General features: G+C 42.5%; 2 protein-coding genes across 3 annotated transcripts; both read right to left on the bottom strand.

The window, feature by feature from the left end:
• Window positions 1-572: 572 nt before the first annotated feature.
• Window positions 573-79,557, bottom strand: rab3b (RAB3B, member RAS oncogene family). 2 transcript variants are annotated; one of them, XM_033028597.1, is made up of 5 exons: window positions 77,891-79,557; window positions 63,551-63,778; window positions 7,986-8,104; window positions 6,358-6,482; window positions 573-3,707 (listed from the first exon to the last, which is right to left on the bottom strand). In XM_033028597.1, exons 2-5 carry the CDS (start codon window positions 63,776-63,778, stop codon window positions 3,520-3,522), a joined length of 660 nt encoding a protein of 219 aa, XP_032884488.1. In that variant the 5' UTR covers window positions 77,891-79,557; the 3' UTR covers window positions 573-3,519. The 2 variants fall into 2 exon arrangements, with proteins under 2 accessions (XP_032884488.1, XP_032884487.1); XM_033028596.1 differs by having other exon boundaries at window positions 77,028-79,557.
• A 1,614-nt stretch (window positions 79,558-81,171) lies between these two features.
• Window positions 81,172-94,693, bottom strand: txndc12 (thioredoxin domain containing 12). Its single transcript, XM_033028598.1, has 8 exons — window positions 94,552-94,693; window positions 94,021-94,081; window positions 87,259-87,311; window positions 87,042-87,115; window positions 85,033-85,102; window positions 84,450-84,533; window positions 82,197-83,019; window positions 81,172-81,910 (listed from the first exon to the last, which is right to left on the bottom strand). Exons 1-7 carry the CDS (start codon window positions 94,634-94,636, stop codon window positions 82,940-82,942), a joined length of 507 nt encoding a protein of 168 aa, XP_032884489.1. The 5' UTR covers window positions 94,637-94,693; the 3' UTR covers window positions 81,172-81,910; window positions 82,197-82,939.
• Between the last annotated feature and the right edge of the window lie 20,140 nt (window positions 94,694-114,833).

The following is a 114,833-nucleotide window of genomic DNA, read 5'->3' on the forward strand; positions in this document are numbered from 1 at the left end:
AAGGAGTGGGGAGAAGAAATGTTACTTAAACATTGTGTTTAGTGGGGGAGTGCGATAGGGGAGAGGTGAGGTAGGGAGTGACTGAGGGTAGGGAAAAGGAGAGGGAGGAGAGGTAAGGGAGGGGAGAGAAGAGGGAGGGTGAAGAGGAGGGGGCGGGAGTGCATGAGCCGCGCCTGCGCAGTTGGGGGCTAAGGGTGGGTGGTGGATTATTGCGTTGGAACAGGTTACGTTGGAGGAACGGGTGAATGGTGGAAACGGGTTGCGTTGGAGGAACGGGTGAGTGGTGGAATACTGCGTTGGGGGAACGGGGCCCAACGTGTCCCACTTTGTCTTGTGTATCTTCTATATTACTAAAAGTCTGTTCTTGACTGGTTTTGGCGATCTGTGCTGCGATTTCCGAAAGAACGCCGCCACCTACGGACGTCATTTTTGGCCACCTCGCTCAGAGCCCCCCTCCGCCGCATGTGCGCCGAGGATTTTTCCAGTCAATGAAAAATGACAGAGATATTAATGATTGAAATACTTTGAACTTTCTTTATTCTAAGGATTATAATTGTTCCCCCGCACGTTGGGGGAACAGTCCCAACGGGTCTGCACTTGGTCTAGTATATTACTAAAACTCTCATCTTGTTTGTTTCTATGTATGTGTGTGAGCGTATGTGATCCCTGAAATGCGCCAAAACGGTATATGATAGCGTTAAAGTTTGCTGCTGTAAATAGTTTCACGCCAGTGGGAATGTTGTAGTGCCCCCTACAGATAGGAGGGTCTAATTACAGTTAATAAAGTGTAGGTCCCAGAATTTGAATGCACTTCACACATACTTTCAATAGTTACTGTCCTTAAATTATTTAAGTTTCTGCTCTGAAGTAAGTGCCATACTGTTTCTAGATGCTATTCAATACCTTTGAACAGCCATGATCATATTGAATGGCGGTGCAGGCTCGAAGGGCCGAATGGCCTACTCCTGCACCTATTTTCTATGTTTCTATGTTTACCTTAATTTGTACATTAACTGTAATTAGATGCTCTTATCTCCAAAAGAAACAATATAGGAATGTTGTACATTTAGATTGACAAATTCATTTTACAGATCTGTGGAGAGAAAAAAAAACATTGTTTCTAACAACTCCAGGTTTTTGATTTTTGGTACAGCTCTGTAAAGTGAATTTGTAATTACTAAATGTACAACATTCTTAAATACATTTGGAGAAACTACTGGCTGTATGATCAGGAAGTAATCCTACCCATCCTCCATGAGGTAAATCTCTACCGGAATATGTAAAAATTTCACCGTTACCGCATCAGGTTTACGAAGAGATGGGCTGCAGCTTTTCTGACATTACAAAAGCAGACACACTTGAAATATTCTCCCTTCAGCAGAAAAGAACTTTAGGTAACATGAACAAAGCCATATAAATGCAAATTTTTTCTTATTTCTTTCTTTGTGGCATTCCCCTTAATTTTCTCCTTATTTTTTACATAATTATTTCTCTCCTACTCAGAACCACCTGCACCCATGCACCCACAATTGTGATTAATTATGCAAATGTTACACAAGCAAAACTGAATGCTATTAGCAAGAGATTCTGCAATCTGCGCAAATCAATGTAGAGGTAATTGTTACCTGAAAATGAAAAGTACTCTCTTAGTGCATACTATACTATTACTGTCCCATCAATCTCCCATCTGATTTTTTTGCTTTCCTAATCAATGTTGGCAGTGCAAAAGCATTTTTGGATTATTCTGTAATGTAAGAAACTTTATATAAAAAACAAGCTATTTTTGTTAATGGTTTTGTAGATAGTGGAGTTTGATATCATAAGATTATAAGAACCAGTAGGAGGCCACTTTACTCCACCATTCAATGGTATGTTACTGATCCTGTCCCTTGTTCCTTTTGCTGCCCAAACCTTATCCTCTGGCTCCTTTAGTGGATGAAAAATGATAAATTTCAGCTTTGATTATATCCCAAAGATGAATATCCACACCCCTCATGAAAAGAAGTCAAACAATTATAATCCTTAGAATAAAGAAAGTTCAAAGTATTTCAATCGCACATAGCCCTTAATCCTCCTTGGCTCCAAAGCTGCTAAAGCAGCATCCACTTCTACTGTAGACACAAAAAGCTGGAGGAACTCAGCGGGTGAGGCAGCATCTATGGAGAGAAGAGTCTTGTACATAATTTCCCATTCGTCTAACCTGAGTATAGGTCAGTCTTACCACATGTTTATTCAATGGATAATTCCTTATTCCATCAATAAATCTAATGACACTTTATTGCACTTACTCCAAAGCAAGTATATTATTTAATTTCAGAGACTGAAACTGTACCGAATATTTGGTTGTGATTTAACAAAAGCTCTGTACAATCTCAGCAAGATTTCTTTATTTATGTTGAATTTCCTTTCCCTGTCATGACATGCAAATAGAGAGAGAGGTGTTGGGGAGACTGGATACTGGAACGCATGTTATCACTCTCTTGGTCAATTATATGACCACTGCACAAGAACTGTTGCAGGAAATGTGTTCTAGCATGCACTGTTAAAACCCCCAAGTATCACGGATTCTAATTCTAATCCTCCACTTCTACTACCACCTCCCACCCACCATATTGTTCTTAATACTTTGCTGCTGAAGATTGCAGACTTAACTAATGTGGTTGATTTGATATTTAGTATTTTTCATAATACTACTTGATCCTTCTGGAATCGCAGCAAACCTGCACCATTGCTGGGATTCAGTAGCATGTCCAAAGTTGGTCATGAGAGTCCATCCTGTGCCCTAATGATGTTCCACACAGGAAAATGGATCAAGGAATTTGCAATATTAGTGGCATATCTCCAGACCATCACTTCAAAGAGACAACTCACGTGTCACAATATGAGAACATCCTGATTTTCATGACAATTAGACTCTAGATAGAAGTTTAATAAATATAACTATAGAATCTAATCCCTGTAGAATATACTAAAAGGAAGTTATAGGCATTGAAGTCCAATAATGCTCTTACTTTTATAAAGTAATTTTAATTTAATGTAATATTTCTTCCATTTACTTTACATCAAATCAGCCAGAGATACTTCTGCCAACTTTTCAACTGCTCTGTTAAACTTAATAAAATCATTCCCTTAATTCTGATAGGTTATTTTGAATTCATTGCTATTACTTGATTGACTCCTTCATGATAACCTCATTACTTCCCTGGCTAAACCAAGTTACAGCAAGTATTTAAACATCGAAAATCTCTACTTCCAATTCAGAAGGACTGAAATGGCTCGGTTTCAGAAATATCTATATAATCAATTAGTAATATAATAAAGTTTGTAATGCAGTTGATGTCCACTTTGTACAAAAGTACATAACATTTAAACACATCTTAAAGAATAAATAAATGTATTACTTCTACCCATCTTTATAATATCGAATGAATTGACATTGGATTGCCTTCATAGCACATGCAACTATAAAGTGAAGCAGGATAGAAAGGGAATGGTCAAAGATCATCAAGATGTTGGTCACTAGCAGGCACAGTTCTGCTGCTTCAATGGTTGGTTATCTGTCAGCCGCGTGTGCTTACTGCCACTGCCCATTGATGGATCTGAATCAAGGCGTTCAGACATTTTCTCGCATATGATATCTACTAGACATTCAAAGACCTGCTTGACATTGATGTTTTCTTTGGCACTGACCTCAAAAAACTCAAATCCTGTCAAAAGAAAGAAACAAAAGGTGATCCTTATATTTACTTATTGTTATGAGAAAATTGACAAAATCTCAAATACAATCCAACATTTTTAGGAAGGCTTCATGTGTGCTCATCCTCACCATAAATAAAATAAATTTCATCGTAACTAGGAATTTATTTGAAGTTCTATTTAATGTTAGTGGCCACATGTTGAATTATTACATCATTTTTGCAAAGGGAATGATAAAAATTTGGAATTCTCAAATTAAGTTAGTTCTTTTTTTGTGCGAATCACTGACTTTAATTCTACCAAATTTTCAGGCGAGGTATTCCTTGAACAATTTTGAAATTTTTTTTTTCATTGAGTCTTACTTGTCATTGATGACACTTTTAAATGCCTGCAAATGAGTTACCAGTTATTTTGTATTAATCTGAACGAAACACCACCATGAACATAGCCTTAATAGCGTTCTGCCAAAATCTATCAGCACGTCTGCTCAAGCAGAGGTCCAAACGCCCTCAATCACTGCTACACAACCATCAAAAATGCATACCACTTCATTCCCTGACCGCACTCTGGTAAATCCTATCATCTGATGTGTTCCTATCCCCTATTTATAAGAAGAAACTGAAGCAGGGGGATCCTGTACAGAAAGTCGTGCAGTGCTGTTTCAATGAAACAGATGACACCTTCCATGACTGCTTTGAGTAGATGGACTGGTCCACATTCAAGGACTCTGCTGCTAAACTAGATGAATATGCCACTGCAAATGTGTAAATGACTGTGTACAAAAGAAGACGTTGTATGTGTTCCCCAAATGGAAACCATGGATGAACCACAAGTTCCACTTCCAGGTGAAGTCCAAGTTTGCAGCATTCAAGTCAAACAATCCCGAGCAGTACAAAATATCTATCTACGACCTATACAGAGCCATTAAGGGTGCCAAGAGGGAATTTGACTAAGCTGGATTCTAGAGGCAATGACACATACCTGTACCAAGGATGTTGCAAGACTTGCACGCTATAAAGCGCTACAAAGTGAAGGCAGGGAGTATCACTGGCAGCAATGGGTCCCTCCCCAATTAACAATGCATTCTACGGCCGCTTTGAACAGAAGGTTGGTGGAGGAATGCCACTTGCTCCGCCAGTCTCGGGTGCGCCTGTACCAATGGTTACTGTGGCAGACATGTTCAGCCTTCCTGAGAGTGAATCCACAGAAACCAAATGATCTGGATGGAGTCCCTGGCCGTGTTATCAGGTCCTGTGTGAATCAACTGACATGTATATTCACAGACATCTATAACTTCTCACTACTCCATTCTGAGGTCCCCACCTGCTACCAAAAAGACCACTATAATTCTGGTACCAAAGCCAGCTTGATCCACTGCAGTTTGCTTATGCTCGCAACAGATTCACAGCAGACACCATCTCTCTGTCTCTAAACCCATCTCTGGAACATCTAGACAACAAGGACTCCTACATTAGACTCCTTTTTATTGACTATAGCTCCACCTTCAACACCATAATTCCATACAAACTCATGTCTTAACTCCTGGACCTAGGAATCAATTCTCCACTCTGAGACTGGTTCCTCAACTTTCTGACCCACAGGCCACAGTCAGTGAGGATAGATGACAACACCTCCTCCACAATAATTTTCAACATTGGTGCCCCACAAAGATGTGTACTCAGCCCCTAATATGCATTCCCTATTCACTTGCAACTGCACAGCCAAATCTGGCTCCAATTCTATCTACAAGTTTACAGATAACAACACCATGGTGTGCCAAATTATGAACAACGTCGAGACAGAGTGCAGGAAGGAGATAGTGAACTTAGTGACATGCTGTCAGGATAATAGCGTCTCCGTCAATGTCAGCAAGACAAAGGAGCCAGTTAATTACTTCCCGAAGCATGGTGAAGTATATGCCTCATTCAGCATCAAGGTGCTGAAGTTGAAATGGTCGAGATCTTCAAGTTCCTTGGTGTTAATAGTACCAATAATCTGTCGTGAATCAACCTGTTGTGATGTGACAGCCAAGAAGGCACACCAGCGCCCCTACTTCCTAAGGAGACTGAGGAAATTTGGCATGTCTCTAGTGACTCTTACAAACTTCTACTGATGCACAATAGAAAGCATATTGTCAGGTTGCATCACAGCTTGGTTTGCGAACAGCTCTGCCCAAGACCACAAGAAATTGCAGAGTTGTAGATAAAGCACAGTCCATCACACAGACCAGACTTCCCACCATTTACTCCTTCTACACTTCACACTGCCACGGAAGGGCAGGCAGAATAATCAAAGTCTTGCCCCACCCCAGTCATCCCTTCTTCTCCCTACTACGGTCCGGCAGAAGATACCGAAGCTTGAAAGTGCGCACCACCAGACTCGGGAACAGCATCTATGTCTCTGTATTCAAGCTTCTGAATGGTCCTTCCATAAGCTAAGGTACTGTCCAATTCTATCCCATTGTGAACATTGGAATTTGGCTATAGAGCTGATGTGCCACGATACTGGAACTAGATTCTGTACTTTATATCTACCCCTTTGCTCTATCTATTGTACTGGAGATTGACTTGATTGTGTTTATGTATAATATATCTGATCTGTTTGGATAACATGCAAAACAAAGCTTTTCACTGTATCATTTTACACATGACAATCACCTACCCAACTGCTCAGCCAGATGTTTTCCCTTTTCAGCAGGGATTACACGTTCATCTTCCATATCACACTTATTTCCAACGAGGATGACTTGTGCATTATCCCACGAATAGGTCTTGATTTGGGTTGCCCTGTTCCAAAAGCAATGGTAATTAACAAAGAACTGCAGAGAAATTCTCAAACAACATGAAATGTTTTTTTCTTTAATGTGCATGAAGATATATCTCAGCAGTTACTACAATATATGCAGTATAACAGTAATATACTGCACTTTAGATAAATGCAAGAAAGATGTATTTAGGATTGGGGCGTTGGAGCTCCGCTCGGGCAGTACACCTGAAATTTAGTTGTATGTATTTACAATGACAATAAAGTATTATTATTATTAGTATATTATTGTGGAAGTAAAGTCACAAAGTGAAAAAAATACTACATTAGAAGTGATTTGTTTTTTAGGCAACTACAGGCGACTAGTTTGTCTCCACAAGTTCGCCGGGAGTAGTTTCCTCAGTTGCGCAAAAAGTAGTAGCGTCTTTCGGGTCACCGCTAAATTTTAACACATTGAAAATTTTTTGACTATGACAGTCGCTGGCAGTTGCCTAAAAAATCACCAAGTGGGACAGGCCCATTAATCTGTGCTTATGACAGTACTCATTCAGGAGTAGTTATAGACATTGGATCTACAACAAAAGAGGAATTAAATAAAAAATAGAGCTATACCCTGCTAATTGCAGAAATCTGATCCACTGTTACAGATGGGCTGTGTCTGTACTATATTTGATGCCACAGTTTTAGGTAGCAAAAAAGGAAACACCACAGGAAATTGAACTCCATTCAATTCTGCATGTATTCAGGAAAATAATTAAATTTCCTAAATAATTTTCGTTTTCTTCTCGGATGTGCTGCAGGTAAATGTATTGTTACCACCCCTTTCAAATTGCATAAGATATCTCCAGAGATATCTTCCTAGTTTGACTGCCAGGATCAGGCAGCATTTAAATCGAAGATAGACACAAAATTCTGGAGTATCTCAGGGGGTCAAGCAGCATCTCTGGAGAAAATGGATAGGTGATGTGGGGGGGGGGGGGCTGGAAGCAAGAAAAAAACAGGACAAATCAGGGCCAGCAACAGGCAAAAAGGTTGGCTAGAGACAGGTGAGAGCCCAAGATGAATACATCATTGCGAACTGTAGATCTGGTTGACGGACATTTACTGGAGGGAAGGGGGGTTGAGGAGAAGAGGGAGGGGTTGGGAGAGAATTAACCGTTGATGCGGTTGGGTTATGAGCTACCCAAGCGAAATATGAGGTGCTGTTCCTCCAACTTTCATGCGGCCTCACTCTGCCAATAGAGGAGACCTAGGACAGGAAGGTCAGTATGCGAATGGGAAGGGGAGTTAAAGTGGTCCCATCTCCAGCATTTAAATCACTTAGTTTGCCATTTGAGATAGAAGTGAGCTGTCACCGCCGACTGGTGAATTCAAGATAACATTTGTATTGGTCTATTTATACAACATGTTATCTGTCTTAGGAGTGCCCAATGAAAATAGAACTTTAAGAATAGGTGGATGTGGGTAATCATTTAAAAAAAGTGAACACATGGATAGAATGAGGAGAGAATGAAAATGCAGCTCACCAGTCTTGTACTGCATTAAAGGATTCTTCATTGGCAATGTCATACATAAGTATGAAGCCCATGGCTCCTCTGTAGTAAGCAGTTGTAATGGTTCTGTATCGTTCTTGACCAGCTGTATCCTGTAAAACAGAACTCCAGTTTACTCATGATGAGAGGGACATTACAAAAACAACCTTTGCAATGCTTATAAGAACAGTTAGTTAAGCAGATTTAATCCATAAACATTAATTTGGCATCGGTAAATATAGCATGAAGATAAAGGTAAACGAGACCGCTCTGAGTAAAAGTAACCATAACAAGTCCAAGTTAAATATTATTTAGTATGTATTGATGAGAGTCAATACTCAAGAGCAACATTTTAAAATCTCCACTTATAAGACACTAGACTGAGGGGGACACTCCAGTCAGACAGGAGGCTTGGTCCCCCAACGCAATATTCCACCACTCACCCATAGCCCCCAACTGCACAGCCACAGCTCATTTCCCCTCATCCCTAGCACTCTCTCCCCCTCCTCTTCACCCTCCCTCTTCGGTCCGAGTCAGCATGGATTTACAAAGGGGAAATTATGCTTGACTAATCTTCTGGAATATTTTGAGGATGTAACTCGGAAAATGGACAAGGGAGAGTCAGTGGATGTAGTGTACCTGGACTTTCAGAAAGCATTTGATATGGTTTCACGTAGGAGATTAGTGGGCAAAATTAGAGCACATGGTATTGGGGCTAGGGTATTGACATGGATAGAAAATTGGTTGGCAGACAGGAAACAAAGCGTAGGGATTAACGGATCCCTTTCAGAATGGCAGGCAGTGACTAGTGGGGTATATGGCTGCTGGGACCGCAGCTATATACAATCTTAGGCTCCCCCTCGGTCATGGCTGGCCATGGGTGTCCAGGGTTGGAGGACGTCTGTGCGTGACTTTGTTTAACGTGGGGAGACTGGTGCACATGCAGCCACCACACGGTCCTTGACAGATCTGGGTCAGGATCCAGTGTCATGGAGTCCAAGATGACCGGAGACCCTTTTCTGCTGCAGCCTTCATCCGCCTTCCCAACCGTTGTGACACTCCACTAAGGTCAGCCTTCATCCTCCACCTGCTCCACTGTTGAGGTCTTGGTTGGATTGCTCTTTGTTCGAGTCCTCCGTCTGACCTTCCCGCCATGGGTGGCCCTACCAGGAGCATAGCTCCAGACGGCATCACTCTCAGGATCTCAGGACCACACAAGCTTCTCCACCACAGCAAGGTGACAATCCACAGATACAATATACATCAATGATTTAGATGAAGGGATTCAAAGTAACATTAGCAAATTTACAGATGACACAAAGCTGGGTGGCAGTGTGAACTGTGAGGAGGATGCTATGAGGATTTTTTGATATTTGATTCAATTTATTGTCATTGCACTTTTCAGTGCAACAAAATGGTTTAGCCTGCAGTCATAACATAGAATAAATAACAAACACTCAACACAGTTTAAGTCCCAAAGTCATTGTCTCTTCCCTCCTTGCTCTCCCTCTGCGCTGAGGCAATCCAAGTCTCCGATGTTGTGACCCCGCCGGGTGATGGTAAGTAAGTCCCGCGGCTGAATCCGTGCTCCGCAAGCGGGCCGGTTCAAACTCCGCGGCCCGGGGCGGTTGAAGCTGCCGAAGCTGCCGCCCTCCAGTCCAGCGGACGCAGCTGTAGTTGCGGGAGCTCCGGAAAACAGAACTCGAGCTCCCGATGATGTCATCCACTGGCCCGCGGCCGAGCCTCCGAGGCTCCAAAGTCGGGTTGGAAGTTGGGTCGCACCGCAACCACAGCCCCGAAGTCCGCCAGCCTCGTTGGTAAGTCCTGGCTCTGCCTCCGCAGCCTCGAGGTCGGTCGCAGTTGGAGGCCGCCAGCTCCGTGATAGGCCTCAGCGCAGACGGACACGGAGACGGGGGATACGGCAGGAAAGGTCGCATCCCCCCCGAAGGAAGAGTCATAAAACATGTTACACCCACCCCCCCACACATACACAACTAAATAAACCGAAATAAACTGTAAAAACGGGACAAGAGAAAACAAAAAACAAAAAACAGAAAAGACAAACGGACTGGAGGCGAGCCGCAGCTGCAAGGCAGCGCCGCCACTTCCAGAAGGATGCAGAGTGACTTGGACAGGCTGGGTGAGTGGGCAGATGCATGGGAGATGTAGTTTAATGTGGATAAATGTGAGGTTGTCCACTTTGGTGGCATAAACAGGAAGGCAGATTATTATGCTCCTCATGGCGGTAAGGTCAGACGGAGGACTCGAACAAAGAGCAATCCAACCTGGATCTCTGTGGCTAAGGTCTACACTAGGTAGAAAACATACCAGCTACAGTAGGTCAGCACAGGAGTCAAACTGTTAACAATAACATGCTTCATATTGTTCACTGCTGGATTCCATGTTCACAATGCTCTTCACTGCAGAAAATCAATGATGTCAGAAGATGATTTGATTTTCTTCTCAACCAACTGTTATGTAAACTGAGGTTTCGACCTTCAAAATGAACATTATTGTATATTTCTTTTTGTCAAACCTATAAACCATTGAGCCATTCAGCACAGACAACACTAGAGGTTTAGTTTGAACTCAGGTCACGAGCTGTGAGGCAGCAGCTCGACTGGCTGCACACTGCCATCGTTGTGAAATGGCAAAATTATTTCACAGACCAGAGGAAAATGTTTAAATTGCACCATGTCAGCTATGGTTGGCCTTGCTGGTGAGGTCCGGGTCATTTTGAACTTGGGCCCTTAAATACAATGGTTGCAGTTGTGAGAGAGCAAATCCTTTGAAACCTCTCACATTTCAGTAGGCATCGACCCACCAGGAAGGATTTAGACTTGCACAAGATAGATGTGTGAAATAAATTGTTTCCTGGCTTAATGTCAAACACCATTCAAAAGGCATTTTTTTCAAAATCACTTTATGGATGGACCAGTGCATGGTGTAATTAAGATGGGTTGTGAGGAAGGTGCAGAGATGATTTAAGATGATAATGACCTGTCAGTGAAAGAGTGTGCATACACCAAATTATGTGGAAAACCATGATGATATCCACTCTGGTAGAAGAAAAAAAGAAAGGAAGTATATATTTTAAACGATAAGAGATTGAAAGTTGTTAGTGATCAGAGGGTCTAGTGTCCTTGCGCATGAATCAACGAAAGTTAGCATGTAGGTCCAACAGGTAATTTAAGGGAATAATTGTTTCTTGCATTTAAAACTTAGAAGCATAACTACCATTTTTTAATAATTAAAGTCCCAACTTAAAAAAAAACCAATACAGCTCTTACTTTTCAGAACAAAAACAAATATGATTGTAAAGCAAACAATGGGAAATTTGTTTATTGCCACAAATTTTAGTGGATTTTTTTAAACTGGCTACTCACACATTAAAAATGTCTACATTTACAGATTTACATAAGAATGTGACGAGAATGTGACCACACTAGCTGATACCTTGATAATTAGCACATTGTACATTAAAAAGCTTTTTTTTAACAATAGATGTGGATAATTAACAGCAGAGTTGTATAAACCTCTTCTGGAAAGATACTTATCTACTATTTCTCATGCATCTGTTTCCTGATGATAACATTTCTCTGTTGAGCAATAAACTTACGGAGACTATCACCATGACAACTGTCTAGAATAAGCCAAGCTCTGCATGTACTCCTAGATAAGCACAAACCTTTGCCTTTGAAATTAAAGCTTGTATATTTTTCTTTATATAAAAGTCTTGATCAAATAGTTATTAAATATAGTGGGGGGTTTTTCTCAAATTCATTAAAAAGTGTATTTGCCCTTTAAACCCTTTCTGAGAAAGAACCCATAGCCATGACTTCCTATCTTCTAACACGGACTATTTTTATTCATTGATGGCTCTCTTTTTTTTTTAAACTTTGCACATTTTTTGCACACTCATCTGATAGGTGAGATAAGTTAATTTGGTACTTATTTGATACCAAATTACAATGGATTAGATTGCACTGGACCCAACCAAAGCTTCCCAGCTCACTACACAAGCCCTGTGATCAATATGACTGCTACTGGGGTCACTGTGAATTAATCAACAAATAGAGTCATAGAGTGATCCAGTGTGGAAACAGGCCCTTCGGCCCAACTCGCCTACACCAGCCAACAATGCCCCAGCTACTCTAGTCCCACTGCCTGTGCTTGGTCCATAACCCTCCAAACCTGTCCTATCCATGTACCTGTTCAACTGTTTCGGAAACGATGGGATAGTCCCAGCCTCAACTACCTCCTCTGGCAGCTTGTTCCACACACCCACGGTGTGTGGAAAAAGTTACCCCTCGGATTCCTATTAAATCTTTTCCCTTCAACTTGAATCTATGTCCTCTGGTCCTCGATTCTGCTTGTCTGGGTAAAATGCTCTGTACATCTACCCGATCTATTTATCTCATGATTTTGTATACCTCTATAAGATCTCCCCTCATCCTCCTACGCTCCATGGAATAGAGACCCAGCCTACTCAACCTCTCCCTATAGCTCACACCCTGTAGTCCTGGCAACATCCTCTTTTCTGAACCCTTTCAAGCTTGACAATATCTTTCCTACAACATGGTGCCCAGAACTGAACACAATATTCTAAAAGCGGTCTCACCAACGTCTTATACAACTGCAACATGACTTCCGAACTTCTATACTCATTACTCTGACAGATGAAGGTCAGTGGCAAAAGCCTTTTTGACCACCTTAACTACCTGCGACTCGACCTTCAAGGAACCATGCATCTGTACTCCTAGATCCCTCTGCTCTACAACACAACCCAGAGGCTTACCATTTACTGTGTAGGTTCTGCCCTAATTCGACGTCCCAAAATGCAACACCTCACACTTCTCTGGCCAATCGATCCAGATCCTGCTGCAATCATTCACAACAATCTTCACTATCTGCAAAACCACTAACTTTTGTATCATCAGCAAACTTGCTAATGTTCTCATCCAAATCATTGATGTAGATGACAAACAGTAACAGGCCAAGCACTGAACCCTGTGGCACACCACTAGTCACAGGCCTCCATTTTGAGAAGCAACCTTCTATCATCACCCTCTGCTTCCTTCCATGGAGCCAATTTGCTATCCATTCAGCTATCTCTCCTTGGTTCCCATAAGATCTAACCTTCCAGAGCAGCCTTCCACACGGCACCTTGTCGAACACCTTAGTAAAGTCCATGTACACAACAGCTTTGCCTTCATCAATCTTTTTGCTCACGTCTTCAAAAAAATCAATCAGATTTGTGAGACACGACCTCCCATGTACAAAACTATGCTGACTGTCCCTAATCAGCCCTTGCCCATCCAAATGCCTCTATATCCTATCCCTCAGAATACTCTCAAGTAACTTACCAACTACAGATGTTAAACTATAGTTCCCAGCATTTTCCCTGCAGCCCTTCATGAAAAGAGTCACAACATTTGCCACCCTCCAGTCCTCTGGCACTTCTCCTGTATTTAAGCACAACTCATAAATTTCAACCAGGGCTCCCGCAATTTCCTCTCTAGTTTCCCACAATTTCCTCGGATATATCTGATCAGGCCCTGGAGATTTGTCTACCTTCAAACATGACAGTACCTTCAGTACTTCCTCCACGGTAACCATGATTGCTCTCATGACACTTCAAGTGACTGCTCCAATTTCTCCTTTCTACTGTCTTTCTCCTCGGTAAATACAGAGGATAAATACTCATTGAGGACCTTGCCCATCTCCTGTGGCTCCACTCTTATTCCTGAGAGGCCCCACTCTCTCTCTAGTTACCCTTTCCCCCCTTATGTATTTATAAAATCTTTTCGGATTGTCTTTTATGCTACCCGCCAGAGCTATCTCTTGGTCCCATTTTGCCCTTCTGATCTCCTTTTTTAGGTTGCTCCTTAGTTCCCAAAACTCCTCCAGGGATGTACTTGATCCCAGCTGCCTATACCTGTCCCATGCATTCTTCTTGTTTTGGACTAACATCTCAATTTTCCTCATCAGCCAAGCTTCTTTACGTTTGCCTGCTTTACCTTTCACTCTAACAGGGACGTACACATCCTGAGCTCTCTTCAGAACACTTTTAAAAACATCCCACTTGGCCGATGTTCCTTTCCCCTCAAATAACCTGCTCCAGTCAACTTGAGCGAGACCTTTTCTCATACCCTCAAAGTTGGCCTTACCCCAGTTGAGTATTTTAACACGTGGACCCTCTCCATCCCGATCCATAACTATCTTAAACCTATTTGATCTGCGGTCACTTGTCCCAAAAGGCTCCTCCACACACACTTCATTAACTTGCCCATCCTAATACTAGATCCAGCGTTGCCCTCTCACGTGTTGGGCCTCCACATATTGTTTAAGAAAACTCTCATGAACTCTCCTGGAATTGCACCCCGTCTAAACCCTTCACACTATGATTTTCCCAGTCTATATTGGGAAAGTTAAAATCCCCTACTACACAACCTTATTTGACCTGCAGCTGTCTGCAATCTCCCGGCACATTTGCTCTTCTAATTCCCGTTGACTATTTGGGGGTCTGTAGTACACCCCCAACAAGATGATCATCCCTTTCTTATTCCTCAGATCCACCCATATAGCCTCACCAGGCGAACCGTCCGTAATGTCACCTCTGAACACAGCCGTGACATCCTCCTTAACCAACAATGCAACTCCCCCTCCTCTTTTTTCCTTACCCCTGTCTCTCCTGAAGCTCCTGTACCCCGCAACATTGAGCTGCCAGTCCTGCCCGTCCCTTAACCAGGTTTCAGTCATGGCTACAACCTCCCAGTCGCTCATACCTATCCACGCCTTAAGCTCATCTGCCATACCCGTCTAGCCCCTTGCATTAAAATACGTGCAGTTTAAACCAACCCTCCTTACTCGCTCTCCAGCTTTTCGCCTATTCAGTCCATTCACCTTTCCCACTCCACCATCCATACCAACTTCTAGCCTCTCACGTGCCTCTGTCCTGTACGAGATCCCACCGCCAATCTAGTTTAAACCCTCCCATGTAGAATTAGCAAACCTTCCCGCTAGGATGTTGTTCCCCCTCCAGTTTAAGTGTGACCCGTCTCTTTTATACGGGTCACCCCTGCCCCGGAAGAGATCCCAATGACCCAGAAATCCGAATCCATGCCCCATGCATCAACTCCTCAACCATACATTCATATCCTCTTTCTTCCTATTCTTACCTTCACTAGCACTAGGTACTGGAAGCAATCAGTGCCCTGGATACCACTCAATCCTGTTGTGTCGTCCGCTTCCAAGAGAGTACCTGTTTTCATCAGGTACAGCCACCGGAATCTCCTGCACTCCACGTTTACTCCTCTTTCTCACAGTCACCCACCTTCGCTGTTCCTGTATCCTTGGTGTGTCAACCTCACTGTAGGTCCTGTCCAGGAAATTCTCATTTTCCCGGATAGCCCCGAGGTCATCCAACTGTTGCTCCAGTTCCCCAACACGTTCATTCAGGAGCTGCACCTGGTCACAATTTCTGCAGGTGCGGTGTCCCTGACTTCCCACACCCTGCAGGAAATACACTGCACCAACTTATCTGCCATTTCTTCAACGGACAAAAAATCTGAGCTTTCGAATCAAGTGTAGTCTCCTTGCCTCAGTCTCCTCGCCAAAGACTCTTGATGGGAGACCCCTACCACCCCAGCAACGGACTGTTCCAGCTGCTACAGTCAGGCAAGTGCCTCCGCTGCCATGCCGTGAAAACAGAGAGGATGAGACGGAGTTTCTTCCCACAGGCCATCAGGACTGTAAACTCTTATCTCACCAGGGACTAATTTACTGTACTAATTTACTGTTGTGTTGTGTCTTTTTAAAATTGTTCTTTTTTTTTCTAACATGTAAATACTAATTCTGTTCTATTCTGTTCTGTAGTTTTTGCACAATCCGCAGGCATTGCCACTTTCATTTCACTGCACACCTTGTATGTGTATGTGACAAATAAACTTGACTTGACTTGAGCCGAAGACTCACCAAGGTCCTTCACCCCAGCAAGGCCGCTCCCAAAAAGGCCGCTCCGCTACAGCTGTACTTGTTTTTAATTTCTTACTTAATTAACTACTTTAGGGCTAATTAGTAAATTACTTGAACCTGGGTCTTGGTGCTCTTTTTAAGCTGTCTTTCCCTGTGACTCACCTTCTTTCTCACAGACTCTCAAGCCAATAGTCTCTTCTCTCTGCTTCTGCTTGCTGCTTCTCCAAGCACCACGTAAGGACTGGGCAACTAAATGTCAACTAAAACTCAGATAGCATAAACCGAGGTCCCACCCAGGAAGCAGCTTCTGACAACTTATGCCGTTAGAGTCTCCAAATGTGTCTAATAATTTAATATTGGAAATTAATGTTAAAATGTAACTTTTAAAATCTAAAACAATAAAACATACTAAATTGTTATCAACCGACAGAAAACATAAATATTCACTAAACTGAAGAAAAATAAACATTCCTAATGAAAGTGAGTGATGAATGGTACTCTGCTGGACTTGCCAGCAATGGGTGGCCTGGAGCTCAGGGTTCAAATACAAAGTGTGTCTGGCCCATTACCTCAACAACTAATGGAAGGCTCTGGATTCACTCATGTGTGCTTTGGCACTGAAAACCCAGGATACACCAATGTGTGTTCTGCGGCTAGATAGCAATGCCCTGTGGAATTACTAGCAAGCTGTCAGCGTGTTCCTGCATATTGTCAGGAGTGATCTGGGGAATAGACTCTGTACTGAAATGAAGTTGGCGATGTATAGCTGAGAAAGGATATGAACAACATTGCTGGAAAGTGGTTAATCAATCATCAACTTCAATTTCTTTTTTTTTATTTAACAGGTGAACTAAATACTAAAATAAAAATTTGGCTCAGTATATTCTCAGGATGTGGACTTCACAATTAGTGATTGGATGCTATACCTCCCACTTTACAACAAATTCACAACATAAATGTGACTGGCATCTCCCATCTGCTAGACATTCGTTTCCCATCTGTCATATCATCTGGAAATGGAGAACCATCTATGTCAATTGCAGTCAGCTTATTAAAAAAATAGGGATGAAGAAATAGAAATGTTTGAATATTATATAGTTATTATTCTTTTTCAATGTTCCACAGTGATATTTTACATTTTTATACAAATTTAATGATCAACTATGCATGGAGACTGCAATCTTTAAGCAATTTGCAAAATATAATCAAATCAGCATTATGGGATATCATCTTTGCCTGATTAATACAACAAAAACATATCCTTAGCTACACAGACATCAAAATAAATATTAACATGTCAAAGAATGGAATGAATATTTAATAAAGCTGGGGTGATAGAACAGTCCAAAGATGGTACAATTAAGAATATGACATTTATCTCAGCCGGAAACTAAATTATCTCTAAACCTACAATCACTTGCTATTCATCAAAGGTATGATAACACAGTTTTCCAATGGGCTCACAGCCAACTTTGTTATTTATTTTTAAATGGTAATTTTCAAAATTTGCAATGTTAACTAAGTTTTTAACTGTTAGTGTATGAAAAGCTTTCAATTTCTAAAAAAAATCTTTGACATCGATTACTTTCTTTTAAGGTTTCGTAATTGCAGTGAACTAGAGTAACTGAGCTCCAGAAACCAGGAAGTTTAGAGATGGATTTTTAGTAGATGCTAAATTATTTAACCTCAATCTGAACAACAGTTCTGGGAACTTACCATTAGTTTAGGCTTTCTTGGAGAGATAGTAAGAATCAGTTCATTGTCTTGCACTTGATTGAAAATACAGGAAAACATATATTTACATGGCATCTTTCCATGGTTGTCAGGGTGTCTAAAGCACTTTCAGCCATTCAAGCATATTGTGAGAATAACTGTGACAAAGGAATGCACTTGCCAAGTAGTATTGAAGGCAGATTCACTTATTTTATTCAAAAAGGAGCCGGATATATATGTGAAAACATTTGCAGAGCTCTGGGGGAGGAGGTGAGGATGTGGGATGAACATCATCAACTGTATCTCAGTGTTCAACACCAACATCCATTTCAAACTTATTGTCGATCTTAGGAAACTGGGTCTCTGCTCCTCCCTATGCAACTGGATCCTCGACTTTCTCATTGGCAGACCTCAATTGGCAATATCTCAAAACTGTGTGCTCGGTCTCCTAATCTACTCATTGTATCCACATCCACATAGCCAGCTACAGTTCCAACATCATCTTTAAATTCGACAACAATACCACCATTATTGGATGAATAACAGGTAACAATGAGTCAGAGTACAGGAAGGAGATTGATAATCTGATTGAGTGGTGTCAGAACAACAATGTTGCTCTCAACATTAGCAAGACCGTGGAGCTGACTGCTGTGTTCAGAAGGGAAAGCTGAGGGATCATGCACCTGACTTTAGTGGGACAGCAAAGCAGAGTGTTAACAGTTTCAAGTTCCTGCACGTACACAGCTCTGAAGATTTGTCATGGATCTAGCACATTGGTGCATCACAAGGAAAGCTCGTCTACATCTTTACCTCCTCCGAACTTCTAGAGTTCGATATAGTGTAGAGTGGAGAGCATACTGACTGGTTCAGTAATTTGAATGGTCAAGAATGAAGGAGGCTGCAGAAAGTTGTGGTGTTTGTCCGATCAATCACAGGTATTGACCACTCTATCAAACAAGGGATCCACAGCGCTGCATCAAGAAGGCAGTTAATATCATCAAAAACCCACACTCCGGCAGCTAACTGCCACCTTTGTGAAGAAGGTGCAGGAGCCAGAGAACCATTACTTCCAGGCTCAAGAACAGCTTATTTCAGTAGCACTCTATTATGGACTTTGAAAAGGTTGCACTAAGTATTTTGGTCTGCACTATTATGGACTGGTTTACCCAAAATAAATAATAATTTGTTGTATATTTATTTGTTGTCGTGGTGTCTCTAAAGTGTCTGTAATGGTGCAGCAAGTAGCAATTTCATTGTTACAGCCCATGAGGCCTGACACAGAGCCTTCTGTCAAAATGTAGGGACCTCAATGTATTAAAATCTCTGATCTGCCTCTGTATACTTTGGAGAATACACCAATCCATTGAGATTACTGCATTTATCGAAGCTTGAGGTTGGTGTTAACATTTTTCAATTCAACCCAAGCCTCTCTAACCCCTCAAACGGTGATGGTATGCACCAGTACAGAGTATCGGCACCTCTAAGAAGTTAGAGACTAGGTTTACAAACTTTTAAATATTTTAAAATAAAAAGAGATTATCAAAGTCTAAAAAATAAAATGTATTAATTAAATTCCGTGGTCAAGCCCTTAAACTGTTCATAGGATGACGATCCACCATAGACACCACCAGCAAGGACCGATATATGTCCGGCACCTTTTTGTCTCCAAAAAAAGCGCTGCCCTCAATGATTTCTAAATTCATGGAGGCTGCAGCTTTTATTTCCTCCTGCTCTTTTTTAGCTCCCCAGTGTACTCACCTTTCACTTTTTCTTTACTTCCTTTCAGAATAAAGCTACCATAATATTAGTATTGTCACTAACATTACAAAATATATATTCATAATTTCTCCCAGATTGGAAAGGTTTGATTGTATTCTGAAAACCTTGTTCACAATACATCCACTCATCTACATGCCACCATTATCAACTGGAATGTGAAACTGGGAGGCAGAGTCGCGTTGAGCCAATAATGATGGTTTCCCACATACATTTAGGACCTCAATGGAGTTTTCAATGAGGAAACATCGTCCCTTCATCATATTAGCGAGGGCAAAGATACCATAGCAGGCCCTTACAAAGCTTTTCAAAAAGGAGGGGTGGCATGACAGGAATACAAAAAAATTATGTGGAATAATGTGCGCACAGCGCACATCTCGAGCGCGAAGCCCCTCGCGGCCGGGGGTTTTAGATGCTCTCTGGTGCATTCTGAGCCTTATTTTGGAGCATTTTTGAACCAAATTTATGACCAATATTTCAGAAATAATTTAGGATGAGTCAAGAGTAATGAGTGGATAGAATGGGATGATTGGGATCATTGTTGTATACATTTTTTTTAAATACAAAATTGTTGTCCGTGTTTTAATAATCAAGTTGTACTGTTGTAAAATGTTATGTAAAATGTTATAAAGGAGCATGCATTTATCCCATATACAATTTTACTAAAACAGATGATGAGGCCTTTGTGCAGTATTATTAGTGGGATGGGGGTGTGTGTGTGGAGAAGGAGGGATTGGGGCGGGAGAAGGGAAGAGGGGGGTGGAGGGGAGAGGGGAGTTCAGTCTACACTCACTGAATCTATCCCTGTGAAAAGTTAGAGATGGTGATTGGATCTGGAAGTGGACCAATACATCTGTAAATAAAACTGGACTCAGATATCTTTTCATTTGCACAATTGATTTTATTATGTTAATTTTAATATATTAATGTTTAAAATCCATGCATTGAAGGAAGAATATTTTACAGCCATCTGTGGTCCCCAACCCTAACCCTAACCGGCTGTCACCCGCAGGACAGCATATGTCAGCGTGTGACAGGGCACACGACATGATGAGACACCCAGATGTCGCCCCTGGATTTTGAACATTCCAAAATCCAGGGGCGACAGGGAGTCACCGCGCGTCACTACATGCGTCACCACGCATCACGCCGCATCACGATCTGACCATGACGCGACAACAAGAAAAGTCGCACCACACATCTCTGCCCACCAGCTCCTGCGGACTTCCGCTGCGAGAAGCATTGGATTTTGGTGTGTGTGCTTTATCATCATTTCTTACAATGCCATGTACGACAGTGATCACAACTTCTACTGAAGAGTGGATGGGCGTTGGCTCGCTAGAAGCTCATCCGCCCTTTGACAGGTCTTGTTTTTGGTCCTGCTGGGGGTCCACAGCCCCCTCCACACCTGGCAAACAGGTGGGGGAGACGGTTTAGTCGCCAACTATCCGACCATGGAGCAGGCAGCACTGGATTACACGGTACCCATGACGGAGGGGAACTCCTCCCGACCTGACCTGAAATCTATTTGGAGAGGTAAATAAAAGAAGGTGAATGAGGGCTGTCGGAGAACAAAAAGAACAATGCTAGAACCATAAGGTGCAGAATCCAGCAGTTACTGAAAATGTGAAATACAGGATAACGCCAGAAGCACAAAACAGATCAGGGAGCATCTGCAGAGGGAAGAAAAACTGAATTTGGTTAATGTTACATTTTAATACCTCTCGCAGGAGTAGCCACTGGAAGTCAGGAAATGCTGGTTTAATTCCTTTTTTTAATTTAATATTGAGTTATGAAGACTGCAAATATCAGACAGCAGATGGGGGTACACAAAAATGCTGGAGAAACTCAGCGGGTGCAGCAGCATCTATGGAGCGAAGGAAATAGGTAACGTTTCGGGCCGAAACCCTTCTTCAGACTGATAGGGGGTGGCGGGGAGAAGGAAGGAAAAAGGAGGGGGAGGAGCCCGAGGGCTGGGGGATGGGAGGAGACAGCCCGAGGGCTGAGGAAGGGGAGGAGACAGCAAGGGCTAATAAAATTGGGAGAATTCGATGTTCATGCCCGCAGGATGCAGACTCCCCAAGCAAAATATGAGGTACTGTTCCTCCAATTTCCGGTGTTGCTCACTCTGGCAATGGAGGAGACCCAGGACAGAGAGGTCGGATTGGGAATGGGAGGGGGAGTTGAAGTGCTGAGCCACCGGGAGGTCAGGTAGGTTCTCGCGGACCGAGCGGAGGTGTTCGGCGAAGCGATCGCCCAACCTCCGCTTAGTCTCACAGATGTAGATCAGCTGACACCTAGAGCAGCAGATGCAGTAGATGAGGTTGGAGGAGATACAGGTGAACCTCTGTCGCACCTGGAACGACTGCTTGGGTCCTTGAATGGAGTCGAGGGGGGAGGTAAAGGGACAGGTGTTGCATTTCTTGCGGTTGCAACGGAAAGTGCCCGGGGAGGGGGTGGTACGGGAGGGAAGGGAAGAATTGACAAGGGAGTTGCGGAGGGAGCGGTCTTTGCGGAAGGCAGACATGGGAGGAGATGGGAAGGTGTGGCGAGTGGTGGGGTCACGTTGGAGGTGGCGAAAATGACGGAGGATTATTTGTTGTATGTGACGGCTGGTGGGGTGAAAGGTGAGGACTAGGGGGACTCTGCCCTTGTTGCGAGTAGATGGGGTGCTTGTTTTCATTTACTTTGGGCTTAATTGGAAGAGAGTAGGAGGCCAAAAACAGAGAAAGCCAAGTGTGGATTAATGATTGGGTATCCTTGAGACTCTTGAAAGGCGCCCATAAATAAAATGTATTATTATTATTATTATTATTGGAGTGAAGCTTCGAGTCAACTATTTATTGAGCTGGCTGGTGATGTGAGTTCGCTGTCCCATCTCACAAATCAGATACAAATGAGGTCACTAAGAGGCAGGATTTCACCCCAGATGTCTGATCTTGCCGCCACCTCCTCAATGTCAATCAATAATAACAATTTGGGTCTATTTTGTGAGGAGTCACAGGTGCAAATCTATCTTTTAATCAGTAAGCAGGAAGTGTAATCACCACTCAGCATCCTGTAATCAGCACTCTGCTCCATAACATGAAAACCAAACAGGGAAATTACTGATTTCATATGAATGTTCTGTCAAGATAAAAATCTGGGAGCAGGTGGATATTTAGGAGGTGTTAATTTAAAACATTTTTGTTTAATATTTATTTTATTAGAAGCAATTGTACAAGGAGACAGTAATCGACATAACAATTATACAATTTTCATACAGCTTCAATTTTAACATTTTATAAACTAATAACTAAATCGGAAAAAAAGGAAAAAGGAAAAAAGGGAAAGAAAGAAGAAAGGAAAAAGTAAATAAATTTTTTTTTTGAAAAAGACACGAAAGAGAAAAATTAAAAAAAGTGAAAGAAGCGGAGATATATCCCACTACCCTTCCCTACACCCGCTCACCCGACCCTAGCGTCAGTTTTGAATTTGTGTTCAACCATTATGTTGTTGAAGAAATTCAATGAAAGGAGACCAGATTTTGGAAAATTGGTTTGTCAAATTTAAAACATTACTATTAAAAAATTACATTTTCTACAGGAGGATGACTGGGAGGTTATAAAAATGTTAGATTTTAATATTTCACATTTGTGTTTTGTTTTCCTTTAATGTCTTGGCTTTATCTATTCATTTATTGATCTGCATAAGACTTCAGCTAGGTACTTGGCTTGTCTTGGCTTTGTTTAAACAATATTATACTTTGCAGGAGTCACTTGCATGCTGGTATTGAAAATATACAATTGAAAATGAAAATTATTTCTTTGCTTAAATTTATATTGCAATCTAATCTCTTGTATTTCAAAATTGTTAATCCTTTTCATTCTTGGCTTCCTCCTACAAACCAAAACCTTTAAAAAACCTGAACTTGATCTTAAACACCTACTCTTGGCTCCATGCCATGCACCCAGTCTTTACCGATTGCAGCAAAAAGTCGAGCATCCACTCGAAGAACAGCACCTAATCTTTTGCAAGGGATGTTCCAACCCTGAGAACTCAATACAATTCAACAATTTCAACATTAAATATTTAATGCACTCATTTTTTTGATATCTTGTGAAAACTACAAAATGAATGATGCATTTACCAAACTCTTGGTCATGTGCTGATATTTTTCCTTTGTGGGCACTGAAGACTATCATAAATTTCCAGATAATTTTCACCAATTACACACCATTAATTGATGTCATGCTTCATTGCAGTCCCATTGTAGCTGCTGAAAAGACAATCAGCACAGACCTTCGAAGTTTGGCTGAGCTTTGTTTCCATGACAGTTGGTGCTGATGAATGAACACACCCCATTGTGCAACAATTATTGATCTAAATTTCCTGCATCAGTTTCATTCAACCCTGCTTTTTTCTGATCCAAACATTCTAAAAAAATATTATCAGTCATGATTTATTAATTTGTCCAGAAGCTCTCAATGCAACAGCTTTGTTTTTGTTTTACTCTAGCAAATGCACTTCGATTCAGAACCAGTCTCATACACCTCCAATATCCAGAATTTGTCATTGCCTAACAGGTAGAAGATCAAACATAGAATCCGAGTCACTGTTTGCTGATTTACAGTAAAATATCTTATGCCTTGATTTAATTTTTCTTCACATTGTTTGAAACACATTGATCCAGTTTATCAAAACAAGATACAGGCTACAATAAGACCAATCAGATGAACCATTTATTCAACATGGAACACATAAATGAACATTGCTCAAGGTAAGACAATAGATAAGAGTTCTTAGTTTCAATAACATGATGGGGTTTTTACTTTGTGTCATATCAAAGCAATAACCTCATGGCCTGAATTATTGTTGAATATAAGTAGATCCCATAAAGTATTATTCACTCATAATTAAAATAATCAGTCATGAATTTAAACCAGCTCGGAATCTTAACTGGCTGAAAAATGATAGCTGAGCTTGAACACGTATACTTAATCTTCAATTATACGCCAGACAATTTTTATTTACTTGTTTCACTTTCTCTTGAAAATGTGCCATATATCACGTGCTAGACAGTAGGTGAGAATGAAACAATGTGGTTCCAAGTTCCCCAGCATCCCCTGGCAAATGTTCAAGCTAGTAAAAACAAACTGGATGAACTTAAAGCTAGAATCACCTCCTTAGAGAACTGAGAGACTGCTGTGTGCTCCTATTTACAGAGATATTGCTCATCCTGCTTCACCTGACCGGGCCATTTAATCTGAGGGCTTCTTGCTTCACCGGATGGACCGCACAGCGTCCTCAGGCAAGGTTAAGGGCAAAGGGGTCTGCTTCCTAATTAACTCCACATGGTGCCTGGACATGGCGGTCCTACATCACACCCCATGCTGATGTTAAGCTTGCACTCTAGGAACTACATACTATCACCAATAGTTTTGAATTAAGTACTCCAAGGCCTTGTTCAAAATAGCCATGGACTTCAATCATCGGCGAGACCAAACTTAGGCTGGGTGATTGTTTCGCTGAACATCATCGCTCAGTACGCCTGGACCTACCTGATCTCCCGGTTGCTAAACACTTTAATTCCCCTTTCCATTCCCACACTGACCTTTCAGTCCTAGGCCTCCTCCATTGTCAGTGAGGCTAAACAAAAATTGGAGGAGCAGCATCTCATATTTCGCTTGAGCAGCTTAGAGCCCAGTGGTATGAATATTGATTTCTCTAACTTCAAGTAACCCCTGCATTCTCCGTCTCTCTAGATCCCTCCCCCATCCATATCGCACCAGCTTCTCGTTCTCACCAAGCAAACAGCTAACAATAGCTAGTTTCCTTTATTATCTTTACTTTTTTGAAAATCTTTCATTCATTTATTCTATCTCGCCACATCATTGTCTATATCTCTCGTTTCCCTTTCCCCTAACTCTGATCTGAAGAAAGGTCTCGACCCAAAATATCACCCATTCCTTCTCTCCAGAGATGATGCCAAAAAATTATCAGCATTTCTTCTGTCCAACCAGAGGCCCAAACACTTGACCACTGCTACATAACCATCAACGACACCATGCGTTCCATTCCACGCAGTTCTGGTCTGAGGAAACAGATGAGAACCTTTGTGAATGCTTTGAGTCGGTGGACTGGACCATATTCAAGGGCTTTGCGGCTATCCTAAATGAGGATTTCAATGCTATTACAGACTTCATCAGCAGAAATGCATGCCAATGAAGATGGTATGTGTGTTCCCCAACCAGAAACCATGGATAGACCGTGAGGTCCAGTCCCAGGTGAAGTCCAAGTCCGCAGTGTTCAAGTCAAACAATCCTCAGCTATGGAAGAAATATGTCTATGACCCACGCAGAGTTATTACAGATGACAAGAGGGAATACAGGACAAACCTGGAGCCCAAGGCAACAACACAAACTCCCGTCAATTATGTCAAAGCTTGCACGCTATAACTGGGTACAAGTTGGTGGAGGAATGTCACCTGCCCCATCACCCTCGGGTGTTCCTATACAAATGGTTACTGTGGCAAATGTAGGATTGGCCTTCCTGACAGTGGATCTGTGGAAAGCAACTGGTCCACATTGGGACCCCAGCCACATCCGCAGACCTGTGTGGATCAACTTTTCACTACTACATTCTGAGGACCCTATCTGATTTCATCATCCCAGTGCCGAATAAAAGTAAGGTAGTGCGCTTTAATGACTACTGTCCAGTGGCTCTGGCATCCACCATCATGAACTCCTTCAAGAGATTGATGATGGTGCACATTAACTTCCCACATCAGCCTCCCAACCAGCCTTGATCCACCTCCTTTAAATCCCCTCAATTTTATACTGGCGGTGCATTTGAGAAAAAAGGCCCAACTCTAGTTTAAGGCCAGTGCTGAAATAGCACCTTGGGCTTCTGGCATTGCTGAATTTGTGTGTGCATGTGAGTGTAGCCGACGACCAAAACGGACATTAGCATAACTGATTAATGTGTCTCTCTGGGTGCTGGTGAATTATCAGCAGTACAGTTGATATTTAAGTAATGTTCCTGAGTTTAGTAGATTCCATAACGATAGTCAAAATTACATTCATATCCTGCTCTGTAATAATTAGTTTGAGGATATTGTTTATTTGACCTGATCCATATTATGCAATTCAGAATGCAAATGAATCTTCCCCCATTTCTACCCCACATATCTACATTCAAAATCTTCAATTTTAACAGGGAAGTTAATTTCATCGAGTTGACCCTGTTTGAAATCTGTTTAAGCTTGACTTTATTGCATGAATGTTCATGTTGTATTTCTTATCTGCAGCAAGAAAGCACCAACTCTCCATCCCACAAATGCTTATTTCAGTAAATGATATGTCACTGTGAAACTAAATTAAAGTTGTGCACATTGAGGCAATCTGGAGGACACTTAACGTTTTGTTTACTCTACTGAGTCTTTTATCTAAGTATTAATAAATGTTAAGGTTTTCTTTTATTAGTTTTGAGCTGTGTAATGTGTTTAAACCGCCATAATGATGTGCAATGTTCTGTGGATTTATTATTAAATACTCAGAATGCATGACTGTAATATGCTGGTTTGGAATATAATGAAATAACCAATTATCCTTAATTGGTTTCCTTGTAAATTAAGCTTGAGTAAAAAGGCACAATTTAATAATCCCAGGTAAGTGAAAATAAAAAAAACACAGCAAATGCTGGAAATCCAAAATAAAAGCAGAAAATGTTGGAAGCACTCAGCAGGTCAGCAATGTCTGGAGAAAAGGAAACCAAGTTAATGTTTCAATTCAAAGACCTTTATGAAATTTCATTCAGTGACAAAGGGTATTTAAACTGAAGTCTTGGTTTTGCTGTCTTTCTTTTAGGTTTCCAATATTTGCTGTTTTAAATATTTTGCGTGATTAATAAAAGCATACAATTATTCAAACAGCATCACAGTTGGAGGATCACGTTTGAAATTTAACACTACATATTTTATTTGAATTCAATAACCCCCATGCCTGGATCTTAAATGCCCCATTGTTCATGATCTCCTGTGTTTTAATACATTTTAAATTAAATATACCTTCACCTTACCTTTAAAAATATGTATATAGCATAGACGAAAGAGAGAATTCTCCCTAATGAATGCTCGTTAATGTACAAAGCCAGTTTATGTCACAGATATCTCTGGTGGTCTGATTAAATAAACACTCTATTAAAGCCATATTCAACCTATAAACTGCCAATTTATTTAATAAAGAACAAAATGAACAATACTTTGGGCATAAGACAATACCAGTAGTGATTATGCAAACCTTAGTTCCTTTCTCATTAACAACAACAAACTAACTGTTAAGGGGCTATCCCACTTGGGCAACCTAAGCTGCAAGTTTAGAAGAGTTTGCTCCAACACTTTATATCCTCGAGGCAGTGGATAAGGTTAAGTAGATTTGATCGGTTGTTGCGCTTCAGGGGGAGATAGAGTTGTGTATCGTCTGCATAGCATTGGAAGGAGATGCCGTGCCTTTGAATGACTTGACCTAAGGGGAGCATATACAAGGAGAAGAGAATGGGGCCAAGGATGGAACCTTGTGGAACCCCGCAGCAGAGGCTAGCTAGGGAGGAGAAAGAGTTGCCTATGTTAGTAGAGAAACTCCTACCTTTGAGGTAGGAGATGAACAAGCTCAGGGCAGTGCCATCAATACCAACCCCATACCGGCGACGCTCAATTAGGATGGTGTGGTCGACAGTATCAAATGCTGTGCTGAGGTCGAGAAGGAACAGGATTGCACAGTCACTGGAGTCAATGGTGAGAAGTAGGTCATTATGTACCTTCAACAAGAAAACACGAAGCACTAACAGTGACATTTTTACATATTCCGATAGAGATTTACGCCATGATGTCAAAAATCGCCTCATCTGAAAATTTGATGCATTATTTCCCGAGTTACTTATTAAAATTGTTCACAAATCTGAAATATTTTTTAAAGTTAACGAGCTGATGACGTCACAATGGGTCTGCTCGCGCCGCCCGCTGCGCAATGTTTTCAACACTAGCGCCTCGGCTCGGGTTTCCCGAGAACTCCTGAGAGCTGCCGAGAGCTTTGGTCGACGCACGACGCACGATCGTGCCTCGGCTCGGGTTTCCCGAGAGCTTCCGAGCGCTTCCGATGTCGGCGCACACTAACGCCTCAACTTTCACGAGAACTCCCGAGAGCTTCCGAGCACTTTCGAGGTCGACGCACGCTAGCGCCTCGGGTTTCCCCGAGAACTCCCGAGAGCTGCCGAGAGCTTTGGTCGACGCACGACGCACACTAGCATTTCGAGAACATTCTTCAAATCCTTCACCAACGGTCATTCTCACTTTGTTTGTGAAGAACGATGTGCTGACTTCCACATCTCTAAAGATAAGAGTCTGATTGAATTTCATTGTTTTGTTTTAACTTCGAAAACGTTGCATTTTTGGTTCTTTAAAGACATTCTGGTGTCTCACTTAACTGTACTAATTCTTAAAGATAACATTTAATTTCAAAGACAGCACTTTTTTAATTTTAAGCTGCTTTTTTGGTAAGACTCCATTTTGAAAAAATTGATCTGTCTTTTTTATTGACAACTGAGATTAAAAATCATTGGGGTTTTTTAACTTTGAAAACGTTGCATTTCTGTTCTTTAAAGACATTGTGGGTATCACTTAACTGTATTAATTCTTAAAGATAACATTTAATTTCAAAGACAGCACTTTTTAAATTTTAAGCTGCTTTTTTGGTAAGACTCCATTTTGAAAGAAATTATCTGTCTTTTTTATTGACAACCGAGATGAAAAATTATTGTTTTGTTTTGTGTCCATCTCTGTGCCCGTATCCCTCTCTGTGCCCCTGTGTCCCTCTCTGTGCCCTGTGTCCCTCTCTGTGTCCGTGTCCCTCTCTGTGCTCCTGTGTCCCTCTCTCTCTACCCCCACCCTCTCTAGCCGTGCCTGCGAGTTGGGGGCTATGCGTGAGTGGATAGGGCGGGGATGGGGTAAAAGGAGCGAATGAATATTAATATAATATCAAGGGAGGTGGTTAGTGTGTGTGGGGGGGGCGGTTAGTGTGTGTGTGTGTGTGACGTTGCAGGCCACCCCCCCCCCCCTGCAACCGCGCGTTGAGGGGACGGGACCCAACGGATCCCCCTTGATCTAGTATAAACTGAAAATTCTCAGCTTTAACTCAACGTTTTTTCTGTTAATCTATTCACTGCATGTTTTATCTGATACAAAGCATAGGCTGGGATATAATTGCGAAGCTACTATTTTCAGTTGTATCAGTTTGTATTTAGTTGATGAGCTGATCTCTCACGCAGTAGACCAGATAACATTCAGCTCCCTAGACTGCTTCTCACATATAGCCAGTCAAATAAAACCAGCCGATCATCAAAAATGTCTTGTCCTTCCCCCTTTACATGATATAATTGGCTTCATCTTTATCAATATGATATCTACAGCAAAACAAATCTTGGCTTTCTGACTTGGCAAATTTTACTTATCTTTCCATCATCATGATGATGCCAGTTTTCTTCTCTCATATCAAAACACGAATGCATGACAATTTCCATGAGCCAACATTGGGAAATACATAATTTTTATGCCTTACACAATCACTACCCTCTTGTTATTAATTTAATGTCCCTTCTACTACTGTCTGCTCAACTCTCATTAGACACCAGCTTGTCCAAAGCTCTACACCAGGCACACTTCAGCTGCTTTAGGCCCCTTCTCCATAATTTCCCTAAAATGTTCTATCTCTTTACCATTAAACCCTCTCAAAGAGCCACTAGAAAAAAATGTTATACTCACATTCATTTCTAATCTCCTTACAGGAATTGACCCGATTACCTTGTTTATTACCATTCTGTGAAGTAACTTGCAGCATTTTTAGGTCAAAGCATAGATAAATGCAAGTTGATGTTGTCTGTGCTAATCTGGTGAGTACAGAAGCACAAGAATAAAAATATTTACTGCACGTGTGGGAATTAGGTGGCTTTTAGTTCATGTGGATTTGCAGTGAGATTATGATACGTTATAATAGATCAAAGAGGAAAACTGAAGCCATGAGAAATTTCTATAAAATACCCAAATTTGTCTTACTAAATTACTGAGCTGAAGTACTGTTTGTCAAAAATGGAAGCGCACATTTAAGGCCAAAACAGCTGGTGAGGATTATTCTTAGCCTAACTTTGGAGTGTTTAAAATGAAGACGAATTAACCAGAAGAGAGGTAAAGGTTGCTGCTAAGAATAAAGTGCATGTTTTGTGTTCTCTGCAACCACAGTTTATCCGGACACATGCGCGCGCACACACACACACACACACACACACACACACACACTATTCAATAAGAGATATAAAACTTATTTACACTTTAGGAGATTATATTTTTCCTCTGACATTACAATTCTTCATGAATGTTTTCACTGTTACAGGTATTAGGAAATTAGTACTAAGAAATATATTTCTATTTCAGGATTTTAGTGTCAATAAAATGCAAACCCCAGTCAGATATTGCAGTACTTTGTAGTGTAATTCGCCAGCTTTGTGTGACATCTCTCAGTAAAATGTTTAATGAATACATTCATTTAGTGCTGAATGCCTTGGCCATCTGGAATTTAACTGATAGAGAGCAAACCCAGCTTCTAGGGCAGTCTCACATGTAATTTATTCCTCCTTTTTTCTAGGCAACAGATAGCTTTAATCTGTACTGGACCAAGTCCAATGGGTCTGCTCCCCCATTGGGGGTAGAGAGGGAGTAGAGGGGGAGGGGGTAGAGAGGGAGAGGGGCAGAGGGAGGGGGTAGAGAGAGAGGGAGGGGGTAGAGAGAGAGGGAGGGGGAGGGTAGAGAGGGCGAGGGAGGGAGAGGGAGGGGGTAGAGAGGGACGGGGGTAGAGAGGGAGGGGTAGAGAGGGAGGGGGGTAGGGTAGATAGGGAGGGTGCATCCTCCTCCCCATCTCCCTCATCCTTCTCCCCTCACTCCCATTCCCTGCCCCAGGACCTATCAAGGTCGTGGAGCAGCCCCGGGGCCTGGAACTCGGCCCGTCCGTGGCAGTAGACTCCAGCCGTCAGCTCGGCCGCCGCCTAGGCTCCAGTGCAGGCACCGACTTCAACTCCGGGCTCGTCCCTGACCCCAGACCCAGGCTAGTCCTTGGTTCCAGCGGCAGCTTCTTTCTTGGCCCCAGTCAAATCCTCATCCCAAGCCCCGGGCTCAGCTCTCACTCCAGCTCAAGCACCAGGCTCTGCTCCAACCAGGCCCCGCGGCACCACCCTCGCCATCAGGTGTCTGGCGTCAGCATGAGCGTTGGAGTGTCCTTCCCTCACGGAGTGTCCCGTCCTGCCTTGCGAATGCATTGTGACATCACTTGGGTTTTTTTTCCAGAAATGGGCGAGTTTTTGGGGCTGTTTTTAAAATTTAAAGGATTAATATCATCGGAAACATAGGTGGGAAGGCGACAGGAAGATGTTTATCACCACGACAGTAAACATGTGAGTAGGATGTGTGAAAATTGGAAGGCTGTGGCCTAGCGTTTGGAAGAAGATAGGAAAAGCATATTGACACATCGTCGGCACAAACAACCAATAGGAAGAGTTTTGGTATTATAGATAGAGATGGTGTCGGAGGAATTGGTGTATTTTCATGGCCATCACTTTGATGTGGCTGGTTTAGGACAAACTGTTGGTGATATTTATTCCTTGGAACTTTAAGCTTTCAACTATCTCTACTTTGGCACCATCAGTGTAGACTGGGGTGTGTGTACTGCTTCACTTCCTGAAGTCAGTCACAATCTCCTTTGTCCTGCTGATATTGAGGGAGAGGTTGTTGTCTTGGTTACAAGGTTCACAATCTCCTCTCTGTACTCCGTCTTGTCATTATTTGATATCAGGCCCACTACGGTGTTGTCATCTGCAAACTTGTAGATTGAGTTGGATTGGTATTTGTCTGCACTGGTGTGTGAGTATATAAGAAGCAAAGTAGAGAATTTCCCCAAGAACATAGGAGGCTGAAAAAAGTGGAGGACATTCCCCAGTCAATCACAGGCATTAGCCTCCCCAACATCTTTGGGAAGTGCTACTGAAATGGGAAGATAACATCATCAAAAACCCCACCACCCTGGCCATACTCTCATTTCACTCCTACCATTGGAAGAAGTTACAGGAGCCTGAAAGGATGACCACCAGGTTGAAGAATAGCTTTTTCCCAGCAACCTCAGGCTCTTGAGCACTATTCATCCCGAAATGCAACCATGAATTACAATGAACTGTGTCTTTGGTCGCTCTATGGACTTTTTTCCTTTTTGCACAGATATTACAGTTCTTAAAATTGAATTTTTAATTCATATATTTGTGTGTTTTGAATTTCTACAAATGTTAAGCTGCTGTAAGAATCTCATCATTCCATTGTTGATACATTTAACAATGAAACATTCTTGACTTTTGAATTGGTGTTATATTAATCTTGTACCTGACTTGGTGTTGAGTGCTGAGTTGGTGTGTCTGAAGAGAAACATTTTCCATTAAAGAGCGCTGAACAAAAAAAAAAGTTACTTTGACCAACACCTCAATTAATTAACCAACTGATGCTTTTCACCATTGCCAGTTAATCTACAATTACAATTTAATCAGCTACAGAGGTCTCCTGCAGAACAAACAAGATAAATAACAAAAATAGTTCATTATTCAGCAGTTAGGGTTGTAATATTTTTGTTTGTATCTGACCATCTCTTGGCTTGAAACAAATATCTTCCAAAAAACATTTGAAGGGTCTCGACCTGAAATGTGACCTGTTCCTTTTCTCTATTGACGCTGCCTGATCCACTGAATTAGTCCAGCTTTTTGAGTCCATCTTCTAATAAACCTTTATCTCCAAGTAAACATAACACTGGGAGATACAAGGAACATCAGCAGTTGCTTTACAAAAAGACACAAAGCGCTGGAGTAACTCAGCAGGTCAGGAAGCATCTCTGGATACTGTACTATGAACAATTTGATCTATTACATATTGTGGCCATTCAGACAATGTGGCAGACATTATGATCCATGATTTATGAGAAATTATCTGATAAACTAGGGCACTTTACATCAAAGTGAATGCATTTTTATATCTCAAACATAATTAAAAATCTGAAACAGAAACCAAGAGAAGAGACAATTGGGCAGTTTCAGAACAGTAAAAATAAATCAAACACCTAGAAATATTTATCTGTCAATTATACATTGAGGAAATCTGTGAGGAGCATTATAGGACTAATTTAGAAAATAATTTTATTGTATGTTAGAAAACAAATTTATTGTATGTTTTATATACCCTTTGGAAATCAGCCAGTGCGCTAATGCAAGTTTAATTATAGGGATGAACAGGCACAGCACAAATGTAAATGTTATCAAATTTACACATGACCTATTTCAAATATGCCTTTGTTAAACATGATGTTTTCAGCTGTGTTGTTCCCTCACTTTCCCTTTAAACATAATCCAGGAAATCGAAAGCAGATGTATTCTGCATTATGTCAATGTATGCTTGATTACATCTTATTACTTTACAGGAGAGTGTTATGAGGCATGCTAGGGATTATTTAGAGGCTATAAAATTACATGGATAAAGCAGCCATTAATTCAAAACAAGAGCTAGTGATTAGAATATCTATTCCAATGTACATTGGTCAATTTTGAAATTAAAAGCACAGTTTTGCCATTAGACAGGCTATCTGTTCACAAATGCATCAACTGAAAATAAGTCAACAGGATATGTTAATTGGCCTACATCAATCCAATAATCTGCAGCTCATGTTATTTCACACCATTGTGTTTCAGATGAAAGAAAGCTGCTTCCCAGACCAGACATATTTTGTTACTTGGCCCAATAAGCGTGGTCATAGACATGTGTAGGAATGAACTGCAGATGCTGGTTTACACCGAAGATAGACACAAAATGCTGAAGTAACTCAGTGGGACCGGCAGCATCTCTGGAGAGAAGGAATGGGTGACGTTTCGGGTCGAGACTCTTCTTGAGACATATTTGTCTGTCTATCCATAATTGGGGTATTTGTGTACTCGAGACTCAGCCCTCACAATACTAATTTTGGAAGTCTGAGGTCAGGGGACCTCAGAAGCTTTTAGACCAAACCACATGAATTACTAAGAATCAGCAAAGGTGTTGGATCATTCAGAGGTGTCTTGTCAGCCATATTGTAAATGCGTAATTGAATGGAACCTTTTGTAAGACTCAAAATACATACAAAATCAACAATATCGCTGCAGCTTTTGAAATTACATTGAATCACCTGCTATGATCTTGAGCTGAAAAAATTTTGATGTACTACCGAGAGGGTCTCCAAGAAAATGTCTGTCTCTGGATGAATAAAGACTTTAATACCCACCAGCTTCAACCCCCGAGTGGTTTCATTCATGTCATAACAAGACACATCTTATACACTACATTAGTTGGGTTGTGTTGGACTGTAATGTCTTTAAAGTATCTTAGCACAACATAAATTAAAATCTAAAAGGATGAAAGAATAATGGGAATCTAGGGAAATATGTTTTTGTTACAACTGGAAGACAATCCAATCTTAAGCACAACAAAGAAAAACATCAAGACAGAGTATGAGTGTTTAATTGTCATATGCACTGGGAATGGAAGAATGAAATTCTTACTTGCTGCAGCATGATGGGCACATTAAAGCAACAACACAAAAGTAGATACAATAATTAAAAATACAATACGAGGTAATAGTCAGTAATATTAGGTAACCAGACAATAATAATGCAAATGGATGGCATTTCACCTTTCTCTTTATGATTGATATCCTTTTATAGCAGATGGGGACACCTGACTTTAGTCGTGAGAGATTGAAAATTGAAGAACTCCAGCCAGTCGGTCCATGCAGTTTTTAAGAAAGTACACATTCAGGGCTGAACACTTCAAAGGATCTTCTGACGTCAACCTCGCAGACACAGATCACAGTTCATTGGGGGCATTGGGGGCCCATAAAGGTTTACCATTGTACTCCCTATTGAAGGGAGCATAGAAAGCATTAAACTCATCCGGGAGTGACCTAGTTGTCAGAATGGTGCTGTCATGGATACCTCAGTTGAATATAATGGTAAAGTTTCAGAGGCACCATGAAGATCATAGAGGTTTTTCTATCATAGGTGTAGCCATGGGAACTTGCATGAACCTCAGCTATGCCTGCTTTTTTGTCAGTTAGATCGAACAGTCCTTGCTCCAAATGTACACTGGCATCATTCCCAAACTCTTTATCTGCTACATCGACAACCGCATTCGGACTACCTCATTGATTTCATTAATTTCACCACTAACTTCCACCCTACCATCAAATTCACGGACTATGTCTGACACCTCTCATCCCTTTTTCTGTCTCCATCACAGGGAACAGACTATCAATTGATGTCTACTACAAACCTACTGTCTCCCACAGTTCTCAGGACTACACTTCCTCCCACCCTGCCTCTTGCAAAGTTGTTATCCCCTACTCTCAATTTCTCTGTGCCCACCGCATCTGTTAAACAGAGTTCCAAAGCACACACAATTGCTGGGGAAACTCAGCGGGTGCAGCAGCATCTATGGAGCGAAGGAAATAGGCGACGTTTCGGGCCGAAACCCTTCTTCAGACTGATGGGGGGTGGGGAAAGAAAGAAGGAAAAGGGGAGGAGTAGGAGGAGCCCGAGGGCGGGCGGATGGGAGGGTGGGAGGAGACAGCTAGAGGGTTAAGGAAGGGGAGGAGACAGCACGGGCTAGCCAAATTGGGAGAATTCAATGTTGATGCCATAAGGACGCAAGGACCCCAGACGGAATATGAGGTACTGTTCCTCCAATTTCCGCTGTTGCTCACTCTGGCAATGGAGGAGACCCAGGACAGAGAGGTCGGATTGGGAATGGGAGGGGGAGTTGAAGTGCTGAGCCACCGGGAGGTCAGGTAGGTTATTGCGGACTGAGCGGAGGTGTTCGGCGAAACGATCGCCCAACCTACGCTTGGTCTCACCGATGTAAATCAGCTGACATCTAGAGCAGCGGATGCAGTAGATGAGGTTGGAGGAGATACAGGTGAACCTTTGTCGCACCTGGAACGACTGCTTGGGACCTTGAATGGAGTCGAGGGGGGAGGTGAAGGGACAGGTGTTGCATTTTTTGCGGTTGCAACGGAAAGTGCCCGGGGAGGGGGTGGTGCGGGAGGGAAGGGAAGAATTGACGAGGGAGTTGCGGAGGGAGCGGTCTTTGCGGAAGGCAGACATGGGGGGAGATGGGAAGATGTGGCGAGTGGTGGGGTCACGTTGGAGGTGGCGGAAATGGCGGAGGATTATGTGTTGTATTTGCCGGCTGGTGGGGTGAAAGGTGAGGACCAGAGGGACTCTGCCCTTGTTGCGTGTGCGGGGATGGGGAGAGAGAGCAGTGTTACGGGGTATGGATGAGACCCTGGTGTGAGCCTCATCTATGGTGGCGGAGGGGAATCCCCGTTCCCTGAAGAACGAGGACATTTCCGATGCCCTGGTATGAAATGTCTCATCCTGGTTCCAAAGCATACCACCTCATCTGTGAAGCAGTGGTGGGGGTGTTATGGCCTGGGCATGTATGGCTGCTGAAGGTACTGGCTCACTTATCTTCATTGATGATACAACTGCTGATGGTAGCAGCATAATGAATTCTGAAGTGTATAGACACATCCTACCTGCTCATGTTCAAACAAATGCCTCAAAACTCATTGGCCGGCGGTTCATTCTACAGCAAGACAATGATCTCAAACGTACTGCAAAAGCAACAAAGGAGCTTTTCAAAGCTAAAAAATGGTCAATTCTTGAGTGGCCGTTAATCACCCGATCTGAACCCAATTGAGCATGCCTTTTATATGCTGAAGAGAAAACTGAAGGGCGATTCAGGCCCCCTAAACAAGCATAAGCTAAAGATGGCTGCAATACAGATCTGGCAGAACATCACCAGAGAAGACACCCAGTAACGGGTGATGTCCATGAATCACAGACTTCAAGCAGTCATTGCATGCAAAGGATATACAACAAAATACTAAACTTGACTACTTTCATTGACATGGCATTGCTGTGTCCCAAACATTATGGTGCCCTGAAATGTGGGGACGATGTATAAACACTACTGTAATTTCTACATGGTGAAATCAAAATGTATAAAAATGGCCTTTATTAAAATCTGACAATGCGCACTTTAACCACATGTGATTTTTTTCTATTACAAATCTCAAATTGTGGAGTACAGGGGCAAATAACTAAATGATGGGTCTTAGTCATAGACAGTATGGAGGGCACTGTATGTTCACCTATTACCTGCCACACTTCGGATTGCCCCGCATCTCTTCCGGATTTCCACCCCCCCCCACCCCCACCCCCCCCATATCAGTCTGAAGAAGGGTCCCAACCCGAAATGTCACCTATCCATATTTTCCAGAGATGCTGCCTGACCCGCTGAGTTACTCCAGCACTTTGTGTCTTTTTTCCTCTCACTTTGCTGTTTCCCGAATGTTTGAATAGTGATGCACATACAGAACCTCCCAATGGGCTTGTCTCCATTGCCTAAAGAGGTTACTTTTGTAAAGATTAGTTTACCAATCAATCTGGAGATAGATCATTGGATTTAGTATAGGGTTTCCAGCCACTTTCCGTGTTGAAGTAGATGCCAAGTTTGTCCATCATTGTTCAACGTGGGCTTATGACATAAAAGGTACCAGCAAGCGCTGAAGAAACAAACATTAGTAATAGTCCTCGAGTCAAGAGGTTGTTCAGCGTTTGAGTGCTATCACTGTTGCGTTTAACTATTGTACCAGAACATCAAATATGTGCCACTGAGCTAGCTAACGTTCTTTAAACCTTTCTAAAATCTGAAGTAGATGTTGTCGTCTCACAATAACGTCAGCGAACCAGTGGCCTAAACCAGAACTGAAGATTCAATGCAAGAATGACCTGGCATCAACATTTACCAAAGACAATGGGTTGTGCTTAATGATGTTTGAACACGGCAAATACCAAAAATGGACTGAGCAAACATCATTCTATTGCAAGTTTAATAAACTGCAGTAGAATGATGCTCAATAATTAAATGTCAGTCCCAAAGCATTTAGTTTGGTAATAACTGATACAAAGCATATTGTTAAAAAGATATATGAAGTGGGATAAAAATTTGCTGTAACAAGTTTAGTTCCCAATTTCAAATCAATACTGCTACTTGACAGTATTCAGTACATTTTTTTTAATGGTGAACCTTATGACATTAACATTGGAGTATGCTGTTGGAGAGCCTCTTACCACTTCATACTATTTCCTAATCTTTCAGAATGAATTCATCACCAACAAATTTTACATTTTATTAACCAGTAAAAAGTGTACGAGTTTACATAATTTGAAGGAAACCTACCTAATTGAATTTAAGATTGCATTGTTGCACCATCCCCCCAGCCTAATACTTGCAAAATATTCTAAAGAGTAAATTTTAAAGAGTAAAACCTGCTCCAACCTACTATTTACCACCACAATCATCAACATTCACCTCAATCATTATAACCAAGACATGGCTAATTTTCTTAATCTTTTTCATCCCAATGGCTCAGCATTCAATTTCACCTACTTTTTTCAAACAAATTTTTTTTTCATTTTAAATAAAACACAAAAATGAAAAAAAAGACATGTTAATAAGAAATGCTCAAATAATATACAAAAGAAAAAAACAAAAATATACAGAAACATAAAATAAATAGAAATAATTTAAAAAATATATATTAAATACAAATATATATATAATGCAACCATACCATCAGTCACACATCCCACCCACCCCACCCTGGCTAATTAAGAGTGAAGAGTGCACCTACACATAACAACATTTAACAACCCAGCCCTTAGTCTGGCAGAACCTGCAAGTCTGTAAAGTATGATAAAAAAAAGTTGCCATTTGTGAAATAAATTATCAGTACATCCCCTCAATGTATATTTAATTTTCACAAGTTTAAGAAAAAACACTTTGAGCTTTGAGCCACTGTGACACAGAGGGTGGGTTAGGGGATAGGAGTAGGCGACATCTGGCTATTAAAGATGGAAAATTAATAATTTATTTTTGCACAGTTTAATTGACCTGACTCATCCGGGGCCCCAAAAATGGCAATCAATAGAGGTGTTGCCATTCCGGTAGACATTATATTAAAGTAGCCGGACCAAAAATTATGTAATCGTGGACAAAGGAAAAACATATGGCTCAGATGACACTGTGGGCTCGAACATCTATCACATTTATCCTCCACCTCTGGATAAATCCCAGACAGTCTTGATTTAGAAAAATGGACCCTATGTATAACCTTAAACTGAATGAGTGCAAGACGAGCACAAGACGTAACAGTACATAGCCCACCCACAACGTTATCTCATCACTCCTCAGTAAGTTGAAGTCCCAGCTCTTCCTCCCAAGCAACCCTTGTTTTAGAGTTGGACTGATCGCAAAGATCCAGAATGCGGTTATACATCTCTGAAACAATTCCTCTTTGTTGTGTCTTGAAAGTAATCAAACTATCCCATATTTGTCGTGGAGGTGAAGGGGGAAAATTAGAAAAACATTTAGAAACAAAGAATTTAGCATCAAAGTTAGGTGCATAGACATTTACTAACAACACCTTTGTTTTCATTAATGTACCTGCAACTATAAGATATCGACCATTTTTATCAGCAATAACATCAGTAGATAAAAATTGAATTATTTTATTAATTAAAATAGCAACCCCTCTAGCTTTAGAATTAAAATTGGAGTGGTAGACCTGACCTATCCAAGAGGACTGCAGCCTATGCTGATTTTTAAGTCTAAGATGAGTCTCCTGCAAAAATACTATGTCAGAGTTAAGCCGTTTCAGGTGACTGAAAACCCTGGATATTTTAATAGGATTGCCATACCACGTATGTTCCAAGTGAGAAAACGAATATGTGTGCCAGAACCAAGAATGCTGGGATTCAAATTAGCAGAACACATTTATGTGTAAATGAAGAAAGCAAATGGATCCGAAGCCAGGATGGCTGCCCCATCCCCCGCCCACACACACGAACCCCCACACACACACACACGCACGCACACACACACACACACCAAAAAAGTCTCCAAAAGCAATATAAGAAACGAAAAAACAATTGTTGCCTCATAACCATGGCAACAACTCGGAGAATAAACTAAGCCAACCCTAAGGAATAACTCCCACAGACTCCTAAATGTGTAATAAAAGGCACAACTAATAATAAGAATATCCCTCATCGGCTTAAATGAAATATTACCTCATGTAGGCTAAAAGGATGTACATGAAAAGAGCACAAAAATATATAAACTCCAATATACCGTAATATATTTTGGGGGCCTAATATTAGTGCAAAATAAGGTATTATCACACAACAATTTAAACAAGTTAAATTCCCCCTGCGTATAAAAGGAAAATTGCAGAGAATTGCAAATTTGCAGAGAATTGCAGAGCAGATAAGTGTTCGGCACGGACTTGAAGGGCCAGGATGGCCTGTTTCCGTGCTGTAATTATTATATGGTTATATGGTTATAATGTAAGTTGAACAGGAGTAAACAATTGTTTAAATGTAAACATACATCAAATGTGAACCAGTATTTAAATGTAACCTAAAGGCATGGATGCACGACATTATTGCAACATATTGTACAACATCACCCAATATTCATCGTTGACGTAAGCCTTGGCATCCTCTGCCGAGTCAAAGTCTTTCTCCACACCTTGGTAGCTGATCCGGAGTCGGGCCAGGTAGAAAAGACCGTAGCGAACCCCGTTCACGCCATGCAGCTGTTTTCTGACCTCGTTGAAGGCTGCCTGGGCCCGGGCCACCTTAGCAGTGTGGTAGGGGAAAACGGAGATCTTCATATCACCGGTATCGATCTGTCGAACCTCTCTCGCAAGGCGTAAAACATTTACACAGTCGCTGTAGTAATGGAACCTGGCAATGATTGGAGCCGTTACAGAGGGAGGAGCGACCTCCGTGTGGTGAGTTAAAAAACCCATCGTGGGGCTTATTTCAACAGAGGCCCAGGAGCCGTTACAGAGGGAGGAGCGACCTCCGTGCGGTGAGTTAAAAAAACCATCGCGAGGCTTGTTTCAACAGAGGCCCAGGAGCCGTTGGTGAGGGAGGAGCGACCTCCGTGCGGTGAGTTAAAAAACCCAGCGCGGGGCTTGTTTCAACAGAGGCCCAGGAGCCGTTACAGAGGGAGGAGCGACCTCCGTGCGGTGAGTTAAAAAACCCATCGCGAGGCTTGTTTCAACAGAGGCCCAGGAGCTGTTGGTGAGGGAGGAGCGACCAAAATCTGCAACGTTCCATTCGCAGATCACACTTCAAATTAAGGGGGCTGGTGGAAGCCTCTGATTGGTTGAACGGACTAGAGGAAGCAGCCGTTACAGGACTAGAGGAAGCAGCTGATTGGCTTGTATCCCGGGTAAGGCTTTATTGTATTCGGATAAGGGGGAGAATGAGGGCCAGGGCAGTTTACTGTTCTGAATGTCAGATGTGGGAGGTCATGGAGTCTGAGTGCCCTCCAGACGTCCACATCTGCGCCAGGTGCGTTGAGATGGGGCTCCTAAGGGACCGTGTTAGGAACCTGGAACAGCAACTCGATGACCTCTGTCTGCTCAGGGAGAGCGAGGAGGTCATAGAAAGGAGTTACAGGGAGGTGGTCACTCCAAGACCACGGGAGACAGAAAACTGGGTCACAGTTAGGAAGGGCAACGGGCAGAGGCAGGGACTGGTGAGTACCCCGGTGGCTATACACCTTGAAAATAAGTACTCATGTTTGAGTAAGGGTGGGGGAGACAGCCTACCTGGGGGCAGCGACAGCGGCCGGGCCTCTGGCACAAAGACCGGTCCTGTTGCTCAGAAGGGTAAGGAAAAGAAGAGGAGGGCAATTGTAATAGGGGACTCTATAGTCAGGGGGTCGGATAGGCGATTCTGTGGACGCAGACAGGAGACCTGGATGGTAGTTTGCCTCCCTGGTGCCAGGGTCAGGGATGTGTCTGAACGGGTCCAAGAAATCCTGAAATGGGAGGGAGAGGAGCCTGAGGTTGTGGTACATATAGGTACCAACGACATAGGTAAAAAAAGAGAAGAGGTCCTGAAAGAAGAATTTAGGGAGTTAGGTAGAGAGTTAAGGAGAAGGACTGCAAAGGTAACAATCTCAGGATTACTGCCTGTGCCACGCGACAGTGAGAGTAGGAATGGAGCGAGGTGGAGGATAAATGAGTGGATGACGGACTGGTGCAGTGGGTATGGATTCAAGTTTCTGGATCATTGGGACCTCTTTTGGGGAAGGTGCGACCTGTACAGAAAGGACGGGTTGCATTTGAACTCGAGTGGGACCAATATCCTGGCGGGGAGATTTGCAAAGGCTACTGGGGAGACTTTAAACTAGTATGGTTGGGGGGAGGGACTCGCATTGGGAAAGCTAGCAGTCAGTGTGTGAGGCACGAGGCAGAGAATGGTAGCACTCTGACCCAAAATGTAGGGAAGAAAAAGACAATAAACAGAGAATAAGAGAGGGTGGGTTTCTTAAATGTGTATATTTTAATGCTAGGAGCATTGTAAGAAAGGTGGATGAACTTAGAGCCTGGATTGACACCTGGAAGTATGATGTTGTAGCGATCAGTGAAACATGGTTGCAGGAGGGCTGTGATTGGAAACTAAATATTCCAGGATTTTGTTGCTTCAGGTGTGATAGAATTGGAGGGGCAAGAGGTGGAGGTGTTGCATTGCTTATCAGGGAAGATATTACAGCCGTGCTTTGGCAGGATAGATTAGAGGGCTCGTCTAGGGAGGCTATTTGGGTGGAACTGAGAAATGGGAAAGGGGTAGCAACACTTGTAGGGGTGTATTATAGACCGCCAAATGGGGAGCGAGAATTGGAAGAGCAAATATGTAAGGAGATTGCAGATATTAGTAGTAAGCACAAGGTAGTGATTGTGGGAGATTTCAATTTTCCACACATAGACTGGGAAACACATTCTGTAAATGGGCTGGATGGGTTGGAGTTTGTAAAATGTGTGCAGGATAGTTTTTTGCAGCAATACATAGAAGTACCTACTAGAGAAGGGGCGGTGCTGGACCTCCTGTTAGGAAATGAGACGGGTCAGGTGGCGGAGGTATGCGTTGGGGAACAGTTCGGGACCAGTGATCACAATACCATTAGTTTCAATATAATTATGGAGAGGGTCAGAACTGGACCTAGGGTTGAGATTTTTGATTGGAGAAAGGCTAACTTTGAGGAGATGCGAAAGGATTTAAAAGGAGTAAATTGGGACAGTTTGTTTTATGGGAAAGATGTTGAAGAGAAATGGAGTACATTTAAAGGTGAAATTTTAAGAGTACAGAATCTTTATGTCCCTGTTCGGTTGAAAGGAAATAGTAAAAATTGGAAAGAGCCATGGTTTTCAAGGGAAATTGGACACTTGGTTCGGAAAAAGAGGGAGATCTACAATAATTATAGGCAGCATGGAGTAAATGAGGTGCTTGAGGAGTATAAAGAATGTAAAAAGAATCTTAAGAAAGAAATTAGAAAAGCTAAAAGAAGATATGAGGTTGCTTTGGCAAGTAAGGTTAAAGTAAATCCAAAGGGTTTCTACAGCTATATTAATAGCAAAAGGATAACGAGGGATAAAATTGGTCCATTAGAGAGTCAGAGTGGACAGCTATCTGCAGAGCCAAAAGAGATGGGGGAGATATTGAACAATTTCTTTTCTTCGGTATTCACCAAGGAGAAGGATATTGAATTATGTGAGGTAAGGGAAACAAGTAGAGTAGCTATGGAAACTATGAGATTCAAAGAAGAGGAAGTACTGACACTTTTGAGAAATATAAAAGTGGATATGTCTCCAGGTCCGGACAGGATATTCCCTAGGACATTGAGGGAAGTTAGTGTAGAAATAGCAGGGGCTATGACAGAAATATTTCAAATGTCATTCGAAACGGGAATAGTGCCGGAGGATCGGCGTACTGCGCATGTTGTTCCATTGTTTAAAAAGGGGTCTAAGAGTAAACCTAGCAATTATAGACCTGTTAGTTTGACGTCAGTGGTGGGCAAATTAATGGAAAGGATACTTAGAGATAATATATATAAGCATCTGGATAAACAGGGTCTGATTAGGAACAGTCAACATGGATTTGTGCCTGGAAGGTCATGTTTGACTAATCTTCTTGAATTTTTTGAAGAGGTTACTCGGGAAATTGATGAGGGTAAAGCAGTGGATGTTGTATATATGGACTTCAGTAAGGCCTTTGACAAGGTTCCTCATGGAAGGTTAGTTAAGGTTCAATGGTTGGGTATTAATTGTGGAGTAGCAAGATGGATTCAACAGTGGCTGAATGGGAGATGCTAGAGAGTAATGGTGGATGGTTGTTTGTCAGGTTGGAGGCCAGTGACTAGTGGGGTGCCACAGGGATCTGTGTTGGGTCCACTGTTGTTTGTCATGTACATCAATGATCTGGATGATGATGTGGTAAATTGGATTAGTAAGTATGCAGATGATACTAAGATAGGTGGGGTTGTGGATAATTAAGTAGATTTTCAAAGTCTACAGAGAGATTTATGCCAGTTGGAAGAGTGGGCTGAAAGATGGCAGATGGAGTTTAATGCTGATAAGTGTGAGGTGCTACATCTTGGCAGGACAAATCAAAATAGGACGTACATGGTAAATGGTAGGGAATTGAAGAATGCAGGTGAACAGAGGGATCTGGGAATAACTGTGCACAGTTCCCTGAAAGTGGAATCTCATGTAGATAGGGTGGTAAAGAAAGCTTTTGGTGTGCTGGCCTTTATAAATCAGAGCATTGAGTATAGAAGTTGGGATGTAATGTTAAAATTGTACAAGGCATTGGTGAGGCCAATTCTGGAGTATGGGGTACAATTTTGGTCGCCTAATTATAGGAAGGATGTCAACAAAATAGAGAGAGTACAGAGGAGATTTACTAGAATGTTGCCTGGTTTTCAGCAACTAAGTTACAGAGAAAGGTTGAACAAGTTAGGGCTTTATTCTTTGGAGCGCAGAAGGGTAAGGGGGGACTTGATAGAGGTCTTTAAAATGATGAGAGGGATAGACAGAGTTGACATGGATAAGCTTTTCCCACTGAGAGTAGGGAAGATTCAAACAAGGGGACATGACTTGAGAATTAAGGGACTGAAGTTTAGGGGTAACATGAGGAGGAACTTCTTTACTCAGAGAGTGGTGGCTGTGTGGAATGAGCTTCCAGTGAAGGTGGTGGAGGCAGGTTCGTTTTTATCATTTAAAAATAAATTGGATAGTTATATGGACGGGAAAGGAATGGAGGGTTATGATCTGAGCGCAGGTATATGGGACTAGGGGAGAATACGTGTTCGGCACAGACTAGAAGGGTCGGGATGGCCTGTTTCCGTGCTGTAATTGTTATATGGTTATATGGTTATATGATGGGTCGTGGTCGCTCACCGAGTCGTGGTTTCGGCTGTGTGGATCTGTGCGCCCGGTCCAGTCCAGTTTGAACGCGTCCTTAAGCAGGGTGGCGATAGCAATGGAATTGATGACCATCTCCTCAGGAACCACCACTGTTCTTATGTTGTTGCGGCGCGATCTGGATTCGAGGTCCTCACATTTTTTGTCCAAGTTAAAAAACTCAGTAGTTAGACGCTTGATCTGAATCTTCAGCTCAGCAATCTCATCCGTACAGGCAGAAAGCGACTCCTCCATTATCCCCACAGTACCTTGGAGTATGGCCAACTCAGTGTCCGTAGCAACCTTATCGTTCGCGAGGTGTTTTCACAGCTTGAAGGTCGACTCTGATTGTGGACAAATCATCACCCAATGCTGCTCGTAGTTCGGTTTTAAAAATATCTGCAATGTCCCGTCTCAAAGATGTTAGTAATTCTAGCTTCAGGATCTCCGAATCGACAACTTGCGGTCCTGCCTTCAGCGAGGTAGAGCCATGGGGCGGGGTCGAGGTACCTGTAGACGTGGTCTCTTCCTGCGAACTAGGCCTCTGTTGTTGAGCCGCACCACGAGCTCTGGTGCATTTAGTAGCCATAATAACTCATCCAAAACATCAAGTGACCAGCACATAATCCACTGGAATATCTTTCCCCAAAATTATCATAAAAAAAGAGCCAATGAATAACAGTTTTAATCAAAATCTGCGGGAAACTCTAACCTCACGTCCTACACCATAGCAGTGCCCCCTCCAATATCACCTTGGTTCTCGGTTCTTGGTTTCTTGGTCCTCCAAAATATTCCAAATGGAATTTAAACTGGAGGTGGTGAAGGGAGGGCTTAAGCCAGAAAGGGTTATTGGGAAGAAAGAGCTACTTTAAATTTAGTTGCAACTGGTTGGGTAACTATAGTTGGGTGGAGATTATTCCATGCTTTAATTGTGCGGGGGAAGAACGAATTGCTGTATACATCTGTCTTTGTAGCTGGGATCACTAATTGGATCGAATGCCCTCGTCTGCTCCTAATTGGTTTGGGTTTGGTATAGGTCTTGTAGTCTATGTCGAGCTGACCATTTAACATTTTGTAAAAACAGGTCAAATGGTGAGCTTCACGTCTGTCTTGGAGAGGGTTCCACCCCAGAGAATTCAGAAGTTTGGTGACACTCGCTTCTTTCTCATAGGTGTTAGTAACAAATCGAGCTGCCTGTCTTTGGACACGTTCGATGGAAGAAATGTTTTTATTTTTGTATGGGTCCCATGCTGCAACTGCGTAGTCCAAATGAGGTCTAACGAGGGTGAAGTATAGCTTCTCCTTGACAGAAGTTGAACAATGATGAAAGTTGCGCCTCAGAAAGTTTAGGACACCTGTTGCTTTCACCGTTGCATGATGAGTCTGACCATTCCAACGCAGATCATTCTGCAATTTGATGCCAAGATACTTGGTTTGTTTGGATTCTTCAAGGGTGGCACCAAGTATATTGTAAGATGTTTCGCCTGGATTCCTCTTTCTGGTGACACGCATAGTTTCACATTTGGAAGGGTTGAACTGCATGCCCCATTGTTGTGACCACTCAACCATAGTATCGAGATCCTTTTGGAGAGCATCTTCATCATCAGCTGACTTAAATGCTATTTGACAACATGTTCTTAACATGGCATTGACCATAACTGTTTTTCCTCTTTAGTTTTATTATGAAATAATTGCTTTATTCTTTATACTTTTCTCAATCTTCTCTTCATCTCTAAACCACATTATGTTGTTGCCCACATTTGTATTTCCTTAGCTAAACAATGCAATGTAGTCAGATGTGCAGTTACATTTGAACTATTGTGTACTTACAGAAGGAAATGGATGAAATATGCAAGATGGGTCAGTTGTAAATAACATTGATAACACTAGGTGCAAATTACCACAGAAAGAAAGAAAAACACAGACATTCACAATAAGTAGTTTAGAGAAAACTATGATAATGGCAGCACAGTTGCACAATGGTAGAGTTGCTGCCTTACGTCAGAAATCTGGGTTCGGTCCTGACTACGGATGCTGTCTGTACAGTGTTAGTACTTTTTCCCTGTGACCATGTTGGGTTTTTTCCGAGTTGTCCGGTTTCTTCCCACATTCCAAAGATGTGTAGGTTTGTAGGTTAATTGCCCTCTGTAAATTGCCCCTAGTGTGTAGGATGCGAAGGTTGGATAACATAGAACTAGCGTACGGGTAATCGTTGGACAGCACGGACTAGGTGGGCAGAAGGGCCTGTTTCCACTCTGCATCTCTCTAAACACTAAACTATATGCGTAAGTAGACTTGACACGAAACATAAACCAATAATGCATTGTCACAATCAGAGCCATTAGAAACATTGCAGAACATAATGTAAACAACAGAATACGTCAGAAATTATAATGATTAAATCGTTCAGTGATCTGGATGGACTGCTTCCGAGTACAAATCATGGCTAGTTGTTAAGAAACAATAAAACAATACAATTCCTGAACGCACTGCAGTGAAGAACCATAGCCTGATTTCTGTGTTACAAGGAATAATTGAAGAAATGTTGACCTTTCTGCGGAAAAGGGAACAGGGTCACTAATCTAGTGACTACAGATGCTGGAATCTTGAGCCAAACACAATGTACCTCATTGATTCTGGCAGCATCTAGGGAGGGAATGGACATGTGACATTTGGATCGGGACCCTTCTTTAATCTGAAGGGATGAGAGGGGATTCCACACAATACATGCAAAATCACAAAGACTTGATTTTTTGAAAGGCTAAGGTTTGCAATCCATCCATAACCATAAAGATGGGTATGGTTCCAAGTTAGTATGACCCACGAACAAGGGAAATTCTGGAGATCCAAGAATTCCTCTTCATCTGCTGTCCTTTTCTTTCCAGGCGGTAATGTTTGCGGATCATGGGTGAAATTGAATCAGCCTTAACAAGTTACTGAAAGGCAGAACAACTGCAGATGCTGGCAATCTGAAAAGAAAACTGAAAATATTGGAACTGCTCACGAGGTCAGGCAGCATTTGTGGAGAGAACTAATCAGTTCTTATGATCATCACTGACCTGAAATTTCAACATGGTATTTTGTTTCCGTGTTTGGATATATACTGAAAAATCTATCTCTACCGTTGTTTATTTGCCAATAATTCATAGTTGCAAATCTTATCAAATGTTAAATCCAATTTGTTTCCCACTGGAAAAGAAAATTACTTTCACTGCAACTATAAAATATTCCAAATGAAATATGCAATGCAATATATTGATTCAACCAGAACACCGAGTGAAATTCACAACCTTTTGAGAGCAGATGAGGACTCAACATGAGCGTTTCCATCTCATTAATATTTGTATTTGTTTAGAATTGATAAGTTCAGTAGCATTAAAACTTGAGATTTGGTGCTTAATTGCTGTCAACACATTATTAAGCAACAGAATTCCAATGACACCCGACTCCAAAGCATATAGGTTATTATTCTGTAATTTACTCTACAACAAGTTTTTGTTAACTTAATAATGAAAATACCAGTGTAGGTACTATGATGACTAGTATCCAACCTTGACATTTCTATTTGTAGCCTATCAAAAACATTACTCTGTTCTCTCCCTCTTTCCAAAACTTAAGACGTATTTGCTTTCCAATGACGGATCCTTAACCTGCTTCTCATCCCATGGATAATGCTTAACATGCTGGAAGCATTGAGTAGTCCATATTTCTCTTTGGGAGTTATGGTAGTATTCCACTCCCAATATCATTCAAGTAACCTACCTATTGACACTCCTCCCAGCCGCTTACACATCCACCTCTCCCACTTTAAACACATGGTGACTGCAGAGTATATTATCCCAGCATACATCATAACTGTGTCTCTTCTGGAGCAATTTCTAACCCACAACTTTCATCATATATAAAGCAAAAAAACAGTAAGTACATGGAAAGAGCATCATCTCCAACGTCACTCCAAATCAAACTGCCCTATTAATAATGAGAAAACAAGATGCAATGTGCTATAAGCCCATACCTAACAACATAGAGTGCCCTCCATAATGTTTAGGACAAAGACCCATTATTTATTTATTTACCTCTGTACTCCACAATTTGAGAATTTGTAATAGAAAAAATCAAATGTGGGTAAAGTGCACATTGTCAGATTTTATTAAAGGGTGTTTTTTTATACATTTTGGTTTCACCATGTAGAAATTACAACTGTGCCCATTTTAGGGCACCATAATGTTTGGAACACATGGCTTCACAGGTGTTTGTGATTGCTCAGGTGTTTAAATGCCTCCTTAATGCAGGTATAAGAGAGCTAGTCTTTCCTCCAGGCTTCCCATCACCTTTGGAAACGTTTATTGCTGTTTATTAACATGAGGACCAAAGTTGTGCCAATGAAAGTTAAAGAAACCATTATGAGACTAAGAAACAAGAATAAAACTGTTAGAGACATCAGCCAAACCTCAGGCTTACCAAAATTAACTGTTTGGAACATCATTAAGAAGAAAGAGAGAAATTATGAGCTTACTAATCGCAAAGGGGCTGGCAGGCCAAGGAAAACCTCCAAAGCTGATGACAGAAGAATTCTCTCTATAATAAAGAAAAATCCCCAAACACCTGTCTGACAGATCAGAAACACTCTTCAGGTATGGCTTTGTTAATGACCACTGTCCATAGAAGACTTCATGAACAGAAATACACAGTCTCTGTATTTCTGTTCATGAAGTCTGTGGACAGTGGTCATTAACAAAGCCACATCTGACTCCTGAAGAGTGTTTCTCATCTGTCGGACAGGGGATTTTTCTTTATTATAGAGAATAATCTGTCATCAGCTTGTTTTTGTCCTCTCTAATGTCCTCCTCTGTACACCTTAAAGGTATGGCTGCCTGATTGAGAATTCCCAATTTTCAAAATTCCCAGTGTGGGACCAAATTTTGCTATTTCAATTGAAATCAGCAAACAAACTTGAAGTCTTCATTCAACAGCAAAATTATTATGCAATATATAACTCTTTATATCACATCTCTGTCACATGCAGGAAGGACATCTTGGGGAGGGGTGAATGAGAGAGAAAAACACAATGAAGGTTCTAATCTTCAGAGACATGAGCACATAATCTAGGTTTAAACTTCATTGTCATTTCAAGTAAGTGCTCACAGTCAGATGTACCACCTTTCTGATCAGGTGTTACATCTTATGACATTATACAAAATTGGCTGCCCTGATGTTTTGGCCCAATCTTCAAGCAATTTACAGAATCCTGCAGTAAATATCATGAAGAGATTCACATTTTTGCTGACGTTACAGCAATTACTATATTTTGAGCTTGGGCTTGAGTGCCTGGGAAATACATTGACAATGAAAAGACACAATGTTTTTTTCCAGCATTTTGTATCTGTTTTTTGTAAACCAGTGTCTGCAATTCCTTTTTTTCTATAAGAATGTTGAAGACATAACACAATTTTCTTTAAATTGGCAGTTATGAAATTCAACAGATTCAACAAATTCAACAAAAATCGAAATGATCAAATTTGTGATAAGAAATTGTGATTAAGAGCATTGTAATTAAATAACTTTTTAAAAAAAGGAATGAGATCTAAATATCTGCTTGTGATTCACAATACAATTTATTTAGCTTAACATTATAGCTTCTTGACTACTTTGGAAAAATGCTGTTGAATGAAGGCAAGTATGTTTGTCATTGGACAGATTATGTAAAGCTCAAGTAAAGAGGTAAGTTTTTCGTATAACTAAGAAGAGGTTGGGGGAATTCCAGAGTTCAAGCCCAGTAAAAGAGAAATTAAATTCAGATAATAAACAGGAAAGGACTGGAAGAACATAATTTCCCAGACTGCTCAGAGATCAAAGACCTATAATGAACAAGAGTGGGGGCAGAGCAGTGGATGTTGCCCATATGGCATTTAGCAAGGCCTTTGACATGGTAGCACACGGTAGGCTTGTCTGGAAGGATGGTTCTCATGGAATCCAATGTGAGAAAGTCAATCGGATTCAAAATTGGCCCAAGGGCAGTTGTGGAGGGTTGATTTTCTGATTGGAAGCGTGTAGCCAGTGGTGTGCTGTTGGAGTCGGTGCTGGGTCCACTGTTGAATGTTATCTTGTTAACGATTTGGATGACAATGTGGTTAACATTGTTAGTAACTTTGTAGGTGACACCAAAATTGGGAGTGTAGTGGACAGTGAGGAAGGATATCCAAATTTGTAACAGGATAAAATCTATTTTCAAAGGTGGGGCAGGCATGGCAAATATAATTTAACTGTTTGGAAGTGAGTGGCACACCCAGCTCCAGTGGGCACAACCAACGCTGTTGCAGCTCTGGGATTAGCCACTGAAAGTAGCAATGCTTTCCTCAGTCTGCATTGCCTGCAGGTCTGGCTGATGCCCTGCAGAAACTTCAGGGTGTTTAGTGCAGTTAGGAGGAAACATAGAACACTACATAGAACTGTACAGCACAATAACAGACCCTTTGGCCCACAATGACCATGCCAAACTTTGATAGCAGGCTAAAATAAACTCCTCTGCCTACACACGATCCACATACCTCAATTCACTGCATATCCATATGTCTATCAAAAAGTATTTTCAATCCCACAATCATATCTGACTCTACCACGATGTCCAGCGGTGCATTCCAGGCACTCACCACTCTGTAAAAAAAACTTGTCTGAGTGTGGGAGTGAGTGATAGAGCCACACATAGATGGTTCACCCTGACAAGGACCAGAGGTTATAGCCTCAGAATTAAAGGATGTTCCTTTAGGAAGGAGTCGAGGAGGAATTTCTTTAGTCAGAGGGTGGTGAATCTGTGGAATTCATTGCCACAGAAGGCTGTGGAGGCCAAGTCAATGGATATTTTTAAGGCAGAGATAGATTCTTGATTAGTATGGGTGTCAAGGGTTATGGGGAGAAGACAGGAGAATGGGATTATGAGGGGGAGATAGATCAGCCAAGATTGAATGATAGAGTAGAATAAATGAAGACCCCCCCACCCCGAAGTGTTGCCCATGCCCAAAGTCCACCTGGTGTAACCAGAGGAAGTGAACATCATACTGCAGTTGGCCCTGCCACCCTCAGGGCCTGCTGAACTCAGTCGGGTTAGACAAAGAAATATTGAAAATTAGAAAATAGGTGCAGGAGTAGATCTTTCGGCCCTTCCAGCTTTAATATGATCAGGAGGTGATTGAATGTTTAAAAAGAGACAAGATTTCATTGAAGTTAAGGACTGAGCTAGTCCATAACTAGCATTACCATTTTCAATTAAGCTACATCATAAAGAAATTGGAGGTTTCTTTATGATGCATTACCAGATTTACCAAAATTATCAGATTTTGTCAAACAAAAATAAAAATGAACATCTCCAACCCAAACAAATTAATTTAGAAAAGTTGAAGCTGTATTTTTGCACTGTGATTAAACTATTGAATAAAGTAAATTGGTGATTGGTACTGGCACTAAAAGCACTTTGTTGGATCTTTCAGTCAGCCATTTACAAACAGGGGATCACACAGATAAGGCAACCAGCACAACACAGTGACACTTGTTGGCATGAAAAACATGAAAGCAGGTACTCACAAAAGAGAGGTGCGATGTTATAATGTTTCTTAAAAGGGCAGGCCTTGCCCAAAGTCATACTGAGCAGTCGGCCGAGGAAGACAATAAGGGTTTCAACTAACTGCATTCCCCATTACAGGTAGGATGTGGAGACTTGAGAAAGTGCAGAACAGGTTTACCAGAAAGTCCCTCCCACATTTTTGTCACCATCAATTTGATCACACCAGTCACATCTTCCCATCTGCACCCCTACCTGTCTTCCGCAGAGACCGCTCCCTCTGCAAATCCCAAGTTCACTTATCCCTTCCCACTGAAAGCACACCCTACTTGTATATTGTATGATGTTGTGTTTTATGTTATGTTTGACGGGAATCAGCCTACCTTGTAACATCCTGTACTGAACCTGAATTCCACCAGTTTGACTGTGTGGTCATTAAATAATCTAATCTAATCTAATCTACTCAGGTAAATTCCACATCAACCACAGTAGATGCAACACCAGTCCTCACCTCCATCCAGGGTCCCCAGCAGTACTTCCAGCTGAGACACAGGTTCACGTGCAACTCCTCTATCTTTATCTTCTGTATTTGGTGTTCCAAGTGAGACTAAGCATAGACTTGCAACGTTTTCCCTGAACCCTTGCGCTCGGTCCGCCAAGGCCTACTGGATCTCTTGGGTGCTACCCATTTTAACTCCCCATTCCAATACTGACCTTTTTGTCCTGGGCCTCCTCCATTGCGCTAGTGGAGCTACATGCAAACTGAAGGAACAGCACCTCCTATTCAGCTTGCATAGCTTACAACCCAACCGCACCAACATTGAATTCTCCAATTTTAGGTTATCTGTAACAACACCCCCTCCCCAATCTCCCCATTCCCTCCTTCTCCCCACCTTACTTTCTGTGCCCCAAATGTGCTATTTACATTCCTCAGATCTTGCACATTGAAACAGACAGCAAAACAGATTGCACCTGCACAAAGCAGCTGGTTGAATTTCAGGTGCGTCCCTTTCTCCACACCTAATAATTAATAAGGTCTTTGTTCTTAAAATAGATGCTGACAGTATTTCAAGTATTTTAATTTTATTTTCCGTATCTATCTGAGCGGGCGACCCGAGCAAGCATTGCAGCCATTCAGATGACAGAAACTTTCTCATACAGAAATAACAGATCACTACCACAAATTTGAGGTACAGAATAAAATTTGCCCTCACAGAATTAATGAGGAAACAAGATTAAATGCAGCAACACATTTCTTTTTTCAACATTTCTTGGCACATGCACAGATGGTGTGGCTTTGTGTTATGGAAAATCATGACACGGGCCGTTTTCTAGGAACGCAACCCCTCTGCTATGCAGAGGTCATCTGTACTTAGTTAGGTCTACCACAAACTTGAACTAGGATAGTTATTATCTCTGGTTCTACTAACAACCCTAGAGATCCCACATTGTTTTCATTTATATTTTCCACTGTCTTGAAACTTGTAAAGTACAACGTGTAAAAATGACTTTTCATGTCCCCAGATGAATCAGATGTAGTGCAACTTTACCGCATATTTCCACGCACAATAAGATTTCTAAGGCATCATATTTTATCAGTTTGGTATCAATAAACTACATCGCCCAAATGTTATTTCCAGAATGCAACATTTGCTCTATGGAAATCATGAAACTGTTTTGCTAATTTTAGTCACAGCAACACCCTCTGTAGCATCAGCACTGATTAAACCCTTGAGAACGGTGTTAACTACACCCCATTACTTAGTAAACAGGTGGTGCATTCCTGTAAAGGTGGAACAAGGTTTCCCTTCACGCTGAGAGCATGCCAACAACTTGCAAATATGTCACCTTTTAACAACAGTCAACAATGGATAAATGATGATCGTGACTATTCAACACCAATCTGCAGTTTAGGCCAAAAAGCGTTCGAGAAAATGTGCAGGTGTTGCAGCCTTTTATAACAATATAGTTGCTATTTACCATCAAAATAAAAACTCAAATAGAAGTCCATCAAAATTAAAAACCAAAGATACAAGAAATATATAGCAGCATCTGAAAAAAAAAGAAGTCCTCTTCAACAGATTTATGTGACTGGGGCAGTGTTCCGGCAGCAGTGGCCACCCGACCCGACCGCGGGCCCAGTGTCGGGAGCTCGCAGGTCACAGATTGCGGACCTGTTCTCCGGAGCTCCCGCTACAACAGCTGCGTCCGCTGGACTGGAGGGCCAGAGCTTCCGCAGCTTCGACCACCCCGGGCCGCAGAGTTGAACTGGCTCGTTCGCGGAGCTCGGATTCAGCCGCGGGACTGACATTACTTACCATCGCCCGGCGGGGTCACAACATCTGAAGCCTGGATCACCTCGGCGCAGAGGGAGAATAAGAAGGGAAGAGACAAAGACTTAATACTTTTGCCTTCCATCACAGTGAGGAGGTGCCTGGTGAACTCACTGTGGTGGATGTTAATTTGTGTTTATTGTGTGTTTTTGTCATTTTGTACTATATGTAGGACTGCAAGGCAACAACATTTCGTTCAGACCGCAAGTTCTGAATGACAATAAAGGCTACTTTGACTTTGACTTTATAGGCACATAAATCTGAAATCCATAAACTTAAAAAAAAAAAAGACGCTGGTTGGCGCCTTCAGGAGGTACCACTGAGAAGCAGAGGCCGGTGCCTCGCGACCTGGCAGTGGAGCCTCGCGGCCTGGGCCACGCGGAATGGAACTCGCGTGTCGGAGGTAGAGCCTAACGGCCGGAGACTCGCGGGTCGATGGGTCTCGCGGATGGGGCCTGGGTCGGCACCCCGGAGGCGACCAGAGAAAACCCAGCCACGTTAATGGAGGAGTCGGTGTGGAGATCGATGATGGCGCCGACCGACAGATGCGAACGGACACGTGAAGGCTGCCGAGGGAAGGAACAAAGGAGGCCCCGGCGTGGGAGGGGGGGGGCGCCGTGAGGGAGGGGGAAGAACAATGGAGGATCCAGCGTGGGGGGACCGCTGTGAGGAGGGGGGAGGGGGAAGAACAAAGGGGGAAACTGGCGCGAGGGAACGGGGAATTTGTAACTTTGTAAGCGCACTTTCTGGGTGACTATTTGCATACTTTGGGTTTGCAAGCAAAGAATTTCACTGTGACTTGTCACATGTGACAATAAAGTATTCAATTCAATTATAATTTTTGTTTCATTTTCATTTTCTAATGCTGGTGTAATGAGCTGGTCAGAATTATCACAATCTGAGAGCGCCAGCAACGCTGATTATAGAATGAAATCTAAAGGTCCCCTACAATTTTAACATAATTTCCATTGTCTTGAATCCATATTGTCCATTCCTGAGAGCAATCATATTTGCTAATCTAGGGTTGGTTTACCTGCTATGTTCTAACGTGAAAAACATCACATTAGGTAATTACAGATATTTTGAGTAAAGGCTAGTTACACTGATAGGTGACCTATTTCCCTCCAATTTCCCTCCGGGGATGAATAAAGTTTTATCGTATCGGAATATATCGTAAGCAATTGAGGATAAAGCTAAAAGTTCACTTCAATCGTAGGCACTGGGTTTCAAAAATCTTTAAAGGATTATGACATAATATTTTAGGAAAATATTTTTTTTCTCTTGTTGTTTTGGCCAAGAAAGCATACCAACGCCTCAATTTTCTCAGAATGCTACAGAAACTATGCATGTCTCCAATGACTTAAAGTCTACAGAAGCACCGTAGAAAACACCCCACCCAGAAGCTCACAGCTTTTGTATGGCAATTGCTCTGCCCAATATGGGAAATTGCAGCAGAGTTTTGAATGCAGTCCAGTCCATCACACAAGCGAGCAGCCCTCCCCAACAACCTCATCTACACCTCATACTCCCATGGTAAACTAGCTAACTTAATCAAAGACCATTCACACTGCTTATTCTTTCTCCTCTCCTTCTATGTAAAGCACTTTGGTTTCAACGTGAGTTGATTTAAATGTGCTATATAAATAAAATGTATCTACTTACTTACAATAGGACAACAGGTACAAAAGCTTGAAAGCACAAGCTAGCTGATTGAAGAATAGCGTATTCTCCAATGTTATCAGACTCTTGAATGGACTTGCATACTAGGGATGAATTTCCAGATCTGCCAATCTACTTTGTTGTGATCCTTGCATTTTTTTTAAAAAAGCAGCACATTTTGTTTTGCATTGTTTTTTATATTTCGCATTACCTGATGATGCCTATTAATCCCTGAAATAAAACGGCCAAATTGTGGCCTTCAAATCACGCAAGATGTACAGGATTCAAGATTCAAAAGATTCAAGAGATTCAAGAGACATTTATTGTCACATGTACCAATTGGTACAGTGACATTTGGGGTCACCATACAGCCATACGAATAATAAAGAATACAACACACGATAGACTTTAACATAAACATCCCCACACAGCAGAATCAGTTTCCCACTGTGAGGGAAGGCACCAAAGTTCAGTCATCCTCCTCTTTGTTGTGATGCCCCATCTTAACAAAGCATATGAGGTAAAGGCTATAATTTGGCGTTTTTAATTCAGGAATTAACATGTACTCATTAATTTTAACTCTGCAGAAGGGTGAATTCAAAAATGTGAAGAGCAATATTTGAGCATTAAAAGAAACCATTCCTTAAAAAAATAATTACTTTTAATTAAAGGGGACTTTGAAGTTGATTTTTAAGTACTGCTACACCAGTGAACATAATTTCTCTAAATAATTGAATTTGTTCCTGCTAAGAATTTTTAAATTATCATAATTTAAAGAAAAATTATTGAAAAGTTAAACGGCATGCAATTTTAGCTAACCAAGATTTTCCAGTTACCTATAAGTCAGCAGGTCCATTGTGCTGCACCAATCAATTCCAATTAAAGTCCAGTGGTGTGGGACCAACATTTTCAGATTTCCCAGCTCTCAGGCATGGAAAGCAGTCTGCTGAGTCTTTGCCAGGTTAATCTGTACAGCATCCCCGTTGAAATCAATGGGAATAAACAAGCACTGCGAGAACAGTTAGGAGGGATTTTATTTGATTTAAGTCAGTAAGTTGAATACATTTAATTGTTTAAAGCATGTCTGGGTACTTTCTTGAAATAACCCATTATTGAAATATGGATGATTTTCTTTTCTTTATGTTACCTCTATTTTAAAATGAATCCTATCTCTGAAGATTTATGATTGTCATAAACATTCACAAATATTCAAATTGAGGAAGCAGGGCTTCGTTGGCTGTCAGATTTGGGAAATACGAGAGGCCTCGCTCTGTGCTGTTCCAGGACACAATGTTGTGCTGGGACCAGTTTCCTCAAAGACTGTATAGTATAAGAGCAGGTGACTTATTATGTTTATCTACAGTTCAAGCAGTAAAACGATGAAAACAGTAGGATTAGGTGGTGGTGGGGTGGGGAGGAGGTTGTGGTGGCAGTGGGGGAAGGAGGGGTGGGAGGTGTAAGACCGGGGAAATATTGCTTGAAAATATGCCTGTTTTGATTTCCATGTGATTGATAATTTACTGATGCAACACTGCTCAGATTTTTACATTGGTGCAGTGGATACATGCAAGCAGCATTGTTACTTTTGTTGAAGAAGGATTGGGAGTCTTGATCCAATAGATTTATCAGTGCAAGGTGGACTTAAATGAGGCCAAGTGTCATCTGCAATTAAAATCAGAGATATGAAAGGATATTACTAACTGATTAAATCCAATCCCATCTAAATAGCTCGAAGGATTAAGTTACTGAGGTTTGGTTAATTATGCTCATCAGTCGCACTCAAAAGAAAATGGTTAATCGAGACTGTTAATGTTATATCAATGATTTCTTTTTACTCAACTTTGGGTTTTGCCTTTTTTTGTAGGAGTGGGGAGGCATTTGGGAGTTTCTTTTAGAAGAATCAAGATACAACCATAATTTAACCTCACAACACCTCCCTCCCCACCACCACCCCCACCACTTCCTTTCCCTGAACCTTGGCTGACCTTGCACTGGTTTCTGAAACATCACCTATCCATTTTCTCCAAGATGCTGCCTGACCCACTGATTAACATAGCATTATGTGTCTATCCTTGGTATAACCCAGCATCTGCAGTTCATTGTTATTTATTACATCATAAATTAGCCATGTTTGATTCTGGATACATTTTTGTTTAATATAGAATGATGCAAGAAGGTATGATTAGTTTAGACAGTAAACCTAATCAAAACCATACCAGTCTGAGTCATAGTTAAAAAAAAAAACTGATGGAAGAACTTAATGGATCAAGCATAATCTGTGGAAGGAAATAGACAGGCGACATTTTGGGTTGAAACATTTTTTAGACTGATACAGTAGAGGGGAGATAACCAGTAGTGAGAGGCAAGAGGAAGGGATGGGGCAGGAGCTGGCATGTAATAGGCGGTTTCAGGTGATGAGGGGTTGAGCAAACCAAGGGAAAAAAGAGAGATCCCTGCAGAAAGGGATGGAGGGGAAGTTGTGACTGAAGGTAGGATTGCATTGAAGCTGATAGAAATGTTGGAGAATGATGCATTGGATGCGGAGGCCAGCAGTGTGAAAGACAAGGAGAAAGAGAGGGTGAGACTAAACTGTGGGAAATGGAGCAGACACGGGTGAGAGTTTCATTTACAACTGCGAGGTTGCAGGAAAATCACATTTACTGAAGAAAGAGGACATCCCAGATGTCCTACAAGAAGAAACCCTCATCTCGAGAGCAGATACGGCAGAGATGGAGAAACTCGGAGAAAGGGTCAAGGTGGAAGGAGGTGTGGTCAAGATAGCTGTGGAAGTCAGAGGCTTTGTTATAGATCTCGATGGATATTCTACCCCCTATAATGGAGACAAAGAGAGATCGAGCAAGGGAGAGAGGTGTCTAAGATGGTCTAAGTGATTTTGAGAGAATGGTGAAAGTTGAAGTTGATCGAATCGACGAGTTCTGCATGGGTGCAGGAGGCAGCCCCAATACAGTTGTTGATGTAGCAGAAAGAGAGTTAGGGAGAGATGCCAGGGTATGTTTGGAACAAGGAGTGTTCAATGTTGCCAACAAAAGAGAGCAGCATTACTAGAGTGTTTAAGAAGGAACTGCAGATGCTGGAAAATCGAAGGTACACAAAAATGCTGAAGAAACTCAGCGGGTGCAGCAGCATCTATGGAGCGAAGGAAATAGGCAACGTTTCGGGCCAAAACCCTTCTTCAGTCCCGCATTACTGGAGTCATGGCTAGTTGCCCATAGCCACCCTTTGGACGAAGTAAGAATGAAAAGAAAAGATGTTGAGAGAGAAGACAACTTCCGCCAGATAGAGGAGAGTGTTATTTGAAGGGAACTGGTTGAGTCTCACAAGAAACAGAAGATCCTGAGGCCTTCCCGATGGATGAATGTAAGTGTAAAATGAATAGGGTAAACAGTCAGAGCCTTTTTTACCAAGGGTGGAAATCTCAAATACTAAATAGACAATAGGTGCAGGAGTAGGCCATTCGGCCCTTCGAGCCAGCACCGCCATTCACTGTGATCATAGCTGATCATCCACATTCAGTTCCTGCCTTCTCACCATCCCCTGACTCTGCTATCTTTAAGAGTTTTATCTAACTCTCTCTTTAAAGCATCCAGAGAATTGGCCTCCACTGCCTGCTGTGGCAGAGAATTCCACAGATTCACAACTTTCTGGGTGAAAACGTTTTTCCTCATCTCCGTTCTAAATGGCCTATCCCTTATTCTTAAACTGTGGGCCCTGGTTTTGGACTCCCCCAACATCGGGAACATGTTTCCTGCCTCTAGCGTGTCCTATCCCTTAATAATCTTATATGTTTCAATAAGATCCCCTCTCATTCTTCTAAATTCCAGAGTATACAAGCCCAGCCACTCCATTCTATCAACATATGACAGTCCCGCCATCCCGGGAATTAAACTCATGAGACCATAACTGCACACAATACTCCAGGTGTGGTCTCACTAGGGCCCTGTACAACTGCAGAAGGACCTCTTTGTTCCTATACTCAACCTCTCTTGTTATGAAGGCCAACATGCCATTACTTTCTTCACTGCCTGCTGTACCTGGGGTGAGAAAGCTGAGAGGGGGTAGACAAAAGTGCTGGAGAAACTCAGCGGGTGCAGCAGCATCTATGGAGCGAAGGAAATAGGTAACGTTTCGGGCCGAAACCCTTCTCCAGACTAATAATCTGCCTTCCTGTTTTTGCCACCAAAGTGAATAACCTCACATTTATCCACATCAAACCGCATCTGCCCACTCACCCAACCTGTCCAAGTCACCCTGCATCCTCATAGCATCCTCCTCACACTTCCACCCAGCTTAGTGTCATCTGCAAATTTGCTAATGCTAATCCCTTCATCTAAATCATCGATGTATATTGTAAATAGCTGTTGTCCCAGCACCGAGCCTTGCTGTACCCCATCAGTCACAACCTGACATTCTGAAAGGGATTTGTTAATCCCTACTCTTTGTTTCCTGTCTGCCAACCAATTTTCTATCCATGTCAGTACCCTACCTCTAATACCACGTGTTGTAATTGTGCCCACTAATCTCCTATGTGGGACCTTATCAAATGCTTTCTGAAAGTCCAGGTACGCTACATCCACTGGCTCTCCCTTGTCCATTTACCTAGTTACATCCTCAAAAAATTCCAAAAGATTAGTCAATCTAATCCATGCTGACTCGGACCGATCCTGTTACTACTATCTAAATGTGCTGCCATTTCATCTTTTATAATTGACTCCAGCATCTTCCCCACCACCGATGTCAGGCTAACTGGTCTATAATTCCCTGGTTCCTCTCCCCCGCCTTTCTTAAAACGTGGGATAACATTAGCTGCCCTCCAATCCACAGGAACTGATCCCAAATCTATAGAAAATTGTAAAATGATCACCAATGCATCCACGATTTCTATAGCCACTTCCTTAAGTACCCTGGGATGCATACCATCAGTGCCTGGGAATCAGCCTTCAGTCCCATCAGTTTACCCAACACCATTTCCTGCCTAATGTGAATTTCCTTCAGTTCCTTCGTCACCCTCGATCCTCTGTCCACTAGTACATCAGGGAGATAGTTTGTGTCTTCCTTTGGTCTTAACTAAATTTTTCCTCTTCACATACCTAAAGGGCATTGTTTTTAGATCAGACGGGGAACATTTTAAGGTGATACATGGGGGTCTTTTAAAAAAACCCAGTGGTAGCTGCCTGCAGTGTGCTGCCAGAGGTGGTGATGGTAGTAGATACAAGTAAGAAATTAATTGTTTCATTTTGGGACATATGACAATAAAACACTCTTGAAAATAGTGGTGTTTAAGCGGCTTTCAGACATGGGTATGAATTTGCAGGGAATGAAGATATGGATCCGGCAGACGGATTAGTTTAATTTAGCATCATATTTGACACGGACAATGTGGGCCTGTTCCTGTGTTGTACTGTTCAACACTCTACGTTAATACATCTGTATGCAACATCATGCAATCAACACTTTACTGTTTTTTCAATGCAACTTGTGCCAATATGCTTTTTCTCCTACTTTTCAATGCATAAACAAAAGCAAATTATAAATCAAAAAGGCAGATTCATTTTATTTGTATGAATGACAAGAAGATTCATAATGTTTAATTTCATTATTCCATAAAACACGAAGTAAAAAATGTGCATGCTAGCAGATGAAATCTACCTCAACTGCATTTAAAAGTTAGCAACATGTAGATGAGAAAACTAACAGAATCAGCACAAAATGGACCACCTTCCCCTCCTACTGCATTCTTTTCTTATTCCTGCTGTGCACAATTTGCTTTCTCCATACCCTACCCCTCATGTCTCCATTTTCCTCTCTAAATCTCCACTGCTGAACTCCTCTCCAAGCTCAGCAGTCAGTGGCCAGAATATTGTTCTTCTCAGCTCTCAATACCATAAAAACTGTCATCTTCTTTGAAACTGAAATTCAGAGTCACCACTCTATTAAATTATATTTTCATGATTCTTCGTCGCATTAGCACATGGAGCTTTCTTGGTAAACCGTAGAAGGGGCTAAACATTTTCTATGTTTCATCAAGTTAGGGAAAAATCATACAACATAAACACCACCTACCCAAATCTGCAACTTGACCCTTTTATCATTTCTGTAAACCGTCTTCACTTTGAAGTCGATACCAACAGTACTGACGAAGGATGATGTGAATGTATCATCTGCATATCTGAAAAGGAAAGATGTTTTTCCCACGCTGCTGTTTCCAATAATGAGAAGCTTGAACATATAATCAAAATTCTGATCTGATGCATCCTTCTGTCCGTATCTTGAATCTGTTGCAGATGCCATCTAAAAAAGGCAAATAAAATTGCAAATATCATAAAGCTGCTTAACTGGTATTCTGAAAACTATATTATAGCTAGACAATGAAAATAAACAAAAATACATCACACCAAGGCAATTTTTTCTCACTTTATTACCTCCCCAAATGCCTCTTAAATGTTGCTATCATGTTTGCTTCCACAACCTCCCTGAGCAGTGCTTTTCAGGCACTTAACACTGTGCAAAAAAAGCTTGCCCCAAATCTCCCTTAAACCTTCCAGTAACCTAAACCGATGTCCTCCAGTGTTTGACATTTTTACATGGGGGAGACTCTGACTATCTATACCGTTCAAAATTTAATGCACCTCCATCAGGTCTCACATCAGCCTGCAAACTTCAGAGAACACAATCCAAGTTTGTCCATAGATATAATATTCTCCAATCCAGGCACATCCTGGTGAACCTCCTGCACTCTCTCCAAAACCTCCACATCCTTCCTGTAATGCCGTGATGAGAACTGTACACAATCCTTCCAATGTGAACGAACTAAAATTTTACACAAGTGTACATGACTTTCTAACTTTTATTGTCAATGCCCCAACCAATGAAGGCACGTATGCCATACGTCTTTTTCAGAACCCTATCTACTGGGAATGATGGACTTGCCCTCCAAGATCCCTCTGAAAAATCATTGCTCAAAAGGGCTCCGCCATTTAGTTTATACTTTCCTCTTACATTTGACCTCCCAAAGTGAGATGTCAGGATTAAGCTCCATCTGCCAGTTTTCTGCCCATATTTTTAATTAATCTATATCTTGCTGTATCATTGGACAACCTTCCTCACTATCAACAAGCTCCGCCATTTTTTGTATTATCTGCAAACTTACAAATTATCCACCTATAATTTTGTCTTCCTACCTCCCGCTCCCCCCCTCCCTCCCCCCCTTCAACCGCACTTTCGGGGAACAGACCCAATGGGTCTGCACTTGGTCTAGTACACTTTTAAAAATGTGTGTGTGTGTGTGTGTGTGTGTGTCTGTGTCATTTTGCCCTTGAAACGTATTTCCTCAAAAACCCGACGCAAAAACGCAGAGATTTTTACATATTTCAGAATCCACTCCTCTCTAGATTTGGTCAATTATTTCCCCAGATTTTGACTAAAATTGTTCACAAAACATCAAAACATTTTAAATTTAAACTGCTGCAAGAGTCACAGTGCCACCTCACAGATGTCCAATCACAATGGATCCCATTTACATATGATATGACATCACAATGGGTCAGGGATGGGAGATTGGAATCTTCACGTGGTCCCACGAAAATTAAATTGCTGCATGAGTCACAGTGCCACCTCACAGATGTACAATCACAATGGATATCATTTACATATGACATCACAATGGGACAGGGGTGGGAGATCTCTCCCCCTCCCTCTCTCCCTCCCTTCTCTCTCTCCCTTCTCTCTCTCCCCCCTTTCTCTCCCTCCTCCCTCCCCTCCACTCTCTCCCCTCTCTCTCCACCTCCTCCTCTCTTCTCCCCCACCCCTCGCCTCTTCTCCCCCTCTCCTTCCCCCACCCCTCTCTAGCCCCCTCACCCACCCTTCCCCCTCTACCACCCCCTTCCCCTACCCGTCTCCCCTTCACCCTCCCCGCTCTCCTCCCCTCCCCCATCCTCATTCCCCTCTCTCCCTCCCCCTCCATAGAAACATAGAAACATAGAAATTAGGTGCAGGAGTAGGCCATTCGGCCCTTCGAGCCTGCACCGCCATTCAATATGATCATGGCTGATCATCCAACTCAGTATCCCGTACCTGCCTTCTCTCCATACCCTCTGATCCCCTTAGCCACAAGGGCCACATCTAACTCCCTCTTAAATATAGCCAATGAACTGGCCTCGACTACCCTCTGTGGCAGGGAGTTCCAGAGATTCACCACTCTCTGTGTGAAAAAAGTTCTTCTCATCTCGGTTTTAAAGGATTTCCCCCTTATCCTTAAGCTGTGACCCCTTGTCCTGGACTTCCCCAACATCGGGAGCAATCTTCCTGCATCTAGCCTGTCCAACCCCAACCCCTGTCCACCCCCCCCTTCCATCCCCTCTCCTCCCCCTCCCCTTCCATCCCCTCCCCCTCCCCTCCCCTCCCCACTCTCCCCATCCCCTCCCCACTCTCTCCCCATCTCCCCCTCCCCTATCTCCACCCCTCCCCATCTCTTCCTTTCCCCTTTCCCCCTCCCCACTCTCTCCCCAACTTCTTAATTTCCCCATCCTCCCTCCCTCCACCCCCTCTCTTCATTTCCCTTCCCCTCCACACTCTCTCCCCATCCCCCTCTCACCCCATCCCCCCCTCACCCCATCCCTCTCCCCATCCCTCTCTCACCCCATCCCCCTCTCACCCCATCCCTCTCTCACCCCCATTTCCCCCTCCCCCTCTCCATCTCCCCCATCCTCTTCCTGCCTCTCCCCCCCTCCCTCCAGCCCAACTCTCTCCCCTCATCTACCTCCCCCCCCCCCTCTTTCTCTGCCCCACTCTCTTTGCCCCTCGGGATAGGGTGCGGATGGGGTAAAAGGAGCCAATGAATAATATTAATATAATATCAAGGAGGGTGGTTAGTGTGTGTGTGTGTGTGTGCGTTGGGGGGGTAGTTAGTGTGTGTGTGCGCGCGGGGGGGTGGTGGTTAGTGTGTGTGTGTGCGCGGGAGGGTGGGTGGTTAGTGTGCGTGTGTGTGGGGGGGGTGGGTGGTTAGTGTGTGTGTGTGTGTGTGTGTGTGTAGACGGTTAGTGTGTGTGTGTGTGTGTGTGTGTGTGTGTGTGGGTGGTTAGTGTGTGTGGGTGGTTAGTGTGTGTGTGTGTGTGTGTGTGTGTGTGTGTGTGTGTGTGTGTGTGTGTGTGTGTGTGTGTGTGTGTGTGTGTGTGTGTGTGTGTGGGTGGTTAGTGTGTGTGGGGGTGGGTGGTTAGTGTGTGTGGGAGGTGGTGGTTAGTGTGTGTGTGTGCGCGGGGGGGTGGGTGGTTAGTGTGTGTGTGTGCGCGGGGGGGTGGGTGGTTAGTGTGTGTGTGTGCGCGGGGGGGTGGTGGTTAGTGTGTGTGACGCTGCAACCTCCCCCGCAACCGCGCGTTGAATGGACAGGACCCTTTCCCCTCCCTCTCTCCCCACTCTCTCGCCCCTCTCCCCCCCCCCCGCCCCCCCTCTCCACTCTCCCCACTCTCTCCCCCCTTCCCCTCACCTCTCCTCTCCCATGCTCTACCAACCCCCTCCCCTCCTCCAACCCCCTCTCCCCACCCCGTCTCCCCCTCTCACCCCTACCCGTGTGTGTGTGGGGTGATTAGTGTGCGTGTGAAGCCGCAGCACTCGCCCTCCCCCCAACCACGCGTTGGGGGAACAGACCCAGCGGGTCTGCACTTGGTCTAGTACATATATAAAATCGCAAATCAAAGTCCCAGCACTGATCCCTGCAGAACACCATTGGTCAGAGACCATCAGTCAGAAGAATACTGATCCATGACTATTCTGTCTTATATGGGCAAGCCAATTTAAAATCAAATATAACAGTTCAAAAGCAACACAGAAAGCAATGCTGACTATCTATGTTGTCTCTGCTTTTCTAGATGCAAGTAGATCTTATACTCAAGAATAATTTCCCTGCCACTGATGCAAAGCTCACCCGCCTATAATTTCCTGGATTATTCCTATTGCCTTTTTTTAGCAAATAAATAATACTGGCTATGCTCCAGTCCTTTGTCACATAGCCTGTGGCTAAAAGTGGATACAAAGACCTCTGTCAAGGCTCAAGCAATTCCTCCTCATGTCACTCTTAATAACCTAGGATAGATCCTATTGGAGCCTGGGGATTTATCCACCTTAATGTTCTTCAAGTGACCAAACGTTTCCTCCTTCTTGATATCAAGATGCCCAAGAATTCATTATTTACCATGTCCTTCTCATTTAGAACCTCACCCTCCCACTTCCTCATTTTAATTCATGCATAAAATGCCTTGAGATTTTCCTTATTCCTAAACACTAATGTCAGTTTATGGACATTTTCAGTGCTACTGATTCTCTCCAAGTTCTTTCCTGCTTCCTATATATTCTTCAAGGGCCCTGTCCGATTTCAGCTTTCAAAACATACATGATCGGCTTCTTTTTGATGAAATTTGTAACATTTCTTGTCATCCTAGGTCCCCAAAACCTTGTCCTACTAATAAAAAAAGTGCATAACCAAAAAAAAAATTTGAAGTTGGACAAGATTACAACGGTGATTACATCTCAAAATTACTTGGCATTTGTCAATGAACAATACTACTGGTGTTGTTCTAGCCTTTACTGCCTTTCCCCTCTATTATTTCCCTTTTATGTTGAAATCATGGCAAGTAATGGAATTATTGGGATGTGCACACAAGTAATTGGGAACAAAACCTAGTAGGCATGCTCACAATTTCATTTGTGGATTGCTTTTAAAGTGTAAAGGTGCTGATAGGCCCTTAATCCAAATTCTTCTATAAACATGTTAGAGAATCAGCAAGTGGGAAAATGTGTTGATATGTGCAAGGGTTTCTCAAATGTCGCTGGAATGATGCAAGATGTGTTGTACTGTGCCATTTTTAAAAGGCTTTGCTCAATGGGTTTGGTTAAGTTACAGGATGTCTACTGCAAGGAATTCATATGTAGCTGATTAAATATAATTGTGATGCTGGCGCAGTGATAATATTTATCATTTCAGTCGGTACTTCTGTTTACATTGAAAGCCAAGTTCATTTTAGCCTATTAGGTACCTCAGCCCTAAACAAGAGCAGCCTGTTGGATGTTTTGTGCTTATGCTGGGCAACTGGGGATTCTAATAAAATTGTTTACAACTTTGATTCAATTTAATTTCGTGAGCTGGATTTCAATCAACACTGGGCAGGTGAGTGTCAGAGTGCACAGAAGGTAATGATCTGAGCTATCAGGGAACTCAGAATGAACTTTAAAGAGAAGGGATGATCATTAAAATATTGAGGATGATTTTCAGTGTCAATGTTTCCAATCTATATATAAGTAAATTATATATTCTTAGCATATTAAAGTAATATATTCTTAGCATATTAAAGTAATAATAACAGTAATTAAATGTAATCAATGATAAATTAAATTAATAACCTTCCCAGGAGCTCCCTCAAGAATTTCATCTTTCAAATATAGTTGAAACCATTTTTTTAAAATTGTAAGTTTTTATATTTTCCCGAGACCTCCAACAAGTTGTGTGTGGGAAATAATTTCACAACTTAATTTATTTAAAAATACCAACTTTTTGGATTCAGTGAGATAGAGCATGGAAACAAGCTGGTCTGCTCATCAAGTCCATGCAAACTATCAGGCACAGTGTTACAGTTTATTACCCCCCCCCCCTCCACTCCCACCCAAACATTCGCGCTTAAGGGCCTGTCCCACGAGCATGCGACTCCATGCGGCAAGCGCGACCTAACGTGGTCGCTTGAGCTGTACGGCCTCGCGGGGCCGGTCCCACATCGATCGCCGGAGCCGTATGGAGTTGTGCGGAGCTGGTCCCGACATCGCGCGGGGCTCCGAAAAACTGACCGTGTTCAAAAATTCCACGCGGCAACGGCCTGCCGGCCCGCAGCCACCTCAACACCGTACGCACCGCCTCGACGGGCGTGCACAGCATCTCGACGCCATACGCAGCGTCTTGTCACCATACGTCACGCGCAAACTTCCTGCGGACTTCGCTCGAACTTCATGTCACACACTCAACCTCCGCGCGGCCCCTGCTTCCGGTTTGGTCGCGCTCGCCGCATGCAGGCGCATGCTGGTGGGACCAGCCCTGTACGGGGATCACTCGACCTCCGCGCGGCCCCCGCTTCCGGTTTGGTCGCGTTTGCCGCATGCAGGTCGCATGCTCGTGGGACAGGCCCTTAAGTCCCCACTTTTGGAATGAGGGAAGAAATCAGAGAAAATGTACAGAGTCACAAGGAAAACGTGTAAACTCCACACAGACAGCACTGGAGGTCATGACTAAACCTGGGTCACTGGAACTGTGTGGTAGCAGCTCCACTACCTGCACCACTGTGCCACCATTTAGGACCTAGAAGAAAGATGTCTTTCAGTTAGTTATCTTGTAGCCGACTAAACTACAGTTGGTGTAATTATTATTAGGTGGCTTGATTAATGATTCAATTATTTTCTGTTATTTCCTGTGAAAGTTGTAATATTTTGAGAGTGAGAAATGTATCCCTCTTTTGTTCACCTCAACGTTTTTAAAACCTCATCCATGTTTTCAAAATATCACATTTTCAGATAACCAATAAATGTTGCTTCCCAAATACAACATGTACATAAAACAAATAAAAATGGTCCAACAACCATCTCCAGAGTGGGGTGGAGATTGAAACCTTCACTTGGTCCACCCTGTTTCGATGAATGCAATCAACCCAACGTGCACAATCAAAGAAGATCAATTAGGACAAGTTGTCCTACAACTTTAGGCTGTGCACGCCATACGAAAGAAGATCTCCAGGGTACTCCAGTTCCAAAAGTTCTCTGGTGAAACCAGTGTACATTTTCTTCTCATCAACCAACTCATAACCACTAAAAAATTTTATGTACTCCTTCGACTTCTCCCACTTCTTCCAAATCCAAGGTGTAGCTATAGGCACTCGCATGGGCCCGAGCTATGCCTGCCTCTTTGTAGGGTACGTCGAACAATCCCTGTTCCAGGCGTACACTGGCCCAATCTCCAAACTCTACCTCCGCTACATTGATGACTGCTTTGGTGCTACCTCCTGCACCCATGCAGAACTCACTGACCATCAACTTCACCACTAATTTCCATCCTGCACTCAAATTCACTTGGACCATCTCCCTACCGTTTCCAGATCTCACCGTCTCCGTCACAGGAAACAAACTGTTGACTGACATCTGCTACAAACCTACTGACTCCCATAGCTATCTTGACTGTACTTCTTCCCACTCTGCTTCTTGTAAAGACTCTATCCCCTACTCCCAATTCCTCCGTCTCCACTGCATCTGCGCCTAGGGTGAGGCGTTCCATACCAGCGCATCAGAGATGTCCTCATTCTTTAGGATACGGGGTTCCCCTCTTCCATTATAGATGAGACTCTCACTAGGGTCTCCTCAATATCCCACAGCTCCGCTCTTACTCCCCCCCCAAATTCGTAACAAGGAGAGTCCCCCTTGTCCTCACCTTCCACCTCACCAGCCGTTGCATACAGTATATAATCCTCCAACATTTTCACCACCTCCAACGGGATCCCACTACTCGCCACATCTTCCCATCTCCACCCCTTTCTGCTTTCTGCAGAGACCGTTCCCTCTGAAACTCCCTGGTCAACTCGGCTCTTCCCACCCAAACCACACCCTCCCCAGGTACTTTACCCTGCAACAGCAGGAGACGCAACACCTGCCCCTTTACCTTCCAACCCTCGACTCCATCCAAGGACCCAAACACTCTTTCTAGGCAACGCAGAGGTTCACTTGCATCCAACCTCATCTACTGGTGTATCCGCTGTTCCAGGTGTCAACTTCTCTACATCGGCTTGGCGATCGTTTCACTGAACACCCCTGCTCAGTCTGTCTTAACCTACCTGATCTCCCGGTGGCTCAGCACTTCAACTCCCCCTCCCATTCCAAATCTGATCTTTCTGTCCTGGGCCTCCTCCATTGTCAGAGTGAGGTCCAGCGCAAATTGGACGAACAGCACCTCATATTTCGCTTGGGTAGTTTACACCCCAGCGGTATGAACATTGACTTCTCTAACTTCAGATAGCCGTTGCTTTCTCTCTCCATCCCCTTCCCGATTCTCCCACTAGTCTTACTCTTCGACTACAATGTATCTTTGTCCCGCCCCCTCCCCTGACATCAGTCTGAAGAAGGGTCTCGACCCGAAACGTCACCCATTGCTTCTCTCCGGAGATGCTGCCTGTCCCGCTAAGTTACTCCAGCATTTTGCGTCTACCTATTTAGCATTATTTTGTCACCCTACAGTATGATAATCTCTTAAAATAAAATCCAAATTCTCTAATATACCTTTTCATTTATTCAGTTTTTAGCCATTTAAAATGTATTTTGACATTTAACAAACAGGTCTTCCCTTTATCAAATCCAATGGTGAAAAGATCAGAAACATCTCTCTTGGGTCCTATGAGTTACAAATCCAAATCCTACCATTTGTTCAAGTAGACATTAACTTTGTAGTGTCAACTGGACTGAAATGCATTCATTGACCTGGTGGACATGTCTGTCAGGGAAAGGCATTAACAACTTTGGGTATGGTTGCTACTTTAAAATTAGGCTTACTATTCATTTTCATCTCGATATTTAGGGTCTTTTACTGTGCTTAATTTCACGAGCTAAGCAAAATGAGCAATTATCTAGTTTCTAGTAATTCTGACCACATCTACCACAGCAAAAAGTCTTATTTGAACATTGACAAAAAATAAAATCTACAATTCTCTGTTCAAGGATAAGTACCCCTTTTAAAGAAAATAATCTCTATGACAAAGAAAATTTTGATAACTTGAGTTATTAAGAATAAGACTAATGAAGAAACCTTCTGAGCCACTGTCCATTGCTATAACCTCCACAATAAAAGTGAAATCTCCCTACATGCAGGCGCTACGATTAGACATTATGGACATAGATGGAAAATCTTAAGATTGTTTCGAAATATTGAATGCAATTGATAAACTGAAGATGTTAGAGAAAAGACTCAAATGTGATGCAGAAGTTGTGCACAACTATTTGCTACACTCATAATCCAATCTACTTAAGGCAGGTTTTATTTTAAATGTAGCTATTGATACTTTTAATCAAATTTAAACGTTCCATGCCACAATTCTTGCTGGGCCATCAATTCTATCTTGCTTTGTCCATTGCCCCCTTCCCACCGTACTGTTTGCCTCCTTAATGCCCATAGCAGCTTCATTCAACAAATCTCCAGTACTTCTTTCCATCTTGCAGATGTGTTACCAATATTGTACCTGTTTTATAGCAATTGGTGACCACCAGTATTGAACTCCAGTATTACAGAGCAATAATTGGTTTTCACCCATCAACATTGTTTTATGTTGATGAATCTGTATCTTTAACCACAGTATCTGGATCTAGATCTCGATTTCAGGCCCAACATGGTCCCTGGGCTGGAATCTTCATGCAACAGGATCAGTGGAAAATGCTTGTTTCAGTCCTGTTAATTCTGATTAAACATGTTCCCCCACATTGCACCAAATCTTTACTTGTCATCTTCATGTCGCAAACTGACAATGAGATATCTGAGCATGTGTAAGTTGACATACAAATTCCACATTTGCTAACTGCATTTCAGTACTTATAAAGAGTCTGCGCTGTCAGGCAAATTAAAACATATTTATCTTGTCATTAAGTAACTTTTTGTTAAAAACCTGCAATTTGTTGCAGGAATATGAAATACTTAATGATGCTTTAATTACTGCTTAGCAAACTGACAACAATACAGTAGTTCATTTTCAAAGATTTCAACGGTTTTTTATTGTCACGTGTACCAATTAAGGTACAGTGATATTCGAATTACCATACAGCCATACTAAAAAAAGCAACAAGACACACAACTACATAAAATTTAACATAGACATCCACCACAGCGGATTCCCCACACTCCTCACTGTGATGGAAGCAATAAAGTGTAATATTCTTCACTTTTTATTCTCCCGCGGTCGGGGCAATCGAAGCTTCCACAGCCGACAGTCGAAGCCCTCACATTGGGACGATCGAAGCTCCCGCGTCGGGGTGAACAAAGCTCCTGCGGCTTGGAGCTCCCGAAGTCGGTCTCTAACCAGGGGGCGCGACCCTGGAATCTTAAAATTACAGAACAAGTGTCTAAGTCTCAGACCTGGATAGGTGATCCAGAAACGAGGTTAATTCCAATGTGATCCACTCTTAATTATCTTTTGAAACCAGCCATATAGTTCAGTCACTACTCCAATTGCCTAAAACCCCCCTTTTAAAAAAAAAATATCTGAGCAAACAGAAAAAGTATATTTGGTTGCAACTAAGTCTCTTTTTAAGTTTGATTTTTTTTCTTCCAAGCTTGCCGTCTGAAAATTCTTTCATGATCCTTGAACAGTTTGATATCATTGTTGCAGTACATCAGAAATCCCTTAAATTGAAGCTTCGCAGCAAACAACATCCAGAGATCACACCACAGAGTTCATTAAATTTCGAGAGCAATATTGAGCCAAGATGATGCCATCATTTTGTACAAGATCAAAAAATCCAGCCCAGCACCCACACAACAATTATCATACAATGATTGTAAATTTACCGGGTTAAAATGTATTTTCATGTCAATAATTTCAATTAGAAACTCTTTGCTTTAAAATAGTTCTTAAAAGGAAGCTAAATTGACATGGGTTTTCTTGTTAGAAACCCCCCATTTCATAATTAAAGGGAGAATTCCTGTATATCCAGCAAAGTCCAATGAAAAAACGAGATGTCACCCATTCCTTCTCTCCAGAGATGCTGCCTGTCCCGCTGGGTTACTCCAGCATTTTGTGTCTAAACCAGCAACTGCAGTTCCTTGCTACACAAAAAACTTAAACTTTCTCTACTTTCAAATTGTTTTCCATCAATAAATTCCTAAATCATTCTGATACAACAGCTGACCATTGCTTCAAAGGTTTTCTTCAGGTTGGCGAGATAAATCAATTCACGCCAGTCTCTTTGATATTTTCCAGTACATTTAATTGTAATTTTTTAAATTGTAATACTATTATCCAGCACTATTCACCATTTTACAATCTGAGATCTTACCTCCACTTTAAATGAAAATCAGAAATGCCTGACGAGTCATTCCACACTTACTATACATGATTTAATTTGGCCCAGATTTCAGAAAATTGCTTCTGCTTTATATATCCCCCAAATCAAATATCCCTGTGGATTAATTCACATTCAAACGCAGAATACAGGTCTGTGGATTTACTGTTAAAATATGAGATACAGAATTTAATGACATAAATTCCAGCAACCAGTTCACTAATGCCAGTCTCTTAGAATTTAATCTAGACATTGAAGCGACAAAAGGACAAGACATGTCATCAATGGGCAAAGATCTGATGAATGAAGTATAATCGGAAAATATGAAAATGTTCATATAAAATGTCAATTTTAGCAATAAAAATATAGCAAACAAGCATGTTATACAAGTAGCGAGACATTGCAAAGCTCTTGGATGCAAAAGCATGGGGCTGTCCTTATGCATGATTTGCAAAAGGCAGGTATAATGTTCTCATTCATTACATGGAGAAATTAACAGAAATCATGAGTTTTATGTTTATGTTGCATTAGTGAGACGACAGTATATCAGGAGTATCATGAACAGTGTTAGTCTCTTTATTCAAGTGTACAAATATGTTGGTAGCAGTTCAGTTAAGGTTAACAAGCCTGTAATGGGTAGTATGCCTTTTTATTAAGGTTGGACATGCCATGATTGTATCCACTGGATACAAGAGTGAGAAGGGAAAATAGAAGCAAACAATTTCCTGATGGGTCTTGATGGAGCAGACGTGGAAAAAGATGTATCCCTTCGGGGGACATTCTACAATTGTGGGGGTGGTCACTATGTTAGCTATTTTTAAGACCGAGACAATGCAAAATATATTTTCTTGGGTGTAGGCAAGTTTGAACTTTGAAAGTCTTTTCCTCAAAGGGGAACAGAAGTAGAGTCATTAGATATTTTTAGGGCACAAGGGCAAAAGTTTATTGGGGGTAATCTGGAAAGCAGATTTGTGGTTACAATAAGGTAACAATACATTATCTTAAATGAAGCGAGCTTGAGGAGCCAAGTGGCATTTACATGGTTCCAAGTAGTTGAAATACATAGAGGTTTGACCAGTCCATATCTGTTCGTGACAATCATACAGAAAATATTTCTAATCATAATCACCCTCTCGCTTCACAGTACTTTATCCTCTTTCTTCCCTATCAATCTGCATAATAGAATTTTTATTACTATTTCTGCCTCAACCATGTTGAATATCAAAAACAAGAAAAAGAATCCGTGAATTTTCTGAAACAGCACAATCAACAATGGGGAAATTAAATCTTAAAGGATCAAAGATCGTTAATTGGAAAACAATGTTTATCTTTTTTTTTAAAATAACAACATCTGTCTATTTTGAAATTTTGCGTTTTCCTATTATTTAGGTTACCTTCTAAACTTACTACTGCTAGGCAGCGAGATTTTATATCCTCAGATTTTAAAAGGGATTACTTCTGAACTAAAAATATCTACCAGCCCCACAAATCAACGCGTACTTCTGTGAGGAGCAAGAGAATGACTGAAAAAGTAGCGGCTTTTCCTATTCAAGGAATAGGAAAAGCCGCGACTTGCAGTTCTTACAGTAGACTCGATCTGCAATTCTTACAGTAGAAAAAAAGAGAGTATTTTGTATACCTCCAAAAACGTTTTTTCTTTCAAAATAAACTGTTTAAAAATATATATTTGTCCCAGTTCACTATTCTAAATCCCTCAAGACTTGTCCGTCACATGGTGCACAAAGCTGAAAGTACCCGCGCACACGAATAATTTTCCAATAGTCGTCATCGCAGTCACTACCGCTAAGTCTACTAAATGACATGACAAAGGCATAAGACTGATTGATGTTAAGTACCTTTAGGGATTGGATGGAACGATTTTTTTCTGCCCAATGGCAAATATAGGTCAGTTACTGCAAATCGACTTGCAAAACTGTTAATGTTTAGCGAGTAAGTAAACGATGTAACACCAGGTCGCACCGCGTGAGCTTTTTTTACTCAAAAAGCAGGTGTTTTTCCACAGCGTGTTCAATGCAATTATGAGAAATCATCTTACTTGACCATTTAAACCAATTTAAACTGTCGTCTTGTGTGTAAAAAAAAACATGTTGTTTACTCCGGAAAGTATCTCAAACCAAAATAAAATGTTTTGTAATCCAATTGGCGATTCGTGTGCATGCACGACGCGAGCTGCCGCTGAGCATGTGGAGGAGACCCATCGCAAAATTCGCCGCGATCCTGATGTACAACGCAAGACCGCTCTGAAAATGACTCTCGAGATAACATGGAAAAATAGCAATTAGCATAAGAGGTCAGCTGTTCAAAACAAAATACTTCGCAATCCGAAAAGATAAAACAAAGGCAAGATCAGCTGCGTGGGAAATTAGACACACAAACTATAGTGGTGCACGACTTAGCCGAACAGGTGGAAAATTAAACATGCCCTTTCCAAAGGTGTGAGAATAACTGAGACACTCACCTAATGCGCTGACCTGCTCGGTTTTTCTAAAATAGCTGGATAAAACCGGATACGTCAAAATATGGCAAAAGTGATTTTTATTCAAGGTTTGACGGCCACGTACATGAAACTACCAGGTCGATTCCACAGTGGTTAAGTTCAGCTATAAACCTTTCAAGTAGACGGTGAGGAGTCGTTGCACCTTTCAGTTAGTGAGGGTATTCCAACAAGATCCAGGAATCTCGTTGCTCTGCTTGGGCAGATAAGATGAAGAACGTCAGGCGGGGAAGAGAAACGTATCCCCGCCCTTGACGACAGCGTGCATGTTTTTTTTTAATTTTAAGCACGCAAAGAACGTCAGGTTACTAGCATTAACCTTACCAACCTACACTTTAAAGCGTTGAATTGATAAACTTTGATCTGCATAGTGTCCATGATAGTCGGCTTTTATATTCATGATTAAAGACGTCTTGGAATTAAACATTACAACGGGTCACTCTGTTACCCGCATGAGTCTCAAATTTGATGTTCTTAGTTTTGAAATATTTAATTATCCTACTTTCCACTTTGCCATGGCAGAAAGTTTTCAATTTCTACTATCTTTAACGAAGGCAGTGCGTCCCCATCAAAAGTAAACCCTCAATTTTTATTTTAAACTTTAAAACATTATTTAAAATGAGAAAATATTTCAGGTCAATCACTCCTCCGAGTGTTGTCGCCATTTTTATGTTCTCCTTTCAGATTTCTCACACCTGTAGTATTTTTGCTTCAATCGGAGAAAATGTTTTTTTCTGCATTTACCTTATCAAATCTAAAGACCTGATTCAAATCCCACTGACATTGCAACCAAAACAAATTGTTGAATTTTAAAGAGCAAGAACTACCGCTGACCACAGAAACACCAGATTATTACGAAAACTCGTGTGGTTTCCAAATGGCTTTAAGGACTGCTAATCAGCCACCCTAATACAGTCGAGTCAACAGGTGACTCACTAATGTGACTGACTCTTAAATACCAAAACAAATAGCTACTCAGCTCAAAAGCATCGGAGGATGGGCGAGAAAGCTGGCTTTGTCTGCCACACCCAGATTCTGAACAATGAATAAATAAATACACCTTTATTATGTCACTCCTTAAATTTACTGTAGCAATGGAATAAACCAAATGAAGGCAACCTGTTCTCGGACTGGTACACGCCACTAATCACATTACAACTCATCTTTAATCAAGAAAATGACAATTGCGTACAATTTATGGTCCATTTACTGCAGTCACATCTTAATCAAAGTTATTTACATTTCCTGCTTTGACTTTTCTAATGCCATTATACATTGAATCTTTCAAATTACACCCTTTTGTATTGTTCCACACATTTTACCTGAATGCAACTTACTTTGATGTACCTCTGGAAAAAAAAAAATGTTCAATTAAAGAATTTTGTAAGACAGTCTGTTGTAACATTTTATTATTTTAACTCCAAACATTTAATTCATCTTGGTAACCAGTGAAGTGGGAAGTCCATGCAATACAAGGCTTTTGATGCAAAAACCCACCTTAAAAAGATCCTCCTTATTCACGTGACAGATCACTGTTTAGTAATCTATTACACATACCCAAATTCCCTGAGCTGTACAGTAAACAAGTGCCAGGAAGACAATAATAACACCATATAGAATATACTATTGTATCATCAATCTTTACTACCCAGATATCCATAATTTGCAACCTCCTCCCCCTATAACTTACTCAAAGATAAAGACTTTTATCCAGATAAGTAAATTTTAATGAAAATCTGCAAATCAATTATTCCAGCACAGTATGCCACAAGATGGCAGCTTACCATTTTGAAAAATTGCCTCCGCTAATGTTAATTCTGTAATATTCCTTCACATCAGAAACAACTGTGAAACAAGGGATAACAAAAGTAATATAGAATCACTCTCGCTCAGCTAAGTCAAGGAATGAAAATGCAAACTCTATAACCTTTCGCAGCATGAAAACAAGTCTATATAATAATCAGGGCAGATGGAAAATTTATATTAGGATTTGCAAACAATATGGTATTTATTGGGAAGATAAACACAAAATGCTGGAGTAACTCAGCAGATCAGACAGCACCTCTGGAGAAAAGTAATAGGCGACGTTTCGGGTCAAGACCCTTCCTTGGACTGAATCAGGGAAGAGGGAAATTAGAGGTATTTATAGGGACCAGGAACAATTGAGATGCTCTCCAAAAGCAGCCTAGACTTATTCACTATTCCTGATGTGAATTCTGAGTGAGATACTGGAGAGCTAACAGCACCTTTGGGTTTGTGCAAAAGAGTTACAGTTCTAAAGGTTAAGAAAGTAAAAATTGAAAGATAACTGTTTACGTGTTGGCACTAAAGATGAATCCAGGTTTATGGGGAAGCAGACAGGAAATTAGATCGGCTGTGATCAAATTGGATGGAAAATGATCAACCTATGCTCATATTTCTCATGTTCTCTTAAAGTATACTTATCTTGGTAAAGCCAAATGAAGAAAGTTGATTATTGTAGATTTTACTATTAGATCACATTGAATGGCGGTGCTGGCTCGCAGGCCTGAATGGCCTACTCCTGCACCTATTGTCTAATTTTAAACACAGCAGATTCCTTTATGCAATCCATCAATTGCTAGAGACTAGAGAAAGTTAAAATAAATTGTTGGATATCATCCCTACTTTGAGGGGTAATATCCGGTGACATCATGATCATAAGTCATAGGAGCAGAATTAGGCCATTCGGCTCATCAAGTCTACTCTGCCATACAATCATGTCTGATCTATCTCTCCCTCCTAACCCCATTCTCCTGCCTTCTCCCCATAATGTGGCAATTCTACTAATCAAGAATCTATCCATCTCTGCCGTAAAAATACCCAGACTTGGCCTCCTCAGCCTTCTTTGTCAAAAAATTCCACAGACTCGCCACCCTCGGACTAAAGAAATTCCTCCTCATCTCCTACCTAAAAGAATGTCCTTTAATTCTGAGGCAATTACCTCTAGTCTTAGATTCTCCAATTAGTGGAAACATCCTCTCCACATTCACTCTATCCAAGCCTTTCACTATTCTGTACGTTTTAATGAGGTACCCACTCATCCTTCTAAACTCCAGCAAGTACAGGCCCAGTGCCGTCAAATGCTCATCATATGTTAACCAACTCATTCCTGGGATCATTCTTATAAACCTCCGATGGACCCTCTCCTGAGCCAGCACATCCTTCCTCAGATACGGTGCCCAAAATTGCACGCAATATTCCAAATGCGGCCTGACCATTGCCTTGGAGCCTCAGCATTACATTCCTGTTTTTGTATACAAGCTCTCTCAAAATAAATGCTAGCATTACGTTTGCTTTCTTTACTACCGATTCGACTTGCAGATTAACTTTTTGGGAATCCTGCACTATCACTCCCAAGTCCCTTTGGTTTCTGGATTCTCTCCCCATTTCGAAAATAGTCTGCACCTTTATATTCCTTAATTATGCTTTATTTTAGCAACCATGGTCATAGTGGATCAGTAACGTTTTATTGAAAATAATCCTAAACTAGAAGACAAATAATTAGTTTTGTTTGAATTCTAAATTCCAATACTATTCAATTAAACTTAAATAGCTATTATTTCATAATGTGCAGCAATACCTTACAATAGATGAATTCAAAATCTGCACAATTGAGCTACACAGCACAGCAACAGGTTGTCTAACGGAGGGTGTTCCACTTGCCTGCGGCAGGCCCATATCCCTCCCAAACTCTCCAATCCCGGTATTTGTCCAACTGTCTCTTAAATGTACCCACCTTTACACTTCCTCTGGCAGCTCAATCCATGTATACACCATCCTTTGTGAGAAAATGTTGCTCTTCAGATCCCTTTTAAATGTCCCCCATTTCATCTTAAGCATGTGCCCTCTAATCTAAGTGACTGAGTCAAGTTGTTTGGAAACAAATCATTCTAAACTCGAAGCATTTATGAGGCATTTAGACATGCACATGAGCAGGCAGGGAATAGAGGAATATGGACCATGTGCAGGCAGATGGGGTTGGTTTAATTTGGTATTGCAGTTGGGACAGACTTTGAGGGCCAAAGGCCCTGTTCCTACAGTATACTGTTCTAGTTTATGAAGATACAGATATATAGCAAACAACTTCTTTCAGATTTATATTTTTCATTCCAAAAGATGTATAAAAAATGAGAAAATACAAATATATTTACACTGCACCATTATATCATCAAGAAATCCCTTCATACAGAAAAAGCTTAATGTTACAAGACCATCTGATTTGGTTTTAATACAAGACAGGATATTAAATAGTTTAAAACAGTTCAGATATTACATTGGCTCTTTGATTAGACCTTCATTCTTGCAGTTTTCATGATAGACCATGTCACATATGTTCCACATTACATGCTTTGCTGTTAGGAAATAGGATGTACATGAGGAAATATAGAAAAATAATATTCTGACACGGCCCCATGTGGACTCTACTAAACTGATAAAATATTGGAAATACTTTTTCTTAACCAATTTCTTGGCACTCAGGATCAGTCCTAGGATCAAACTTTGACTAGCTAAAGCTATGCAAAATAAGTAGCCTTAAATGATACCCAGATACTTTTGATCCACTTCCAGATAGGTGGAGCTACATTAAAACTAGTTACTTTTATAGAGCTCCTTGGACATTTAGGACTGCCATGTCATTAGAAATCACAAAATCGTTTGAATTCAGAAATATACTGATATTGGAAGGTCTCCAAGTTGTCAAGAATAATTCCACATGATCCTCACAAAATATATATGCTACAATGTAACATGATCCAGTACAATATTTTATCAGGCCCATTTGATAAAATGGAAAATTATAAATTATTACAATCCGTCCGTCTGTTCTCTAACCCCCCCCCCCCCCCTCCAAGTCTAATTTCCCCATAAGATCTCAGACTTAAATTTTCCTTTCACTCAGTGCTAGCAGAATCCAAAATCCACCAGAAAACCGTTATGCATATTCCACCTCTTCCCCTCTGTTTACCAAACATCAGGTTTCCTTTCTGCATGAGTCCCAAACCAAAATATATCCTCATGATTACAAATACCAGAATCCCCAGTTCGTAGTCAAATTCCAAGACCACACTAGTTCAGCAAATAACTAGACTATCTTTGGAACCAAAGCTAAACAGAGGTTGGGATTTAAGACAAATGCATTAAGTATTTTTAAAGTTAGAACAGCATGGCTAAAGTCCAAGAACTACAGCACAAGAATTGAATTCAGGAATTGAAAATCATATCTTCAATTTTCTTAAACCCTAATCTTTGTTTCAAAACACATTATTCAGAATTATACTCTAATACACCCACTATATACAGCTCAGATTATCATTTACTGAGTTTTAGCAAAGTCATAGGAAATACTTTATACTTCTGAATATGTAGCTTCAGAAAAGAATCTAAAAGTTCACCAGATTAGTGAAAGAATTGCGCTGGTAATATTTGCCAAGGATTTACCTCTAGTAAGGTGGAAGGCATTGTCAATCCATGGAAAAAACATCATGTTATAACAAATATTACAACAGCAGAGTTATTGCACTAAACAATGAGTTTTAGGCATCAATTTTTCTTGACCTACGAAAAAATTATATTTCTGTAATATTATTTAGAATTACATTAGAATACAATCAGAATATGGGTATTAATCCACTCATATTAATATTAATGCCATCCCTTTAACAGTATTTTTTAGAAACACAAGATCTGCACAAAGATGTAAAAATTCAAGAAAATCCTCTAGATTTACTCTGGTTCTAAAGATCAGCAAGTAAAAAAATCTTCAAATAATATCACAATAATAAATCAGCAAATGTTGGATAAGTTTAACATCCCCCCTTTGTCCAACAATGTACAGATGCCAGTGGCTGATCAACTCAAAATTCATCTGTATGTCGATGTTCTGTCGCCACATCTCCAGTCAGCTTTTCCTGGGCTTCCTTCATAGCAAACACCACTAAATGGCGACAAAATGCATGTGTTTTAAAGAAGTTGGTGAAAGACCAGATTAAAAAAAAACATTAACGCAAGTAATAAAATCCAAGAACATATTACTTTTATCGCTAACCCAAATGAGAGCCATATACATTTTCTGAAAATTCTCCTTTCATCAAATGACCCAGTTTGAAGAACTTTGGAAGGTCTCAATTTAAAGACCAGTGAAAAATATACATTTTGATGGGAATTACATTTTAAATATCTGATTTCCTAATACATTTTGATGGGACTGGTTTATACAGACTCTTGAAATAAATATCAGAACTGCTGATGTGCAAATAATGAAACACCATTATGTCTCAGAGATGCACTATCAAAGATGGACTTGGTGACTAATCCACAAGAACCTATCAGTACACTTACTCCATTATTGGCCTCCCCATGGAATCGAACAGTGGCATCCGGCCTTGCTGGAATCCTGCAGAATTTCTTGGTGAACTACCCATCTAAACTTGTGCCAAGTCAGACCTGACACAGCTGATTAAACTGTGGCAAACTTTTTGTTTTAACCACACCATGACATAAGCTGAGATATGTCAACTGACTCAAGAGAATACAAGTAATCACAGCAGTTGATACAATGAAATAATTCATCGGTGACATATGCAGGTCAGTTCCCCTTTTGATTTGGAAGTGACATTGTGGGATGTGAACGGCAAACTGATTTTTGCTCCTTTCCATTAGAAAAGTTTTCAGCAACTCCTTTTGGGTTACACGATTCAGTCTGAAACCCATAGAACATAATGCAAATCAGTGCTGAATTTTGTTTGGACAATTGAATAAACCTGTCCAGTTTGTGTTTCTTTTGATTGAATTATAACTCATCCAAAACAATCACAGAGCAGCACTCAAGAATGTACAAATCTCTAGCTGGCCAATGGCATTACAACTAGAGTACTTTTCTTTCTGGACCCATATTACCAAAAAGAGAAACACTCAAGCTACCTTCAAGCACTTATTTTGTTAAGAATTCACGAATCATATAGTTTCATTCCAGAAAATCACTGCATCAAATGACGTATACAGGCGTTGACTGATAGATTCAAGGATTTACATCGTTTTAAACACGCCGTACACAAAAAACATTAAATTAAGGTAAAGAGAATGTTCAAAATGGCTCAGGCTTAACTCTGAGATTAAAGATGACCCAACAGATAAAATAAGTATTTATTTGATCGGTCAGATCTGAGTGAGACAAAGCATCTACATCAAGTCTTTATTTATATTCACTCTATCCTCCAACAAATGGTCATCTAAAGCAAGCAGCCAGGTATACTTTCCAATCTTGAATGCAAGTTCAATAAAGCGAACAACTACAAAGAACAAAGACGAGAGGGCTGAAGAAAGAAGCAACTCAACGAAATAATTCAATACTGGCTTCTCACTCACCTTGGTCAGCGGATGTGTAGAAGTATTTGTATTTGGGATTTCCCTGTTGATTAATGATCTCAGGATGAACGTTACCTTTAGAATCTGCAATGTAACCAACAGCAAAATGAAATAAATTGAAAAGAAATTCACAACTAGTTGATATCAATATGCCAAACATAGAATAATTTCTTGGTTGAATTTGATTACTTTAGCAACTCGCTCCTATTGACTGTCAAAGAAAACACCCCCCAAACCAGCTGCATGGAGAAGGAAATCTACCAGATTTCAGAAAGGAGCACTTTATAAACCAGCCAATAACCAATGCTACATTGAAGAGATGCAACTTTAAGAGGCCAGTATCCAGAAGGATTACCTACTCCATAACAATAATAAATATACCCTGACATTTCATTTCTGTAGAAAAATAAAAACATTGATAGAACAAACGTTATTGCATTCATTTTATAAACCATGGACTTCAAATGTAGATCTTTATTTAATCTAGTATAAAACAGTTCTTGTATGTGCAGAATGGGTTGAGTTGGTAACCATCTCAGCCATGTTGGCCAGGGAGCTAATATGTCAGGAACTTTGTTCTTACCCAAAAATAAGATCCTAGGTATGTAGCCTCCATCTGGGCTGAAGGCCGAATCCTTTGGTTCCTCTTCATCCTACAAAAACACTCTTGCAAAATTAAATAAACCACGTCTTATCCTTCTATGAGATTTATTAAGATACAATGTATTTAGAATACATCCATGTTTTAAATCCAATCACATGGTGGATGACACAGGGGATCTAGCAAACATTCAGGAGGGCCAATTGAATGATTCCTTTCAGAAACGACCTTCCTTATCCAGATCCAATTACATAATCAAGGACATTGACATCAGTGATTAAATATTTGGGGATTTTTCTTTATTACAGAGTGAATTCTTCTGTCATCAGCTGTGGTGTTCCTTGGCCTGCCAGTCTCTTTGTGATTAGTAAGCTCATCAGTGCTCTCTTTCTTCTTAATTATGTTCCAAATAGTTGATTTTGTTAAACCCAAGGTTTGGCTGATGTCTCTAACAGTTTTATTCTTGTTTCTCAGTCTCATAATGGCTTCTTTAACTTTCATTGGCACAACTGTGGTCCTCATGTTAATAAACAGCTATATAAGTTTCCAAAGGTGATGGAAAGATTGGAGGAAAGACTAGGTGCCGAGAGCTCTCTTATACCTGCATTATGGAGGCAATTAAACACAACTGAGCAATTACAAACACCTGTGAAGCCATATGTCCCAAATGTTATGGTGCCCTGAAAGGGCGGGTGGCGGGGGGAGAAAGAGGGAAAACGGGGACTATGTATAAACCCAGCTGTTATTTCTACATGGTGAAACCAAGCTGAATAAAATGGCCTTTAATAAAACCTGACAATGTGCACTTTAACCACATGTGATTTTTTCTATTACAAATCCCAAACATTATGGTGCCCTGAAATAGGACTATGTATAAACACAGCTGTAATTTCTGCACGGTGAACCCAAAATGTATAAAAATGACCTTGAATAAAATATAAAATCTGACAATGTGCACTTTAACCACATGCGATTTTTTTCAATTACAAATCTCAAATTGTGGAGTACAGAGTCAAATAAATAAATGACGGGTCTTTGTCCCAAACATTATGGAGGACACTGTGGGTTCATTCGTATAAAATAAGCAAGGCCTCGGGTAGATTTTAAATTGGCTTTCTTTTTCCAGAAGCTGACCTATCAAGCACGAGTATGCATGCAATGCATACATTCAAAACAGAACTGCAGCAAGTTCAAGATGGTGGCAACGGATTGAAAGGAATTGTGCCGGTGAGCGGGTTGGCGGCTCTCCCTCATGGCCTCGGAAGGATTCTGGGTGTTCGACGGTCAGCTATGGGGGGACCTAGGCACACGGAGTTGGAGTGTCGGCAGGAGGCATGGGACGGCGCGGTCGCATGTGGGCGTGTCTTGGTTGATGAGTTAACGTTGCGGATCGCTGGGGATTAAATGGATCAGGCACTGCTGGAGGCCCCTCAGAGGCAGAGCGTACTGATCTGACATGGCCTGCTGCACCATGGGGCAACAGTGCAGGATATCCACAACATTGTCTGGCCAAGCTGACCTCTGTAACACTGACCCAGTGCCACAGCTAGGACAACAAGGTTTTAAGATCTAGCGAACATCCCATATTCCTCTGAAAACTGGAAACATGGTGAATCTTGCATACCGTATCAATGTAACCCACTATTCTTCATTCTGTACTTAAGTACATATATCATTTTGAATTGCAAGATTTTTACTGAATTGTATGCAAAAAACTGTGCTGTACCGAGGTACACGCAACAATAAAGTACCATTGACAATTAGTGTTTTTGTCAAGTGGCAGAATAATCTTGAATTTTATTTCAGTGCTAAACAATCTAATCCAAGGACATTTAATATGATCATTCATCCTGAACTGGGATTTAAAGTACCTTTTGTATCCCCTGGACTGCATGTTGGTAGAGGACATTTGATTCTGTTGTTTGGACATCATGAGTACATGGATAGGCTTGATATTCAGATTCATAATACTAAAACATGGATACACTTACCTCTGTGTTCACCATCACAAAATTATGTGCCAGTTCTGAAATTTCCTGGGAATCAGCAAACTTTGGTTTCAGTGCTGGTAGAAGTAACACAATTTACAAAAAACATTTTGTATGCAAGCTGTTTTCATGACTATGCAGTGATGAAACAAAAACCTTAATATCAATAAATTATTAAATCTTAATTAAGATTTTAGAACAATCCAAAATGTGAACCTACCTGTACAAGCACCGCACCAGCTTTTATGCATAATCAACATCAGCGGCAGACCACTAAAAAAATGGAACAAAAAATCTTTATTTTCATGTCTGAGTAAATATTATTCAATTATTTCCTTAATGGTCACTGAACCTACATTCAAAATCGTTAGGTTGGACATTTTAAATCTTGCAACACAAAAATAAACCAATATCATTGGATAAAGAATTGCTAAAAAAAAAACCCCACAAATGTCACAATTGCTACTTCCCATTGGCTCTTCTTCCATTTCCCCATCACTACCGTGAAATTTTAATAATTGTATGGAAATATCAGTCACGAAGGGATACTGGATTCTGGATAGTGAACCCATGCAAGCTGTGTAATCTATGCCCAGTAACTTTGGGCACTGATTCACCAAGCTTCCCCCAAGGGGCTCAAGATAATCTCCAGAAACAGGAAACCTAGTTCTCTGCCAATTCAAAGACTGCAAAGTCAATTGTACAACTTCTATAGCAAACACTGCTATAATCAACCAATCAAACCAACATAATTTTCTTTGCATTATTCAATTACACCCTACCTTTAATCAACATTTGGAGTCATAACATTTTAATGATCAAAACACAAAAATGCTAAAAACAAGGCAATTGACAAGTCACGCACTGCCAGACTCAAGAACCGCTTTTACCCATCAGCAATCTTGGAACTGAACTCTGTCTCGGGAGCGGGTTATGGGGAAGGAGGGGGGGGTGGGAGACAGTGTTAATTTATATAAATGTGAATCCATGGGTGGGCTTGGGGAGGGAGGGAGTGTAAAAAGTATGAGTATGTGAATGTTTGAAGTTCTTTTAAATGGAGAGACACAGTAATCTCGTTGTATGTGACACATGCAATGACAATAAAGCATTCTGATTCTGATTACAGAAAGCAAATTAGAAAATGAAACAAGCTAATCATATTTAAGTATTTAAAAAAAATATATAGGCCATTCAGCCCATCAGGTCTGTGCAGGCCATCAGAGCAATGCCAGTAACCCCCTTATTTCCCTCACATATTTTATTTCAGATGCCCATCAACTTCATATCGACTCACCTATCACCCATGAGTGATAATTTACAACAGCCAATTAACCTATAAACCAGCATGACCTTGGGATGTGTGAAGAAATTGTAGCACTGGTGGAAATAGTGGTCACAGAAAAAAATGTGTAAACTTCCCACCAATGGCACTGGAAGTCAGGATCAAATCCAGATCATTGGAACTGTGGCAGCAGCACTATTACGGCCACAGTCCCAACCATGCTTATCAATCACTTTCCTCCATTGACCAGAACGATTCGTACACAGTCATATGAACATTTACAGATATGAAAGGCCATTTAAGAGCAATATAACAATGCTGAAGTACTTCATAAGGTCAGGTTGGGGGAGTTCCCCCCGACACGGGTACCATGTAATCCCACGTTACCTGCTCCACGGTCGGATAGCCAGCGACTAAACGGTATCCCCCACCTGGTTTGCCAGGTGAGGAGGGGGCTGTGGACCCCCAGCAGGACCAAAAACTCATACTGTTAACTCACCATTATAAGCCAAATTACATCCTCCCTCTTCTCCCCAAAACACTGCTTTTAGTTTGTCTTAGAACTATGGAACAGAAAATCTCCTTGGGAATTCTGCTTCTTACTGACTATTTTGTATAAAGAAGTTAAGTTCAGTTGCAGACACAAAATGCTGGAGTAACTCAGCGGGTGAGGTAGCATCTTTGGAGAAAAGGAATGGGCGATGTTTCGGGCGAGACCCTTCTTCAGACTGATGTCAGGGGAGGGGGCGGGCAAATATAGAATATAGGCGAAGACTGTAAGGCTAGTGGGAGAACTGAGAAGGAGAAGGGCATGGAGAGAGAAAGCAAGGGTTATCTGAAGTTAGAGAAGTCAATGTTCATACCGCTGAGGTGTAAGCTATCCAAGCGAAATATGAGGTGCTGTTCCTCCAATTTGTGCTGGGCCTCACTCTGACAATGGAGGAGGCCCAGCACAGAAAGGTCAGATTGGGAATGGGAGGGGGAGCTGATGCTGAGCCACCAGGAGTTCAGGTAGGTTAGGACAGACTGAACGGAGGTTTTCAGCGAAACAATCGGCAAGCCTGCACTTGGTCTTGCCGATGTTGGAAAGTTGACACTCGGAAACGCTGTCCGTTTTTCCCCCCTTTTTTTTTATTATTTTTAGTACGTTGAGTGTACAGTCAGGGGGCCTAATCTTTTTATGTGTGGGGGGTGGTGGGGTGGAAGGGGGAAACTGCTTTTCGAGTCCCTACCTGGTCGGAGGGGTTGCCTTCCTCCGAGCAGCGTCTTCGACCTGTCCTTGCGGCCTACCAGCGGGTCCTGGAGCGACGTTTCCCTGAGAGAACCGGGCCAGAACATCGGCTTTTGCGGCGGCGCAGAACATCGGCTTTGGCGGCGGCGCAGAACATCGGCTTTGGCGGCGGCGCAGCGCTGGAGCGCTTTTGCGTAGCGGGCGATGCCTTTCCTGGGTCGCCGCGCTGGAACTCCAGTATGCTGGGACCGCCGATAAGAACATTGTGGAGCCGCGGTTCTGTGGAGCGGCCAGCTGCGACGCTGAACGTTACATCCCGGAGCCTGGGATCTCTTGCTGAGATCGCCAGTGTGCGGAGCTCCGTCCGGTGCGGTCTGTTGGCTTGGAAGCCGCGGGCTCCGATGGGAAGGCGGCCGTTCCTGGCACCCCAAGCCGCTGGGGGTTCTCCCGACGCCAGAGCACCATCACCCGGCGAGAACATCGGACGCCGTGGCGGCGGCTGTGGAGGCCTCAATAGGCCCGACTTTGGGTGGACAAGAGGATGGGGACTGGACTTTGTGCCTACCCCCACAGTGGGAATCACTGTGGGGGGATGTTTTTGTGTTGAACTTCTTTTTGAATGCTATGTTGTATTTTTATTAGTGTGCTGCAAGGACATCAGAATTTCCCCTGAATAAGGGGATTAATAAAGTTTAATCTAATTTAATCTAAGGAACAGCGGATTCAGTAGATGAGGTTGGAGGAGGAACAAGTGAACCTCTGCCTCACCTGGAAAGAATGTTTGGGTCCTTGGATGGAGTCGAGGTGGGAGGTATTACATCGCATGCGGTTGCAAGGTAAAAGTACCTGGGGAGGGGGTGGTTTGGGTGGGAAGGGACAGGTTGCCCAGGGAGTTACGGAAGGAACAGTCTCTGCAGAAAACAGAAAGTGGTGGAAATGGGAAGATGTGGCCTGTAGTGGAATCCTGTTGGAGGTGGCAAAAATGTTGGCGGATTATATACTGTATGCGACAGCTGATGGGGTGGAAGGTGAGGACGAGGGGGACTCTGTCCTTGTTTAGAATGGGGAGGAGGGGGAGTTCGAGGAGACCCTAGTGAGTGCCTCATCTATAATGGAAGAGGGGAACCCCCATTTCCTAAAGAATGAGGACATCTCCAATGCCCTGGTACAGAACACCTCATCCTGGGGGCAGAGGCGGCATCGACGGAAGAATTGGGAGTAGGGGGATAGAGCCTTTACAGGAAGCAGGGTGGGACGAAGTGTAGCTTTACAGGAAGTTCAGTTGTGTGCTTTCCCAATCTTAGCTCAAATATAAAAAGTGCCTTCTTGGGAAAGGTAAAAATGCAATCCATCAGAGAATCAATAATGAAAAAGAATTCATGAAGGAAAGAGAACACAGAACTTCATATACATTTTCCATAAGATTTTCCAACTAGGAATTCAGGGTTATACTGGAAGGAGCCCATAAGATCCATTTGACTAGACATTCACAAAGCAAAAATTAGAAACAATAGCAATAGTTACAGTGCCCGCCATAATGTTTGGGACAAAGACCCGTCATTTATGTCTTTGTGTTTAGACATAGTCCCCCCATTTCAGGGCACCATAATGTTTGGGACACAGCAATGTCATGTAAATGAAAGTAGTCATGTTTAGTATTTTGCTGCATATCCTTCACAAGCAATGACTGCTTGAAGTCTGCAGTTCATGGACATGACCAGTTGTTGGGTGTCTTCTCTGGTGATGCTCTGCCAGGCATGTATTGCAGCCATCTTTAGCTTATGCTTGGTTTGGTGGGCTAGTCCCCTTCAGTTTTCTCTTCAGCATATAAAAAGCATGCTCAATTGGGTGCAGATGGGGTGATTGACTTTGTCACTCAAGAATTGACACTTTTTTCGCTTGGAAAAACTCCTTTATTGCTTTAGCAGTATGTTTGAGATCATTGCCTTGCTGTAGAATAAACCGCCGGCCAATTAATTTTGAGGCATTAGCTTGAACTTGAGCAGATAGGATGTGTCTATACACTTCGGAATTCATTATGCTACTATCATCAGCAGTTATATCATCAATGAAGATAGGTGAGCCAGTAACCTCATCAGCCATAAATGCCCAGGCCATAACACTCCCACCACTGTGTTTCACTGATGAGGTGGTATGTTTGGATCTTGGCCATTTCCTTTGCTCCTCCATAGATTGCTCTTGCCATCACTCTGATATAAGTTAATCTGCATCTCAACTGTCCACAAGACATTTTTCCAGAACTGTGGCTGCTCATTTATGTACTTCTTGGCAAACTGTGACCTGGCCATCCTATTTTTGCGACTAACCAGTGGTTATCATCTTGCAGTGTAGCCTCTGTTTTTCTGTTCATGAAGTCTTCTGCAGACAGTGGTCATTGACAAATGCACACTCGACTCCTGAAGAGTGTTTCTGATCTGTCAGACAGGTGTTTGGGGATTTTTCTTTATAATAGAGAGAATTCTTCTGTCGTCAGCTGTGGAGGTCTTCCTTGGCCTGCCAGTCCCTTTGCGATTAGTAACCTCACCAGTGCTCTCTTTCTTCTTAATGATGTTCCAAACATTTGATTTTGGTAAGCCTAAGGTTTGGCTGATATCTCTCCCTCCTAACCCCATTCTGCTTTCTCCCCATAAAATACATCTAAAATACATCCAAAAGAACATTGTACTGCTCAAAACATACGAATAAGGAAACATACAGTGAAATGCAATTTTCACCACCTTGCAACAATTCCCCATTCAGACAAATATTTCTGCTTTCAAATCATTCCACAATATTTTCTTAAAGTTGTCACTGATTTGCACATAAATAGCAGTCTGTGCTCTTTGTTTCACCATGCAGTAAACTTTAGTCCACTGCAACAACAGAATTAACATTTATTTTTCTAAATCAAGTACTGACACCTTGTGGCAAGGTAACTGCAAAATGCAAGCATCTATACCTGCAATGCTCAGAGAGAGAAAAAATACCTTCACAAATATTAGACTAAAAGAATGATTATTATTTTTTACACTTTATTTTGAACGAAGGCAAATTATTTGGGATGGCTGTTTGTCAGGGTGGAGGCTGGTGATTAGTGGGGTGCCTCAGGGATCTGTGTTGGGTCCAATGTTGTTTGTCATGTACATCAATGATCTGGATGATGGAGTGGTAAATTGGATTAGTAAGTATGCAGATGATACTAAGATAGGTGGTGTTGTGGATAATTAAGTAGATTTCCAAAGTCTACAGAGAGATTTAGGCCATTTGGAAGAATGGGCTGAAAGATGGCAGATGGAATTTAATGCTGATAAGTGTGAGGTGCTACATCCCGGCAGGACAAATCAAAATAGGACGTACATGGTAAATGGTAGCGAATTGAGGAATGCAGTTGAACAGAGGGATCTAGGAATAACTGTGCATAGTTCCCTGAAGGTGGAATCTCATGTAGATAGGGTGGTAAAGAAAGCTTTTGGTGTGCTAGCCTTTATAAATCAGAGCATTGAGTATAGAAGATGTAATGTTAAAATTGGGATGTAATGTTAAAATTGTACAAGGCATTGGTGAGGCCAATTCTGGAGTATGGTGTACAATTTTGGTTGCCCAATTATAGGAAGGATGTCATCAAAATAGAGAGTGTACAGAGGAGATTTACTAGAATGTTGCCTGGGTTTCAGCAACTAAGTTACAGAGAAAGGTTGAATAAGTTAGGTCTTTATTCTTTGGAGCGCAGAAGGTTAAGGGGGGACTTGATAGAGGTCTTTAAAATGATGAGAGGAATAGACAGAGTTAACGTGGATAAGCTTTTCCCATTGAGAGTAGGGAAGATTCAAACAAGAGGACATGACTTCAGAATTAAGGGACAGACGTTTAGGGGTAACATGAGGGGGGACCTCTTTACTCAGAGAGTGGTAGCTGTGTGGAATGAGCTTCCAGTGGAAGTGGTGGAGGCAGGTTCGATTTTATCATTTAAAAATAAATTGGATAGGTATATGGATGGGAAAGGAATGGAGGGTTATGGTCTGAGTGCAGGTAGATGGGACTAGGGGAAAATAAGTGTTCAGCACAGACTTGTAGGGCCGAGATTGCCTGTTTCCGTGCTGTAATTGTTATATGGTTATATGGTTTATTAAACTAACAAAGATAGACACAAAATGCTGTAGTAGCTCAGCTAGTCAAGCAGCATCTCTGGAGAAAAAAGATAGGTGATGTTTCAGCTTGGGGCCCTTCATCAGACCCTAACATATCAGCCACTTCTAAATTGGGTCAACATGCTTAATGATAAATAAATGCTGACAAGGAATGGACGAATGAGCAGATCCATGTTTTAAATTATATTTTGGGTGTATTATGTCAAAAGATTAAACTGCTATCAAGTATGTCTTAACATGAAACTCTATGTTCAGAATTTTACAATTAATGTCAAACTTCTCACCCCAATTAACAGAAAACTTCCGTTCAGTTTTGCATACCTGGCTTCCGCTTCTTTTTTACCATCATCCAGTGTTCTCCAATGAATATGGTCTCCAAATCCTGAAAAATAGTTGTTGGTGTGAATAACCTGCTTTAACAAAGTTGAGCCACACTAAGTCAAACTTTCATTAAAACAATATGTATTGTCGACTCTTAATCATTCGTTGTTAAATAAGAGGGCCATTTAAAAAAAAAAATAGCCTAATATTAATCTGTATGGCCATTTAAGGATGGGTCTACCACGAATAATTCTGCAGGGTGCGGAGTACTGGGAGACAAATTTAATCAACAATTTTCTTTCGTGGACACGCAGGACCTCTTGTTCTCCCTCCTATTACTGATCGATTACGGGATCAAAAACAAAAATGGCATTCAAAACTGCATTCGCCATCTAAGCATCCCGTCTATTATGAAAATGAATGTAGGCGTAAAATATTGAAGACGTGTCATCCTTCGACACGCACAGTTTGATATTTCGCAGTTTAAAAAAAAAAGAAGGTCGTCAATTAAAGAAATAAACGGTGACCAACCTCTCCCCAGACTTTGGCGCTCGGATGTTTGGGAACAGATGAGAAAAGTGGCAAACACGGCGAGGTGCAACTGCAGCTCCATCATTCGTTCCGGCCTTCAATGGGAAGTGAATGGAACCGGAGCGGAAGTGATGCCCCCAACGTCCGGCTGAAGGTTTGGGACACGGATCTCCTCCCCACATCCTCCTGGTAATTAAATGTGCAAATGTGCATCTCTTAGCAGGAACAATGCGTATATTTCCACACACACAGTTTCCACCAAACTCAATTGCAGCCGTCAATTTATTCAATGAGATGTACTTTATTCCCTCTCAGGAAGCTCCAAAAAAATCCTCGCCCACTCAACAGAAAGCTTTTGTGTCCGATGGAACTGCAGATGCAGGTTTACACCGAAGATAGACATAAAATGCTGGAGTAAACTCTGCGGGACAAGCAGCACCTCTGGAGAGAAGGAAGGGGTGACGTTTTGGATCGAGACCCGAAACATCACCCATTCCGTCTCTCCAGAGGTACTGCCTGTCCCGCTGAGTTACTCCAGCACTTTATGTGTATCTTCAACAAAAAGCTTTGCTCCCATAAGATCATATGATAGGAGCAGATTTAGGTCATTCGGACCATCAAGTGCTCTGCCATTCAATTATGGCTAATCTATCTCTCCCTCCTAACCGCATTCTCCTGCCTTCTCCCCGTAACCCCTGACACCCGTACAGGACCAGCCTTAGGAGTTGCGGGGCCCAATTGGGAACAATTTTGGTGAGCCCCAGGTTCCCAGCCAAGGTCTAGATTCATGGAAATATAATTTAAGTCTATAGACTTTATATCTCTATGGTAGAATGGAAAGTAATCAAAGTGTGCGCTTAAAAAGTGCATGGACCAAACAGATCTAAGCTACATTTTAATATAAAATTGCATACATGTAAGCCTACAAGTAACAAACAAAATGTGTAGATCACCTCTGAAAAGCACATAGTTACAATACCACTTGTTTTAGTGACTGTGAAATGAAAAAAAAAGAAGTAATTTAATTAAATTGATCCCTGAAAACTAATAACCATTGGTGAAAAACCAGTCCAGGCATTACATTTTGGGCTTCAGCCCCATCCTACCCTTTGGGCTTCTACCCCATCCTAACTTAGTTGTGTGTGTTAGTTGTCTGTGCTTTATGTGTGTGTGGGAGGGAAGGAGAGAAGGGAGGGAGAGAGAGAAGGGAGGGAGGGAGGGAGAGAGAGAAGGGAGGGAGTAGAGAAAAGAGGGAGGGAAGGAGAGAAAGAAGGGATGGAGCGAATGAGAGAAAGGAAAAGAGAGAGAAGGGAGGGAAGGGAAGGAGAGAACCGGCGGCAGGAGCGGATGCCGGGTGGACGGGTGTGAGCTGAGGCAGAGGTTTGTAAACGTTGCTCCAACCCCCGGCCCGGCCCTCCGTGTATTGTTCACCGCGTCTCCCCGGGGAGAGAGAGGGGTGGCGCCGGGGCTGTGTGTGTGAAGCACGGCGACTGGAGGGGCGGGAGCGCTGCCCCGGGACCGTGAGGGAACGACCCACCTCACCCTTCTCCATTCCCCCTCACACCCCCCTCCCCGTCTACCCGTTTCTTCCCCCTCCACCCCTCTACTCTCTCTCCGCCCCTCTCTTCCCCCTCCACCCGAGGTAGATCTACCCGAGACGAGAGTAGATTACTCTAGCGCGGGGCCCAATTGGGAGCAATCGGTCCAATCGGCTTAAGGGCGGCCCTGCACCCGTACTAATCAAGTATCTATCTGCCCTAAAAATATCCATTGACTTGGCCTCCACAGCCTTCTGTGCAACGAATTCGACAGATTCACCACCCTCTGACTAAAGAAATTCTTCCTCACCTCCTTCCTTTAATTCTGAGGCTTTGACCTAGACTTGCCCACCGGTGGAAAACATCCTCTCCACATCCACTCTATCCAAGCCTTTCACTATTTGGTAACTTTCAATGAGGTCCTCCCTCATCCTAAACTCCAGTGAGTACAGGCCCAGTGCCAGCAAACACTCATCATATGTTTACCCACTCATTCCTGGGATCATTCTTTTAAACCTCCTCTGGACATCCTTACTCAGATATGGTGCCCAAAATTGCTCACAATACCCCAAATGCGATTTAACCAGCGCTTTGTACAGCCTTAGCATTACATCCCTGTTTTTGTATTCTAATGTGTAGAATGTATGCTTTGCCATATTGAGGCTAGGGCCAGCTTTCGCACACCAACCCTTTGACCATGACCACACAGACCAACACCAGGCCATCATCTCCTAGACTACGATTTCATCACCTCTGGCGATCTCCCCTTGGCAACCTCAATAACTTTCAATATCCAGTCCCTTTAAATCTCCATCCCCCACCAGAAAGGTCACAAGACCCACAAATTCTTCTTTGAACAGAGACAGAGACTGAATCAATTTCCCTCTTTTTGTCTGGTAGAACGTGTCCTCGCCTTCAACCAAGTCTCTTTTGTCTCTTCTCACTTTCGTGAGGTTAAAGGTGCAGCCATAGGCTTGGTCATGATAACTGCTGTGTACATACCACCTGATGCTAATGCTAACTCGGCTATCGGACATTTGTATGGTAGCACTAGCAGTCAACAGAGCATATATCCTGACGGTGTTCACATCATAGCAGGGGACTTTAATCACGCGGACTTGAAGAAAATGCTCCCCAAATTCTACCAGCATGTTAAATGTGCTACAAGAGGAGCTAACACACAGGACAAGGTCTACTCCAACATCAAGCTGGGCTACAGGGCTAGACCACTACCACACCTGGGTCAGTCGGACCATATGTCCCTGCTTTTAATTCCTGCATATGCCCCCCTCAGGAAAACCGCTCCTACCATCACAAAGACCATCACAACCTGGCCTGATGGTGCATCTCAGCAGCTGCAGGACTGCTTCGACAGGACCAACTGGGATGTGTTTGAACACCGGGACCTGGAGGTGTTCACAGACAGTGTACTGTGTTACATTAAAAACTGCATGGACACGGTCACAGTGGACAAACGCCTCCGGGTCTACCCCAACCAGAAGCCCTGGATGACCCGGGAGGTCCAGCGGCTGTTAAAAGAGAGGAACACCGCTTTTAGGTCTGGCGATAGGGCTTTATACAGCACGGCCCGAGCTAACCTGAAGAGAGGCATCAGAGAGGCCAAATCAGACTACAGGAGGAAGATAGAGGACCACCTGGACAGTAACAACAGCAGGCAGGTGTGGCAGGGGATCCAGTATCTCACCAACTACAAGACCAACCTTGGAGCTACTGAAGGTGACGCCTCGTTGGCAGAGGAGCTGAACCTCTTCTTTGCTCGCTTTGAAGTGGAGCCACCCGAGACAGCCACATCACACCACATGGTCCACAGCAGCCTAACCCTCAAGAATAGAGGAGCATGAGGTGAGGCGCACGCTGCGGGCCATCAATCCAAGGAAGGCTGGGCCTGACGGCGTCTCTGGACGCGTGTTGAAGGACTGCGCAGACCAGCTGGCTGGAGTCTGTAAGAGGATTTTCAACCAGTCTCTGGCCCAGTCCACTGTTCCACCCTGTCTGAAGTCCTCCACCATAGTCCCCTTGCCCAAAAAAAACAACATCTCCAGCCTCAACGACTACCAGCCAGTCGCACTCACACCAGTGGTGATGAAGTGTTTTGAAAAACTGGTCCGGGGTCATATCACATCACTCCTGCCCCGAAGCTTTGACCCCCACCAGTTTGCGTATAGAGCGAATAGATCTACAGAGGACGCTGTAGCCACAGCTCTCCATGCTGCACTGTCCCACCTGGAGCAGCGGGGGAGCTACGTGCGGATGCTCTTTGTGGACTACAGCTCTGCTTTTAATACCATCCTTCCCCACAAACTGGTGGACAAACTGGGGGACTTGGGACTTCCACACTCCACCTGCAGCTGGATAAATAGCTTCCTGTCGGGTCGCAGCCAGAGAGTCAGAGTGGGCCATCACACATCCACGGCCCTCAGCCTCTGTACCGGCTCTCCACAGGGCTGCGTACTGAGCCCCCTGCTCTACACCATCTACACACATGACTGCACCCCCGCCCACCACAGCAACACCATTGTCAAATTTGCGGATGACACTACGGTGGTGGGACTCATCTCCAGGGGGGACGAGTACGCCTACCGGGATGAGGCGGAGCAGCTGACAGTGTGGTGTGGAGAAAATAACCTGCTCCTCAACACCTTAAAGACAAAGGAAATAATAATAGACTTCAGGAAGAATAAAACAGACATGGTACCATTAATTATCAGAGGGGACTGTGTGGAGAGGGTGGTGGATTTCCGCTTCCTGGGAATCCATATTGAGGAGGACCTGACGTGGAGCGTGAACACCTCTGCGCTGCTGAAAAAGGCCCAGCAGAGACTGCACTTCCTGAGGGTGCTCAGGAAGAATAACATCAATCAGAGACTGCTGCTGTCCTTTTATCGGTGCTCCATTGAGAGCATCCTAACATACTGTGTATGCGTATGGTACACCAGCTGCACAGCGGCTCAGAGGAAAGCGCTCCAGAAGGCCATTGACAACGCCCAGAGGATTGTCGGCTGCCCTCTCCTTACCTTGGAGGACTTACACAGTTCCCGCTGCATCAAAAAATCCCAGAGTATTATAAAGGACATTTCCCACCCCGGGCACTCCCTGTTTGAACTGTTGCCGTCAGGCAGACGGTACAGATCTACAAGGGTCTACAGTTTTTACCCCACTGCTATAAAGGCACTAAATGTAGCCGCCAAGGAATGCAGGGGCGATACATACTAAGGGACTGTGGTACACTGAAATCGACAGAAGGATGTAGGGTTGGGTGTTTATGTGTGCTATTTTCATGATATTTATTTTAGTTGTTTATCTTTTTAATATTTTACCTTGTATGTATCGTTAGCTTTTAGAAATGTTTGAATGGTGCACTGACTGGCTGACATTTTTAAATTTTGTTGTACATGGTTCATGTTACAATGACAATAAAGAAACTATTCTATTCTATTCTATTACACCAAACAGTCCTTGTTCCAAAGGTATACTGGCACCATCGCACAACTCTATATCCTCTACATCAACAACTGCTTCAGGGATGCCTCCTGCACCCATGCTGAACTTGTTGATTTCATTTACTTCCTTCTTGCCCACAATTTCACGTATTATCTCTGACATCTCTCTCCTCTTTCTTGATCTTTCTCTATCAAGAGGACAGACTATCGACTGATGTCTACTACGTACCAAGTCCCACAGTTATCTGGACTGCACTTACTCCCACCCTGCTTCCTGCAAAGGCGCTATCCCCTATTTTCAATTTCTCTATCACTGTTACCTTGCTCCCAAGATGAGGGTTTCCATTCGAGGACATCCAAGATATCTTCTTTCTTTAGAAAACATAGTAACATAGAAAATAGGTGCAGGAGTAGGCCATTCGGCCCTTCGAGCCTGCACCGCCATTCAATATGATCATGGCTGATCATCCAACTCAGTATGCCGTACCTGGTGTGGTGTGTGTCCGTCCGTCTCCTCCCCCCTTCCTGTCATAGATGGATCCCTCACCCGCAACTTCCGCTTCCCATTGTTCTGTTCTCACTCCTCCTTCCCTCAGATGGAACAAGGATAGAAGTCCTCACCTTTCACCCCATCAGCCTCTGAATCCAGCACATCATTCTCCGAAGATAGACACAAACTGCTGGAGTAACTTAGCGGAACAGGCAGCATCTCTGCAGAAGGAATAGGTGACATTTCGAGAGTTCCTTCCTACACATCATTCTCCGATATTTCCGTCAACTCCAACATGATCCCACCACCAGTCACATCTTCCCATCCCCACCCCTTTGCACCTTCTGCAGAAACCACTCCCTCTGCAACTCCTTGGTTCATTCATCCCTCCCCACCCAAACCATCCCTTCCCTGGGCACATTCCCCTGCAACCGCAGGAGATGTAACACCTCTCCCTTTACCACCTCCCTCACCTTTACCCAGCGACCCCAGTAGCCTAATCTCGAGGTGAGACAGGGGTTTACGTGCACCTCCTCCAACCTCAGCTATTGCATCCAGTGTTCTCAACGTGTTCTTCTGTACATCGGCGAGACCGAGCGTAGACTCAGTGACCAAGGCCAAGACTGCCAAGGCCTACTGGATCTCTTGGTTGCTAACCATTTTATTTCCTCTTCCCATTCCCATACTGATCTTTCTCTCCATTGACAGAGTGAGAGCACACACAAACTGGAGGAACAGCACCTCATAGTCCGCTCGAGTAGCTTACAACCCAAATGTATGAACATTAAATTTCCCAATTTTAGGCAACTCCCAACCCCTGTCCCCCACCTGCACTCTCACTGATTTCTCCCCTCCCACCTACATTCCTTCCTCCAGCTTCACAATTTGCACATCTTCAATCCTTAGACTTTAAAGATACAGTGTGGAAACATGTCCTTCAGCGCACCGAGTCTGCGTTGACTAGCAACCACCTCGTACACTAGCACCATCCTACATGCTACAGACAATTTACAATTTTTCCGAAGCCAATTAACCTACAAACCTGTACATCTTTGGAGTCTGGGAGAAAACCGGAGCACCCGGAGAAAACACACATGATCACAGGGAGAATGTACAAACTCCATACAGACAGCATCTGTAGTCAGGATCAAAGATCCTATAGCGGAGCAAGATAGTCCACTCCTGTTAAATCCAATGGGCTGACGTGTAGTACGCAACGGAGTGGAATGTCGGCCATTTCAGTAAACTCGACCCGACTTTGGTTATCCCTCTAGCAGTGTAATCAGCGTTGCGGGGGAACAGTTTGTGTGTGTGATATAGGGTTAGATTCATAATTCATAATTCTGTTATTTTTTGTCAATGATTAATATGTTCATAATTTATAATTCTGTTAATTTTCATAGGCATCTTTTTACTTTTTATTGTGAGGCGGAGAGGCAGAAAGAAAATGCTCTTGAGGAGAAGATTTTTACGAGGATGTTTCCGTAATCGGATTCCGTCTCCGCACTAGTATCTTTGCTCCACTATAGGATCTTTGGTGCGGAGACGGAAGCCGGTTATGGAAATGGTGCTGAAGTTTACCCATGACCCTACTACGGCTTTTTCGTCGAGTGGACTATCGTGCTCCGCTATAGGATATTTGGTCAGGATCGAACCTTGATCTCTGGCACTGTAAAAGGCCTGTCCCACTTTCACGACATAATTCACGATCTCTGCCGGGTTTGCCCATGACTCATACTCGCAGCATGGTCGTCACGAGGTCGTAGGTAGGTCGTAGCAGGCCGTGATGCTAGTCGTAGGTACTTGTGGCATCAAGTAGGTCCGGGCGTTTTCCTAGCCTGATGAAAGGTGAGTAAAAAAGGTTGTGAATTAGGTCGTGAAAGTGGGGCAGGCCCTTAAGGCAGCAACTCTACCACTGCGCCACACCTACTTTCCTTTTGTCTCACACCTTTCTTTTCATCTCTGGCCTTTGTCCAACCATTTGCCTGTCAAAAACATCTCACCTGTATCACCTATTACTTGCCAGGCTTTGTCCTGACCCAGCTTTCTTTCCCCCCTCCCCCACCACAATCAGTCTGAAAAAATATCCTGACCCAAAACATCAGCTATTCATGTTCTCCAGAGGTGCTGCCTGATATGCTGAGTTACTCCAGCTTTAATCAACTTGTTTTTCTGTGTGAAACCAGTGGATATGCATTACACATCAGCAAATCTTTATAATGATATCTCAACCCTGCGCACTAGAAGTCATTCAGAGTGGAAGTCAGGAGCACAATGGATCACTCTCCAATTCTTTGGGTAATACTAGCTGAAGTATATTTTTTCTGATTGAAAACTGTGACTTAAGGGCCTGTCCCACTTACGCAAATTTGGCGTAGTTACCAGTCGGAATTATGCTCAATGAAGCATTCACATATTATTTCTGCTTCAAATAAAGTCACAAACTAAACATATTCACCAATCAAGACATGATATATACCACAATGACATGCAGCAAAATTATAATACAATATCTCAACTCTTTACACATTGCAATGAATGCAATTTCTATTAGAAACATAGAAAATAGGTGCAGGAGTAGGCCATTCGGCCCTTCGAGCCTGCACCGCCATTCAATATGATCATGGCTGATCATCCAACTCAGTATCCTGTACCTGCCTTCTCTTCATACCCCCTGATACCTTTAGCCACAAGGGCTACATCTAACTCCCTCTTAAATATAGCCAATGAACTGGCCTCAACTACCTTCTGTGGCAGAGAATTCCAAAGATTCACCACTCTCTGTGTGAAAAATGTTTTTCTCATCTCGGTCCTAAAAGATTTCCCCATTATCCTTAAACTGCGACCCCTTGTTCTGGGCTTGTACACGCTAGAATTTAGAAGATTGAGGGGGGATCTTATAGAAACTTACAAAATTCTTAAGGGGTTGGACAGGCTAGATGCAGGAAGATTATTCCCGGGATTGGGGAAGTCCAGAACTAGGGGTCACAGTTTAAGGATAAGAGGGAAGTCTTTTAGGACCGAGATGAGAAAATCATTTTTTACACAGAGAGTGGTGAATCTGTGGAATTCTCTGCCACAGAAGGTAGTTGAGGCCAGTTCATTGGCTATATTTAAGAGGGAGCTAGATGTGGCCCTTTTGGCTAAAGGGATCAGGGGGTATGGAGAGAAGGCAGGGATGGGATACTGAGTTGGATGATCAGACATGATCATATCGAATGGCGGTGCAGGCTCGAAGGGCCGAATGGCCTACTCCTGCACCTATTTTCTATGTTTCTATCCAGTCTTTCTTCATATGAAAGTCCTGACATCCCAGGAATCAGTCTGGTGAACCTTCTCTGTACTCCCTCTATGGCAAGAATGTCTTTCCTCAGATTAGGAGACTAAAACTGTACGCAATACTCCAGGTGTGGTCTCACCAAGACCCTGTACAACTGCAGTAGAACCTCCCTGCTCCTATACTCAAATCCTTTTGCTATGAATGCTAACATACCATTCGCTTTCTTCACTGCCTGCTGCACCTGCATGCCTACTTTCAATGACTGGTGTACCATGACACCCAGGTCTCGTTGCATCTCCCCCTTTCCTAATCGGCCACCATTCAGATAATACTCTACTTTCCTGTTTTTGCCACCAAAGTGGATAACCTCACATTTATCCACATTATACTGCATCTGCCATGGATTTGCCCACTCATCCAGCCTATCCAAGTCCAAATGTGCTGCTATCCCATCTTTAATAACTGACTCCAGCGGTTTCCCCACTACCGATGTTAGATATTAGTTCTTTCCACTTCCAAACAAAAATGTGGTTGGATTATTCAGCTTATGACCAACCTGTGTCAATAAATCCTGGAGCATGGTAACATATATGCTTAACCATGCACACGACAGATTGATGCAAGCATGTTTTCTGTGAAGGACCGAAAATTGCCATGACATGGCCGAAGCATGGGTCGTTATTGCTATTGGTACAGAAATGCTCTCGTTTCCCACATAATTTATCCATAACAAAATATACAGGTTGCAAGGAAATTTCTAAAGGCATTTTATGATAATAGCTGTTAAAACCGACTATACCCATCTGACAGGTTAAACATTACACTAAATGACAAGAGATGGCCAAAGGACATAACTGCAGCAAATGTTCTTTTGGTAATATGTTTAAAGGTGTCAAAATGCCACCTTACCGGACATTCAGATTAGATGTATGTGTTGTGAACAGCAATAAAGATACCCAGTTTAGACGCACCAGATTTAAAAAAAATTATTGATAAAAGCTGTTTCCATCATTCCCACTTCAGAATTAACGTTAAAATCTCAACTGAAATATCTCCTGACCAAATTTGTGATGTATATGACCGACTGAAGGAGTAAAACCTGGATAAATCCAACGTATAGTTGTGAATGTTGCTCATTAAATAACTACAGTACTGATACTCCATATTAAGAGGATTGATTTGCCGTTAAAATGAATTCTGTAACAACATGTCAATGGTAGCAGTGACAGTCGAACACTGCGGTTTTAATGTTTCACGTGTCCACAATTTAATGTCCATCTTTATGGACTAAAACAAATAATAACATTGGGAATTAAAACACATTTGATGTCATTCATTTATCAAACATAGTCAATGTTCGCTCTGAAGACATTTCCAGCACAACAGGGTCGGGGGGGGGGGTGAATCAGTGCGGGGTGGATAGATGGCGGGGGGGTTGGGGGTTGAGAAGGCAATCGGTGCTGAATGAATAGATTGAGACAGGTGAATTAGTACATGTTGGTTGGAGTAGTATGTAAAATTGTGAGGGGAGAGCACGGGGGATGTCAGTGGTGTTGAATGGGGGGATCAGTACGGGATGGATGGGGGGGGTCAGTACAGGATGAATGGAGTAGACAAAATTGCTGGAGAACTCAGCGGGTGAGGCAGCATCTATGGAGCGAAGGATATAGGCAACGTTTCGGGTTGAGAACCTTCTTCAGACTGTTCCCCCCATTCTTCTTGAATTGGAGGATCAGTACAGGATGGATGGGGGGGGGGGGGGGGGAGACAGTGCAGGATGAATGGGTGAATCAGTACAGGATGAATGGGGGGGGGGGGTCAGTACAGTGTGGATCGGAGGGTCTGTGCAGGATGAATGGGAGTTCACTACAGGATGAATGAGGGGGTCAGTACAGGATGAATGGGCGGATCAGTACAGGATGAATGGGGGGATTAGTGCAGAATGGGTGGGTCAGTACAGGATGAATGTGGGTAGACAAAAGTGCTGGAGAAACTCAGCGGGTGAGGCAGCATCTATGGAGCGAAGGAAATAGGCAACATTTCAGGTCGAGACCCTTCTTTGGACTGTACCCCCTATTCTTCTTGAATGGGGGGAATCAGTACAGGATAGATGGGGGGGGGGATCAGAGCAGGATGAATGGGGAGATCAGTACAGAATAAATGGGGGGGGGGGTCAGTAGAGTATGGATCGGAGGGCCTGTGCAGGATGAATGGGGGATCACTACAGGATGAATGAGGGGATCAGTACAGGATGAATGAGCAGATCTGTAAAAGATGAATGGGGGATCAGTAAAAGACGAATGGGGGATCAGTACAGGATGAATGAGGGGATCAGTACAGGATGAATGAGGGATCAGTATAGGATGAATGAGAGGATCGTACAGGATGAATGAGAGGACCCGTACAGGATGAATGAGGGGATCAGTACAGGATGAATGGGTGCATCAGTATAGAGTGAATGAGGGGATCGTACAGGATGAATGAGGGGATCAGTATAGGATGAATGAGGGGATCAGTAAAGGTTCAAAGGTTATTTTATTGGTCACATACACCTAGGTGTAGTGAAATGCTTCTTGCCATGCAGCACATAAAGAAAGAATACAGACATAACATTAATAAGAGATTTAAACATAAAGAACATCCCCCACAATGGTTCCCATTATGAGGGAAGGCACAATGTCCAGTCCCCATCCCCAGTTCACCCATAGTCGGGCCTATTGAGGCCTCCACAGTTGCCTCCATGGAGGCCCGATGTTCCAGGCCGTTCTCGCAGGGTGATGGTGCTCCGGCGTCGGGAGAATCCTCACAGCGGCTTGGGACACCTGGAACGGCCGCTTCCGTACTGGAGGCCGCGGCTTCCGAAGCCAACAAGGCCGCACCGGATGGAGCTCCACAACTGGTGATCTCGCTGAGAGATCCCAGGCTCCCGATGTTAAAGTCAGCGCCGCCACCCGCAGCCGGCCGCTCCACAGACCCGCAGCTCCGCGATGTTTTTATCGGCGGTCTCAGCTCACTGGAGTTCCAGCGCGGCGACCCGGGTAGGGCATCGCCCGCTCCGCTCCGCGATAGCGATCCAGCGCTGTGCCGCTACCGAGGCCGAGGTTCTGGGCGGTCCCCGACAGGAAACGCCGCTTCAGGCCCGCTGGTAGGCCGCGAGGACGGGACGACCAGGACCAGGACCAGTACAGGATGAATGAGGGGATCAGTACAGGATGAATGGAGGCATCAGTATAGAATGAATGAGGGGATCAGTACAGGATGAATGAGGGGATCAGTACAGGATGAATGAGGGGATCAGTACAGGATGAATGGGCGCATCAGTATAGGATGAATGAGGGGATCAGTACAGGATGAATGAGGGGATTTGTATAGGATGAATGAGGGGATCAGTACAGAATGAATGAGGGGATTAGTGCAGGATGAATGGAGGAGAAGTGCAGGATGAATGGGAAGGGGGTGAGTACAGGATGAATTGGGGGACCAGTGTAGGATGGATGGGGCGTGGCAGGAGAATCAAAGCGAGGTGGGTAGGGTGATCAGTGCAGGATGAATAGAATGTTACCAGCCCCTCCTGGCCCCATTTTGTCCTTCTGATTTCCTTTTTTAGTTTACTCCTTAGTTCCCGAAACTCCTCCAGGGATGCACTTGATGTCAGCTGTCTATACCTGTCCCAGGCATCCTTCTTGTTTTTGACTAACGTCTCCCGTCAGCCAAGCTTCCTTACATTTGCCTGCTTTGCCCTTCACTCTAACGGGGATGTACTCTTCAGTGCACTTTTAAAAACATCCCACTTGGCCGATGTTCCTTTCCCCTCTAATACCTGCTCCAGTCAACTTGAGTGAGACCTTCTTCATACCCTCTTTTGTCTTACAAACATAAATAAAATGAACACAATAAATAAATATACCACAATTCATAATTACAATAAATTGTCAATTAAATTTATAAACAAAACATTACTCTGGAATCTTAAGTATGTAGTGCAACCTTAGTAGTACCAAATCTATAATAACTGAAGTAGGGTTGTTCAAGAGCCTAACGGTTGATGGGAAAAAGTTGTTCTTGAGCCAGGAGGTAACTCTTCTCAGGGTCATATAGATTTTTCCTGATGGTAACAGCAAAATGATGATATTGGTTCCCTTCTTGAGGAAGCACTTCCTATAGATCCCTTCAATGTGGAGAAGTCACTAACTGTTTAGACCCTGAACATCCACCACTTTCTGCAGTTTCCTTCGTCCTTGAGCATTCAAGTTACTGAACTAGGTCACAATGCAACTATTCAGTATTCTCAGTGTAGATGTCTGATAGAGTATTTGGTGACATGCCTAATCTCTTCAAATTTTAGAGATTTGTAGAGGCATTGGTGAGCTTTGTATCAATGTGCTGACCTAGAACAGATCATTAGGGTTGTGCAAGGCCAGTAACTTGAAGCTCTTGATTATCTTCACTGCCATCCCTTCGATGAAGATGGGTTCATGAACTCTTGACTTTTCCATCCTGAAGTCAACAATCAGCTTCTTGGCCTTGCTAATGTTGGGAGCAAGATTGTTGTACCTGCACCACTGAACCAAATTATTGTCCTCCCTCCTGTACTCTGACTCATCATTACCCTTTATTCATCCAACACATTGGTATCATCAGCAAATTTAAAGATGGCTTTGGAGCTATGCCTGGTTACAATCATGGGTATAGAGAGAAGAGAAAAGGGATATGAGCACACAGCATTACGGTGCCTCTACACTGATGATGTCACAAATACATATTGACCGAGGTCTTCCAATGAGGATGTGTAGGATCCAGTTGCAGAACGACGAGCAGAGACCAAATTTCCAGTTTGACATGTTTAGAGTAAGTGGTGCCGTTAACATTCAGCTGTCATCAATGAACAACAGTGTGACATTATGTGTTTTTGTTGTCCAAATGGTCCAGTGCAGAGTAAAGAGCCAGCAAGATTGTATCTGCTGTGAATTATTGAGGCAGTAGGCCAAATGCAGTAGGTTTGGATTCTTCCGAAGGCAGGAGTTGAAACACCAACGTCTCAAAGCACTTCATCACAACAGAAGTGAGTGACACCAGTCGGTAGTGGTTGCGACGAAGTTTAAAAGATTTAAAATTTACTAAAATGGATTCAGCTGAAACTAAGACAGGCTGTTACCTTTCCCTTATTAATTGCAAAGCCAGCAGAAAGCTCTTACCCTTGCTTCTGTTAAACTAACAAGGCTAACAAAGATGTTAGCTTACGTGGATCTTGGACAAGCAGCAACAAAGAGAAGCAGGGAGAAGAGCTGATTGGCTGAAGCTCATGGGAAAGGTGAGTAAGTCACCGGGGAAAAACAGTTTAAAACTGAGGAATTTGGTTTGTAATTTGGTAAATTAGGCAAATTATCAGTTAAAATAAGCAAGGCTGCTCTAAGGGAGCGGCCGTGAGGGAGCGGCCTTGTGTGTAAAATGTGAGTCTTTGGCTCGAGAGTCTTGGCTGAGGAGAGGAGGCCACGCAAAAAGCTGCAGAGGATGGGACACGGTGAACATATCTCGGGTAAGATGAGGCAGTGTGATGCTTGCAGGATGTGGGAGACCAGGGACATGGATGGAGCCTCTGGCTGCTACAACTGTGGCAAGTGCGTCCAGCTTCAGCTCCTGAAGGACCGTGTTGGGGCACTCAAGAAACAGCTGTATGACCTCAGGGCCATCCGGGAAAACGAGAGTTTCCTGGGCATGACCTACAGTAAGGTTGTCACACCGAGGATACGGGAAGGACGAAGGTGTATGACTGAGAGAAAGGGTGGTAATCGTGGAGTGCAGGAGAGCCAGGTGGCTGTGCCTAATGAAAACAGGTACGCCCTTTTGGGAATTGTAAGGGGGGAGATGATGTTTCCAGTCCGAGCGGCGGACAGGTCGGTGGCTCCAATCCTCGAGATGGGACTCGACTGGCGAGACCAACGTCGGGCAGAGCCATAGAGGTGGGTGACTCCATTGTCCGAGGAGCAGACAGGAGATTCTGTGGCAGCAGACGAGACACGAGGATGGTCTGTTGCCTCCCTGGTGCTAGGGTTCAGGATGTCACGAGCCCAATTCTGAACATCCTTGACAGAGAGAAGGTGAACAGCCGGCAGTAGTTGTGCACGTTAGCACAAACAACATTGGGAAGAAGAGGAAGGAGGTTCTCCAACATGAGCAGAGAGTTTGGAAGAAGACTGAGAGGCAGGACTTCTAGGGTGGTTATCCCTGGATTGCTTCCAGTACCTCGCGCTAGTGAGAACAGGGAGATAGGGGATCGGGCTGAGGGGCTGGTGCAGGAAGCAAGGATTTAGATTTATAGACCACTGGGATCTCTTCTGGGATAGGGGTGACCAATACAAAAGGGACGGTTTACACCTTAACGGGAGGGGGACCGACATTCTGACAGGCAGGTTTGCTAGGGCTACACGTGTGGGTTTAAACTAAATAGTGGGGGGGAGGGATTGACAAATTGGGAGTATAAAGATGGAGTTGAAGGGGAAGTGAGTACAGGAAAAGTTACAAAAGATTCTCGAATTAATGGGAAGGAAAGTTCTAGTAGGGATAAGAGAGTACGGTCAGGGTCAATTGCGAGCGGTGCGAGGGGAAACGTGAATACGGAGGTCAAAGTGTTGTATATAAATGCGCGAAGTATAAGAAATAAAGTGGACGAGCTTGAGGCTCAGTTAGAAATTGGCAAGTATGATGTTGTGGGAATTACAGAGACATGGCTGCAAGAGGGTCAGGACTTATCTACAGGCCCCCAAACAGTAGCATGGACATAGGGTGCAAGTTGAATCAGGAGTTAAAATTGGCATGTAGCAAAGGTAATGCTGTGGTTGTTATGGGAGATTTCAACATGCAGGTAGACTGGGAAAATCAGGTTGGTACTGGACCCCAAGAAAGGGAGTAGAGTGCCTTTGTGATGGATTCTTAGAGCAGCTTGTATTGAGGCCTACCAGGGAAAAGGCAATTCTGGATTTAGTGTTATGTAATGAACCAGATTTGATAAAAAGAACTTGAGGTTAATGAGCCATTAGGAGGTAGTGACCATAATATGGTCAGGTTTAATCTACAATTGGAGAGTGAGAAGGGTAGATTGGAGGTGTCAGTGTTACAGTTGAATAAAGGGGACCATGGGGCCATGAGGGAGGAGCTGCCCAAAGTTGACTGGAAAGATACACTTGTTAAACTGAGTTCTTTTGTCAGTCCAATTCAATAAAACTTGATTCAAACCATTGCTGCTAAAATCAATTATTTATTCTGACAGCGCTGGATAATTCTTTAAACCTTCCAACACAGAGCTAGAAACTCTAGGGCAGGTCGAAAGAACTACAGCTTTGATACAAATGTAACACATTATATAGGTATTAGACAATTATGATACAGAAGGAGTGGCAAACTATTAACCAATCATTATGGTTTACCATACATTTAGCTTATTTGAATTAACCAATCAATTAAATCCTTTCCAGTGATTGACAACAGGTATAGTCACATGATTTTCCCCTTTCTGGCCCCTTTACAACCTTTTTCCCTCTGTGGTTTTCTTTAACCTCTTTGCTCAAAATCATTTTATTTCAATGAAGTAAAACCACAGAAATATAAAACTAATTCTCAGAGATCACCTCTCAGAATATAAAATACACACCATACAGCAATCACACAATACATACACACAAAACATATATTTTCACTTTTGGAAAAGAAAGTTATTTCTAAAACTTCAGATTTAAACAAAGTTCAATACTTACAATCCTAATTAAAACACAATACACTTCACAAATAATTTCCCTACTTCATAGTTAAAATACAGTTACATGGATTAAATATGAGTTTTGCCCCATTCTTACAAAGTGGTAAGGACTTAAGTTATTTCTACAATCCCCAACCACACAAAGGCCACTAATTGCCACATTTGATTGCTTCTTCCCAAGCTCGGGTCTAGTTTAATTGCAACCTCCCCCTTCTATCTCTGGACGAAAGGAATGTAAGGCCTCCTCACTAATAGCATTCCACACAGCAAATGAAAGATTATCAAAACAGAGTTACGTTCTCAGTTTTCTATAAACATAAGAAACCACCCTTATACAAAGGTCACACAACCATCACCTATGACTTATCTCTTATCTCAACATAAATACATTTAAATAGCACAAGCCAGATCACAGACTATTATCTAGCCTTGGTGCCCACGACCCAATATAGACAACCATGAATCCCCTTTATTGCACACCCGAGCTCAAAGATGTGCCATAAAGGAAGGACACATGATGCTCATGTCCTGAGAAGAAACCCATCAATAACCTATACTCTAAACACCAAAATAAACCAAATGCAACTTCTGACAGTGTTATAGCCGCTTCAAAGCAAACAAAGCTATGCCTAATTCACATCAACATCTCCATGTTATGATAAGCCATCTGTTCTCCTATGTGTGTGTTCTTTATTTCTTTGTGGGCTATGTATTTCTGAAAACCTCAGCTCCAAGTCCAGCTCTTCTAACTTAACATAACTTCCTCACACAAAAGTCATCATTTGAGCAATTCTATTGTATATTTCCTCACACTAGCAGGGATGACTGTGGAACAACAATGACAGGTATTTCTCGGAATAATACAGAAAGTGCAGGATCAGTTCATTCCTAGGAGGAAGAAAGATTCCAAGGGGATTAAGGGGCGACCGTGGCTGACAAGGGACGTCAGGGACAGTATAAAAATAAAAGAGAAGAAGTACAACGTAGCAAAGATGAGTGGGAAGCAAGAGGATTGGGTAATGTTTAAAGAGCAACAGAAGATAACTAAAAAGACAATACGGGGAGAAAAGGTGAGGTACGAAGGTAAGCTAGCCAAGAATATAAAGGAGGATAATAAAAGCTTCTTTAGGTATGTGAAGAGGAAAAAATTAATTTAGACCAAAGTTGGACCCTTGAAGACCGAAAAAGGTAAATTTATTATGGGGAACAAGGAAATGGCAGAGGAGTTGAACAGGTACCTTGGATCCGTCTTCACTAAGGAGGACACAAACAATCTTCCTGATATAGTAGTGGCCAGAGGATTTGGGGTGACAGAGGAACTGAAGGAAATCCACATTAGGCAGGAAATAGCATTGGGTAGACTGATGGGACTGAAGGCTGATAAATCCGGAGGACCTGATGGTCTGCATTCCAGGGTACTTAAGGAAGTGGCTCTAGAAATCATGGATGCATTGGTGATAACTTTCCAATGTTCCATAGACTCAGGATCAGTTCCTGTGGATTGGAGGGTAGCTAATGTTATCCCACTTTTTAAGAAAGGCGGGAGAGAGAAAACAGGGAATTATAGACCAGTTAGCCTGACATCGGTGGTGGGGAAGATGCTGGAGTCAATTATAAAAGATGAAATAGCCGCACATTTGGATAGCAGTAACAGGATCGGTCCGAGTCAGCGTGGAATTTCGAAGGGGATATCATGCTTGACTAATCTTCTGCAATTTTTTTGAGAATGTAATTAGGAAAATGGACAAGGGAGAGTCAGTGGATGTAGTGTACCTGGACTTTCAGAAAGCATTTGATAAGGTCCCACATAGGAGATTAGTGGGCAAAATTAGGGCACATGGTAATGTGGAGCAGGGCCTTGCATCGCCCGGCGCGGCTTTAATGGCCGCGGGACACTTACCATCGCCCGCCGGGGGCTTTGACTCTGACATCGGGAGGAGAATGAGGAGTGCAGGGGAGAGATAAGACTTTGCCTTCCATCACAGTGAGGAGGAGATTCACTGTGATGGATGTTTGTTTAAATTGTGTTGTGTCTTGGTTCTTTTTCTTGTGTGTATGACTGCAGAAACCAGATTTTGTTTGAACCTCAATGAGGTTCAAATGATAACAAATAAATTGTATTGTATTGTATTGGGGGTAGAGTGCTGACATGGATAGAAAATTGGTTGGCAGACAGGAAACAAAGAGTAGGGATTAACGGGTCCCTTTCAGAATGGCAGGCAGTGACTAGTGGGGCTAGTGTAGCGCAAGGCTCGGTGCTGGGTCTGCAGCTATTTACAATATACATCAATGGTTTGGATGAAGGGATTCGGAGTAACATTAGCAAATTTGCAGATGACACAAAGCTGGATGGCAATGTGAACTGTGAGGAGGATGCTATGAGAATGCAGGGTGACTTGGACAGGTTCGGGAAGTGGGCAGATGCATGGCAGATGAAGTTTAATGTGGATAAATGTGAGGTTAACCACTTTGGTAGCAAAAACAGGAAGGCAGATTACTATCTCAATGGCGTCAAGTTGGGAAAAGGGGAAGTACAACGGGATCTGGGAGTCCTTGTTCATCAGACTATGAAAGTAAGCATGCAGGTACAGCAGGCAATGAAGAAAGCGAATGACATGTTGGCCTTTTTAACACGAGGAGTTGAGTATAGGAGCACATTGGTACACATCTGCACTTCATAAGCTGAAACAGACTGGTCGCCGACTTGAACGACTCACAGTCCACCATGAAGCTTACAAACTCCACCTCACTGCCTACAAAGATGCCCTCATTGCTGCAAAATCTGCCTACCTCTCCTCCATATTCACCGACCACTGCCTTAACCACAGAACCCTCTTCTCCACAGTGGGCAACCTCCTCAAGCCTCGAGCCAACACTCTCCCTACCTCTACTCCGGTTCTCTGCAACTCATTCCTCCACTTTTTCGCTGACAAAATCAGCACCATCTATCAATCTTTATCCCCTGTACCCGACTCCCCAGCATCTACTCCACCACCTACCAAGGCCCATCCTTTCAACATCTCCACTGACCTCCTTACCCATCCTCCACACTGCTTCCTCTCCCAGTTTGATCTGGTCACCCCTACTGAAATCTCCAAACTCATTAGCTCTTCCAAACCCACTACCTGCTCCCTCGACCCTCTCCCCACTCCCCTGCTGAAGTCCTGCCTCCCCGTTCTCTGCCTCTACCTCATTAATCTCTTCAACTCCTCATTGTCCCAAGGAATTGTCCCCTCTGCTTTCAAAACTGCTGCTGTCACACCAATCTTAAAGAAACCTGGTCTTGATCCCTCCTCTCTCATTAACTACCGCCCAATCTCAAACCTCCCCTTTCTTTCAAAAACCCTGGAGCGTATCGTCGCATCACAACTTCATTCCCACCTCCTCGCGTATAACCTATTCGAACCCCTCCAATCTGGATTTCGCCCCCTCCATAGCACAGAAACTGCTCTCCTCAAAGTCCTCAACGACCTCCTCACCTCTGCTGACACTGGTTCCCTCAACATCCTCATCCTCCTCGACCTGAGTGCGGCCTTCGATACCGTGAACCATAACATCCTGCTTACCAGACTTAAAGACCTTGGCATTGAAGGTTCTGCACTCAGCTGGCTCCGTTCCTACCTTTCCAACCGATCCCACTTCATCTCTCTCCACAACCACACCTCTGCTACAGCCACTGTCACTCAAGGCGTTCCCCAAGGCTCTGTTCTCGGTCCCCTCCTCTTCATCATCTACATCCTCCCCCTTGGTCATATACTCC

This window comes from Amblyraja radiata, chromosome 10, assembly GCF_010909765.2.
Source record: "Amblyraja radiata isolate CabotCenter1 chromosome 10, sAmbRad1.1.pri, whole genome shotgun sequence".
Lineage (NCBI taxonomy): Eukaryota > Metazoa > Chordata > Chondrichthyes > Rajiformes > Rajidae > Amblyraja > Amblyraja radiata.

Coding starts and splice junctions, on each gene's coding strand:
- rab3b (XM_033028597.1), bottom strand. CDS start 63,778: ATGGCATCTGCAACAGATTCAAGATACGGACAGAAGGATGCATCAGAT. Junction 8,105..63,550: donor GGGTCAAGTTGCAGATTTGG/GTAGGTGGTGTT, acceptor TCTGTTTTACAG/GATACAGCTGGTCAAGAACG. Junction 3,708..6,357: donor ACATCTGGCTGAGCAGTTGG/GTAGGTGATTGT, acceptor TTCTTTTGACAG/GATTTGAGTTTTTTGAGGTC.
- txndc12 (XM_033028598.1), bottom strand. CDS start 94,636: ATGATGGAGCTGCAGTTGCACCTCGCCGTGTTTGCCACTTTTCTCATC. Junction 87,312..94,020: donor AAAAAAGAAGCGGAAGCCAG/GTATGCAAAACT, acceptor CCATTTTTTTAG/TGGTCTGCCGCTGATGTTGA. Junction 83,020..84,449: donor CTACACATCCGCTGACCAAG/GTGAGTGAGAAG, acceptor GTCGCCATTTAG/TGGTGTTTGCTATGAAGGAA.